Below are 144,179 nucleotides of genomic sequence, written 5' to 3' on the forward strand. Positions count from 1 at the left end.
GTTTTGTGGTATACTTCCTACTCCTAAAAGGTACGTAAATAAAATGACCCAGTTAAAAAAACAATAAGAGAGATTTCAATTATTCAGTGTTTCCAGTTTTTCATTGAGGGATACAGATGTAAAAGCCAGGGCCTCTTCCCACAGAGTTTACAATCTGGGGAGAGAACAAGAGAGATACCACATAAAAGAGGCAAATAATTCTAGGAGATAATGTCCATCAATGCGTTTTTCAAAATACAAGTTCTTTCACAAACGTGTAACTAAATATTGACTCCATGGTGCTTCAGTTATATCTGAAAGGGCTTTGAGAAAATAAGAAATCCTGTTACTGGATAAAACTAGTGGTCTATCTCGCCTTTCCAGCGGCACCAAAGGAAGTTGGAGGGAGAGCAGGGGTTAACTGTCAAGATAGCTTTTAATTTGTAAATTTATCCAAAGTTTGAAAATATCATGGGGAATCTTAGGAATCCCAGTAGTCAGTGAATGGGCTATCTATATGTCCATTACATCTACAGACTCCACACACACCCACTCAGATGATTCTCAGAATGGGGGTATATGATAAGTTAATTCTCATGTCTGGCTTCGTTGTTCTTCGCCTTTCCCTCTCATATCTTCAATCACCTGTGTCACAGGACACATATAAGTAGTTGGGAAGTGTTAAACTGACAGTAAAGCAAAATCAGAGTTAAAGGCAAATGTTTAATGAATCATGCTCAAATACTAGCTAGTCAATGAAGAACTTTAGGTTCAAAGGGTGAGATATTCTGCAATCCCAAGAAATCGCAATCAGCTTCTCGTTCTGGTTGTGTACTTTCACATTGCATTTTGTGGCCACAAAATTAGTTGTACATTTTTGAGCGTTGATCTAACTAACACTAAAAGATTCAAATTACGAGGCTGAAAGAAAACATTTTGTATCTGTGTATTTTAAAAAAATCTGTGGATGAACAAGGAGCCAGGCGTCAGTTTCCAATGGGGGGAACGTTCTCATGGAGGTACTGTAAGGCCAAGTCAGTCCACTTCATTTCTTGTTCTTTAACAGACTCCGTGGTGCCGCCATTGTCCTGTTCAGGTTCAGGAAGCTCATTCTGAAAAGGTACAATGGACAGTCAGGACGATGTTACACTCTACGTTAACAAACCCCTTACAACTCAAGAGCACTTGGAATTAAAACCTGTGAGTTCCTAGAAACAGGCAGCATAGAAGTGTATTCTAAGGAAAGAGCTAGAATGAAAAAAATGTGAGGAAACATCACAAGTCGCGCTCAAACGTGCCCCATCCGTCTCCAGCCGGGAGTGATGGCATTATGACTCTGGTACTTGTGTGGCAGGCAGCGTGGCAAAAGGCTCAGGACACAGGCTTCTGGGAGCCCCTGGGATCCAAGGCCATGACTCCACCATTTGTTGGGTTACTCAGGCAAGGTATACAGACCCTTGCAGCCTTTGCTTCCTCTTAGGCAATGAGAGAAAAAAGTAGTCATCATCTCACAGGACTGCTGTGAGGGCTAAATGAGGAAATGCAGGTCAGGTGCCCAGCACTGCGTGGGGTATCCAGTGCAAGGACTACCTGTCATCCTTATTAGCGGCTAGGAACACTGAAAAAAGCCAGTACTAAATCTTTTTTGGGGAAGGCTGCTTTATAGAATACCACATTTGCTGGCATGTTCCTTAAGCACAAGAAAGGTATTCAAAACGATCCTGTATCCAATGTGCCTATATTATAATGGAGGTAGGAGCACTGAAAATGTAACACAATAGATGAGGCTTCCCCCTAGTGGTGGAGCAGGGCAACATAAAACAACATAGCCTACCCACAATTTTCTTAAAATGGTAAGCCATGGGCCACACTTAGTGTAGAATCTGGGGTAGTTTTCTTATATATTTCCAGCTTTAGTGAGATTTAATTTACATATAACATTGTGTAAGTTTAAAATGTACAATGTGATGACTGGATACACATATATATTGTGAAATGATTACTGCAATAAGGCTAGTTAACACATCCATCACCTTGCATAGTTCACCATTTTTTGGCGTGTGGTGAGAAGTTTTTGATAGTTTCCTTGTATTTTAAATTTAAATTTATTACTACTGGAACTCTGCTTTGTACTAGAATTCACTGATACCAATATATTTCTTTTCAGTTATCTGAATTTAGACTTTTATTTAAGGGTAGCAAACTGCTATTCAATATCCAGACTTACGATTTCCCACTGGACTCCAATGTGCAGTATATGAATATAATAACTTTTTTCCTTCAAAGTGATGTTCAATATGAATAAAATGATTTAATTACAATATGTACAAGTATGTTTGAATCACATCTTGCTCTAGAAATACTCAGATTCAAACATACTTGTACAAATTGAAAGGAACTACCATTTTCTCTAAAGCAATATTGCAAAAAGAAAGTTTTGTTTCAATAACTACTTACAGCTGACAAAGCATAAACAAGTCCTTGGTTAATCAATTATTTAATTCAGGTATTATTTAATTTCATCTTGTTCTAAAATAACACGTTTTTCATTTGGTCACTATTGTCTCTTGCAATGAATGCCAACATATAAAATTGCATATATGCCTGGAAAACAAACACAAAGTATCATAAAGTATCGTGAACACAACAACCATCTATTGTGAGGTACTGCAAAAATGGCCACAATTCTTTGTAGCCACTCTTATGAAAAGGCACTGTCTATTTCCCCAATCTTGCATTGGGACTGATCATGTGACTTCTTGGCCTAGGCTCCATGAAGCCTTGCAGTTTCCTCTCATGCTGCTCTTAGAACCCTAAAATGATTGTGAAGTCTGGGCTAATCTGCTGGATCATGAGACTGTGGCGTAGTCAGCTCATCATCCCAGCCTCCAGCCAGCCTGCTGGCCGACTGCAAAACACCACCAAGTCCAGCAGAGATCAACCGAGCTGGCAAAGATCAGAAGACTCTCTCAGCTGAATGACAAAATCATGACATAAATAACGGTTGTTTTAAGCCACTATGTTTTGGGGTTATTTGTTAGGTAGCAGCAAAAGCTAACGACACAAACATTGCCTTAGAATCACAAGTCCTGGGAAAAAACACAGATTAGCAACAGGGCCAGGCTACAACTTGGAAGTCAGCATGGAAATCTACATCTCCTTCAACCCCTTCCACACAAATGGTCCCCAAATCCTGCTATTAGCATGTCCAGAATTCAGCAATTCCCCTCCACTTTCTTGCTTTTGTTTAGGTCCTCCTCCCTTGCCTAGACACTGCATTAGCTTCCTAATTGGTCTCTTTGCCCTGTCACTGGCCCCTTTCTCCTTGGCACACATTCTCTAACAATGCTGCTAAACTGATTTTCTAATATATTTGAGCATGGCAGATCTCTGCTTTGAAGACCACTCACTCCTGGATATCCTCAGGATGAGGGCTAAGCATGGCATCAAATGCTCCTCTCAAAATTGGGTCCAAGATCAACTTTTCTCCCTACCTTTTATGAGAAGTATAACCTCTATCCACACTGAATTGCCTCACCATCTCCCAAAGCAGTTTAAAACTCTGAGACTTTGCACATCTGTCCCCTCTGCTGGTTGGCCCTTGTCTACCCTCACTAAACCTCTTCCTCCCTATGACCAGCTTAAATGTGATTTTTCTCTCTGAAGCCCTTCCTGATGCCCACCAGGCAATCAGCCACTTCTTACACTACAGAGCTGTTCACAACCCTCACTTAGAACACTTACTATTACAATTATTTATTGATATATGTTGCCTCTCTAGACTCCGAGGGGCAGGAACTGTACTTACGTTTACCAAGTCTTAAGGCACACAGTAGGCTTCAAGAATTGCTTGCGGAATGAAGGAACCACCACCGGACAGGATCTGGAGCCTCACAGACTTCGGTGTGAAGTCCAACTTATTGGCTACCAACCTTTGGGCAAGTTCCCCTCTTTGATCCTGTTTCCTTCCTGTACAGTGGGTAGAACACCACCACCCCTGAAGGGTGTTTTAAGGATACAGATAATGTATGTCAGATTTCAACCTTGGTCTATGACACAAAACAGGTATTCAATAAGTGGAGCTATAATTCTCATTATGCTCTTCTGACTATTTTTCTAAACTTGAACTAAGCTGTTACTTGTTATTTGTTATGTGTATTTTTCACTGAACATATTATCTCTTATTCTTAGATGAAAATGTAAATGGCAGCAGCACACGGTCTGCCTGCAAGCTCTATTTTATTAATGGCTCTTTGCAATTGGAAGGCTCTAAAGAAAAACAGTCTCTGTTCTCCTTGCTAGGCCTCTGTGACATAAATAGGATTTTTAATAAATATTTATTCAAGCAAAATGTTTAGATCACTTATTACGTGAGGTTTAACAAACTCATTGCAGGAGAATTTTCCAGAGGTCAGGAAAGAAAAGAGCGTGATGGTCTAAATGCAAAAGAAGAAAAGCCAGGTCTCTTCCAATATTTTCCAGGGAACCTAGAATAGGTATGTGTTCCAAAAATGTGAGTTTCTAAAAATGTCAACTGACAAACCACAGGTAGAGAAGAAATAAAGTGCATATGCCACTGCTTCTTGTTCCTCCACATGGTGTGCATTAAACTTTCACTATTTGGTTTACTAGCTTTGGTGTGGTGGACAGAACATGGCTCAGAAGACCTGGGTTCTAGTTCTAGAATGAACCCCTAACTGAGCTGGTCACGTCAGCCCTCTGAACCACATTTCTCTTCAAATACAAAGTCAAGCTAAATGTTCTCCAGAAGCTTCTAGAGTTAGAGGACTCCACAGCTTTGATTTCTTTGCCTTACTAGTTTATTTGTCTTGATATCCTACCCCTACTAGGGTCTACCAGATCATACCTTTAACCTATCACCCTCAGCACAAATTACAGCCTACCAGTGGTATTGCAACATCCTCATAAGGCAGCTTGTCTTCTCGCCAAGCATCGTCAATCAAATCCAAGATCCTTCCATCTCTCTGTACCTCACTGTCCATTCTCCTGCAGCTTTGATCTTGCCAGCTCTGTAAGCCAAAAAGATTATTTCTTAAACATGAAGGCTGAGGAGATGCTGTAATTCAGCAGTAGGGTTCTCTAGGCTTTTTAGCCTGGATGTGAATTTTGGCATGATACCACCCTGGGAAAGACTCATCTCATCTGGGTCAGGTTGCAGTTTATTTATAAGACCATCGTCCCTCCCAGCTGATTTTCCCAGTCACACACAGATTCCACCTTTCTGTAAAGTTTTCTCAGATCACTCCAGCTTCAGCACACATTCCACCCTTGACCGGTTCTTGCTTGTCCTTATGATCCACTAAACAAGTTAGGTCGTCTTTGTGACTGATTGCTCAGGCATTAGTGTTTCCAATTGCTGTGTGTAAATTTTGTATTAATGACTCACCATAGCTTTCCCCAATCTGGCCTCAATCTTTTCCCACCTGTCCCTCTTCCAAACACCTCTAACCCTGTCATACTTTACAACCTTTGCACTTAAAGGTCTCTTTGCCCCATCACTAACACCTACTCTTCCTTCCAATCTCAAAGTTGGGCGTCAGCTCATCGGGGTCAATATCCCATTTCCAGAATTAGGCGTTAAGATGCCTTCACTCTTCAGGAGCTGGAAGGGTGGAAAGCATAAGGCGTGCAATGACCAGGACACGGCCACTGTCCCAAGCACTTTGCCACACTTGCCAGAATAAGCCATTACCACTTTCCTGAACAAAATTTGTTTTACACATGTGACTATCCCAATGCTTGGAATGCAGTATCTTGTTCCTTTTTTCCCCAGCTAACCCCCAGTCAGTCTAAAAAGTTAGCTCCCAGGTCGCCTCCTGCAGGAACTTTCTCTAAGCGCCAAGGAGAACGCGATCCCCGCCCCTCTGCGGGCCCCATAGTTCCCTGGGCGCAGTGAATGGTCCCCATCGGGAGCTTGTCACACTGCCCGTCACAGGGTCTTCGCAGACAGGCGGTGCGTACGTTCCCCGGGGCAGGGCAGTTTTATCCATCTTTGTTTTAGAGCTCTACAACGTGTAGTTACAGGAGCAAAGCTAGAACTTCTTTTCCCGCGCTAAAAATGACCCTCGCAGGCCACCACCATCCGTACAGGTGTAGGAGGCGGCCCCACAGCCGCGGCTTCCGGCCCGAGGCAGGATATACCAAATGCGGCAGCGGGGGAAGCCCAGGACCGCCGCTCAAGTCCCTTTCCACCCCTCCCGACGTGCGGTAAGGGGAGTGGTTATGAGGATGAGGTGAAGAGAACGGCCTCGGCCAAGAGAAGCAGCATAAGTCCAAACGCGCTGCCGCTTCTCCAAGACCTAGGCTAGGGAGGCGGGAAACCCTTACCAGCACCCGGCCCAGCGCGGCGCCCGCCTCCACCGGACCACACCCTCAGTGTCACGTGACCGGCACGGTCTTCTCTCCGGTCCCCAGATATGGGTGAGCCCATTTGCAGGCGCGGAGGGGGAGTCTGGGAGGACGTTGCTTCAATTAAAAGTGAGGGGGCAGTGGGCGGAACGAACGTGCAGACGACGGTGGCTGGACGTCAGGTTGGCGGTGACGCGCGTGCGCGCCCCCGGCCGGAGGTAACGGCGGGAAGCTTCGGGGGCGCGCTCGCGGCATCCCCGTAACCGCATGTGCGAACGTCGGACTGGCGAGGGGCGGCGGTGTCCACAGGCAGCCCTGGCTGCGGGGGGGCCGCGGCCCGAGCGGCCGTATGGCCCGGGGCCGGCTTCCTCAGCGGCCCGCTGGCCTCCAGGCTCGACCCCGCCGGCCCGGGTCCGCCCCGGCGCCCCACCTCTCGGCCTTGCGGCGGACGCTCAGCGGACCCGCGAAGCCAGATATGGCCTCCCGCAGCGCACTGTCCGGGCCAGCCAGGTGGTCAGCCCTTCTCCGGAGGCCGGGCCGGCGGGAGGGCTGTGGGGTGGGCGAGCTGCTCATCTTCCCCGAGCGGAGTCGGCCGCGGGCCAGTCTTCCACTTCAGGGGAGAGACCCCCGGCCCAGCCCTCCCGCCTGGGCTGCCTCATCTGGTTAGCTTCCTAACATTGTTGAGACTTAGGTCTTTGATGGCAGGTGATAGCGGTTCATTTATGGGTGGGAAGTTTAGTAAGTTGTAAAAAGTGAGTTGATTTAAAAATCTTAATGTTAGTACATTAGGTACGGAAACGTGGCAGAAATTATGAAGGACTGAAGTTGGGGAACCCTGAACTTATGGATTGCTCCATTCAAATCAGGGATGGGAAATAAATAATGAAGTAAGGGAATAAAAGGAACGGGTTCTTAGAATAATCATGAAGGTATTTGAAGGCAGTAAATCTCGGCTCATAATGTGTTTTTTTTTTTTTTTTAATGTTTCTTACAACATCAGGGTAAAGATGAGCTTGCTCTCAGCGACTAGTCTTCATTTATAGTTACAGCACTCTTACTTGCAGAGTAGTTTTCCTTGAGCCTTACAGACGATTCCTAAGCCAGTCTTAACATTTTTTTTTCTTCCTTTAATAAAAGCAGTATTGTAGGATTTGTGCCCTGTAGTTATACAGTTCCCCACATGCTTGCATTTAATTTTATTTTCTAGATACGAAGAGGAAATCATAAGGATCATTAGCTACATGTTACCTTCAAATATTTATATTTATATTGATCATAGCTGTAGCTTAATGATATAACAAAGGGTATGTATTTTCTTATTTGGAATGCAGTATCATCTTTAGGTTGATTTTTATCCTGAGCTTCTTGCCTTTTGACTATATCATTACCAGTGATCAGTATGGTAAGAATGACTGAAATTAAAATGGGTTAGATATTTATAAACATTCAGTTACACTGCTCTTTAAAATGTATTCAGGTTTTAACAATTCTTTATAGTTATTGTATATGTTAATTGTACTGATGCCACTTGTCTCCCATTAAAAGGTAGAACACCTTTGCTTGTTCCTTCCCGTTCTCACTTACGTAGTAGTGGTGGCAGATGGTGACAGCGTCAGTGGTCCACTTTATCAGAGCTTCCTACTTTTAAGCATATGTCAACTTGATTTGAAATTCAGCTAAAGCCAACATTGACCTGGGTTTCAGGAATTGAATTTTCGGTTTTTATGTTACTTTAGGTTATTTTTCTTCAAGAACTAAGTTTGTGTTTTCAGTTTTACAAAACCACAGTATTGTCGTCACATCTATGAAAATTAATAAAAATCCCATAATGTCAATATTCAGCCTGGGTTCAGGTTTCCCCACTTGCCCCATACATGTATTTTTATAAGTAGCTTGTTTGGATCAAAATCCCGTAGAGATCCACGTGTTGCATTGAGTTGATAACACCTTTTCAATCTTTTTTAATATAGCAGTTTCATTGCCTCTCTTTTCCCTTAACATTCTAGATTTAGTTGATTGCATCCACATGGTATCCTTTAACTTGTACATCTATTCCCTTTATTCCCTCTAAACTGGTAGTAAGGTCTAGAATTGCACTGTCCAATATAGTAGGTATCAGCCATCGGTGACTATTTAAATGAATTAAAATGAAATAAAGCTGAAAATTTCAGTTCCCTAGTGCATTGGCCACATTTCAAGGGCCCAATAGTTTGGTGTATATGTAAAATATTTCCATAATTGCATAAAGTTCTGTTGAACAGCACTGCTCTAGAAGCTTGATCAGATTCAACCTTGACTTTTTTTGTGGGGGTGAGGGCAGGGCAAGATTTCATCGGTGGTGCAAAACAGGGAGGCACATGATGTCTGAGTTTTCTCTCTGTGATGTTAAAATTGAGCATCGTAGTGGGTTCAGGCGTTGTCGGCCCAGTCCATCCATCATGAAATTCTCCATGAGCCTTTCGCTTAATGGTGAGATCCTTTCATGGATTTAGGTTGCCTATATCCACTATTGCATTAGCAGTTGCAGTACGGTGATTTTCTGATTCTGTCATTCTTCAGCATTTATTAGCTGGAAATTTTTTATGAAGAAGAACTTTTTACTTCACCAGCTATTTGACTACCCCACCAGCTATTTGAAATACAGTTTGTATAGGAAAGACAAGAAAAATGCTTAATTCTTTCCCTCTATTTTCAGAGCACAGTAATGAGTTGGTGGCCTAGCAACCTCCAAAGGTAACCATGAGGGTTTTGCCTTTTTTTTTTTTTTATCATCATGAAATTATAGACTTGAATATATTTGAACTGTTTCAACCTACTGCAGTCTTTTTTTTGGGGGGGGGGTTCTCAAGTTGTCCTGTTGTTGGCAAGTGGCAGCCTGTTTAAGTTGGCTTCTGTCCACTTTGATATGACCAGTAATCTTTGAAAGTTTCCTTCTTTTCTGGTAAAACATGTTCCTGGCTCATTTAAACATTTCTGGCCACCAAGAAGCCCTGGTTCCTTTCAGTGGGAGATGGTGTTTAGAGACCAGTCTGGGTGCTGAAGGCACTCTTGCTACTAGATTGGTCACTGGTTTTAGGATTTACAGTGGCCAAAGTTAGGAAATATGTACATTTTTTAAAAAGAGAAATATCCAGAATTCACACTGATATTTCCAATTTAATTTCATAGTTTTTTTTAAACACTTGATTTTATATTTGTATCTTTTTCTCTTTTGCCTATTAACATACTTTTTCTGTATTATATATAATGCTTTCAAATTAGTGATACCAATTTTATTATTAACAATGTGATTCCTGAGTGATGTTTAGGGTTTCTGTATAGTACGTTTTTGTCCTTAGTGTGTATCCCAGTTGGAATATGTACAGTAAAATTGTTGCATTTTAAAACCAATGAAACAATTTGTTATATGGTAAGGCTGCCAACTTGATATATAGTTGATAGTTGATTTATTTCATTTTGTCTCCCATATTTTTCAATACTGCTTTTTTTTTTTCCAACTGGATTTGTTTCATTATATTATAAAACATTAGCATAGTGCCTGTAAAACAAGTAGCTGTTAAGGTATACATCCAGACAAGTTTAGCCTCCTGTTTTCTCTACCCTATTTCCCTTCCTTATAGGTATCATATTTACCAGCTTTGAGCTTATCCTTCCAGAAGAACAAATACACTATATTTATTATATATTTATATATAATTATATATCCTTAATATATTCTGACATTTATATTATACATAACATATATAATATATAATTTATATTTGTGTAATATATATAATATATATCTATAATTTTCTCCCTTTCTTAGGTAAAAAGTAGTGTTTGCATATACTGTTTTGTATCTTGCTTTTTTCATCTAATATTATATGCCCTGTAGATCCCACCATAGACGTATGTAGAGGTCATTTTCCCTTTTCACAGCTTCATAGTATTATTCCATTGGTGGATGAATATTCAACTAGTTCCCTGTCGATAGGCATTTGTGTTGTTTCCTACTCTTGCAAATAGTCCTGCAATGTATATCCTTCTGCATGTATGGTTTTGTATTCTTGCCAACATATGTTTGGGATAGATTCCTAGAAGTGGCATTGTTGGATCAAAGGGTAAATGCATATATATCAGTTGCTAAGTATTGCCAAAATTTCCTCTATAGTAGTTGTACCATTTTGCATTCCTACCTACAGTGTATGTGAATGCCTGTTCCCATAGCCTTGTCATCAGTGTGCACTTTCAAACTTCTAATTTTTCATTAATCTAATACAGAAGAAAGGGTAACCCAGTATAGTTTAAATTTGTGTTTCTCTTATTGTGAACAAGGTTGAGCATGTTTTCATACGTTTAAGGTCATTTGCATTTCTTTTTATGAGAACTCTTTGTTCATATCTTCTGCACATTTTTCTATAGATTTTAATTTTTCCTTCAGTTTTTAGAAGCTCTTTATATATTTGGTTAATTAACCCCTTGTGATAAAACTTTCAAGTAATGTCATTTATCTTTCAGCTTTGCTTACAGCATTTTTCCCATGTAAAAGTGTATTTTTGTCTACTAAGATTTCTTAGTCTTAGCCCCTTATTCTTTCTGGATTTTGAGTCATAGTTTGGACAGTGTTTTAAAATTTCATTTTTATTTTGGAAAATTTCTTTGATACTTTATCTGATAATTTTTTCCCTTAAATTTAAGTAGGAACCTTTCTGGGCAGTCATAAATGATATTGATTATTTATTGGAGCAGGCACAGTTTATCAGTCATAGTATATCTGTCATAGCCATAGATCTTTGTAATCACAGTAACACCGAGGCAGGTAAGGGACAAAGCATTGTTATCTTCCTTTAAATGAGACTTGATGAGTAGGCATATTCCTTCTCTTAGTACACATATCTAACCAGAGTTTTTATTTTCTTCCTGTGTCCCATTTTGTGAGTAATTTGATCTTGGGTGCATACTCTGGATATTTTTCCTGATCTGTAAAATAAAGAGGTTAAATCGGAGCCCTTCGGGTTCTTTCTAGCTCTTAAATTCCAATATGTTAATGAATATCAAAGATTTGCCCATTATTAGATACCCTCTTTGTTTTTTGTTTTTTTTATTTTGGTTGCGCTGGGTCTTCGCTGCGGCACACGGGCTTCTCTAGTTGTGGTGCGCAGGCTTTAGTTGCCCTGCAGCATGTGGGATCTTAGTTTTCCGACCAGGGATTGAACCCACGTCCCCTGCATTGGAAGGCGGATTCTTAACCCCTGGACCACCAGGGAAGTCCCTAGATAACCTCTTTGGATTCTTTTTTCCCTAAGATTTAAAGTATGTTTTCCCTGCTTCCCAGACTTGGTGAAAAAGCCTGTATTTCCTTTAACCATTTTATTCTAGATTTCACTGATTTAAAGTAGTCTTCATTCGAAAGGAGAGTTTTAATTATAACTTCTGTTCGTTGATATCTTGGTCTAACTGCAGAAATGATTAAGAGTATCCTGTACCAATTGTAGAGCTACACAGTTTCCATTTAACTACATTAACATTTCATGTTAGTGGCAAGGAGTAGCAGATTATCACACAGTAATTGCTTAAATTTGTATTTATTTGGATAAAGAATAAAATTTATATAATTACCACATGGCACAGGCAAAAAAGAAAGCAAGTGATGTAGTGCATGGAGCTGAATGAGGGTCAGGTTGGTTAGGAAAGGAGTCAGTGATATAGCTATGAGAAACTCGGGTGAGAAAAGTCCACAGAAGATCTGAGTCCTTGCTATTTACCTGATCCTCAGGAATGAGAAATGATGGTGTTTGTCAGCTGCTCGAGGAGATGGTGAAAGTATTGTTAAAAGATCATTATATATTAGTAAGATTATTTTCCACAGAGAATGTTACTGGTTCCTCCCCACCCCATCCCCACCTTTTTTTTTAAAAACAGAGATCTCCTTATCTAAGTCTTAGACCATGATTTTAATTTCTGAAATGGCTATTTTCCCCTATGTGGACTATTTTCACTGTTGTGCTACTGCCACCTGGTGGCCATGGTGGTGACGTCATAGTTAAGTTTGTATATTTTTTCCTGTGTCCAGACTTTTCAATTTGGTTTGATTTTGTTTATGCCAAGAACACATTATTAAATCAAAAGAAGATATGCTGATGTATTTTAACATCCGAAATACTGTAAAATATATAAAGATTGCACATTGGCTGGAACTTAGGAGTCACATTGCCTAGGTTTGAATCCTAGGACTGTGGTTTGTAGTTTACCATAATCAAGTTATTTAACCTTCCGAGCCTCAGTTTCCTCAAAGTAATAGTATTTATGTTTTAAAATTGTTATGAAGATTGAATCTGACAATATAGACAGGCAGAACAGTTGAGTATTCAGTGACTTTTAGCTTCTATTATAAATATTCCTAATTACTAAATAATATCCAGAAAATATATTATGTATTATATGTTACTAAATCTGTTTCTAATATATATTACTAAATGTATTTTCTAAGAATAACATGACCTAAAGGAGTATAATTTTACTAATGATAGTTTTGAATAACTGTAGTAGCTCTGTCCTTAGGAAGAGCACTTTCCTACGTATTTAATAAATATACATGTAGAGTTGTCAGGAGCATGATACAGACTATATGTAATTGGCTATTAGAATCCCATTAAAAAGCTGGAAGAAACCGTGCAGATTATATAGATCATGCTTCTTACTTTATAGAGGCAAAAACTGAAGTCCAAGGACACAAAGCTACTTAGTTGCAGAGCAGGACTCTATCCTGGGTTTCTATCTGCATGGTACTGTGTGAACTATGTACTGCCTCTCAGTTCCCTAGAGTGGATCAAAACACAGAATCTGCGTTGTGTTGTAATTGACTGTATCATTGTTTGAAAGAAAGTGGAATAGACCATGAAAGCGTTTTTCTTTAGGTTTTTATTTTGTCTAATGTTGGTGTAATACAAAGGATAAACCAACCGGAAAGAAATCCTCTCTGCCATATTTGTGCATGAATAGTTATTTAGTACTCCTGTTAGTAACTTTAGAAATAGATGCAAATAACGTGTAGTGGTTGTATTTTCCAGTCTTCTCATTCTCCTGTGTCTCTGTTTTATCTCCCTTCCCTTCTGTCTCTGTTACACTCTTCTCTGTAGTTCTCCAGCTATGACCAGTTTGCATAGGGGGGGTAGGTGAAAAGGGAAGGGAATTGAGATAAGTTCAGTCAAAAGCATTCAGCACAGGCCAGGTTGAAATGCAACTCTAAGCCCTGGAGCTGCAGGCGTGAAAAAAACTGGTTTTCTACCCTTGACGGTTGAATAGTAGGGGAAAAAGGTGTGCAAAAGGACATTCCCAGGGTGGTGTAACTCCTATGAAAGAACCTGTTAAGGACTAGGAGCAATGAAGTGCAGAGGAGGGAGAGCCCACGTAGCTGCCTCTTAGGTGAGGGAGGGTGTTCTAGGAGCTTCATGGGCCTGTCATCTAGCGGGTGAATAGGATCTCCCATGATGGACCAAGAAGTTGAAGCACAGGGCATTTAACCTTTTTACAATATCTCTTTAAAAGAAGCTACACTTTTCCTCTGACCTCTCATTTTGTTAGTGTCAGTGTTCCTCTGCTGCTAGCACCCCACCTCCACCCAGGCCCACTCTTACATGAGGAAGTAGGGATGTGACAGTGAGGTATTTGACTTCAGTCATGCAGGGGGAGTGTCAATGGCAATTCAGATCATTTTAAATTGTTGTGTTTTAGTCTGAAATGTGTTTGGTTCTAGTATTTCTTGAAGAGATATTCCTTGACTGCTTCTACAGTCATCTTAAGAAGTGCTGCATTTTCTCATTGCTATTTGTATGCTTTCATTCACATTCTTAAGTTTGTAAGTTGGAATGTTAGAACATAAAAAATGAATTTTCTCCTGACAGAGTTCTTTGCTTTCCCAGTTGCCAAAACAAAGGGGATTTGGCGATGGAGGCTTTGTTGGAAGGAATACAAAATCGAGGACATGATGGGTAAGTTTGCTTTGACCTTAAGCTTCTCACTGAGTTTAAAAAGCATGTCTGAGTTATGCCTCTGACCATTTTGTGCTTTGGGTACAGAAGCAGAAGTGTGAGCAAAATCTAAGCTTATCCATGTCGTGTTTGTGGACAGTATCGCTCCTTGGGGTGTTTCCCTCATCTCAGCAGTGTGAAGCTGGATGGTTACCATCATCCCAGTTAAGTTTTCTGCTTTTAAAAAGCAAAAGGCTATAGAGGTTTTGTGACACTAAGAACAAATGCTTTTTTTAAAAAAGTATTTAAGCCTTAGGAGTTATCTCTCTGTGGCCATTCCCGGAAACCTCTGAATCCAATACATCTATGTCCAATTCTGTTTCTACCTTTGTAACATCTGGCATCTCCTGAAACATTGAAGGACATCAGTAAGTTTACAACAATAAGATAGGATGTGGTAAGTTTCTAATAATAAGTTGGAAAGAAATAGTTGGAATAAATTTGGCTCAAGGATGGAGGTTCTTAAAACAGCTCTTAAAATTGTATTGTCATTTTCCCACTAGCCTACTTGTTTCCAACGCTTTTTATTTTGTTTGACGAGCTGAGAATGTGACATATGCTTGCCTGGATTCTTCCTGAAAGCTTCCCTAAAATGTTATAGAAGAGCTAGTTGTTGGTTGTGGAAGTCTCACTCACAAACCAGACTTCAAACATAAACCTTGCGTTTGACCAGTTGACTTAGGCTTTAGGTCGGCTACTGGAGGAAGACAAACTTCCGTGGAATAAGTGATCATCTTATGTGAGCATTAAAAGGAAAAGCTCAGAGATCCTGTTCTCTGCTTCTGATAATTTATTTGTTGACACTGTTCCACTTCAGGTAGCTTTACATCTGCTGTATTTTTACATGTGAAAGATGAAAAGCCACTTGGAGATATGTTCTATGTTCTTAAGGGTCTGTCCTTATTTATAGGGGATTTTTGACATCCTGTGAAGCAGAACTACAGGAGCTCATGAAACAGATTGACATAATGGTAGCTCATAAAAAATCTGAGTGGGAAGGACAGACACATGCTCTAGAAACTTGCTTGGACATCCGTGAACGGGAACTTAAGGCTCTCAGGAGTCAGGTGGATATGAAACACAAAGAGGTAAAGCGGATGATTTGCTACTCTTTGATATTTTCACCTTACCTTTTATAATAAATATGTTTCTTAAATATGTGTTGAAGAAAGCATTTAAAAAATTTTGAATTCAATTTATTTAAAACAAAACACAGTTCACCCATTTCTCCCACCCCCCGATCCAAGCCTTGTCTCTTGCAGCCACCAATCTGTTCTCTATATTTATGAGCTTATTTTTTGTTTGTTTCTGTAGATTCTACATGTAAGGGAGATCATACAATATTTGTCTTTCTTTGTCTGAATTATTTCAGTTAGTGTAATGCCTTCAAGTTCTATCCATGCTGTGGCATATGGCAACTTTTATTTTTTGGCTGAATAATATTCTTTATATGTGTGTGTGTGTGTGTGTGTGTGTGTGTGTATGTGTGTACCACAGTTTCTTTATCCATTCATTCATCAATAGATACTTAGGTTGTTTCTACATCTTTGTTATTGTAAATAAAGCTGCAGTGAACAGGGGGGGTGCATATATCTTATTGAATTAATGTTTTTTTGTTTTCTTCAGATAAATACTAGAGTGGAATTACTGGATCATATGGTAGTTCTATTTTTAATTTTTTGAGGCATCTCCATACTATTTTCCATAATAGTTGCACCAACTTAACATTCTCGCCCAAGTGTACAAGGGTTCCCTTTTGTCCACACCCTTGCCAGCACTTGTTATTTGTTGTCTTTTTGATACTAGCCATTCTGCAAGGTGTGAGTTGATATCTCTGTGGTTTTGATATGCATTTCCCTGATGTTTAGTGATGTTGACCATCTTTTTCATGTACATGTTGGTCATCTGTATGTCTTTGGAAAAATGTCTATTTGGATCTTCTGCCCATTTTTTCAGTGATAGTTTGGTTTTTTGCTATTGAATTGTAAAAGTTCTTTGTATATTTTGGATATCAGCCCCTTGTCAGATACATGATGTGCAGTTATTTTCTCCCATTCAATAAGTTGCCTTTTCATGTTGTTGATGATTTACTTTGCTGTGTAGAAGCTTTTTAGTTTGATGTAGTCCCACTTGTGTAGTTTTGCTTTTGCTGCTTTTACTTTTTTTGCTTTTGCTTTTGGTGCAGATTCAAAATATCATCACTAAGACCTATATCAAGGAGCTTACTGCCTATGTTTTCTTCTAGGAGTTTTATGGTTTCAGGTCTTATGTTCAAGTCTTTAATCCATTTTGAGTTAATTTTTGTGAATGGTGTAAGATAGTGGTCCAGCTTCATTCTCTTGCATGTGGCTGTCCAGTTTTCCCAACATCATTTATTGAAGAAACTGTCCTTTCCCCATTGTATATTCTTGGTTTATTTGTCATAAATTAATTGACCATATATGTTGGGTTTATTTCTGGGATCTCTATTCTCTGTTCTGTTCTATCAATCTAAGTCTCCGTTTTTATGCCAATACAATACCGTTTGTATGTAATAATAGCCTTATAATATACTTTGAAGTTAGAGAGTGTGGTGCCTCCAGCTTTGTTCTTTCTCAAGATTGCTTTGGCTATTCAGTTCCATGCAAGTTTTAGGATTTTTTGTTTTATTTCTATGAGAAATGCCATTGGAATTTTGATAGGGATTGCACTGAATCTGTAGATTGCTTTGGATAGTATGGCAGTTTTGACAATATTGATTCTTTCAATCCATGAGCATAGAATATCTTTCCATTTATTTGTGTCTTTTTCAGTTTCTTTCATTAATGTCTTGTAGTTTTCTGTATACAGATCTTTCACCTCCTTGGTTAAATTTATTCCTAGGTATTTTATTCTTTTTGATGCAGTTGTATATGGGATTGTTTTCTTAATTTCTCTTTTTGATAGTTTGTTATTATTTAAAAAAACACAATCGATTTTTGTATATTGATATTGTATCCAGTAACTTTATTGAATTCATTTATTAGTTCTATTAGTTTGTGATAGAGTCTTTAGGGTTTCCTAGCTATTTTCATGTGATCTGCAAACAGTGAGTTTTACTTCTGCCTTTTCAATTTGGATGCCTTTTATTTCTTTTTCTTGCGTAACTGTTCTGGCTAGGATTTCCAATACTATGTTGAATAAAAGTGGTAAGAGTGGACATCCTTGTCCTGTTCCTGATCTTAGAGGAAAAGCTTTGAGCTTTTCAACATTGAGTATGATTTAGCTGTAGGCTTGTCATATATGACCTTAATTATGTTGAGGTATGTTTCCTCTATACCTGCTTTTTTGAGAGATTTGAGATTTTATTATAAATGGATTTAAATTTTGTCAAATGCTTTTTATGCATCTGTTGAGATCATATGATTTTTGTCTTCGTTTTGTTAATGAGGTGTATCACATTGACTGATTTACAGATGTTGGACCATCCCTGTATCCCTGGAATAAATTTCACTTCATCATTGTATATGATCCTTTTAATGTGTTGCTGAATTCAGTTTGCTAATATTTTGTTGAGAATTTTTACATCTATGTTCATCGGGGATATTAGCCTGTAAAAAAAAATTTTTTTTGTTTGGTGGCACTCTTGTCTGGTTTTGGTATCAGGCTAATACTGGCCTCATACAATGTGTTTTGAAAAGATTCCCCTTCTTATATTTTTTGGAAGAATTTGAAAAAGCTTGATATTAATTCTTCTTTGAATGTTTGGTGGAATTCACCAGTGAAGCCATTTGGTCCTGGACTTTTGTTTGTTGAGAGTTTTTTTTTACTGAATTGATCTGCTTGCTGGTAAGTGGTCTGTTCAGATTTTCTATTTCGTCATGATTCAGTCTTAGTAGCTTATATGTTTGTCAGAGTTTATCCACTTCTTCTAGTTTATCCAATTTGTTGGCATGTAATTTTTCATAGTAGTCTATATGATCCTTTGTATTTCTGTGGTGTCGCTTGTAATATTTCCTCTTTCATGTCTGACTTACTTGAGTCTTTTCTCTTTTTTTTCTTGGTGAGTCTAGCTAAGGTTTTGTCAATTTTATTTCTCTTTTCACAGAACTAACTCTTAGTTTCATTGATCTTTTCTGTTGTCTTTTTAGTTTCTATTTCATTTATTTCTGCTCTAATTTACTAACTTTGGGCTTTGTTTGTTCTTTTTCTAGTTCGTTAAGGTGTAGTTAGGTTGTTTGTGTGAGGCTTTTCTTGTTTCTTGAGGTAGGTGTTTATCACTATGAACTGCCCTCATAGAACTGTTTTTGCTGCATTCTGTAAATTTTGGCATGTTACATTTCCATTTTGTTTTTCTCAAGGTATTTTTTGATTTCTCTTGATTTCTTCTTTGCCCATTGGTTATTCAATAGCATGTTATTTAATCTCCACATATTTGTATATTTCCCATTTTTCTTTGTGTAGTTTCTCATTTCATGCCACTGTGGTTGGAAAAGATACTTGATATGATTGCAGTCTTCTTAAATTAATTAAGACTTGATCTGTGGCCTAACATATGATCTATCTTGGAAGATGTTCCATATACACTTGAGAAGAATGTATATTGTGTTGCTTTTGGATAGAATATTCTATAAATATGTGTTAAGTTCATCTGGTTTAACATGTTGTTTAAGGCTGATGTCTCCTTATTGATTTTCTGTCTGTATGATCTTTCCATTGATGTAAGTGGGATATTAAAGTTCCCTACCATTATTGTATTGCTGGCTATGTCTCCCTTTAGGTCTGTTAATAATTGTGCTACATGTTTAGGTGCTCCTATGTTGGCTGCATAAAGATTTACAAATGTTATATCCTCTCATTGGATTAACCCCTTTATCATTATGTAATGTCTTCTTTGTCTCTTATTAAAGCATTTGTATTAAAGTCTTTTTTTTGTGTGTGTGATATAAGTATAGCTACTCCATCTTTCATTTCTATTTCCATTTGCATGGAATCTTTTCCCATCCCTTCACTTTCAGTCTGTGTCCTTATATCTAAATTGTATCTCTTACAGGCAGCATATATAGGTGTGTCTTGCTTTTTATTCCTTCAGCCACTCTATGTCTTTTTGTTGGAGAATTTAGTCCATTTACATTTAAAGTTATTATTATGGGTATGTGCTTATTGCCATTTTGTTAATTGTTTTCTAGCAGTTTTTGTAGTTTTTCTCTGTTCCTTTTTTCTTCTCTTGCTCTCTTCCTTTGTGGTTTGATGACTTTCTTTAATGGTATGCTTATGTTCCTTTCTCTTTCTCTTTTGTGTATTTATTCTAGGTTTTTGCTTTGTGGTTGCCGTGAGTCTTACACTTAACGACATATCTATAACAGTCTATTTTAAGTTGATAACATCTTAAGTTTGATCCCATTCTAAAGCTCAACATTTACTCTCATGTTTTATGTTTTTGATGTCACATTTTATGTATTTTTACCTTGTGTATCCTTTAGCTAATTATTGTAATCATAGTTCTATCTTTTAACCTTTATACTAGCTTTATTAGTGATTAATCCACTACCTTCACTATATATTTACTTTTCCAGTGAGATTTATCCTTTCATATGTGTTCTTGTTACTAATTAGCATCCTTTCTTTCAGCTTAAAGAAGTTCCTTTAAAATTTCTTGTCAGGCCAGGTTAGTTTAGTGGTGGTGAACTCCTTTAACTTTTGCTTCTCTGGAAAACTCGTTATCTCTTCTTCAATTCTGAATGAAAACTTTGCTCAGTAGAGTATTCTTGGTTGGAAGTTTTCTTCTTTCAGCACTTTGAATGTATCATGCTTTCTGGCCTGCAAAGTTTGTGCTGAAAAATCTGCTGATAGTTTTATGAGGGTTCCCTTGTATAGAACTAGTTGTTTATCTTCTGCTTCTTTTAAGATTCTCTCCTTGTCTTTAACTTTTGACATTTTAATTGTAATGTGTCTTGGTGTGGGTCTCTTTGGTAGCATCTTTTTTGGGACTCTCAGGGCTTCCTGGATCTGGACGTCTGTTTCCTTCCCCAAGTTAGGGAAGTTTTCAGCCATTATATTTTCAAATAAGTTTTCTGCCTCTTTCTCTCTTCTCCTTCTGGGAGCCCTATAAAGTAAATGTTAGTCTGTTTGATGTTGTTCCATAAATTCCTTTTTTCATTCTTTTTTCTTTCTGCTGCTCTGATCGGGTGAGTTCCACTGCTTTGTCCCTGAGTTGACTGATATTTTCTTCTGCTTCATCTAGTCTGCTGTTGAACCCCTCTAGTGTATTTTTTTCAGTTCAGTTATTACATTCTTTGGCTCTGTGACTTCTATTTGGTACTTTCTTATATTTTTTCATCTCTTTGTTGAAGTTCTCACTGTGTTCATGTGACTTCTATTTGGTACTTTCTTATATTTTTTCATCTCTTTGTTGAAGTTCTCACTGTGTTCATCCATTCTTCTCCCCATCTTTATGACCATTACTTTGAACTCTTTATCAGGTAAATTACAGATCTCCATTTCATTAAGATTTTTTCTGAGGTTTATCTTATTCTTTCATTTGGAACATATTCCTCTGTTTCTTCATTTTGCTTGACTCTCTGTTGGTTTCTGTACGGTAGATGAAACAACCACTTCTTGCAGTCTTGATCGAGTGGCCTTGTGTAGGAGATGAACCTTGTTATTCAACCCTGCGTCAGCTCCTGGTTGTCTCTCAAACCTCTGTGCTTGTCCAGGCAGCCTATTATATTTTTAGTAGCTCCCAGTAGTTGAGGATGTACCAAAACCTGTCAGTGTCCCAGAGTGGAGGATCTCAGCACCTAGATTCAGGTTGACTGGAAGCTGGACCCTCAGGCAGCAGCTTTTAAAGTATGCAAATATATACAGTTCTGAGGGGTGCTGAGGGTAGACCCCATTGGTCCTCAGAACCAGGTGATCTGGAGGTGTCCACTATGTGGGCTCCAGATGAACTATTTTCTGGGTGATACTGATGGGTTGGAGCAAGGCAGAGGGAGAGTGCCTAGATGGCGTCCACAGCCTATGTTCCTTGATAGCAACTCCGTAGGCCACTAAATGTGAGCCAAACCTGAAGCCTGCTCCTCAGGCTGAAGGTCCAAGACAAGTAAAGAGGACTCTTTCACAGAAACCCTAGGGAGTGTGCCTCATTCTGCTTTCTGTGCAGTGCCTTGGGGGTGGTAGCCTGCCAAGAACTATCCCTCTGATTGCCATAGTCCTGTGGGATCCAGGAATGCAAATCCCTCCAGTCACCTAGAGCTAGGTAATCCGAGGGGAGTCCCCTGGGCACCAGCCACGTGTATAGCTACCTCCAGGAGACACTGGTGCGCTAGAGGCAGCAGAGTGTGAGAGCAAAGGTAGCGCCTGCCCTCCAAGGTCTCTGGAAAGGGTTAAAGTCAACTCCAAGGTGCATGCCTAATCAGAGGCTTGCCCCTTAGTTAGCAGTCAGGATGATCAGTTCATAGTCTCCCTTCGCAGAAAGATTGAGCTCCTGGGTCTCTTGCCTTTGCTGTGCCCTCAGGGTTGTAGCTGTTTAAGAACTCTTTCTCCTTGGGCTACAGTCCTGTAGGACCCATGAGTATAAGCCCCACTGACCACCAGAGCCAGTTGATGTAGAGGTGTTCCCTAGCATCAGTCACAGAAATCCAGGCACCAGACAGGGGAATGAGCTCCTTTCTGGGTGACACCAATTATTACAGTTCCTTGGGAACCAGAACACAAGCTCCCCTGGCCTCCAGAGCCAGGTAACCAAGATCATATCCTGGGTAGCAGCTGTAAAAGTCAGGACACCTGATGTGTGTAAAAGCTCCCTTCTGAGAGATACTGGTGCTCTGGAGCACAGCAAAGGTAGTGCCTGCCAGTCTTTGTTCCCAGAGTGTTCCAGCAGGCTCCTAGATGTGTGTGTTGAACTAGAAGCGTGCCCCTCTGATGGAGGTTTTAATATAAGCAGGTGAGCCTTATTCACTTTAAGTCTAAGCATGATTGGCTACCTCTGAGCTGGACTCTGGGATGGGTGAGTCTAAGCACATGAGCCCTCTAAGAGGTGTTTCTCATCACTATCATTTTGTGGGTCTTGGGACACAAGACCCATTGGTTTTCAAAAATTAGATGTTTTGGGGGCTTATCTCTCAAATTCATGTCTTAAAAGCTGGGGTGCCCAATGTGGGGTTTGAACCCTTTGCTCCTCAGGAAGTTTTGAGTTCCCTTCTGGTTGTTGGTTGCTATACCAGGGGTGAGGTTTATGGTGAGATTGTGTCCCCATCTCCCCTACAGGCTTTTGTATGGTTTTCCTCTCTTTTACCCAATGTGTGGTTGTCACTCAGCTAGGCTTTAGGTTCTTTTTTCAAGAAGAAATTGTTCCATATTTAGCTGTAGATCCAGTGAGTCTGTCGGAGGAGGTGAGTTCAGGATCTTCCTACATTGCCATCTTGAACTGGTGATACTGTCTTTTTCATAATGCAAAGAAAGCATTTGTGTGTCAAATTCTGATGGTTTCTTTCAGAAGAATTCATTGGTGAAAATGCATAAGAATAGTAATATTTATTTCAAGGATCATGTTACCTTGGTCACATGGAATACATACAATAACTTCTTTAAGAAAATGTAAAGGGTGTCACATGATTTTTGTAAAAACCTTCATTCTATTACATGCCTATGTTAATAATCACCGAGTTTAGCGAATGTTGTTTTTGGCCTCATTGTATGACTAGTGTAAAAAGTTAAGCCCCAAATTCAATAATTGGCTTCTTTTGGTTAGGTTTAAAATAAAATTAAGAAAACTCTTCTTACAAAATTTATATTTGCACTTGTTGACAATTAGGGAAAAAGAAAGAAAAGGAAATAAATATTATTTGCGATCTCATCACCCAATGTTGTTGGTGACTTGGGGGAAAAGTTTAATAACATTTGCTAATTGATTTCTCTTAATTTAGCTGGTACAGTGAAAAGAACATTGAATATTGGAAGGGAAGCAGAAAGCATATATAAGTGCAAGAATTGCCCCTACATTTCTGGCATCAATGTTGATCTCAGAAGGATTGGAAGAGTTGTAGGGAAACACTGGTCCCAAGCCCCACTTAGATGGGCTTTCCTACCAGTAGGATCACCACTCATTAGTGCTGTCATTCAGCTTCTTCAGGGGTGTTTCTGTGAGTGGTAGATTCTGTTGATGATACTCACTTATCAAGAATATTTTAGAAATGTTTCATGTCACAAGGAAAGAGTTAGGCTTCATAAAGTGTTTCTTTCCTTGTCAAGAGAATCTCTCAGTTGGCCATGTGCACTTTGGGTCAAAGCAGTACAGTTGACCCTTGAACAATGTGGGGGTTGGGGGCATCGACCCCAATGCACTTGGAAATCTACATATAACTTTACAGTCAATCCTCCTTATCTGAGATTCCACGTTCATGAATTCATGTAGTACTGTAGTATTTATTGAAAAAAAAATCCGTATATAAGTGGACTCATGTAGTTCAACCATGTTGTTCAGGGGTCCACCGTACATAGTAACATTGGCCGTGTTAGATTCAGTGTTCTGAGAATGCCACTTGCTAAACTGGAATTTATTTTAAAATTTGGGTAGACTTTTGAGAATGTATTTTAAAATTACACCTCATGGGACTTCCCTGGTGGCGCAGTGGTTAAGAATATGCCTGCCAATGCAGGGGACGTGGGTTTGAGCCCTGGGCCGGGAAGATCCCACATGCCATAGAACAACTAAACCTGCGAGCCACAACTGCTGAGCCCGAATGCCACAACTACTGAAGCCTGTGCGCCTAGAGCCCATGCTCCGCAGCAAGAGAAGCCACCATAATGAGAAGCCCGTGCACCACACGAAGATTAGCCCCTGCTTGCCGCAACTAGCGAAAGCCGGTGCGCAGCAGTGAAGACCCAATGCAGCCAAAAATAAATAAATAAATTTTAAAAAATTAAAAAAAGTAAAATTAGACCTCATGAAAAGATATAGAAGGTGGGTAAAAAAGTGCATGGAATGATAATCATATTTGATTTTTTAAAAATTGTAATTTAGGTAAGGTCAGTGCTCCTTGGTAAGTTACTTTAGTTACTACTTCTTTATTGCTCCTGGGGCCAAACAAAAGTAGTTCTGTTTAGAAAGTTAAGGTGATAGTGCTTTCCTAGTTAAAAAACACTGTACAGTTGACGCTTGAACAACCTGTGGGTTGGGGCACTGATCCCCGATGCAGTTGAAAATCTACATATAACTTTACAGTTGGCCCTTGTGTCTGCAGTTCTGAATCCGCAGATTCAACCAACTTTGGGTGGTGTAGTACAGTAGTACATATTTATCGAAAAAAATCCATGTATAAGTGGACCTGCACAGTTCAAACCCATGCTGTTCAACCGTCGACTATATATGTGGATATCTAAGTTGTTTAACTTTGTTAGAAACCCATTAAGGAAATTCCTGTGTGTGTGATCATGAGAATATTCATGCCCAGGCTGTTGAAACTTATTCCTGCAGCTTAGTTTTGATGTCAAGGGCATTACTGCACTACAGGCAGTAATAAAACTACTCGTTTTGTTGCGCTTCACTCTATAATGCTTTGCCGATATTGTATTTTTTTACAAATTGAAGGTTTGTGGCAACCTTGTGTTGAACAAGTCTGCTGGCACCTTTTTTCTAACAGCATTTGCTCACTTCATGTCTCTGTGTCACATTTTGGTGATCCTTGCAATATTTCAAATCCTCTACCAACATAAAGATTATGACTCACTGAAGGCTCTGATGATGGTTAGCATTTTTTTCCAGCAATAAAGTGTTTTTAAATTAAGATATATACATTGTTTTTTAGACATAATACTCTTGCACACTTAGTTGACTACAGTACAGTGTAAACATAACATTTATATGCACTGCAAAACCGAAAAAATTCATGTGACTCATTTTATCACAGTATTTGCTTTATTGTGATCTGGAAGGAGCCTGCAGTATCTCTGAAGTATGCCTGTACTTAATACCTTAAAGAGGAGTTAAAGAGATTGAGTAGATAGGTTCCTTGGTAAAGATTTGAAGATTACAGGTTTGGCCTGGGGACATAAAAGATGTTTAGAAATGTAGCTGTCAGTGATTTGCGGCTTCATTTATTGGGTTGCTGGAAGTTGATTAAGTTTCTAGAGGTAAAGTGTTTTTACCAAATACTAATTATAGGAATCTGTTCCATAGAGTTTGTCTGTGAAATTGTAATTTCACTGTGTTATTGGTAATAACATGTTTATAATCTACTTTGAATAGCACATGATAGAAGAACTAGAATATAGAGCTTTAAGTTTTTGTCAGTTTTATTTGTTTGAAAGTTTCAGGCCTAGAAGCAGTCAGTCCTATTGTATAAACCAGTGCTACTGAAATGACAGGTCCATGGTGAGATAAAAGGCTTGCACCAGAATGTAAAGTAGTACATTGCATCCTTCACTTCACAGAAAGTTTTGCTGTATAAAACTGTCAGTTGCACTACACAGTGTGTTTTGTAACATAGTTGATTTACATTCTGCTTCAAGGTTCTTATCTCACACTGGATTGCTGTTGTGACCAGCTCCAGCCCATCTGCAGATCATACTTGGAGTACTAGTATAAACAACTCATTTCATAAGTGAATGGTCTGTTTTCTGATTACATTGTTGGGATTCGATCGGTTTTAATGGACATTTCTGCTGCTGTTACCTTCTAATGCCCTACAGAGCAGGTAGAGCTAATGAAACAAGTAAGGAATTTGGAGTCCTGGCTGTGCCTTTTCTCAGCTGAATGGCCTTGGCCAAATAATTTAATCTCTCTGAGCCCATTTCATCATGTGTAAAATTAGGATATAATTCCTATGTTCCCGTGTTGTTGTGAAGATTGAGTTACTGTTTAAGAAACCACTTTGAAAACTCTAAATTGTAGTTAAAACGATATCATCCATACTGACAGTTTTCAAACCTTCGCTTCCATTTCTCTAATGCTATCTCTTGCTTTCAGCAATTAACCTCTTTTTTCCTCCTCTTTTTCTTTAAGAAATTTAGATATTGTTGTGTGCCCATTATGAACCAGACTCTGGTAAATAAATGAAATTAAACAATCTTTTCTTCACATGTTATATTTATGCTTGCCTCACGTAGTAAATGAAAAGAAAAATGGTTCTACAAAGCTCGTAAGAAAAAACAGTGATCATCTGCCCTATTCCTCTGAACCTAGGATTCTTGCTTCTCTGAGGCAGTCATTTCAGTGTCTTTAACTCTTTTTTTTGTTGTTGTTATTCTCTTCGTATTTCTATATAACATTTTATGGCAATATTCTTAATTTTCAGTTTTAACTATTTATCTATTAACTTGCTGCTATAAAAAATAAGGGCTTTGCTCTCATATACAATTTCCATCCCCTTACCCTGCCAGAATTGTATATCTTAATTTTTGGTTAGGTCAGTGTTTAGTGTTTATATCATTAAGATGGTAATTATTATTTACAACTGAGTCAGATAGCATAATAATAATCAAACTTATTTCTTGTACAATGTTTTTGTTTTCTGGGGAATTAGTAACTGTCTCATTTTTATTTGCTTTTTTAAAAAGTACCTTCTCAAGGATAGGAAGAATTGATAATGCCAATATCTAGATTTGCCATGGATCTCTTTCTATCTTTTATTGCTTCTGCTTTTTTTCACTTTTGTTGTCTTATCTCCTTGTGTGTGTGGGGTTACTTTCTGAGTGGGTTATCAAGCACTGTATTTGTAAAATTATTTGAAGAAATAGTTTAAGACACAGAATAGTGTTTTTTTTTTCCTTTGGAGAAAGTTTAGGTTGCTTTTTCCAAGTTTCTGGAGTCCCTAGCACTTTGGAGATGCCTGGGGACAAACATTAGCACTCTCTTAAGATCATCTTAAACTGATTTTAGAGATTCAGATGTCTGCAGTTGATTGGCAATTTCAAGAAGGCCTTTTCTACATCTGGCCCATTCTTACTCCTAGGGTACAGCCTTTCAGGGTCCCAACTCAAAGCAAGGAGGGGTTCAGAGCTGTCTTGGGCACCAAATCTTTTATTCTCATAGCCCCTCGAAGTTATCAAAACCCCCATTCGGCCTCTTACCCTTTCAGCTGCCTTCTCTAGTTTCAATTAATACTGGCCCCAAACTCTGGGCTCACCTCCCTCCACCTCTAGCCTAGCCCAGATGCTGACCTGGTAATTCTTCCCTATCATGTTAGCACTTGACTTCAGGCACATTTTTTAAGAAATCTTACTTATATAGTTGTCCTCAGTGTATGGACTGGCCCAGAATACCTAGTCTGCCATTACCAAATGTTAAAGTCTGAAAGATTCACAATTAACTAAAAACATCCTGAGTGAAATTTACTACTAAATTCTACAGCCAATCAGACTTTCAACCAGATGTGAAAAGAGAATAAAGGTATTTTCAGACATATAAAATCTCAAAAGAATGTTCTACCAAAATGAGAAGTAAACTTTTGGAGAAGATGACAGAGAATTTTTTTAAAAAGCAAAAAGCAGAAAAGCACAGAAAGCCTCCAGAATAATGGTGAAGGGAGTTCCCAAGATGACAGCTATACAGGTAGCCTAGAGTAACTTACCAATATTTGAGAATGGCAAGCTCCAGGAAGGATGTTTTCACAGGAAGAAAGAAAGTAAAAGAAAGAAAAGGAAAGGAAATTACAATAGCTATGTTTACTGTGTTCAAGGAGATAAAAGATAAGATTGAGCATTTCAGGAAAGAATTGGAAACTATTAAAAGATGAGTGGAAATCATAATGTTGAAAAATAGAATAAACGAAATTAAGGCCTTAAAGATTGAGATAATTGGTGAACTGGAAGATATGACAGAAGAAAATGTTTGGAATAAAGCACAGACAGAATGATAGAAAATATAGAAGAGAGGATAAGAGAAAGGAGGATACAGTGGGAAGGTCAAATATGAGTGTTTTGGGAATCCCTGAAGGAGAAAACAAAGTGAGAATGGGCTAAAGCAATATTTGAAGATAAATTGACTGAGATTTTGCCAAAAGTGAGGAAGGCCATGTACTTAAGAAATCCAAAAACCTCAAGCAAGATAAACAAAAAGAAATATTTACCTAGGTTGACAACTAAAGACAAAGAGGACATCTGAAAAGTTATCAAAGAAAACAAAATAAAACAAAACCAGATATTTACCAAGAAGAAAAGGTGATCTACGAACAGCTTCTAACAGCTGACTTGTCAGCTAAAACAGTGAAAGCCAGAAAACAATAGAATGATGTTCACAAAGAAATGACTTTTTTTCCCTGCCAAACCAGAAATAAATTCTATACCCAGAGTAAAGGTGAAATCAAGACATTTTCAGATCAACAAAGATTGAGAGAATTTGTCACTAGGAGACCTGTACCAAGGAAATACTAAAAGAATGTCCTTCAGGCAGAAGGAAAGTGACCCCAGATGGAAGCTCAAGGGATAAAGGAAGAAACGAAAGACGACAGTAAATATGTGGGTAAATCTAAACGAATATTTACTGTATATAGCAACAAGAGCCTTCAGTTGAACATATATGTGGAATTATGATGGCATTTCAGTCAAGTTGGTGGGGGGTAAATGGAATTAAAGTATTTCTATAGTCCTTGGGTTGCCTGGGAATTGGTAAAACTAATGTTAATGTTAGCTAATGTTAATCTAATTAACATTAGTTAAGTCTAATATTAATTAGTTAAGTTTTAATCTTGAGAGAACCATTAAAAGTATATAGTAATATGTTAATAGAGTATATGTCTTCTAAGCTAACAGAAGGAGAAAAATGAAGTAAGAAGTTATCAGCCCCAAAGAAGGCAAGAAAGGAGAGAAAAAGAAACATAGGAACGTAGAGCTTATTAAGTACAAATAGCACTCAGTAAGACAATAGATATAAATCCCAAGAGGTCCGGTAAATGTAAATGTACTAAATGGCTTAATTAAAAGATAAAAATTGTCCAACTGGGTAAAGATAATTGAACTCAATTATTTGATGTTTATAAAGATACAGCAAAGTTGAAAGTAAAATGTAAAATTAAAATATATACCATACAAACACTTTGAATAGAGGGATGGTGTAGCTAAACTGTACTTGAAGCAGAAGCAGTGAACATTACCAAAGGTGAAGAGAAACACTTCATAATGATAAAATATGAAATCTCAGGATATGTAACTGTAGCAGATATTCTTATTGGCTTGTATCACATCCTCCTTGCCCCCGCATTTCACCTGGATATTACATACAGCTCACTGTGTACTGCCAGCATCTCACTACATTGTGCTTCTCTTACTGGAAACTTAAAAGCTGCTCAGGTGAAACCTGGGATTGTGGGGGCAGTTAACCCTCCTGGGGCAAGCCTCAAGCAGTGGAGGGACTGGAATCAGTGGATGAACTCTCCAACTTCCCATTCCTTAGAGGGACAATTCTGAAACACATTCTGTTTGGTTCCTTGGTGAGTTCCCTGTGGGAGTGGCTCCAGCGCTTACTGCAGAAATCAGCTCAGTAACACACTTTATTGGCTTTCTTTCCTTCTCTGGATCTCTCTCTTCATTTCCTTACTGTGTTTCCTGGGATCACGTCCAATTACCTACCTGCCCTAAAATCTACACTTTTGGGAGAACTCAAACTAAGACAAAAAAAAAATCTGAATTTGTAAGTATCTAATTAATTTTAAATTTCTCTCTCTCTCTCTCTTATCTGTATGCAAAGAGTGGCAGAACTACAGGGAGGAATAGATGAAGCCACAATTGTAGTTGGGGATTTTAACCCAATTTTCTTAGTAACTGATGGAACAAGAGACAGATATCAGTAAGGATGTAGATTTGAGCACCATGATCAACAAACTTGACCTAATTTATATATACAGAACATTGCACAAGAGAACTGTGGTGTACGTTTTTTTCTAGCACAAGCAACTCTTTCCAAAACTGACCATATGATAAATCTTGACACAATTCAGAGTCTTGAAATAATGGAGTATGTTCTTTGAACATAGTGGAAACAAGTTACAAAAAGATACCTAAATACTAAAAACCCTTTGACGTACTTTTGTAAAAGGTTTTCTCAGTTTATTTGTTTTTAATTTTAATGGGATTTTTTCAAATAAAGAAATTTCACATTTTGCAGAGTCAAATCTGTCATTCTCAAATGACTCTTTCATTAGTTTTAAGCTCAGTTTCTCCCTGTCCAGGAATTCAGTAAATACTCATTTAAATCAAAAAAGAATTTTTAAGTAGTTTTTTCTATTTTAATGGCTATATTAAATCATTCCTCTGGTTTGAACTTCAGAATCACTTTTTCGTTTCAAAAAAGAATTCTACTAGAATTTTTAATTGGAATTGCATTAACTCCTTGTTCTTTTTTTTTTTTTCCATTGGTTTAATTTTATAACTAAAATAATTCATATAGAATCTAGTTTAATACATTTAATGCTGATTTTTATTTGTTAACTGATAATATGCTATATTTTCAACTTCTTTTTATTTACTTTTTTATTTTTTTTATTTTTGCAAGAGATAAATAGACTGACACCAAGCATTGTACATGGATGACCACAACAAAAGCAACAATGATTGCCATTACCAAACATGAAACACACTCATACTGTGTCATAATATTGACATTCAGTCCAGTAATCCTCCACTGTAACAGCTCCTTTACTTTGCAGTGAAAATTGATTTGTATATTCTTTGCCTCTGAGTCCTTGTGGGATTTTTTCTTTTTTTAAATTCAAACAGAAAGTCACAAAAATTATACTCATCCTCATCAGTTCACTCAGTCCCATGTAATTAATTTTTTTTTTCACCTTGATCTTTTGTTAGCACTTTTATGAGCTCATCAGTTTTTCATTAGAGTTCTGAAAATGCTTATTCATTCAGTTCAGCAGTACAGTCAGTTACCAGAAACCTGTACATGTCAGAGTCTTTTCTGTGAATTTCCTGAAGATGAAACCCTTTTATAGGAACATATTTACAAAAGCATCAGAGTACACCCAGAACTGTCTGTAAATGACAAAAGACTTAAAAATGACCACGGTTAAAGATTTGATGAAAGTTGATAATAATGCAGTTGACAAGAAAATTAGTTATTTCTGAGATATACATTTTAAAGTAATAACTATGATTATGACTTATAACATTATACCAGAACATATAAGATTTTTAGAAATTTCATGTAATGTCTGAAACATTTATATTAACATATTTCCATACAAATAACCCAATGAAAGTTTAGTATTAGTTGTTTTGTTTGTTTGTTTATACTGCAGGTTCTTATTAGGCATCAATTTTATGCACATCAGTGTATACATGTCAATCCCAATCATCCAATTCAGTACACCACCATCCCCACCCCACCGCAGTTTTCCCCCCTTGGTGTCCATATGTCTGTTCTCTACATCTGTGTCTCAACTTCTGCCCTGCAAACCGGCTCATCTGTGCCATTTTTCTAGGTTCCACATACATGCGTTAATATACGATATTTGTTTTTCTCTTTCTGACTTACTTCACTCTGTATGACAGTCTCTAGATCCATCCACGTCTCAACAAATGACTCAATTTCGTTCCTTTTTATGGCTGAGTAATATTCCATTGTATATATGTACCACAACTTCTTTATCCATTCGTCTGTTGATGGGCATTGAGGTTGCTTCCATGACCTGGCTATAGTAAATAGTGCTGCAATGAACATTCGGGTGCCTGTGTCTTTTTGAATTACAGTTTTCTCTGGGTATATGCCCAGTAGTGGGATTGCTGGGTCATATGGTAATTCTATTTTTAGTTTTTTAAGGAACCTCCATATTGCTCTCCATAGTGGCTGTATCAATTTACATTCCCACCAACAGTGCAGGAGGGTTCCCTTTTCTCCACACCCTCTCCAGCATTTGTTGTTTGTAGATTTTCTGATGATGCCCATTCTAACTGGTGTGAGGTGATACCTCATTGTAGTTTTGATTTGCATTTCTATAACGATTAGTGATGTTGAGCAGCTTTTCATGTGCTTCGTGGCCGTCTGTATGTCTTCTTTGGAGAAATGTCTATTTAGGTCTTCTGCCCATTTTTGGATTGGGGTGTTTGTTTCTTTAATATTGAGCTGAATGAGCTGTTTATACATTTTGGAGATTAATCCTTTGTCCGTTGATTCGTTTGCAAATATTTTCTCCCATTCTGAGGGTTGTCTTTTCGTCTTGTTTATGGTTTCCTTTGCTGTGCAAAAGCTGTGAAGTTTCATTAGGTCCCATTTGTTTATTTTTGTTTTTATTTCCATTACTGTAGAATGTGGATCAAAAAAGATCTTGCTGTGATTTATGTCAGAGAGTGTTCTTCCTATGTTTTACTCTCAGAGTTTTATAGTGTCCAGTCTTACATTTAGGTCTCGAATCCATTTTGGGTTTATTTTTGTGTATGGTGTTAGGGAGTGTTCTAATTTCATTCTTTTACATGTAGCTGTCCAGTTTTCCCAGCACCACTTATTGAAGAGACTGTCTTTTCTCCATTGTATATCTTTGCCTCCTTTGTCATAGATTAGTTGACCATAGGTGCGTGGGTTTATCTCTGGGCTTTCTATCTTGTTCCATTGATCTATGTTTCTGTTTTTGTGCCAGTACCATATTGTCTTGATTACTGTAGCTTTGTAGTATAGTCTGAAGTCAGTGAGTCTGATTCCTCCAGCTCCGTTTTTTTCCCTCAAGACTGCTTTGGTTATTTGGGGTCTTTTGTGTCTCCATACAAATTTTAAGATGATTTGTTCTAGCTCCGTAAAAAATGCCATTGGTAATTTGATAGGGATTGCATTGAATCTGTAGATTGCTTTTGGTAGTATAGTCATTTTCACAATGTTGATTCTTCCAGTCCAAGAACATGGTATATCTCTCCATCTGTTGGTATCATCTTTAATTTCTTTCATCAGTGTCTTATAGTTTTCTGCATACAGGTCCTTTGGTTCCCTAGGTAGGTTTATTCCTAGGTATTTTATTCTTTTTGTTGCAATGGTAAATGGGAGTGTTTCCATAATTTCTCTTTCAGATTTTTCATCATTAGTGTATAGGAATGCAAGAGATTTCTGTGCATTAATTTTGTATCCTGCAACTTTACCATATTCATTAATTAGCTCTAGCAGTTTTCTGGTGGCAGTTTTAGGATTCTCTATGTATAGTATCATGTCATCTGCAAACAGTGACAGTTTTACTTCTTCTTTTTCAATTTGTATTCCTTTTATTTCTTTTTCTTCTCTGATTGCCGTGGCTAGGACTTCCAGAACTATGTTGAATAATAGCGGTGAGAGTGGACATCCTTGTCTTGTTCCTGATCTTAGAGGAAATGCTTTCAGTTTTTCACCGTTGAGAATGATGTTTCCTGTGGGTTTGTCATATATGGCCTTTATTATGTTGAGGTAGGTTCCCTCTATGCCCACTTTCTGGAGAGATTTTATCATAAATGGGTGTTGAATTTTGTCAAAAGCTTTTTCTGCATCTATTGAGATGATCATATGGTTTTTATTCTTCGATTTGTTAATATGGTGTATCACATTGATTGATTTGCGTATATTGAAGAATCCTTGCATCCCTGGGATAAATCCCACTTGATCGTGGTGTGTGATCCTTTTAATGTGTTGTTGGATTCTGTTTGCTAGTATTTTGTTGAGGATTTTTGCATCTATATTCATCAGTGATGTTGGTCTGTAATTTTCTTTTTTTGTAGTGTCTTTGTCTGGTTTTGGTATCAGGGTGATGGTGGCCTCATAGAATGAGTTTGGGAGTGTTCCTTTCTCTGCAATTTTTTGGAAGAGTTTGAGAAGGATAGGTGTTAGCTCTTCTCTAAATGTTTGATAGAATTCACCTGTGAAGCCATCTGGTCCTGGACTTTTGTTTGTTGGAAGATTTTTAATCACAGTTTCAATTTCATTACTTGTGATTGGTCTGTTCATATTTTCTGCTTCTTCCTGGTTCAGTCTTGGAAGGTTATAGCTTTCTAAGAATTTGTCCATTTCTTCCAGGTTGTCCATTTTATTGGCATAAAGTTGCTGGTAGTAGTCTCTTAGGATGCTTTGTATTTCTGTGGTGTCTGTTGTAACTTCTCCTTTTTCATTTCTAATTTTATTGATTTGAGTCCTCTCCCTCTTTTTCTTGATGAGTCTGGCTAATGGTTTATCAATTTTGTTTATCTTCTCAAAGAACCAGCTTTTAGTTTTATTGATCTTTGCTATTGTTTTCTTTGTTTCTATTTCATTTATTTCCACTCTGATCTTTATGATTTCTTTCCTTCTGCTAACTTTGGGTTTTGTTTGTTCTTCTTTCTCTAGTGTCTTTAGGTGTAAGGTTAGATTGTTTACTTGAGATTTTTCTTGTTTCTTGAGGTAGGCTTGTATAGCTATAAACTTCGCTTTTAGAACTGCTTTTGCTGCATCCCATAGGTTTTGGGTCGTCGTGTTTTCATTGTCATTTGTCTCTAGGTATTTTTTGATTTCCTCTTTGATTTCTTCAGTGATATCTTGGTTATTTAGTAACGTATTGTTTAGCCTCCATGTGTTTGTGTTTTTTACGTTTTTTTCCCTGTAATTCATTTCTAATCTCATAGCGTTGTGGTCAGAAAAGATGCTTGATACAATTTCAATTTTCTTAAATTTACTGAGGCTTGATTTGTGACCCAAGATGCGATCTATCCTGGAGAATGTTCCGTGCGCACTTGAGAAGAAAGTGTAATCTGCTGTTTTTGGGTGGAATGTCCTATAAATATCAATTAAATCTATCTGGTCTATTGTGTCATTTAAAGCTTCTGTTTCCTTATTTATTTTCATTTTGGATGATCTGTCCATTGGTGTAAGTGAGGTGTTAAAGTCCCCCACTATTATTGTGTTACTGTCAATTTCCTCTTTTATAGCTGTTAGCAGTTGCCTTATGTTTTGAGGTGCTCCTATGTTGGGTGCATATATATTTATAATTGTTATATCTTTTTCTTGGATTGATCCCTTGATCATTATGTAGTGTCCTTCCTTGTCTCTTGTAACATTCTTTATTTTAAAGTCCATTTTATCTGATATGAGTATAGCTACTCCAGCTTTCTTTTGATTTCCATTTGCATGGAATATCTTTTTCCATCCCCTCACTTTCAGTCTGTATGTGTCCCTAGGTCTAAAGTGGGTCTCTTGTAGACAGCATATATATGGGTCTTGTTTTTGTATCCATTCAGCAAGCCTGTGTCTTTTGGCTGGAGCATTTAATCCATTCACGTTTAAGGTAATTATCGATATGTATGTTCCTATGACCATTTTCTTAATTGTTTTGGGTTTCTTTTTGTAGGTCCTTTTCTTCTCTTGTGTTTCCCACTTAGAGAAGTTCCTTTAACATTTGTTGTAGAGCTGGTTTGGTGGTGCTGAATTCTCTTAGCTTTTGCTTGTCTGTAAAGCTTTTGATTTCTCCATCAAATCTAAATGAGATCCTTGCCGGGTAGAGTAATCTTGGTTGTAGGTTCTTCCCTTTCATCACTTTAAGTATATCATGCCACTCCCTTCTGGCTTGCAGAGTTTCTGCTGAGAAATCAGCTGTTAACCTTATGGGAGTTCCCTTGTATGTTATTTGTCGTTTTTCCCTTGCTGCTTTCAATAATTTTTCTTTGTCTTTAATTTTTGCCAATTTGATTACTATGTGTCTCGGCGTGTTTCTCCTTGGGTTTATCCTGTATGGGACTCTCTGCGCTTCCTGGACTTGGGTGGCTATTTCCTTTCCCATGTTAGGGAAGTTTTTGACTATAATCTCTTCAAATATTTTCTCGGGTCCTTTCTCTCTCTCTTCTCCTTCTGGGACCCCTATAATGTGAATGTTGTTGCGTTTAATGTTGTCCCAGAGGTCTCTTAGGCTGTCTTCATTTCTTTTCATTCTTTTTTCTTTATTCTGTTCCGCAGCAGTGAATGCCACCATTCTGTCTTCCAGGTCACTTATCTGTTCTTCTGCCTCAGTTATTCTGCTATTGATTCCTTCTAGTGTAGTTTTCATTTCAGTTATTGTATTGGTCATCTCTGTTTGTTTGTTCTTTCATTCTTCTAGGTCTTTGTTAAACATTTCTTACATCTTCTCAATCTTTGCCTCCATTCTTATTCCGAGGTCCTGGATCATCTTCACCATCATTATTCTGAATTCTTTTTCTGGAAGGTTGCCTATCTCCACTTCATTTAGTTGTTTTTCTGGGGTTTTTTCTTGTTCCTTCATCTGGTATATAGCCCTCTGCCTTTTCATCTTGTCTGTCTTTCTGTAAATGTGGTTTCTGTTCCACAGGCTGCAGGACTGTAGTTTTTCTTGCTTCTGCTCTCTGCCCTCTGGTGGTTGAGAATATCTAAGAGGCTTGATGGGAGGTTCTGGAGGTGAGTAGAGCTGACTGTTGCTGTGGCGCTCAGAGCTCCGTAAAACTTTAATCCACTTGACTGTTGATGGGTGGGGCTGGGTTCCCTCCCTTTTGGTTGTTTTGCCTGAGGCAACCCAACGCTGGAGCCTACCCGAGCTCTTTGGTGGGGCTAATGGCAGACTCTGGGAGGGCTTACGCCAAGGAGTACTTCCCAGAACCTCCACTGCCAGTGTCCTTGTCCCCACAGTGAAACAGAGCCAGCCCCCGCCTCTGCAGGAGACCCCCCCAACACCGTCAGGTATGTCTGGTTCAGTCTCCCCCAGGGTCACTGCTCCTTCCCCTGGGTCCCGATGCACACACTATTTTGTGTGCGCCCTCCAAGAGTGGGGTCTCTGTTTCCCCCAGTCCTGTCGAAGTCCTGCAATCAATTCCCACTAGGCTTCAGAGTCTGATTCTCTATGAATTCCTCCTCCCGTTGCCGGACCCCCAGGTTGGGAAGCCTGACGTGGGGCTCAGAACGTTCACTCCAGTGGGTGGACTTCTGTGGTATTAGTGCTCACCAGTCTTTGAGTCACCCACCCAGCAGTTATGGGATTTGATTTTACTCTGATTGCGCCCCTCCTACCGTCTCACTGTGGCTTCTCCTCTGTCCTTGGACGTGGGGTATCCTTCTTGGTGAAGTCCAGTGTCTTCCTGTCGATGATTGTCCAGCAGCCAGTTGTGATTCTGGTGCTCTCGCAAGAGGGAGTGAGAGCACGTCTAACTCCTTGTTCTTACAAGAATTTTATTTCTGTATTTTTTTTATTCAGGTATAATTGAGATATAACATTATATTAGTTTAGTTATACAATGTAATGATTTGATATTTGTATATATTGTGAAATGATCACACAGTAAGTCTAGTAACATCTGTCACCATACATAGTCACAAATTTTTTTTTTCTTGTGATTTGAACTTTCAAGATCTACAGTTTTTTTATTTTTAAATCACCATTCTGTATTGTGATTGAGATTACTACTTACTATTCCAAGTTCTTCCTTTCCCTTCTAGCTATTAGTAGATGAAATGCTAACTGGTTATTGAAAGATGTAGAGAAATGCTGATGGATATTGATGGAAGTGAGGGCTGGGCATGAGCTAGGCTGTGGCTGGCATCAAACCACTGAAAAATGGGTTAGGATAACATGCTCACTCTGGCTGGTGAAACTGGTTTTCTTTGAAGTGGGGTAAATGGTAAAGCAGGTACAAGTCTCCTGCTGTCTTTCTGTCTGATGTTACTATTCTGTACTTTGATTTATAGAATTTATTCTTGAAGTCTTACAGATTTTTGTTCCATATTTGTAGATTCCAAGGTTCTTGTAACTTTATCTCTCTTAATTTTATGTGAGGTTTTTTTTTTTGATAAAAAGCGTTGGGGAGAATAAATGAGACAGAGGAAGTTTCCCTCTAAACTTAGAAATTCTAGAACAGTTGCTTGTTTTCCATTTTCTGGCATTGTTATGGATTGTTAAATAATTAGATATTTGACTTCCTGAGAAATTGTACAGTTGAGAACGTGTATTCACAGATAAGTACAAAGGTTATTTTCTATTTTTGTGTTTCAGGGTTATTGTTTCAATGCTAATAGTGAAAAATGCTACCACCTCTCTGCTTTTAGGTTGGAATGTTGCGTCAGCAGGTTGAAGAACATGAAAAAGTCAAGCAAGAGATGGCCATGGAGTATAAGCTGGAGTTAAAGAAACTACATGAAGAAGTAAGATTTTAATTCTGTTATGTGTTGTATAATTCTGTCTCTTCAACCCATGAGAATTTTGTTAATGAGCCAGTTTCTACTTCATAGAGTGGATGTATATATACCAAGGGAGGTGCAGGGGTGGAAATCTATTTCTCTGTTCTTAAACCCAGGTAAAGAATCTTGCCTATTTATATGTTTGATACTACCTACAACAGCGATTCTAAAATGTGTTTGTTGGTTGAGTACCTGAAAGAAATAGAGCTATTTTTGTATAATACCATGAAATACTGATACCAAAAGCTTATATTAAATGTTTTAATTTTTAAGTTGAATCAGTTACTAGATTTTAAATAATGGAGGATCCAAAGGTTTCAGAAGCATTTTGGGATAGATAAGAAAAGTAAGAAAATTCTATCAGTTAACTCAGTTTTATTCTTCAGATTGGGAAAAAACTGCTTTTATTTTCATTTAATTCCACAGTACTCCTCTCTTGCTTACTTACTCAGTGTTCCGCAGGAGAATGGTTCAAGAACCACAGGCCTAGAGAAGAGAGGGTTTTTATTTGCTGCTTTTATTGTGGGGGCAGGTTTGGGGGCCCCTAAGTGCAAGGCGATTGTACATCGTAAGAAAAATTAAACTTCTGTTTATAAAATATTTTCCCTTTATTTTTTTCTTTGACTCAATATATTTTTTTTCTGGTGTTTATTTTTTATATGTAGTTTTGAGTTATTTTATCTGACATGCTGTCTATTTTCAGGGGTACTAGTGAGCTCTATGCGTGCTTTCATAATGCCAATTTCTTGTATCAGCACTGTTTACACATTCTTAAATTTTAAGTCTAGAAATAACTGTGTCTACAGTTAGGCAGACTGAAGAGAAGCTATGAAAAGCTACAGAGAAAACATGTAAGAGACTTCAGAGGAAATGCCAAAAATCACAGGGAAGATCGGTCTGAAATTGAGAGGTTAACTGGAAAAATAGAGGTATGTTCATAGTACAGATTTGCTCATAGTGATTGTCAGCCTTCACGTAGGAAAATGCTGCTTCCTATAGTGCTATTTCCTGAAACCAGTTTTCTCTCATCTCTAGGACTACTACTGAGCTATTTCAAAGGTGGAAGGGTGATCCGCTGTGCATCCTGTCACCAGGATGGTTACTAGCTATCAGTAGCTCTCAACAGGGCAGTACCATCCTTTGAGGGCATTGGAAATGTATGGAGACATTGTTTTGGTTGTCAGAATGACTGGGAGTGTAGGGCACAGGGACCAGGGACACTAAACATGGTTGGGACTTTTCCACACAGGAAGGAGTATTGAACCCAAAATGCCAATATTGAGGAACATTGACTACCAGTTACTAGCTGTCCTCCATGGGCAGTGTCCTTGTCTTATTTATCACCTAACAGCGTAGGGGCTTTGTAAGTGTTGAAGGTACTAAGTGTTGAAGCTTTTTTGTACAGAGTACTCTGCATATCAGATTGTTTATCGTCAGTTCCCATTTAGATATGGTAAGTCACTTACCTCCGCCTTTGCTGACTTCGTTTTTATTAAGACTGATAGCTCCATGATTATTGTATATATTCATTCCCTAGAGGAGTTAAGGGAGCGGTGGGTTAACACCACAAAGAGTAGATGAAAGAGCAGCACGAGGCTGTCACTTTTTTCCCCTTAGATCCCCTCCTCTGTCTATGCTCTTGGTTCTCAAGTGTACCTAAGAGTCACCCAGGGCCCTCTTTAGGCTCTCAGAGATTTTGATCCAGTTGTATGGCATGTGAGCTAGGACTCTGCATTTTATCTAGCTTCCCTAGCCAATGCTAATTTGAGAAACATTGTTCAACATCTTTGTGTGATTACTTACAATTTTTCTACTCAGTGACCTGTCACCCACAAATGCCAGTATGTTATTACTACCTAGAATTTTAATTTCTGCATTTAATATTTTTTTACATCTCAATATTTTTATACATTTGAAGAGCTTAGAATCAGATACTGCTTTCCCTCCAGCCCTCTTCAGTGAAATCTGGGGTTTTTTTGAAAAACCCCTCATGTTCTTGTTCCCCATTACCACTTCCTGACCATTGTCTTTTCTTTGTACCTCAGAAACTCTATCATTTTTTTTTTTAACATCTTCTTTAGAGTATAATTGCTTTACAATGGTGTGTTGCCACTCTCTCATTTTGCTTTATAACAAAGTGAATCAGTTATACATATACATATGTCCCCATATCTCTTCCTTCTTGCATCTCCTTCCCTCCCACCCTCCCTATCCCACCCCTCTAGGTGGTCACAAAGCACCAAGCTGATCTCCTTGTACTATGCGGCTGCTTCCCACTAGCTATCTATTTTACGTTTGGTAATGTATATATGTCCATGCCACTCTCTCACTTTGTCCCAGCTTACCCTTCCCCCTCCCCGTGTCCTCAGGTTCATTCTCTAGTAGGTCTGCATCTTTATTCCTGTCTTGCCCCTAGGTTCTTCTGACCATTTTTTTTTCTTTTTTTAGATTCCATATATATGTGTTAGCATACAGTATTTGTTTTTCTCTTTGACTTACTTCACTCTGTGTGACAGTCTCTAGGTCCATCCACCTCACTACAAATAACTCAGTTTCGTTCCTTTTTATGGCTGAGTAATATTCCCTTGTATATGTGTGCCACATCTTCTTTATCCATTCACCTGTCGATGGACACTTAGGTTGCTTCCATGTCCTGGCTATTGTAAATAGTGCTGCCAGTGAACATTGTGGTACATGACTCTTTTTGGATTATGGTTTTCTCAGGGTATATGCCCAGTAATGGGATTGCTGGGTCATATGGTAGTTCTATTTTTAGCTTTTTAAGGAACCTCCATACTGTTCTCCATAGTGGCTGTATCAATTTACATTCCCACCAACAAGAAACTCCATCTTTGATTTTCATGTCATCAGCATATACCACCAACCAGTGTACATACAGCCAAAGTTAGTCATCTTCTGATCCCTGGTTACTCCCCTGTTCAAAGTCTTCAGCTCCCAGTTCACTGTCATTCTCTCCAACCTTGCTCTTATCGTAATTCTTGAGGATTTCAGTATCCACAGGGATGATGCTTATAATACTGTGGTCTTTGAGTTCCTTGGTGTTCTTTTCTCCACAGATATTTTGATCTCCTATCTGTCTCTTTTCCCTTTTCCCATTGCCATTTCTTAGGTGTTATTATTACCAATACTTGCAACCCTCCTAGAATCACATTTTTAAGCATCACATTCTCCAACTACCATCCCTCTCTTTTCAGCTCTCTCCCTCTGGCTCCTGATGTTCGATACTCACCTGACCCCCATCCCTTAAAGTGCTTGGATCCTGCCACTTGTCACCGCTCTGTCTCTACCTTGTGTCCTCAGTTACCAGTCCTTACCCAGCTTCCATCCCATGGTTACACTCCTTATAGTCCCCTTCAATTCTGTGCTCTCTCTTACTTCATCGCCTTTGCTTGGCAAAACTGTAACTCTCGTTAAATCCAGCTTTCTCCCCACTTTCTACCTGTTGTGTGTGGCAGACCATGGCTGGAGAAAAATATAATCGTGCTGACTGGCCTCATTTTAAATTCATGGTCACTCACCTCAAATGGGTCCTCATGCTGCCCAGAATCATATTATATTTCCCCTCACTCTCCTACTTTCCATAATGACTGTTTCATACTTTCTCTTTTCTTGAATTTTCAACACTTTGCCCCACATCCTCACTTTTGGGGATGATCTTTCTTTCTATTTCATTGAGAAAATAGAAGATAATTTTCACAAACTTCCAACCTTGTGTCTACCTGCCTATTTGCAACTGCACCCACATACTCTGCCTTCCTGCTGGAGGGACTGTCCATGCTCTTCCCTATTCCCTACCCACAACATCATTCTAGAAATGCTCCTCTCTTCTGCATCTTCAGGTTTTTCCTCCCTCCTGGATATTTTCCACCAACATGCAAACTTCCCCCCTCTTAAATATCCTTTCTTGACCTCTCTCTTCATCCTCTGGATACTGCCCCATTTTTCTCCTTCATTTTATAAGTAAACTACTTTAAGTACCTATACTTGTCTTCAGTTCCTTTCCTTTCATTTTTCTTACACCCACTCAGTAAGGCTTTTGCCCCCTCTCTCTGCGGAAGCTATTTGCATGGAGGTCACCAGTGACTTCCCCATTACTCAAGCCTGTGGCCAGCCCTCATCTTCCCCATCCTGTCTGCAACATTGGACCCAGCTTGTCTCCGTCCTCCTTACAACTCTTTCTAGATTTGGCTTAGAGAACAATTGCACTTTCCTGGGTTTTCTCCTACCTTGGTTGCCACTCTTTCTCAGTCTCTTTTGTTCCCCAACCTTTTAGCATTGGAACACCTTACGGTTGTGTCATTGTACTCTTCTTTTTTCTGTCTAGGCCCACTCCCTTGGTGATATCATTCGGTCTCATAGTTTTAAGCATTGTGTATATGTTGATAATTCCCACATTTGTATATCTAGTCCTGACCTCTCCTTTTTGCTACAGAATAATTTGCAACCTCCTGTTTCACATCTCCAATGTCTAAAGCTGTCTCAAACTTGACATGTCCAAAATAAAGGTCCTGATTTTTTTCTCTCCCATCTTCCAGCACCATTTCTGTTTCAGTTAATGGCAACTCCATTCCTCAGATTGCTCAAGCCTAAAAACCTTGGAGTCACCCTTGATTTCTCTTTTCCCAGCACAATAGCCAGAATGATTCTGTTGTAATGTAAGTCAAATCATGTCCTCTCCTGTACATAAGCCTTCCAGTAGCTTCTCTTAGAAGACAAAGTTATCATAATGACCTACGCAGTCTCACCGCCTGTTAACTCTGACCTTTCCCTTCCTTTTTTTCCTTTTACTCACTTATTCCAGCCACACCAACCTCCTTGCTCATCCTTGAACATACCAGGATGCTTCCACTTCAAGGCCTTGTACTTGCTGTTCCCTCTTCCCAGAATAGTATAACTTCATCCCTGTCTCCCTTGGTGTTTACTTAAATGTTACTCAGTGTGGCCACTCCTTTTTAAAATTGCAGCCCCCAACTCTGAGCACTTCATGCTCTATTTTCCCCAAAACAGGTACAGTTGGCCTTCTGTATCTGTGGGTTCCGCATCCATGGATTCAACCAACCATGGATCTAAAATATTCTGGGGAAAAAAAATTCCAGAAAGTTCCAAAAAGCAAACCTTGAATCTATCATGCGCAAGCAACTATTTACACAGCATTTACATTGTATTTACAACTATTTACATAGCATTTACATTGTATTAGGTATTATAAGTAATCTAGAAATGATTTCAAGAATATGGGAGGATGTGCATTGGTTATATGTGAATAATACACTATTTTATATAAGGGACGTGAGCATTTGTGGATTTTAGAATCTGTAGAGGCCTGGAACTAGTCCCCCACAGATACTGAGGGGTGACTGTATTACTATCTAATGCACTGTACAATGAATGTGTTGCCTATCTCCCTCCAACTGAGTGGGGCTAGAATTTTTGTTTTGTTAAATAGTGTATCCCCATCACCTAGAACAGTACCTGGCATGTATATGGTAGAAATAATGAATAAGTGAGTATCAGCTGGTGAACAGTAATTACCCTAAGCTAGCATGAGACTTCTGGAGTTGAGGCTCCTGGAGGACAGTGATGGAAAGACTGAGTTTCCTTTCCCTTTGGTTTGCCTCATTTTCATAAATACTGGGCTCATTTTCTTGATCATGCAACTTGAAGTTACTATTGATCCATCATTAATTTTGAACTGTTTGGCTTTGGGTTACAGATATCTGTTAAAATTTAATACAGATATTTCTTGTTATTCATGTCTTTGCAGTTCTGTTGAGATAATAAAAATTTGGATATCAAAGGATACTGTGTTAACTGAATCTATTTGGTTCCTGAGTTTTAGACACTGATAAGAATTGGGCTGCCCAGGGATTTATATGAAAATTTAGTTGAATCTGTTCAGTTCCTGGGTTTGGATGTCAAGAATTTGGGCAGTGAGGGATATCTGTAATCATATTTTGAAATTTTCATTATCTTAGCATCAATTTTCTGAAAAATCACTAAAAAAATTATTAGCAACCCTTAGGTGGCAGCAGGTCTTTGAAAATCATGAATCCAGTATTTAGCATCTGTGTTTCATACTCTTCACCATTAGGGTGTTAAATTTAGAAAGACAGATCTCCAGAGGCACAGTATGTAAGGAATTTAGTATTACTCTATAGTTCTATCAGCTAAGTGAGTAATGGGGCTCCTGCTGTGGAGAAAGGTGCATGTGTACCCAGGGACCTGGGGAAAAATTAAAGTAAAAGTGAATCTGGAAAGTAGTGACAGCAAGGGGAAGCACTTAGAAGTTAAGTACCTTAATTGCCTCTTCAGGAATTTCGTCAGAAATCACTGGACTGGGAGAAGCAGCGCTTGATTTATCAGCAACAGGTATCTTCTCTGGAGGCACAAAGGAAGGCTCTGGCTGAACAATCAGAGATAATTCAGGTAAGTTTAAGACATTTTGGGATAATGAGAGGCAGAGAGGTTTTGATTAAATTTGACCTAGCTTAATGCAGTGCGCATGTGCTCACCATGTCCACCCATGTCCCCACGCCGTCTTGCTCCCTTGCTTGCTGCTTTCCTCAGCGGTTCCTAACTCCTCACTCGTGCTCTTTCTTGCTCTCTCACTCTGTCGCTGTCTTGCATTCTCATGCTCACTCCACACTCACATTTGTTTCACTCTCCTAATCTTGGTCTCTCCCTCTCTCCTTTTTTCTTTCTACCTCTGCTCTCTCTGTCTCCTTTTCCATTTCTTTCTGGCTCTGGCTTACTTATTCTGGCTGCTTCTGGCTCTTGCCTTGGTTCCACTTCTGTCTGTGTCTTGTTCCATCTCTGATAGTTCGGGGTGCCTTGGCTGAGGTCCCTCAGCCAGGGAGCTTCGGCCAGTCCACCTGTTTGGACACAAATATTGAAAGATTCACGCTAGCTAAAAGCAGTATCTTTGTGGCAACAGAAACACTTCTTAGAACACTACTAGAAACTGTTTTTTAATGAAAAAGTAATGGCTTAAACAAAACAAAAAATTAGCTACCTAATTTAGGAACTTTCTTCTTAGAACATATTCAGTTTGCTTGCTTTTTCAATTAAAAACCAAGAACAAAAGGGAAATGAAAGTAGAGGGTAATGAATATTTGTGACCATCTTCTGTGTGCTAGACACTGTCTCAATGCTTCTTCTAAAAGTAGTTATCTAGAATATATAGTTATATGTTATCTGTTTAATACCATGATAATTTGTCAAGGTTGGTAGTTATCTCAGTTTTACAGAAGAGAGAATTACTGGAGAAGTTAAGAGAGCTAGAGAGAAGCTCTAAAAAAAATTTTTTTTAAGAAACAATTTGTATTATTTGCTGCTCTAAGTATCAGTAATATATTGGCTTTTAATCATCCCCCCTGAAATATCAGCAGGCTAGTAAGCTACCACAAATGGCTCTGCTGTTAGTGAGTCTACTCAGAATGGCAAGAGGGGCCCACAGCAATCTCAAGGAACAAAGTTACTTACTAGGCTGCAGCAAGCTATGCAGCCAGAGTGGGCCAGTAAAATCCTGGATGTCTAGACCAGCGTTTTTTGGCCTGAATGCTAAAGCACTGTATAAACATAAATAGCTATAAGATATTGTAGACTTCAGATTGGCAAAATAGAAAATTGAGTCCTAGTTTTTAAGTTCTCAATTATTCATCTATGTAGTATGCTTATTGTTGTAGATCCTTTTTTCAAATTACTGTTGTGATTACTCAGCATAATTAAAGCTTCATTGTTAGTAAAAATGAGATTTTTATTTACTATAATTTAGCTGGGGCTAGAGTAAGATGCCTTTAAAAAGCCAATGTTTGTTTTCCCTACTTAAAGGTATTAGAATTATTCTTCTGATAGTTTTCTTTAAACTAAAACTGCTCTGATTAAGTAAACAATGTTACTTATATTTCTTTTTCCCTTTTGGTCCTCATTTAAAAAAATTTTTTTTAAATAAATTTCTGTATACTCATTACTCAGCAATAATAGTTATCATTTTACCAGTCTTTTAAAAAATTGTGGTAAAAAGCATTAAAACTTACCATCTTAACCATTTTAAAGAGTACAGTAGTGTTAACTATATGCCCCTTGTTGTGTAACAAATCTCTAGAACTTTTTCAGCTTGCAAGACTAAGACTCTTTGAGCAACAACTCATTTTGTCTAATTTGTTTCATCCTTCCATACTTTTTACTTTTGGCTGGAATATTACAGAGCAAATCACAGACATTGTCTTATTTCCCAACAGATAGGACTTAAAAAAAATAAACATACCAGAGTCACATTAACAGACTAAATAACTTCTTAAATAATTTAATATCTAGTCTGTTCAGATTTCCTGAGTTGTGTGAAATAATGTCTTGGACTCCAGTTAAGGTTGAAACATTGCATTTTGTTGATATGTGAATCACCATTGAACAATAAAGGTAGAAAATCTTGCAGATTGGATAAATGGATATCAACATCCACACTTCCCCCCAGTTTGAAAAAAATTTTTGATGTAAAGTTTTTTCTTCTGTATTTTTTAACATCTAAAAGTGGAGTTCAGGGAATTCCCTGGTTGTCCAGTGGTTAGGACTCAGCGTTTTCACTGCTGTGGGCAGTTCAATCCCTGGTCGGGGAACTAAGATCCCTCAAGCCACGTGACCAAAAAAAAAAGTGGAGTTCAGAATAACTTCTCACTCTTTGAGTCATATATTTGCTTGATTTTTTTCTTTTAGTCAGCTATTAAAATGACATAATACATGTTCATTTTAGAAAAATGAGAAAATATAGATGAAATGAGAATTAAATAAAATCACTCATAATTCCATCCTTTAGAGATTTACCATGGTTAACATTTGCATGTAAATTTCTTCTGACTTTTTCTGTGTTTGTATGCCGTGTACATTGCATTCATGTACATTTGGTAGGAAAAACACTGTATGTGTGTGTATGGGAAGAGAGGAATAGTTGCAAACTTAAAAAATTACTAAGAATGGCAAAATGTTGATAATTGTTGAAGTTAGGTGATTTATAGGGGTTCACCATCTTACTCTTTCCATATTGTATACGTTTGAAATTTTCCATAAAACATAATGTGAAAATGTAAATTATATGCTTACAATGTGACAAGCAGTATGCTAAGCACTTTATAATGCAATATTTTATTTAATTTTCACAAGTTAAAAATTTTCCTTTTTAAATACGACATGTCAACAAATGTGAGTCATAATGATTGTATAGAAGTTCAGTCTACCATTAAATGTCTTAATTTATATAACCAGTCTTTTGTTGTGGAACATTTAGTTTTTTTACTTTTTCACTCTTATAAGTAGTGCATGGGTGAACATCCTTATTTAAATATTTAGGAGTATATGTCTATTTATTTTCTTAGGAAATGACCTTAGAAGTGAGATTGCTGTATCAGAGTAATCGTACATTCTTAAAGATTTTAATATATATTGTCAAAGTACTCTTCAAAGGTGCATTGATACACACTTTCACCAACAGTGTTTGGGAATGTCCATTTCCTCACACTTTCTCAATATTGTCCATTTCCTGCCACTCTCAGTATTGGGCACTATTATTTATTTTATTATTTTTTAAAATTTCTCCTACTTTTAGCCTTGTCTTTGTCACTCTGATAGGTGGAAAAAATGGTATCTGATTATTTGTTTTAATTTGCATTTCTTTAATTATGAACGAGATTGAGCATTTTTTTCATCTACTTATGGCTATTTCCATTCTTTTGTAAATTATTTGTGTTCTTTTCTTTGCTCTTTTTTTTTTCTGGTTATTTTATTTATCAAAATCTGTTGTAATTTTAATCAGTAGAGATAATATTTTAAACTTTGTTAATTAGGAGAATACTTGCTTTCTATAAATTCAGCATATTTTTTTCTTTCACAACAATAAAATAAAAATGTCTAAATGTACAAAGCACTAATCACTCTGACATATTGTGTGGAAGAATGTAGAGCAGTTCAAGTCACCATACACTGATTTTCAAAAACCAGTATATTTTCTTCTATTTCAATCAAGCATTAGCGCCTGAGACCCAGAAGAGGTCATAATGAAACCTTATCCAACCAAATCAGAACTAAAAAAAAAATTTTTTTAAACCAGTAATGCACTTTTGTAGCCTCTTAGCACAGTGACCAAATGCTGCTTACATACATTCAACATCTAGCTTACTGGCATGATTTTTTATAAAAATGAGAAACTTTTGCAGATATATGATTAGAAGGTACACAGATTGCATTACATTAAACACAAAGGCAGTGTGGTCCTTGTAGGAGAAATCAAGTCAGTACCCCCTGGTAGAAGTGTTCTATAAAAATGTGTCACGTTGAAGCGTCAGTGTTTTCAGCCAATTATCTGTCCCTGATGTATTTCCTTGGAGTATATGATCTGTCAGGACTTCAGGTTTCTTAATTCAAAATATCTGACTGAATTTAGGTACATCTGGAAAGCAGCTGAAAGGGTTTCTCCAATAGTCTGACATCACAGAAAGTGGGTTGAGAAATCCCTCTCTTTATCCAAAGGCATACTTGTTCTACTTCAGTCGTCAACAGCTCACAAAGGAAAAGAAAAAAAAAAACAATCAAAACTTCCCCTCACACACAATCCCACACAAGCTAAACAAAAACTACCCCCTCCCCCCATAAAACCCCAGCACCAAAGTGTCAGTTCATTCCTGGGAAATAGAACATACCCCTTGGATTCTCTGATTTATTAGCTGTTCAAATTTGAAGGACAGAAATGACCTTATGTCTTTGTGGGGAGGAGGGAAAACATGTTAATAATGACCATAGAGCCATTGAGAAAATGCATTATCTGTTACACAATCAACTTAGAGCCCTGTCCTCCAACAGAGGTGGCCACAACTTCATTTAAATTCTTTGCTCATTTTTTTAAGTATATTTATATTTTACTATTTTGAAAGAGCTCTTCCTACATTAAATATATTAACTCTTTGCGGTTTCATTGCACTTGTGTGTGTTTTCCCAGTTTACCTTAATTCTGCTTAGTAATTTTTATGGAAATACAATTGTTTTATAAACAATTGTTTAGAATGGCTTAATTCTATTAGTTTTTTCTTCAAGGTTTTTATCTTTGTTGTCATACTATAAATCCTTACTAAGCCAAGATTTCTTCTAATGCTTTATAATTTCTTCTTAACATATTTGATCTGAAAATTAATTTGGTATAAGGAATTTGGTAGGAATCTATATTTGTTTTTTTCCAAATGGTTATCCACATAATTTGTTGACTGTTACATTTTGAGAACTTTACAGAATGATTCTAAAATTCATATGGAAGGATAAATGAATGGTACTAAGCAACATTTTTAAAAAGAAGAGTAAAGGTGATGTTTCTTTTATCAAATATTAAAATGTATTAAATTTAAAAGTACAGTTGTTAAACAACATGACATTATTAGATGCAAAGACAGAATGATGGTTATATAAGCATAGGAAAAGATCAGTATAGTCACTAAAACATAAGGTTATTTCTGTTTAGAGGTCAAAGAATCACTTGCTCCTTTCCCTCCTGCTCAAATAATATAAGAGTGAAAAGGAAACATTCAGGGAAATCTTAGAGAACATAAGAACATTTGAAAAAAAAATTAAAAGTATTAAGCCAACACAGAGTGTAAAATATTTAGCTTATTCATAGTATGTGAGAAAAGTAAAGGCTGCATTGTATGTTTTCCTTTTGAAATATTTAGATGAGCTATGTGGTATTGTTCAAGTTAGTTTTAGATCCTCTGTTCAATTATATATTTATAGGTTTGAATATATGTTATATTTTTAAAGACACCATTTTCCTTATGAGGAAAGGATGATCCTAACTCAAATGTTAATCTGTTTTCTTGGTAGAATTATCACAGAGTTAATTGAATTGGCTCAGACCTACTGTTTAAAAGTTTATGGTGACAGAGACACAACAGTGATAAGAAGGTCTTACTGGGAGCTGTACCATTAATGGGCTGGCTCTTCAAGCTGCTACTTAGTGGAAATACTGCAGAGCTGTGGCCTGCACTGACACATTTGGAGTTGACTCTGATGGGGAGCTTCGTAAAAATTGATGCCTGCAGTGGCCATAACTTCATGTTGAGATCCTTTGGAAAATAAAAAGCCCTTGTTGCTTTGTATCATATTCTTCTCAGTAATCTCACTATATGGAAAAGTTATTTTCTTGAAGTCCCAGGATTACATACCACAAAGCCAGGGGAGGATTTGTGTTCAACCCCCAATCCCCAGCCCTTTCCAAACTATTCTCACACTTTAGCTGCCCACCCTTGGTTTTTGTTTTTATCTCCATGACATAAATTGCTTTCTTAATTATTTCTTTACTTTTAACCACCTCTGTTGTGATTTGTGTTGTTGAAATAATTCTACCCACTCCACTAGAATAGTTAGGATGCTATATATTATATTAATAAGAGGAAACTCTCATTTCTGGTTCAAAAAATTAGTGGCAGTGGTTAGTGGGAAAAAAAAAGGTTTAAAAATATATTAGCCTTAAGATACCTCTAACACCCGATATTTAAGAGAAATAATCATTATTTTATAACTGGTTTATATCTTTATTTCTGACTCTCTTCATATTGGAAGAGATAGTCTTGAGATATTCTAGTGTAGCTCTGTCCAATAGAAATATGAGTCACCTATGTATAAAATTTTCTAGCAGTCACATTAAAAAAGTAAAAAGAAACGAAATTAATATATTCTATTTATCTCAGTTTATCAAAAATATTATCATTACATTTACATTTTTAAAAAATGGAGTCTTTGAAATCCAGTGTGTATTTCACTCTTTGAGTACATCTCAATTTGGATTAGCCACAATTCAGGTGCTCAGTGGCTATGTGTGGCTAATGACTGCTGTATTGGCCTAGTTTATTCATTCTAGTTAATGAAAATTTAGAATTTGTTCTTGCAATGATTATGTAATTTTCACTGTGCTTAAAAACGGTGTATTTGTATGTGATTGAATACTGAATTAATTAAAGATAGGCTGTGCCTGCCCACAGCAGTCATGGCCAGGCTTTACAGTCAGCTGGCCTGGGGACCAATCCCACCTGCCAGTGTGCCTGCAGTAATTGTGGTCCAACCAAAACAGGAGGGCACACCCACACATCCACACAAGGGGATACCCCTGGAGCACTTGGCTGAAGATGTAGCTGATATACCTCATACATAGAAACAAACACAGAGTTAGGCAAACACAGAGGAGACAAAGGAATATCTTCCTAATGAAAGCTAAGACCAAACCTCGGGGAAAGAAAACTATATGAAGCAGAGATAAGCAATTTACCAGATAAAGAGTTCAAAGTAATAGTCATAAAGAATCTCCAAACTTGGGACAAGAGTGAATGAACTCAGTAAGAGCTCAAAGTGATAGAAAATATAAGATCCAGTCAGAACTGAAGAATACAATAACTGAAATGAAAAATGCACTAGAGGGAATCAAAAGCAGATTGGAGAATGTAAAAGAATGGATCAGCAATCTGGAAGACAGGGTAGTAGAAATTATCCAATCAAAACAGCAAAAAGAACAAAGGATTTTAAAAAATGAGGATAGTTTAAGGGATCCCTGAGATAACATCAAGCATACTATCATTGGCATTATAGGGGCCCTTGAAAGAGAAGAGAGAGAGAAAGGGACAGAAAACCTATTTGAAGAAATAATGGCTGAAAACTTCCATAACCTGGTGAAGGAAACAGGCATGCAAGTCCAGGAAGCCCAGGAGGAGTTCCAAACAAGATGAATCCAAAGAGGCCCACATAAAGACACAATATAATTAAATGTTAAAAGTTAAAAATAAAGAGGATCTTAAAATCATTGACACGTGTGTGCACGCGTGCGCGCGCGCGCACACACACACACACACACACACACACACACACACACACACAGGAACTAGTTATGTAAAAAGGAATCCCCCATAAGGTTGTCAGCTGATTTTTAAGCAGAAACTTTACAGGCCAGAAGGGACTGGCATGATATATTCAAAGTGCTGAAAGAAAAAAACTTACAACCAAGAGTACTCTAACTGGCAAGGTTAGAGCTTCAAAGGCTCAGGGGAGAGTACAGCAGCTGGCTTGCCGCAGGCAGAACAGAGAGAGACCAACACAGACAATCCTAGCCACCTCGCTATACTCCCCAGATGGAGACATGTATCTGATGGTGCACATGGGGGCTGGGTGCTGAAACTCGGGCTTCAGAGGACAGACCTGGGGAGAGGACTGGGGTTGGCTGCATGGAGATAGCCTGAAGGGGCTGGAGTGTTGGCCAGTCCACAACTGGGAGTGTGTGCAGGACACAGCCCAGGTCCACTTTAGAAGCCCCATGGTTAACATGCATGCAAAGGGAGAGGTGGGGCCCCACGATAGGAGCCTCATTCTCAGCGTGCTTGCAGTGGGTATGGCTCTGCCTGTATGAGCTCTGGGAGTGTGCAAGCGCGGGAGGGTTGCCCACACATGGAAGCGGGGCTGAAATCTGAGCAGGTCCCCAGGGGCCACATGACTTTGGAAGCAGGGCTGAAATTTGAGCCATGTCTGACGGCTTTGCAACTTAAGTGGATTTACGCTGAGGTGCCTTTGTAAGCTCATTGTTAGCAGGACATCAGAGCAGATTACTGGTGCTCCTGTGGTTGGAGTGGGTCTGGAGTTAGCAGCTGTGAGCTTTGTGGGCAGGCACTCATGGAGCCAGGGCCAGGGTCTGCACTGATACTGTAGCTCCCGTGGTGGGTCCAGGTGCACAACTACTCGTGACTATGGTGGGTCCCAGTGCCTGACATAAGTAGATCTGTGCCAGTGGATCTGTGCTGGTGACTTCGTGAGCACAGTGCCTGAGGACACCTGGTCCTACATTCCCACAGCTGAGGTGGGCCTGAAGGCAGTGTCAACAACAGTGTACTTTGTGAGCGTGCACAACGGGTGCCGGACAACACCACAGAGCGTACTTCCTGGTGGACAGCTCCTGCGGAGGAATACTCAGTGACTCCTCTCCCAGTGGAAGTGCTCCAGTCCCACCTACCCCACACTGCAGCTCACAAACAGATCTGGGGGCTTCTACTCCAACAACTGGGGAGAGACCCTGTTCCTGACAGGGCTTTGACAACCACAGAGCAAAGAGGAGGCCCCGCTCAACATCCAGTGCAGGCTCTGGTCACTACAACACCAATCACACCCTGTATCAAGGGGATAACAGCCAGCACACCCTGAGGAAAGACATGGCAGGCATCCATACTAAAAGCCCTTGCACCAAAAACATTAGACTCATGCAGGCCACACAGGGATGCTCCCATATAAGAACAGCCCTTCAAGACCACAGTAGATAACTATTTCTCCTAAATTTATAGAGTCAGAGAAATATAAGGATAATGAAGAAGCAGAGGAACTACTCCCAATTAAAAGAATAAGAGAAATTCCCTGAAAGAATAAACAATGAAACAGATCTCTCCAATCTACCAGACCCCAAGTTCAAAAAGGAGGTAATAAAAATACTGAAGGAATTAAGAAAGACTGTCAGTAGAAATGTAGATCACTGTAACAAGGTACTAGAAACTATAAAGAGGAGCAATTAAAATTAGAAAATTCATTTGCCAAGATGAAAGCTGAACTAAAGGCAATAAATAGCAAACTAAATAATGCAGAAAAATGAATAAGTGATCTGAAAGATAGAATAATGAAAATCACCCAATCAGAACAGCAGACAGAAAGACAAATGAAAAAAAATGAAAGCAGTGTATGAGACCTATGGGGTAATATAAAACATCCCGACCTATGCATAATACAGATCCCAGAGGAGAAGAAAGAGAAAAGGGGATCGAAAGTTTATTTGAAAAAATTATGGCTGAAAACTTCCCAAATGGAAAAGAAGCAAGAATCTATAGGGACGAGAAAATCACAATTGGAAAGTAAATCACTTAAATAAGCCAGTACATAGATTAAAAATTTTTCGTGTGTGTGAAAGTGATGATAACTACAATGAACAGCAGAAGGATAAACATGAAGATGTAAAAGAGGACATCAGAATCATAAGGTGTCGGGGAGGGGAGTAAGAAAATGTAGATTTTTTTTTCAAGAATGTGTTTAAGCCTATATGACTATCAGTCTAAAGCAAGTATATAGTAGTGGGTTAACATACTTGAAAAACAGGGGTAGCAATAAATCAAAAGCATACAGTAGATTCATAAAAACCAAACAAAAGAGAACTCAAGTATAATACAAAAGAAAACCATCAAACCACAAAAGGAAAAACAAAAAGAAAAAGAGGAACAAAGAAGAAATACAAAATCAACTGGAAAATAAGGTTTAAAATGGCAATAAATATATATCAATCAATAATTACTTTAAATGTTAGTGAACTAAATATTCCAGTCAAAAGACAGAGTGTCAGACTGGATAATAAAACAAGAACCTACAGTATGCTGCCTACAAAAGACCCACTTTAGGGTGAAGGATGCACAAAGATTGAAAGTGAGAGGATGGAAAAAGATATTTCATGCAAACAGAATGACAGGAAAGCAGAGGTAACAATACTCATATCAGACAAGATTTAAAGGTCATAAAGACACTATATAATGATAAAAAGATAAATACAAGAAGTTATTACACTCATTAACATATATGCACGCAATATAGGAACACCTAAATACATAAATACTAACAGACATAAAGGGAGAAATTGACAGGAATATAATAATAGTAGGAGACTTTAACACCCCACTCATATCAATGGACAAGTCTTCCAGACAGAAAATCAATAAGGCAAGAGATCCTAATTGACACAATAGAACAGTTAGATTTAATTGACATTTTCAGGACATTTCATCCAAAAAAAAAAAAAAGACTTAAAATACACACTCTTTTCAACTGCACATGTAACATTCTCTAGGATAGACCACATACTAGGATGCAAAACAAGCCTCAACAAATTTAAGAGAATAGAAATTATTTCAAACATCTTTTCTGATCACAATGGCATGAAACTAGAAATCAAGCACAGAAAGAGAAACGAGAAAAAAAAAACAATGATTATGTGGAGACTAAACAACATGCTACTAAAAAACACTGGGTCAATGATGAAATCAAAGAGGAAATTTAAAAATACCTTGAGACAAGTGACAATGAAAACAACCATGTGAAATCCATGGATGCAGCAAAAGCAGTTCTTAGAGGGAAGTTCATAGTGATACAGTCCTTCCTCAAAAAACAAGAAAAATCTCAAATAGACAACCTAACCTACCACCTAATAGAATTAGAAAAAGAAGAACAAACAAAACCTAAAGTCAAAAGAAGGAAGGAAATAATAAAGATCAGAGAGGAAATAAATAAAACAGAGATTAAAAAAACAATAGAAAAATAATAAAACCAAGAGCTGGTTTTCTGAAAGGGTAAACAAAATCAATAGACCTCTTGCCAGGCTCACCAAGAAGAAAAGAAAGAGGACCCAAATAAATAATATAAGAAATGAAGGAGGAGAAATAACCAATACTGCAGAAATACAAAAAAAAAAAAACCCGTAAGGTAATACTGTGAACAATTATATGCTAACATATTAGACCACCTAGAAGAAATGGACAAGTTTCTAGAAACATACAGCCCACCAAAACTGAATCAAGAAGAAATAGATAATTTGAAAACCCCGATCACTAGAAGTGAAATAGAATCTATAATAAGCAAAAACAAAAAACAAAAACAAAAAAAACCCTGCAAACAAAAGTCCAGAACTGGATGCCTTCAATGGGGAATCTACCAGACATACAAAGAAGAACTTATATCGATTTTTCTCAAACTATTCCAAAATAGAGGAGGCAACACTCCCAAAGTCATTCTATGAAGCCATTATCACCCCAATACCAAAACCAAAGACAGTACTAAAAAGAAAATTACAGGCCAATATCTTTGATGAATATAGATGCAGATATCCTCAATAAAATATTAGCAAGCCGAATCCACCAACGCATAAAAAAGGTGATACACCACAACCATGTTGGATTCATAGGGTCACAAGGATGGTTCAGCATATGCAAATCAATCAATGTGATACACCACATCAACAAAAGAGAAGACAAAAACCACAGGATCATCTCAATAGGTGCAGAAAAAGCATTTAATAAAATTCAATACCCATTCATGATAAGAACTCTCACCAAAGTGGATATAGAAGGAATATATTTCTACATAATAAAAGCTATTTATGGCAAACCCATAGCCAACATAATACTCAATGGTGAAAAGCTGAAAGCCTTCCTGCCAAAATCTGGAACAAGATAAGGATGCCCACTGTCACCACTTCTATTCAGCATAGTACTGGAAGTCCTAGTCAAAACAATTAGACAAGAAAAAGAAAAGGTATTCAAATTGGGAGGGAAGAGGTAAAATTGTCATTATATGCAGATGACACAATACTATATATAGAAAACCCTAAAGACTCCACACAAAAACTACTAGAACTGATAAACAAATTCAGCAAGATAGCAGGATACAAGATTAACATACAGAAACCTGCTACGTTTCTTTACACTAACAATGAAATATCAGAAAGGGAAAGTAAAAAAAAAAAATCCCTTTTAAAATTGCATCCAAAAAAATAAAATACTTACAGATAAACCTAACCAAGGAAATGAATGACTTATTTTCTGAGAACTATAAAACTTTGATAAAGGAAATTGAAGGTGATTCAAAAAATGGAAAGGTATCCCGTGCTCTTGGATTGAAAGAATTAATATTGTTAAAATGGCCATACTACCCAAAGCAGTCTACAAATTTAATGCTATCCCTATCAAATTACCCATGACATTTTTCACAGAACTAGAACAAATAGTCCTAAAATATATGTGGAACCATAAAAGACCCAGAATTGCCAAAGCAATCTTTTTTTTTTTTTTTAAATTAATTAATTAATTAATTAATTTATTTATTTATGGCTGTGTTGGGTCTTCGTTTCTGTGCGAGGGCTTTCTCTAGTTGCGGCAAGCGGGGGCCACTCTTCATCGCGGTGCGCGGGCCTCTCACTGTCGCGGCCTCTCCCGTTGTGGAGCACAGGCTCCAGACGCGCAGGCTCAGTAGTTGTGGCTCACGGGCCCAGCCGCTCCGCGGCATGTGGGATCCTCCCAGACCAGGGCCTGAACCCGTGTGCCCTGCATTAGCAGGCAGATTCCCAACCACTGCGCCACCAGGGAAGCCCGCCAAAGCAATCTTGAGGAAAAAGAACAAAGCTGGAGCCATAACCCTCCCAGACTTCAGGCAATACTACAAAGCTACAGTAATCAAAACAGTGTGGTATTGGCACAAAAACAGACATACGGGTCAATGGAACAGAATAGAGAGCCCAGAAATAAACCTCACACACCCACAGTCAGTTAATCTTCGATAAAGGAAGCAAGAATATACAGGGGAGAAAAGACAGTCTCTTCAGCAACTGGTGTTGGGAAAGTTGGACAGCTGCAGGTAAATCAATGAAGTTAGAATACCCCCTCACACCATACACAAAAACTCAAAATGGCTTAAAGATTTAAATATGAGAAACTGACGCCATAAAACGCCTAGAAGGGAACATAGGCAAAACATTATCTGACATAAATCATAGCAGCGTTTTCTTAGGTCAGCCTCCCAAGGCAATAGATAAAATAAAAAATAATAAAATGGGACCTAATCAAACTCAGAAGCTTTTGCACAGCTAAGGAAACCATAAACAAAACGAAAAGACAACCTATAGATGGGGAGAAAATATTTGCAAACAATGTAATCAGCAAGGCATTAATTTTAAAAATATAGAAACAGCTCATACAACTCAGTAACGAAAAGGCAACATAATCAAAAAATGGGCATATGACATAAATAAACATTTCTCCAGAGACATACAGATGGCAAATAAGCACATGAAAAGATGCTCAACATTGCTAATTATTAGAGAAATGCAAATCAAAACTACAGTGAGGTATTACCTCACACTGGTCAGAATGGCCATCATTAAAAAGTCTACAAATAATAAATACTGGAGCGGATGTGGAGAAAAAGGGACCTTCCTACACTGTTGGCGGGAATGTAAATTGGTGCAGCCACTATGGAAAGCAGTATGGAGGTTTCCTTAAATACTAAAAATAGAGTTACCATATGACCCAGCTATCCCAATCCTGGGCATATATCAGGAGATAACTAATTCAAAAAGACACGTACCCCTCAGTGTTCATAGCAGCACTATTTACAACAGCCAAGACATGGAAGCAACCTAAGTGTCCATTGGCAGATGAATGGATAAAGAAGATATGGTGTATATATACAATGGAATGAAATAATGTCATTTGCAGCAGCATGCCATTTGCAGCAACATGGATGGACCTAGAGATTATCATACTAAGTGAAGTCAGAAGAAGACAAATATCACATGGTATCACTTATATGTGGAATCTAAAATATGATACAAGTGAACTTATTTACAAAACAGAAACAGACTCACAGACATAGAAAACAAACTTATGGTTACCAAATGGGAAAGCAGGGGTGAGGGGAGGGATAAATTAGGGGTTTGGGATTGGCAGCCTGAAGCTACTGTGTATAAAATAAACAACAAGGACCTACTGTACATCACAGTGAACTCTATTCAATATCGTGTAATAAACTATAATGGAAAAGAATATGAGAAACTATATATATATATATTATATATATATATATATATATATATATATATATATATAAAATCTTATGTATATGTATAACCGAATCACTTTGCTGTACACCAGACGCTAAGACAACATTGTAAATTAACTATCTTCAATAAAAAAATTGAAAAACTAATACAATAATAAAATTAGGTAAGTGATACACAAAATAAATGTAAAATATGCCATCAAAAACAAAATAGGGAGTAAAAATTTAGTGCTTTTAAATGCACTCAAATTTAAGCAACCATTTAGTTAAAATAGGTAAGTTGTTACATATGAACCTCATGGTAACCACAAACCAAAAACCTGTAACAGATACACAAAAAAGACAAAGGAATCCAAACATAACACTAAAGAAAGTCATCAAATTCCAAGGGAAGAGACCACGAGAGGAAGAAAGGAATGGAGAAGTACAAAACAACCAGGAATTAACAAAGTGGCAATTAGTACATACCTATCAATAGTTACTTTAAATGTAAATGGACCAAGTGTTCCAAAAGACAAAGGGTGGCTGAATGGATTAAAAAAGGCAGAGATTCACCTACAGGATCTCGCTTCAAATCTAAAGTCTTGCATAGACTGAAAGTGAAGGGATGTAAAAATATATTCCACACAAATGGAAACAAAAAGAAAACTGGAGCAGCAATACTAATATCATACAGAATAGACTTTTTTTTTATAGGTTTATTCACTCATTAATCAAAACTTTAATGTTTAGTTAGGCATAATAGGAGAAAGTGTTACAGAGGTGGATATAATTCCATCCCATTAAAAAATTTGCATGTACATTTTATTTATTTATTTATATTTATTTATTTATTTTATTAGTCATCAGTTTTATGCACATCAGTGTATACATGTCAATCCCAATTGCCCAATTCATCACACACACACACCCCCACCGCGGCTTTCCCCCTTTGGTGTGCATACGTTTGTTCTCTACATCTGTGTCTCAATTTCTGCCCTGCAAACCGGTTCACCTGTACCATTTTTCTACGTTCCACGTATGTGCGTTAATATACGTTATTTGTTTTTCTCTTTCTGACTTACTTCACTCTGTATGACAGTCTCTAGATCCATCCACGTCTCAACAAGTGACCCAATTTCGTTCCTTTTTATGGCTGAGTAATATTCCGTTGTATATATGTACCACATCTTCTTTATTGATTCATCTGTAGGTGGGCATTCAGGTTGCTTCCATGACCTGACTATAGTAAATACTGCTGCAATGAACATTGGGGTGCATGTGTCTTTTTGAATTATGGTTTTCTCTGGGTATATGCCCAGTAGTGGGATTGCTGGGTCATATGGTAATTCTACTTTTAGTTTTTTAAGGAACCTCCATACTGTTCTCCATAGTGGCTGTATCAATTTACATTCCCACCAACAGTGCAAGAGGGTTCCCTTTTCTCCACACCCTCTCCAGCATTTGTTGTTTGTAGATTTTCTGATGATGCCCATTCTAACTGGTGTGAGGTTAGACCTCATTGTAGTTTTGATTTGCATTTCTCTAATCATTAGTGATGTTGGGCAGCTTTTCATGTGCTTCTTGGTCATCTGTATGTCTTCTTTGGAGAAATGTCTATTCAGGTCTTCTGCCCAATTTTGGATTGGATTGTTTGTTTTTTTAATATTGAGCTGCATGAGCTATTTATATATTTTGGAGATTAATCCTTTGTCAGTTGCTTCGTTTGCAAATATTTTCTCCCATTCTGAGGGTTGTCTTTTCGTCTTGTTTATGGTTTCCTTTGCTGTGCAAAAGCTTTGAAGTTTCATTAGGTCCCATTTGTTTATTTTTGTTTTTATTTCCATTACTGTAGGATGTGGATCAAAAAAGGTCTTGCTGTGATTTATGTCAGAGAGTGTTCTTCCTATGTTTTCCTCTAAGAGTTTTATAATGTCCGGTCTTACATTTAGGTCTCGAATCCATTTTGAGTTTATTTTTGTGTATGATGTTAGGGAGTGTTCTAATTTCATTCTTTTACATGTAGCTGTCCAGTTTTCCCAGCACCACTTATTGAAGAGACTATCTTTTCTCCATTGTATATCCTTGCCTCCTTTGTCATAGATTAGTTGACCACAGGTGTGTGGGTTTATCTCCGGACTTTCTATCTTGTTCCGTTGATCTATGTTTCTGTTTTTGTGCCAGTACCATATTGTCTTCATTACTGTAGCTTTGTAGTATAGTCTGAAGTCAGGGAGTCCGAATCCTCCAGCTCCATTTTTTTCCCTCAAGACGGCTTTGGCTATTTGGGGTCTTTTGTGTCTCCATACAAATTTTAAGATATTTTGTTCTAGTTCCGTAAAAAATGCCATTGGTAATTTAATAGGGATTGTATTGAATCTGTAGATTGCTTTGGGTAGTATAGTCATTTTCACAATATTGATTCTTCCAATCCAAGAACATGGTATATCTCTCCATCTGTTGGTATCATCTTTAATTTCTTTCATCAGTGTCTTATAGTTTTCTGCATACAGGTCTTTTGTCTCCCTAGGTAGGTTTACTCCTAGGTATTTTATTCTTTTTGTTGCAATGGTAAATGGGAGTGTTTCTTTAATTTCTCGTTCAGATTTTTCATCATTAGTGTATAGGAATGCAAGAGATTTCTGTACATTAATTTTGTATCCTGCAACTTAACCAAATTCATTGATTAGCTCTAGTAGTTTTCTGGTAGCATCTTTAGGGTTCTCTGTGTATAGTATCATGTCGTCTGCAAACAGTGACAGTTTTACTTCTTCTTTTCCTTTTATTTCTTTTTCTTCTCTGATTGCCATGGCTAGGACTTCCAAAACTGTGTTGAATAATAGTGGTGAGAGTGGACATCGTTGTCTCATTCCTGATCTTAGAGGAAATGCTTTCAGTTTTTCTCCATTGAGAATGATGTTTGCTGTGGGTTTGTAGTATATAGCTTTTATTATGTTGAGGTAAGTTCCCTCTATGCCCACTTTCTGGAGAGTTTTTATCATAAATGGGTGTTGAATTTTGTCAAAAGCTTTTTCTGCATCTATTGAGATGATCATATGGTTTTTATTCTTCGATTTGTTAATGTGGTGTATCACATTGATTGATTTGCATTTATTGAATAATCCTTCCATCCCTGGGATAAATCCCACTTGATCTTGGTGTATGATCCTTTTAATGTGTTGTTGGATTCTGTTTGCTAGTATTTTGTTGAGGATTTTTGCATCTATATTCATCAGTGATATTGCTCTGTAATTTTCTTGTTTTGTAGTATCTTTGGTTTTGGTATCAGGATGATGGTGGCCTCACAGAATGAGTTTGGGAGTTTTCCTTCCTCCACAATTTTTTGGAAGAGTTTGAGAAGGATGGGTGTTAGCTCTTCTCTAAATGTTTGATAGGATTCACCTGTGAAGCCATCTGGTCCTGGACTTTTGTTTGTTGGAAGATTTTTAATCACAGTTTCAATTTCATTACTTATGATTGGTCTGTTCATATTTTCTATTTCTTCCTGGTTCAGTCTTGGGAGTCTATACCTTTCTAAGAATTTGTCCATTTCTTCCAGGTTGTCCATTTTATTGGCATAGAGTTTCTTATAGTAGTCTCTTAGGATGCTTTGTATTTCTGCGGTATCTGTTGTAACTTCTCCTTTTTCATTTCTAATTTTATTGATTTGAGTCCTCTCCCTTTTTTTCTTGATGATTCTTGGCTAATGGTTTATCAGTTTCAGAATAGACTTTAAAACAAAGATTGTAAAAAGAGACAAAGAAGGTCATTACATGATGATAAAGGAACCAATTCATCAAGAGGACGTAATACCTGTAAATATGCACCAAACATAGGAGCACCTAAATACATAAAGCAGACATAAAGGGAGATATTGACAATGATGCAGTAATAGTAGGGCGCTGTAACACCTCATTTACATGAATAGATATGTCATCCATACAGAAAATCAATGACACAGCATTGGCCTTAAATGATACATTAGACCAGATGGACTTAATAAATATATAAAGAATATTTCACCCCAAAACAACAGAATGCAGATTCTTTTTAAGTCCATATGGTACATTCTCCAGAGTAGATCACGTTAGGTCACAAAACAACTCTCAATAACTTTAAAAAAATTGAAGTTATATCAAGCATCATTTCAATACCACAATGGTATGAAACTAGAAATCAAGCACAAGAAGAAAAGTGGAAAAAAACACAAACGTTGTGGCTAAAGAACGTGCTTTTGGACAACCAGTAGGTCAATGAAGAAATGAAAGAGGAAATTTAAAAAATACCTTGAGAGAAATGAAAATGGAAACACAACATTCCAAAATCTGTGGGACACAGGAAAAGCAGTTCTAAAAGGGGAATTCATCACGATACAGGCCTACCTCATGAGACAAGGAAAATCTCGAATAAACAATGTAACCTTGCACCTATAGAACTAGAAAAAGAAGAACAAATATAGCCCAAAATTAGTAGAAAGAAGGGAATGATAAGGATCAGAGCAGAAATAAATGAAATAGAGACTAAAAGGACAATAGAAAAGATTAATGATACTAAGAGAAGGTTCTGTGAGAAGGTAATCAACTTGATAAACCTTTAGACAGACTTATCAAGAAAAGAAGAAAGGGCCCAAATAAATAAAATCAGAAACAAAAGAGGTTACAGCAGACACCACAGTAATACAAAGGATCATAAGAGACTGCTATGAACAACTTTATGCCAACAGTTTGGGAAACCTAGGAGAAATGGATACATTCCTAGAAAATTTCAATTTTCTAAGGGTGAATCAGGAAGAAATAGGAATTTTGAACAGACTAATCACTAGTAATGAAACTGAATCAGTAATCAGAAAACTTCAAAAGAAAAAAAAAAAAAGTCCAGGACCACAGCTTCACAAGTGAATTCTACCAAACATTTAAAGAAGAGTTAATACGTGTCCTTCTCAAACTGTTCCCAAAAAATTGAAGAGAAAGTCTTCCTACACTTCCAAACTCATTCTGCAAGGCCAGCATTACACTGATACAAAACCAGATGGAGATGCAACAAACAGAAAATTATAGGCCAATATCCCTGATGAACATACATGCAAAAGTCCTCAACAAAATATTATTAATCCAAATTCAATAATACAATAAAAGGATCATATACTATGATTAAGTGGAACTTATTCCAGGGATAAAGGATGGGTCAATATCTGCAAATCAATTAGTGTTATACACCACATTTAAAAATGATAAAAAATCATATGTTCATCTCAGTAGATGCAGGAAAATCATTTGACAAAATTCGACATTCATTTATGATAAGAACTCTCAAGAAAGTAGGTGTAGAGGGAACGTACCTCAATATAATAAAGGCCATATATGACAAACACAGAGCTAGCGTAATACTCAACTGTGAAAAGCTGAAAGCTTTTCTTCTAAGATCAGGAACAAGACAAGCATGCCCATTCTCACCACTTTTATTCAACATGATATTAGAAGTCCTAGGCATTGCAGTCAGACAAGGAAAAGAGATGAAAGGCATCCAGATTGGAAAGGAAGAAGTAACTGTCACTATTTGCAGATGGTATGTTACTATATATAGAAAACTAAAGCCTCCACCAAAAAACACTACTAAAACTAATTAATTCAGTAAAGTTGGAGGCTACAAAATCAATATACAGAAATCTGTTGCTTTTTTGTACACTAATGATGAACTATCAGAAAAATAAGACTTCTGTCCCATTTACAACTGCATCAAAAAGTATAAAATACCTAGGAGTAAGTTTAACCAAAAAGGTGAAACACCTATACTTTGAAAACTATTAAGATGTTTTTGAAAGAAATTGAAGATGAAGATGACACAAATAAATGGAAAGATGTACAGTGCTCATGGATTAGAAGAATAAATATTGTTAGAATGGCCATACTACCTAAAGCAATCTACACATTCAGTGCAGTCTCTATCAAAATTCCAATGACATTTTTCACCGAACTGGAACAGATAAATCTGAAGTTTGTATAGAACCACACACACACAAAACCAAACCCCAAATAGCTAAAGCAATCTTAAGAAAGAAGAATAAAGCTGGAGGTATCATATTCCCTGATTTCAAACTATACTATAAGTCTATAGTAATCAAAACTATATGGTACTGACACAAAAACAGACACATAGATCAATGCACCAGAATAGAGAGTCCAGAAATAAACCCACGCTTATATGGTCAATTAATTTATGACAAGGGAGCCAAAAATATACAATGGGGAAAAGACAGTCTCTTCAGTAAATGGTGTTGGGAGAACTATTCATCTGTAGGCAAAAGAATGAAACTGGATCACTTTCTTATACCCTGTACAAAAATAAACTCAAAATGGATTAAAGACTTAAATGTGAGACCTGAAAACATAAAACTCCTAGAAGAAAACATAGGCAATATGTTCTTTGGCATCGTTATTAGCAATATTCTTTTGGAACTGTGTCCTCAGGCAAGGAAAACAACAGCAAAGATAAACAAGTGGGACTATATCAAACTAAAAAGTCTTTGAAGAGCAAAGGAAACTATCAACAAAATGAAAAGGTAGACTACTGAATGGGAGAACATATTTGCAAATGATTTATTTGATAAGAAGTTAATACCCAAAATATACAAAGAACTTAAACAGCTCAACATCAAAAAACAACCTGAGTAAAAAATTGTCAGAGGACCTGAATAGACATTTTTCCAGAGAAGACATACAGATGGCCAACAGACATGAGAAAAGATGCTCAGCATCACTAATCATCAGGGAAATGCAAATTAAAACCACACGGAGATACCACCTCACACCTGTCAGACTGGCTATTATCAAAAAGGTAACAAATAACAAGCGTTGGTGAGGGTGTGGAGAAAAGGGAACCCTCAAGCACTGTTGGTGGGAATGTAAATTGGTGCAGCCACTACAGAGAACAGCATGGAGATTCCTCAAAAATTAAAAATAGAACTACCATATGATCTAGCAATTACACTTCTGGGCATTACCCCCCCGCAAAAAACATCAAAAAGATATATGCACCCCTCTATTCATTGCAGTGTTATTCACATTAGCCAAGGTATAGAAGCAACCTAAGTGCCCACTGACAGATGAATGGATAAACAAGATGTGGTATATGTATACAGTGGAATATTAGTCATGAAAAAGAATGAAATTTTTACCATTTGCAACAACATGGATGAACCTAGAGAGTACTACTCTAAGTGAAATAAGTCAGAGAAAGACAAATTCCATATGACCTCACTTACATGTGGAATCTAAAGGACGAAACAAACAACAAAACAGAGACAGGCTCATAGATACAGAGAACAAATGTAGTTGCCATGGGGTTGTGGTGGGGGGAGTTGGGCAAAATAGGCTAAGGGAATTAAGAGGTACAGACTTCCAGTTATAAAATAATTAAGTCATGGGGATAAAATGTGCAGAATAGGGAATATAGTGTATAATATTGTAATAACTTTGTATAGTGATAGATGGCTACTAGACTTATCATGGAGATCAATATGTAATGTATATGTGTAGAATCACTATGTTGTACGCCTGAAACTAACATAATATTGTATGTCAACTACAGTTAAAAAACAAAAAGAAAAAAATAAAGCTATGTTCTTCTAGAACAAAAAATTTCACAATTTGCATGGAAACACTAAAGACCCCGAATAGCCAAAGCAATCTTGAGAAAGAAAAACGGAGCTGGAGGAATCAGGCTCCCTGACTTCAGGCTATACTACAAAGCTGCAGTAATCAAGACAGTATGGTACTGGCACAAAAACAGAAATATAGATCAATGGAACAGGAGAGAAAGCCCAGAGATAAACCCACTCATGTGTGGTCACTTTATCTTTGATAAAGAAAGCAAGAATATACAATGGAGAAAAGACAGCCTCTTCAATAAGTGGTGCTGGGAAAACTGGACAGCTACATGTAAAAGAATGAAATTAGAACATTCCCTAACACCATACACAAAAATAAACTCAAAATGGATTAGAGACCTAAATGTAAGGCCAGACACTATCAAACTCTTAGAGGGAAACATAGGCAGAACACTCTATGACATAAATCACAGCAAGATCCTTTTTGACCCACCTCCTAGAGAAAGGGAAATAAAAACAAAAATAAACAGATGGGACCTAATGAAACTTAAAAGCTTTTGCACAGCAAAGGAAACCATAAACAAGACGAAAGGGCAACCCTCAGAATGGGAGCAAATATTTGCAAACGAAGCAACTGACAAAGATTAATCTCCAAAATATACAAGCAGCTCATGCAGCTCAATATGAAAAGAACAAACAACCTAATCCAAAAATGGGCAGAAGACCTAAATAGACATTTCTCCAAAGAACATATACAGATTGCCCACAAACACATGAAAGGATGCTCAACATCACTAATCATTAGAGAAATGCAAATCAAAACTACAATGAGGTATCACATCACCCCGGTCAGAATGGCTATCATCAAAAAGTCTACAGACAATAAATGCTGGAGAGGGTGTGGAGAAAAGGGAACCCTCTTGCACTGTTGGGAATGTAAATTGATACAGCCACTATGGAGAACAGTATGGAGGTTCCTTAAAATAAAAATAGAACTACTGTACGACCCAGCAATCCCACTTCTGGGCATATACCCTGAAAAAACCATAATTCAAAAAAAGTCATGTACCACAATATTCATTGCAGCACTATTTACAATAGCCAGGACATGGAAGCAACCTCAGTGTCTATCGACAAATGAATGGATAAAGAAGATGTGGCACATAGATACAATGGAATATTACTCAGCCATAAAAAGAAACGAAATTGAGTTATTTGTAGTGAGGTGGATGGACCTAGAGTCTGTCACACAGAGTGAAGTAAGTCAGAAAGAGAAATGCTAACACATATATATGGAATCTAAAAAAAAAAAAATAAAAGGTTCTGAAGAACATAGGGGCAGGTCAGGATTAAAGACACAGACATAAAGAATGGACGTGACACGGGGAGGAGGAAGGGTAAGCTGGGACGCAGTGAGAGAGGGGCATTGACATATATACACTACCAAATGTAAAATAGCTAGCTAGTGGGAAGCAGCCGCATAGCACAGGGAGATCAGCTCGGTGCTTTGAGACCACTTAGAGGGTGGGATAGGGAGGGTGGGAGGGAGACGCAAGAGGGAGGGGATATGCGGATATATGTATACGTATAGCAGATTCACTTTGTTACACAGCAGAAACTAACACACCATTGTAAAGCAATTATACTCCAATAAATATGTTTAAAAAAAAAAGAAAGCTATGTTCTTGATGCCACAAAACTAGTTGTTTAGTTTTCAAGTATCAAATCTTGGCCAGCTGGTTAAACTATAGCTTAGTTAAACTATAACTTCAATACCAGTTTACTTTAAGGTCACAGATCTGAACTGAATAATGTTAAATAGCTGTTAACAGTGTTAAAAAGACAATGCTAGTGTTTTGCAATTATGTATTGTTTTTCATCCTGAGCGTCCAATTGAGCAGTGGTTTTCTAGCTATGTTCTGTCAAGCCCCAGGGCTGCTATGCAGTTTAAAGTAGGGTTGGGGAGGTTCAGCACGCTGGGCTCTTTCTTATCATCCTCATCCAATGTCTTCAGTTATTTATTCTGTTCAGAATTCTATGTAAGATTTCCCCTTGTTGGGGGTGGGTAGTTTATATTGTATTTTAAAAGTTTGGAGACAGTTGCATCCTGGCAGTTATTCTTGTGCATTTAAACCTATTTGATGTTCTTTTTTCACACTGTTCCAGGAATCTGGTAAAAAAATTTTTTTGAATCTTTGTGCTGGAATCTTGGATCTGTAATTTATATAAACACTATCTGCCTCTTTGCCTTTCTCCCCCCACCCTCTTTCTGGCTTATGGGCATTGTTGAGCGTCAACTTTATGCACGCACAATACAGCATTTTGGCCCTGTACTATTCACAATAAAATCCTTAAATCCACAGCAGATAGATTTCCCAGAGACATTTCCACTTAAACTTCTAAAATAAAATTGTGTGCTTTACCTTTTAAAAATATTTAGAATAATGGAAGTTTTACTTACACAAATGATTTATGTCTTATCTTCAGTGTGAAGATGAAGTACCTTTCAGGATGCTGGATTAAAATTTGTGAAAACTAGAAAGTTGGGAGCTAAAAACCAGTATAGCTGGGATACATAGCCTAAAAAATCATCCAAGTTATAGGAACTGCAGGTCCATGAGACAGTTGCTAAAGTGGTCTTATTGGTATGTAACTCAGTAGATAAAGCATAGAAGGAAACTTTGAGATGCACTATATTTAGTTGAGTCTTTTAGCTCAGGGAGTGTCCAAAAATTGATGACAGAACAAATCCTTCCTCCCCTCCACGCACCTTTTTCCTGAAGGAACAAAATGCTACAGTTCTCTTCTCCCCACTCCTTTCCTCCTACAGGTAAACATTTTTGTGGTCAATTTGAATCATTGGAATGTGTGTGATTTTCATGAAAAGAATGTTAAAACACAATAATTAACTACATGCAACATGTTTTGGGGTGGGGAGAGAGGAAAATTTGATCTGGAAATTTAAGTGGTTTAGTGACTTTTAAAAAATTTTAATTTCTGCACTTGTGTAAGAAATAAAATAATGCACTATAGTTCCTTTTTCCTATGTTTTAAATAAGAGATAAATCCAGTTTTCCTATATGATGAGTCATGGATATAGTTAAACTTCTGCACAAGTAGGTAGAATAATGCAGCTGTCTTTTCAGTAGGTAGGCAGCATCTCTTCTCCATCCCTCCATAAACACATCCATCATTATAATATCATACAGATTATTTTCACTGCCATAAATTTCCTGTGTTCTGCCTATTCATCACTCCCCTGCCTACCCTCCCCATAATCACTGATCTTTTTATTTTGTCTATTGTTTTCCCTTTTCCAGAATGTTGTATAGTTGGAATCATACAGTATGTAGCCTTTTCATACTGGTTTCTTTCACTTAGTAATATGAGTTTAAGACTCCTTCATGTGTTTTCATGGCTTGATAGCTTATTTCTTTTTAGCATTGAATAATATTCCATTGTCTGGATATACCACAGTTTATTTATCCACACACCTACTTGGTTGCTTCCAAGTTTTGGCAGTTATGAATAAAACTGCTTTAAACATCCATATTCAGGTTTTTGTGTAGACATACATTTTCAAACTTCTTTGGGTAAATGCCAAGAAACACAATTGCTGGATTATATGGTAAGAATATGTTAAGTTTTGTAAGAAACATCAGACTGTCTTCCAAAATGGCTGTAACATTTTGCATTCTCACCAGCAATGAATGAGAGTTCCTGTTGCTCCTTATCCTTGCCAGAATTTACTATTATCAGTGTTCCAGATTTTGGCCATTCTAATAGATATGTAATTGTTGTTTTAATTTGCATTTCCTTGATGACATATAATATAGATCATCTTTTCATATATAATATTTATTTGCCATCTGTATTCAAGTCTTTGGCCTATTTTTTAATGGAGTTGTTTGTTTTCTTGTTGATTTTAAGAGTTCTTTTTATATGTTGTGTAACATTCCTTTTATCAGGTGTGTCTTTTGCAAATATTTTCTCCCAGACCTGGCTTGTCTTCTCATTCTCTTGACATTGTCTTTCACAGAGTAAAAGTTTTCAATTTTAATGAATTTCGGCTTATCAGTTATTTCTTTCAGGGATTGTGTCTGGTGTTGTATCTACAAAGATATTGATCTCAGAGAGATAGCGGTCCTGAAGAGAGATCTTAGTTTCCTGACAAGGAATTGAACCTGGGTAGTCTGGATGAAAACCAGGAATCCTAGCCACTAGACCACCAGGGACTAGAGGCTAGAAGCATTGTGGCCCTGGCTCTTACCTCCACTGAAAGCAAGAATGTTTCAAGGAGGCAAAAACTGTAAAAACAGGTACAAAGTTTATTAGAGACACAGCATATCATGTGGGAGAGCACACAGAGAAGCAGTTTATTTAAGACAGAAGCAAGGCAGAAATACACACCAGGAGAGGAGTGCGGTCATCCTGAATGAGGAGTGCAGTAAGTCAGAAGCTAGGCATAAATACACACCCAGAGAGAAAGAGTACATGTGTCCTGTCTAATGAGGAGGAGTGCAGTAAAGAGTTGATTTAAATCCCTTATGTAGGACAGTTCTTCCAGGTCTTTGTTTACCTTTGGCCAGTTATCTTGTTTCTTTTTTCACACCTGACTGGTCCTAGGACCCTCCCCAAGATGCGTGCGCAACTTTTTGCTAAGATGGATCCCACTGCAGAGGCCTGTGGGGCTATGTCCACACTTATTATGGGGTGGTGCCCCCTCTCTTTTGGACCCCCAAGGAGCCTTCCTGCACATATGCAGACAGGGAAGTTTTCCTTGACCTCAGGACTGGTCATCTTTTTACTTCAGCAGAGCTCAGCTTCTGCCACCTGCTTTGTCCTTGGAGTGGCTGAGTGAGAACAAAGCTTCAATTTTACTTAACTTGCAGACACCAGCTGTCCAGCCCAGGGGTCCGTCTGTCTCCTACCTCAGTAGGTCCTCTATCTCCTACTGTACCCAAAGTCATCTATGTTGTCTCCTATGCTATCTTCTAAGAGTTTTATAGTTTTCATTTTACATTTAGGTCTGTGATCCATTTTAGTTAATTTTTGTGGAGAGTGTAAGGCCTTTGTCTGGATTCATTTTTTTGCATGTGGACGTCCAGTTACTCCAGCACCATTTGTTGAAGAGACTATCTTTGCTCCATTGTATCACCTTTGCTCTTTTATCAAAGATCAGTTGACTATATTTATAAAGGTCTATTTCTGAGCTCTATATTCTGTTCCATTAATCTATTTGTCTGTTCTTTTGCCAGTACTACACTGTCTTGATTACTGTAGCTTTATAGTAAATCTTGAAGTTAGGTAACATCAGTCATCCAACTTTGTTCTTCTCTTTTGATATTGTATGGGCTATTCTTAGTCTTTGCCTCTGCATATAAACTTTAGTTTGTTGATATCCATAAAATAACTTGCTGATGTTTTTGATTGGGATTGTGTTGAATTCATAGATAATATTGGGAAGAACTGACATCTTAACAGTATTGATTCTTCCTTTCCATAAACATGGAATATCTCTTCATTTATTTAGTTTTTTAATTTCATTCATCAGAGTTTTGTAGTTTTTCTCATATAGATGTTGTACATATTTTGTTAGATTTATACTTAAGTAATTTCTTTAGGTGTTACTATAAATAGTATTGTGTTTTTAATTTAAATTCCACATGTTCATTGTTGACATATAGGAAAGTGATTGACTTTTATATATTAACCTTATATCCTGCAACCTTGCTATAATTGCTTACTAACTCCAGGAGATTTTTTTTTTTTTTTTGGTCAATTCTTTCAGATTTTCTACATAGGTGATCATGTTATCTGTGGACAAAGACAGTTTTATGACTTCTTTCCTGATCTGTATACCTTTTATTTCCTTTTCTTGCCTTATTGCATTAACAAGGATATCCAGTGTGACATTGAAAAGGAGTGGTATGAGGAGACATCCTTGCCTTGTACCTGATCTTAGTGGGAAAGTATCAAGTTTCCCCCCTTTAAGTATAATGTTAGCTGTAAGGTTTCTTTAGATAGTCTTTATCAAGTTGAGAAAGTTCCCCTCTATTCCTAGTTTTTATCATGGAAATTTTTAAAATCATAAATGGATTATATATTTTTAATGAGCTAATGCTATATGTTTTTATGGAAGTAAAACTCAGTTTCATTTTAGTTTTCCTTATTCATTGATTATTCTTTTACCTTTTCACTTTTACCAGTTGGTAATTTGTGTGTTTCTAGGCTCAGCTTGCCAATCGGAAACAAAAATTAGAGTCTGTGGAGCTGTCCAGCCAGTCAGAAATTCAGCACCTGAGCAGTAAGCTGGAGCGGGCCAATGACACCATCTGTGCCAATGAGTTGGAAATAGAGCGCCTCACCATGAGGGTCAATGACTTGGTTGGAACCAATATGACTATTATGCAAGACCAGCAGCAAAAAGAAGAAAAATTGAGGGAATCTGAAAAACTGTTAGAGGTATGTTTTTAAATTGTAATATACTGTAACTGAGGAAATGTGTGTATGTGTGTTTTAAGAGAGACTAATGAACTTGGAACTAGGTTCCAAGATCTATGGTTTCTTCCCTACTCTGTAGCCAATAGATATTGATATTAATAACAGGATCAGATATTAATAACAGGCCTTATTAATGTGGTACCTGTTATATAACTTACAGTTTGACTCCCTGGCTACCTTTTCTCATGAAATAGAAAAATTTAATAACATCTGACTTTTTTTCTGAGTATTTTTGCAGGTTCTGCAAGAAGAAAAGAGAGAATTGAAGGCAGCTCTTCAGACTCAAGAAAATTTCATGCATGAGACAAGAATACAAAAGGAGAAGCTGCAAGCAAAATTAAAGGCAACTGACACTCAACACACAGTAGAGACCATAAGGTATATTTAATCTTAAATATTATTAATCTTAGCCACGGGGTGGTTTAGCATTAAGCACCATTTTTAATATTGCATATTCATAATTTTGTGTTTGATCATATTATAGGTTTTCTTATTCAGTTTTAATTTCTGAGTTAAATTTTTTTAGCTTTAGAAAATATTGTATGATTAGTTTTTTCTGCCTGCAGTTTGGGTCCCCTAACCAAGAGACTCTGATATTTAGAAAGTCAGGAACCCTTTTGTCAATCCATACCCTTGCCAAAACTGCAAACGTGAAAGGAATTATAGTCTACGTACGTCTCCTGGGAGGCCTCCCTTCCTTGGTAGAACAGGTCATGTTTAGTAGCTGCTTATCATCAATACCATCAATAAGCCAGCTATTGAGATAGCCCTTTAAAAAAATCCTAAAGTTAACTTTGTTTTTATGTATGAATTGTTGCTCTGAAGTTTGTAATCTAAGTCTGGTGCACATTTCTGTTTTTGTCTATAACTTTTCAGTTTCTTTGACTCAAGGTATCAAGTGTCAACAAGGTGATTTTTGTCATTTTGTCTTTTTCCCTTGAAAAACAGGCCAAATCCCAGTTGAGAAAGGAGTAAACTGTTGCTGACTTTTTTAGAAGCATTATCTCTGCCTCTTTATTCTCCCAGTTTTTTGTTTTGTTTTGTTTTTTTGTAAATCAGGAAACAAACTGAAGAGTTCTGAAGAGTTTCATTACCAAAAAGAGTTGGGAAATATGAACTGGCTGTGTGTTGTTTTTGTTTGCAGAGATACAAGGCCTTTAACAGTCCTCCTGTGTCTTCCCATAGGTCACTGGAGGAGTCTCAGGCAGAAAGGAGGTATGCCTCTCAAGGGCAGGGAGACTTAGAGAATGTGCTCTCCCGACTGGATTTTACCCACACTAGTGAAGAACTTCTGCAGGCAGAAGTGACTCGTCTGGAAGGCAGGTAGGTAATTACATACATTTCAGAAACATTCAAATTGTTAGAAACTATTTTCAATCATGTATTGATAAAGTAAGCTAATATAACAAGTGAAAATATGTTTTTTTCTCTGTCATTCACAAATGGCCTAACTTCTTATTTCATTGAGGTTAAAGGAGAACTGTAAATCTCAGTTAAAGGAGAACTTCCTAATATTCTTACCACCAAACCTACCAGTCAGCCTGCAGTCTGTCTGTGTCCTTAATCTGTTAGAGTGAATGAATCAGTGGATGACGTCTGTGCTCCTAAGACTCCACTTACGTACTGATTCTGCAGCTTCTCCTTTTCTCTTTTACATCATCAAGTTTTTAATATCTGCTAAATCATTTCCACTAGTATAAAATATGTTTTAATATTCCTCATCTTGGGAAAAAATTGAAAATCCTCCTTTAATTCTATATCCCTGTCAAGTTACTTCTGTATTTCTCTGCTGTCCTTTAAAATCAAGTTCTTCAAAAGAGGTGTCTCTATTGACTGTACATCTTCACATTTCTCCTGTGCAGAAGGCCTTCAGTTAGGCAGCCTTTCCCCTCTACCAGCCACGTCAATGGAGCTGCTCTTGGGGAGATCTCCCTGGACACGTGGTGCTCCTTCCTTCTGTGCTGAAATGCTGTTGATATTTCCTAGTGTGTTGATTGAATCCTGACTTACGCTATACCATGCCCAGCTCACTTGTATCACCATACTGTGAACTTTTTTTATCATCCTGCTAAACTTTCTGATCGGGAAGAGTTTGATATTTTGTTTTAAACGTAAATCATGGTCATTTGTACAGTAGTATTTTCTGCGTGTAGAAGATAAAAATACAATAAATTGTTAGCCTTTAGGCAAACAGATAACCAAAAAATTGCCATTTTACCCTTTTAAGTACAGTAATAAATTTTTTGTCCTATCTTTAAGTAATATATCTTTTATTTCTGTTTTTGCAAACCACTAAATATTTTCTTTACATATTAAATATACATGCATATACACACAGAGTTTTTGCTTTATTTCTTTCTCACCTTGGAATACTTAAGATATTCTTAGTTGTCATTACTGAGGTATATTTGCATACTTTAGATTGAATAAAATAAAAGCTTAGGATTCTTATTGACATTAGAACTAATAATTACATTTTTTATCCTGATTTTCCATTGATTGACTTTTTAGTGATCTTTTACATGTTTTGCTGTGCTCTTAGCAGGCTCTGAAGACTTGCCTCTTGTTTCTGACACACTGCCTCTTGCATTGTGACCTGGGACACTTTAGTCTCTTTAGGCCTCGATTTTCCCGTCTGTAGATAGGACAAGATTATCTGATTTTCTTCTCTCTCTACCTCAGTGTTTGACACACTGTAGTCACATTCTAAGTACCAAATAAATAAGCATTCTAGGATTTTTAGAAATAAGTAAAGTTGGAATAAATGGATACAAATACCAGTGTTCAGTAATAAAACAAAGACTTCCAAAATTATTTTTCTGTTTCAAAAGGCAAGTAGAAAAATGAACCCTTTTAGACAGCTTATTTGTGTTGTTCAGTTTGAACAGAATATTCCCTGAAACAGGAACTGGAGGAATTTAAGTGACTGTTTTTGTGTTGTTGTATTGTAGAGATGTTATTTTTGAACGGTAGCTTATCTGGTAAGTTGGCTGTGTGGGTGAAACAACCTAGATAGTTATTAAGCCTGTATTGGACAGGCTGGAACCAAATGATGCAGGGCATAAGGGTATGGTGGGCAAGGTTAGAGGGAGGTAAGAAGTAAAAGACATTATTTTAATCATAGAATTTGTAGTTCGAGAAACATAATATGCACATTAAAGGACCTAAGAGCAATTTAAAGTGAAAATTCTAGAAAATGTCTACATTCAAGCTCTAACAATTGAAAATAGACTGTTTTCAAGGTGATTAAGGAATGAGGGTCAGTGTGGCTCTATCCAGGTAAATGTTGATATGATTCTTGAAAGGGTGTTTACTATCCATTGCCTGGTAGGAGGGGAAGGTGCTGTGTGGTCAAGGGGATGGTGTGTGAAGAGACAGGAAGTCAGGCTTAGCAAATGGCACATGACAGACAGTAAAGCCTAGCAATTTAGCGGCAAAAAGACTTTATTAGTAGATATGAGCTGTGAGATAAGAGAGGTATGGTGCCCCTGAGGTTCTTGTATCTGATGAGTGATTGATTCTTAAGTAAGGGTGACAAGTGGGAAACTCTTTGAAGAAGATTATTTTGGCAGCTGTGTGTAGGATGGGATTGTAATTAAGTTGGTGAAGACTGAGATTATGATGCAGCTCCTGTACAACTAGAGAGAAAAAAACTACCTAAGTTGCTATAATCTTTAGAATTTTGTAACCAGTAATATTCTAAGCAGAGAGAAAGAATATAGGTAAACACAGAACTCAAAAGTATCTCCAGAAGTGTGAATTGAATTTAGCTGCCTCCAGTGATAAGGAAATCGGAAATGAGTTTTATTTTGGGGTGGGAGGTGATGTTTAAGGGTATTTCTTGGACATCAAGAAGGTAGGTTAGGTAACTCAATTTGTGGGTTTCAGGGTTTTGTTTTATTTTAAATATGTGACCTTAATTTTGTCATACAGCTTGGAATCTGTGAGTACAACTTGTAAACAGCTGAGCCAAGAGCTAATGGAAAAATACGAAGAATTGAAGAAGATGGAAGTGCATAACAATGAGTACAGGGCCGAGATTAAGAAGGTAAAGGTCCGCATGCCTGGGATCACAAAGCCCTTTGTTTTTATGGACTGAGCTGTGGGTTGGGAGGTTACAGGAATTATTTTTAATGAGAGAAAAGTGTAATCCAGAGGCCATTTGATGCTCACGAGTAGAGAGTACATGGAAGGTGCTTAGGAGAGTGTCTTTCTGTGTCATCCCCAGGGATGCCGTGTAAGTATTTTCAAGATAGTTGAAGCCTGCCCCTTTGAACTCTACAACGTTATTTTATATAATTCCTTTATTTATTTATTTATTTTTGGCTGTGTTGGGTCTTCGTTTCTGTGCGAGGGCTTCCTCCAGCTGCGGCGAGCGGGGGCCACCCCCCATCGCGGTGCGCGGGCCCTCCACTATCGCGGCCCCTCCTGCCGCGGAGCACAGGCTCCAGACGCACAGGCTCAGCAGCTGTGGCCCACGGGCCCAGCTGCTCCGCGGCACACGGGATCTTTCCAGAGCAGGGCTCGAACCCGTGTCCCCCGCACTGGCAGGCAGACTCCCAACCACTGCGCCACCAGGGAAGCCCTACAACGTTATTTTAAATGTGCCTTGATGAAAAGTTTTCTAGAAGCTACGCACCTTCTTGCTTGCACAAGCATATGAACATATTATATGAGCTGGCATTTACTATTTTCTTAGTGACCAAAGGTGGTGATGGATGTGTATTCTCTTCTGTGCTGTTGGTAGTTATATCCTCATTGACATTTGAAGTGTGCAGAGTTTGTCTCTATGTTAGTGGGCCCTGGCTGTCCTGTTTGTTGACTCATATTTTTTTATTACTTCTTTGAGATTACGTCTAGCCCCATTCTTCCTCTTGCCTTTCTGTTGTCTTCTGTGGACCAGGAAACTATATAAGCAAAATTTTTAGATTTGCAACTATAAAAAGAATGAAGGTCACAGGTGCTGTCCTCTAAACAATGTGGCTTCGACTTTGATACTGGTTCTCAGCATTTGAGTAAGGCATCTCTCCCTGTTTTGAGATCTAATAGGTAATTGTGGGTATAACCACCTGACCTTCAGTACAGATACGCAGCTTGGTAAATTGCTAATTTTCTGCAGATTTAATCAGGGAAAAATTCATGTCTTGAGGTAAGGTAAAAATTACTTTATTATTATATTTTTCTATCTAACATGTCTTCTCTTAATTTTTAATGCCTTCTATTTCTTTGTAGTTGAAAGAACAGATTTTGCAGGCTGAACAGAGTTACAGTTCTGTACTAGACGGAATGAAGATGGAGATCTCCCAGCTAACTCGAGAGTTACATCAGCGAGATATCACTATTGCTTCCACCAAAAGTTCTTCCTCTGACATGGAGAAGCAACTCAAAGCAGAGATACAAAAAGCAGAAGAAAAAGCAGTAGAGCACAAGGTGAAACGAACAAAAATTCTCTTTATTTGAAGTTTGTTTTTGTTTTTTGATTTTTAAATTTATTTATTTATTTATTTTTGGCTGCGTTGGGTCTTTGTTGCTGCGTGCAGGCTTTCTTTTTTTTTTTTTTTTTTTGTGGTGAGCAGGGACTACTCTTCGTTGCGGTGCACGGGCTTCTCATTGCAGTGGCTTCTCTTGTTGCAGAGCACAGGCTCTAGGCGTGTGGGCTTCAGTAGTTGTGGCATGTGGGCTCGGTAGTTGTGGCTTGTGGGCTCTAGAGCTCAGGCTCAGTAGCTGTGGCGCACGGGCTTAGTTGCTCTGCAGCATGTGGGATCCTCTCGGACCAGGGCTCGAACCCATGTCCCCTGCATTGGCAGGCAGATTCCCAACCACTGTGCCACCAGGGAAGCCCGTGAAGTTTTCTTTTGAAGATTCAACTTATTAAAGGTATAATTTCCGTAGTAGTTAATTCGGTAAATTTTTATTAGCCCTCTTCTTCAGGCTAAGGGTAGGCTGGTTAACAAGCAGTCTAGTGGAGACTGGTGGGAGGTGAGAGTAGATGAGGCAAGTGAAGAGACCCTCTCTGTGGTGTGTAGGGTGTGTAGTGAGGCTGTGCCACGTTCGCTGTGACAGACCAGAGTTCAGATGGGGCGAGTGGCCAGGGATGAGACTGGAAAGCAGTGACCTGCTCCTGAAGGGCCTGCCCACCCTGTGCAGGAGTAAAAGGTCTCTGTGGTTGTCGTGTGGAGGATAAGTGAGGAGGCAAAGAGACCACTCGGATGCTGTCACAGCAGCGAGATGGTGGCCCGAGCACTGCGCCAGGGAGGCAGAGGGAAATGGATGCATCCTGGAGAAAATCGACTGGGCTTTGTATTTGATTGGACCAGGAGAATGAGTTAGACAGCGTTAGGAAAAGATGTCACTCAGGATTCTGGCTTGGGCAACTTAATAGAAAGTGATGCTCTTTAGTGAAATACAGAAAAGATAGGGAGCAGGTTTGAGGAGGATAATGATTTTGTATAAAGTGTACACAAAATAGGCAAGCTGGCACATGGGACACTGGTTTGAGATAAAGGCTGGACTTCTATATGGAAATATCTAGTAGTCAATTCCACAGAAGGCCTGGAGTTCAAGATTAAAATCAAGGTAAGACATTTAGCTGCGGAAATCTTTGCATGAAGTTGGCACTGGAAACCCTGAGAGACTTTGATATTATAACGAGAAGGCATAGAGTATGAAGAGGAGAGACTTGCACCAAACTTAGGAATCTACTCATTTAGGGTAAAAAGGTGTTGGAATGGAGCTAAAAAGAAAAGTAGCAATAAGGAAGGAAACCAGGTAGTTTTCACAAAGGAAGCAGGAAGGCAGGGAAGGAAGGAATCTTTTCAAGTAGGAATGGCTAAGCAGAAAAGCTAAGGAGAATGAGGACTGAAAATAAGTTTTACTACCTTGTGAAAGGAGTGCAGTCCACATGATGCTGGAGGTGGAGGCCAGTAAGAGGAGTGCTGGCGGTTACCAGTGCCTGATTCATCTTCTTAGAATAGTATTCTAATTGCATGCATATGAAGTCATGTTGAAACACCTTTTCAACAACCTTTCAGAAAGTATTTGTATATATGGATGAAGAATGTGACCTCGCCTAATGAAAATTACATGTGGAAAAATTTTATAAGATGAGTTTGATTTATTTGTTACATTTATTTGTTTTTTGCTTTTCCCTTCTCAGGAGATTTTGGCTCAGTTGGAGTCACTCAAGTTAGAAAATCATCGTCTTTCTGAAATGGTGATGAAATTGGAATTGGGTTTACATGAGGTACATAAATAGAAACTTAAGTTTTTCTACTATCCAAGCCTTTAAAGAAACCACTTTGTAAATACTGATATTGTAAAGAGAAAGTTAAGATCAAACTATGAAACGATCCTTCTGCAAAAACTTTCTCAAATGAAAAGAAGTCAAGACAGTGATGGGAGTGAGCACAATATGACTCTCCACTCCAGCAACTGGAAGATTTAAAAAAATATTATGTATGTGATAAAATACACAATGTGTTCTTAATAGGGCAAATGTATGTAAAGGGCTTAGCATAGTGTCTGGCATTTAGTAAGTACAAAATAAATGTTTGATGCTGTTATTATTATTACTGAAATTATTGTGTTCACAATATCTTTTCATTATGAAGTATAGGATCTTTTAAATAGTTTGGTTTTAATTATATTTTTACAAGATATAGTTCATTTCATCAAATATTCTAGAATCTTTTATGTTCAAAGTATTTTAGTAGACAATGTAATGGACACAAAGATGAATTAAGACAAGATTCTTACCTTTACAAGATTGAGGGTAATCTAATAGGGAGGATAAGAAATGTAAACAAACTGCTGTGAAACCAGAGAACATGATCAGCTAACAGTGAGTTATAAACTGTGTGGTTGCTCTTTGAACTATTTTGTTATAAAATCTTTATAATTTTCAAAATGACCCATCTGGTCTGACCCATCTTTTCTTGATGTAGGTCAGATGCCCAGAGATTGTAGAAATTCTTTTTTTCTGTATTTCCAGAGAGTGTGTGCCTCCAAAGATTCATGGTCACACAATGCCCCTATTTGCTCCTAAGTAGTTTTAATTCCACACTCATGGATTATGGAGGCTGGGGTGGGAGAACATGCAAAAAACTACATGAATACGTTACTTCAGCTAAAAGAAAATACGGGGGACCATTTTTATAATCTTTTGAGAGGGTGAGACTCTCTTAGCATCACAAAACCATAAAGAATTTTGCAACATAAGGAATTTTACAACATAAAAATATAAAATTTCTGGATGACAAAAGACCCCATTAAAAAAGACTAATAGACTAGAGGAAAACAATTAACAGATAAAAGGTTAATATAAAATATTAATATATAAGGGTTTCCTGTAAAGATAATAAAAAGCTTAGAATCCAGTAGAAAAATGGGTAAAGGACATAAATAGATAATTCATAGAAGTAATGCAAAAATCCAGTAATGAAGAAAAGCAGTTACACCCCTTTAATAATCAAAACAAAAGAAATAAATATTCTTTTGTTTATTGGCTTGACAGTGACTTTTTAAATCCAGTATAGTCAGCGTTGGCAGGGATATAGAGGAACAGGCCCTTCAGTGCTCTGTTAATGAGAAAGTGAATTGACACAGCTATTCTAGAGGGCAATTTAGCAATATCCATTAAACTGTATGTAAATACATGTAGCCTATAAAGTCCTGAGTCATGTGCTTTTCTGATTTTGATCATCATTGTTTTCCAGAAAGGTCATATCAGTTTGCATTCCCAAAGAACCCATCCTATAGGAGCAAAGGCATAAAAATGGTCATTTCAGTGTTGTTTGCAATATCCAAAATTTTGAAAAAAACTAAATGTTAATCTATAGAGGGACAGTTAATCATGACTTTCTATACTAGGAAATATTATGCCATCATTTAAGGTGGCAGATGAATGTGCACATCTAATCTTGCTCCCTCCCCAAATACCTCTAAAACTATAATGAAAGGATTTTTTTTTTTTTTAAAGCACAAACCTACAAGGATGGAAAAAGTGGGAGAGGAGACAACAGCTAAACATTTTGTAAGGGGGAAGATGGAAGGAAGGAAGGAAGGAAGGAAGGAAGGAAGGAAGGAAGGGGGAAGGCAGGAGGGAAGGAGGGAGGGAGGGAGGAAAATGACTTTATATGCCCTGATTAAACCCAATAGTAAGCTAGTGGTGGAGAAAACCAAGAACCAATCTGATTTGCACCACAGAATCTTCAGAAGACTCAGGATTTGGCAATAGCTGATTGACAGAATCTTATCTTATGCAGTGATTACCTATTCATACTTAAGAGTTGGGAACTCTCAGGGATGCGTAAGCCAGACTATGACCAGAGACTCTGTTCAGCTTAATTTCTCCTGAAACCTCTATCTAACATTGGTGATAATGTCCTTTCTTTACACAGCAAGGTGTGTGCTTGCTATGCACTTTTTTTTTTTTTTTTTTGCTATGCACTTTTTATATTACCTTCCACATTCATTTATCTGTAATTGTTGATAATAAAATAATAAATTTGAGAAAAATTTAAAAGATTCCTGCCTGGCAAAAGCAAACATTATCTTCTTTTAAAAAGTATATTTAATGACATCAGACATCAAACTCTGGCTGGTGAGAATCCTGTTAGCAGTTTATTCTTCCTCCGGTTTTGAAGTTACACAGAGTGTAAACGTGGTGTACGTATTAAGACCAATTATTGGAAAGTGCCATTTTGCATTTTACCATGTAGGAAGGTGATATTACTTTTACAAATGAATATTTTAGCCAAATAACTTTTAATAAAAGTATCTAATTATCTTAATAGTAAAAGCAATAGCTCTGATAAATTATTTACCACAGTAAAAATAATTGACAGTAGTTTATAGTTTAACTCCTATGTCCTGCAAATTTTTTTTTGAGATTTTAGCATTTTGTAACTTACTGTCACTGCTAGAACAGATAGTTAAACGGTTGTATTTTAAGATTTATTTTTTTGTTAGGTAAATTCTGTTTGTCAAACCACTGTTTACCAGCTTATTTTCGGAAAGTTCTTTATAGAAAAGACCAAACTAAACATCGAATTAAATTCCAAAGAAGATAACCGTAATTTTTCAGAATACTAATGAAAATATTTTGTCATTAGAAGAAAATGGTCCAGACCTCTGTTTTTTTAGGTACTATATTACCAGGAAACACCTAGAATTGAAGAACAATAAATAATCACAGAATTCAGACCAGATCAGAGTAGTCATACCTACCTTATCCTTGAATACTACCTTATCATGTCCAAATTTATTTCACATACCAGAATAGGTGCCAACATTATGTAAAAGTCTTTAAGACCAGAGAGTTGTTTACTTAAAAGTTGTCCCTGCCAGCCAGAATTCCTTTTCAGAACCTTATGTCCAAATTTCTTTCTTTGAAATAGGTCTCTTGATTTTCTTCCACAGGTATTCTGGGGCTATTCAACCTTCTCTTTCCTGTTTTTTTTTTTTAATCAGTAGCTTTTTTTTTAAGTTAAAGCGTAGTTGTATAATTGTATAGTATAGTTACAATATTATATTAAAGTGTACAACATGATTCAGTATTTTTATAGATTATAGCCCATTTAAAGTTATTGTAAAATAATGGCTTTATTCCCTGTGCTGTACAATATATCCTTGTGGCTTATTTATTTATAAATATACATGCATTTGTACCTCTTAAACCCCTACCCCTATCTGGTCCCTCCCCCCTCCCCTCTCCCCATTGGTAAACTACTAGTTTGTTCTGTGTCTGTGAGTCTGTTTCTGTTTGGAATATTCATTTGTTTGTTTTATTTTTTAGATTCCACATCTAAGTGGTAACATACAGTATCTGGATTTCTCTGTCTGACTTATTTCACTGAGCTCAACGTTCTCTTTCTTGAGGAAGAATCCATGGCTGCTCTTTTCTTTCTTTTTCCCTGTCTTTGATTCTCATCTGTAGCTTTCTTCCATCCTAGTTCCAGGCTTCCTCCAGTTCCTTGGATATTCCTTGGCACATCAGGGAAGCCCATTGTGTGCCTCGTTTTCTACCCCTATTTACTGTAAGAAACAGAACGTTGTTTCTCTTTTAGGGGACCAAAACCAAATCTTCACTTTTTCCATAAAGCCATAGAGTAACTAGTCACAGCTGAAAGTAATTTTCCAACAGCAGTATCACAGATTACAAGTTATTCTTGTACAAATTAAGTGACTCTACTATTCTTTTTTATTAGGCAAAAGAGGTTTCACTAGCAGACCTCCAGGAGAATTATATTGAGGCATTAAATAAATTAGTGTCTGAAAATCAACAACTACAGAAAGATTTGATGGATACCAAAGCTCAGCTGGAGATTTCTACTCAGATTTGCAAAAAAAACCATGACAGGATCTTTAAACCAACACACAGCAGAGTACCTGAGTTCAAGAACACGGAGTTCAAGTAAAATTTCTTCATAGTTTATTTAAAATATGTATCTTTATAATTCTCATTTCTTTGAGAATAATTTCCAATTTACAGAAATTAAACCTTCGTCAAAGGACTCTGTTTAATCCCAAAGTACACCGTGCACAAGTAAAACTGTTAGGTTAAGAGGTGCGGGGGTTCTAAGCACTTTCATCGAGGCTTCTGGATGTAGGTGTAAATGGCAGCCTGTTCCACTGAGCCTCCTCATGCCGCCTCCCACCTCTCCAGCCCCACTTGCCCCATAAGAAGTAGACGTTGGCTTTTTATAAAAAGCTTCTTTTGTATTTTTGGTCAACTAATGATAGACTGTTACCTACGAAGTCAGCATTCAGTGAAAGACCACCTGGCTTCAGCTTGTACGGTACGGCTTACGCGTTTTCCTACCAGGAGCCTTTGCTGACACCCTCACCCCGACTCCCACCTCTTCCCCACATGAAGATAAGGGCCTTCTCTCTGCACAGTGCTTCCCTCTATCCTAAGCACCAACCACACGGGGTCACCCTGGCAGCTTGCTTATCTTCCTTGCTGTATTGTTAGTGTGTGGGGGGCAGGGGCCTGGCAGTGGGGATCGCGCATTGGGGCCGGAGTGACGGAAAGAACATCTGGTCGGAGCGGGCTGCTCATTTGGTAAATTACAGCCTTCTCCTTAGCCTGGTCCTGTGATTGTAAGTGAACTTCCAACAACAAGGATGTTTTAAAAGAGGAAAGTTGCTACAACGTTTATCTGTTTTATTTTCTAATCCGCTATCCAGGCCAACCAGTGGCCAGCGCAAGCATGACGGGATGAAGGCTGAGCACTACAAAGCAGGTCTTCATTCTACGCAAGGACAAGCGTCGGATAGCGTAGAGCCTGTGTCCAGGGGCCTCAGCCCCCCGAGTCATCAAATCAGCCCTTGCTGCTCCACCAGCTCTCTGCCTTCTAACTTTCTGTGCAAAACTCACTCTCTGCCTTCAGTGCTAGATACAGATGAAACCAGTTTTTCTGACACTGTCTCTGAAAGTATAAATGACCAGGAAGACTTTCTATCTTCGGTATGGAGACTTGCTGAGCTTACTAGTTTATTAAGTTTATTTAGTTTGATTTTATTTTTTATTTTAAGGCAGAGCAGTATTCCCGCCCCCCCCCCCCCCTTACTGGTCTCTCTCTTAAGCAGCCTTTGTTATCCTCAATTATTTCTGTCTTAAGGTTTTGCTTGTGAAGACACTGTCGGCCACGACTACTTTTCAAAATGCATCTTATGAAATATAACATAAGTTATAGGTATTCATTTCTTTTTAGCCTGAATGGGAAATTCCATGCCTGCCTTTTTCAGAGAGGGTCAATTTTGTATTGGGATGATTGGTTCAAGCAATATCTCTGCCTGCCAAGATAGTCCTGGGGCATAGACAGTGGGGAAGGAGAAAAGGAACGGTTGGAAAGGGAAAGAGGTGGGTAGAGGAGGGGGAAGGAGTCGCATCTGACGTGTCTGGGACATGGACTGGGTGCCACACAGTGGTGGCCCTGGTGACAGAGGCTGCCTTTCCACATGGACTGGCCCCTTGTTCCTTCCTGCAGCTGCTCTGAGGACTCCACTCCACCATCTTTTTTTTTACCTTCTGTGCGGAAGCACTCGCCTCTGGCCATTCATTCCCATCAACCTCCCGTGGTCCTGTACCTGTGAAAGTTCAATATTTTTGACTTTTTAATGTGCCATCAAGTCCATGGGAAGGTTTTCTTTTAGTTGTCAAAATACATGTAATATATGTAATTCTGAAATCCAAAAAAGTCCTGACAACTAACTTTCTTCCTAAGTTTGTCAGCAAAACTTATTTGGCACTGAAACCTGACCTGGCCTGAACTGAACTGATGTGATAGTATGTATAGACTTTATTGATCCCACTTAGCATTTTACTTCAGAAATATCAATGTGTTTGATTACGGGAGTTACCTCAGACCCCTCATGAGTCTGTATTTGCAAATTCATCTACTCACTAAACTGTTTGTAACCCCTGAGCAGTACTCATAAGCACTTCCACAGTCATTCGTGAACATGTGCAGAGGTGCACAAAATTTGAGTCACTGGACTTGGATGTTTCCAGCTGAGGTCAGTCAAGGTGGCACTTTGCCCTTTTGTTTCAGCTCTTGTGCTGAGTTGAGATACCCAGAGGATGGAGCCCCTGGGGGGCAGCACAGTGCAGTGCAAGAAGCTCGGATGCTGGCATTGAACAGGGTTTGAACCCCAACTCTGGCACCCTTTAGTGGGGTGGCCTCGAGCAGGTCACTAAACACTCTCAACCATGTTTTCTCTTTTGTAAAATAAAGAAAATAGAATCTGCTGGATGAGTTGTTTTTAGGAGTTAGGATTATAGTCTATGTGAAGTGTGTGTGTGTGTGTGTGTGTGTTTCCCATAAGAGCAGTGTTTCAGTATTCACTAATTCAGTGTTTGAGATGACTTTCATAGAAAATAACTACTGCAAATGAGGATTGACTGAATTTGGTACATGTGACCTTTCTAAAATCTAAATTCTGAAACCAGTGGTTTCAGGTAAGGCACTGTGGACTCAAATTTTGGAAGAAGGAAAGTATTGATTTTAACTGATATCTAATTTATTATAGGTAGATTTTCTATGCTTTAAAACGAAAGTAACATTCAGATTTTAAAAGTGTGTTTGAAATAATAGGCATTAAGTATTTCTCTTCTAGGGTATAGAAGGATATACAAATGCTTTCAGAGGAAAGCATTTTTTTAAAAATCACCTTTTAATATTGCTAGTTAGAAAATATCATGAATAATGTGTCTTAGAAATATACTATTCAACTTATATATGTCAAAATGTGTTTCTCTTCTAGTGTCCCTTGCCTCTGTCTCCTCTTGGTTCAATAGCCACAAGATTTTTGGAAGAGGAGGAACTGAGGTCTCATCACATTCTAGAGCGCCTAGATGCCCATATTGAAGAACTTAAAAGAGAGAGTGAAAAGACAGTGAAACAATTCACAGCCCTAAAGTAGCCTCGTAAAAACTCACAAACTTGGAAATAAAAATAAACACCGAAGAGTTACTGTCATCCTGAAGTAGCGGCTCTTTGAAAGGCTGAACATATAGAAACCATAAAAATGAGACGTACTAATAAAGCTGCCATGAGGAGTCTGAGAAACTGATGTTAGCTCTAAGGTGTTTTCACTGCACTGGTTTGTTTGAAGGACTTTTTCCAGCAATAACTTGTAAATAAACCACTTTGCTAGACTTTTTCTCTGTCGTAAAGTGATACTTTCTCACGCTGACTTAAATGTGAATAGCTGTAGACTAATTAAAGTAAAGATTTTATGATTCGTGTTGAAAATAAAGTAACTATAGGAACTTCCTCTGAGCGCAGTAGCATTGTATGTAGTGGAAGCATGGATTCCAGACTCAGAGCGAGCCAGGTTGGTGTACTGGTTTTGCTTCTCATTAGGCAGCTGGGCTGGTAATGTGTGAGGTTGGGCCGAAGTGTGTAAAGGGGCTGAAGGACTTTGACAGGAAGGCTTCTCTTGCTCAAAACACAAGTGGAGGAGAGAGGTGGGGGTGGAGCCTGGGGCTGGGTTAGTGTGGGTGCCTGGGGACACACGGTGGAAATCTTGCTATCTGCATTTCTGAGGAGAGGTTTAAAGGGGAGACGGAGCTCTCAAGGGGCAGGGGCATTTGAAGCCATGGAGAGCTGAGGAGGAGGAGGGCAAGGAGAGAGAAAGGCACAACTTAGAACTTGGTTGCCCTGAAGGACACCGGCACAAGAGCATCATGCAATTAGATCCAGCAGAGGCGCTGGAATGTGCAACTAGAGACCAGCAGGTGAGGTGTAGGGCTCTTGCCGCCCAAGGATGGGGCTCCTGTGATCTGACCCTCTCGGTGGATCTTTCCCATCAGCATGGAAACATCCTGTTATTTCTTCTTTCTTTAAAGCAAAACAAAACCTCGGTTCCATATCCTCCCTATCTACTGCTCCATACATTTGCTCCCCTTCACGCAGACATCTCTGGTGAGAACTGTCTGCAGTGACTGTTGCCATTGTCTTCTTAACCCTCTCCATCCCCACTTCCCTCCCTGCCATGAAACTGCTCTCCTGCTCTAGAGGTCGCCAGTGACCTCCTTAGTCCTGAGCATCATTTCACACACTTACCCTCTCCCTCTTCCTCTCCTGGCTTCTCTGACCTGACACTCCTGCCCACTGGCCACTCCATCTCGTTCTACTCCTGTGGCTTTTCCTCTTCTAAAGGCCCCCCTAGGACTTCGATGTGGGTTTTCTCACTCAACATGCTCTTCCCTAGACTGTTCCATTCAACTTCAAGCCTTTAGTACCATCTGTAGGCCAGTGACCCCTGCATTCAGAGCTGATCTTGACCTCTCCCCAGAGCTGCTGCCTTACATACTGAACTGCTTATGGAATATCTTCACTTGAATGTCTGATAAGCATCTTAGGTTGAACATTTCCAAGAGAGAACTCTTGATTCTCCTTCTTGCTTAGATTCCGTGTCAGGACAGCATCATGTGTGCCGATTGCTAGGAGTTATACTTAATTCCTTCCTACCCGCACATCTGTATCCAAGCCATCGGGAAGTCCTGTCTATGCTGCCGCCTATCTCAGGTCCAACCATTTCTCTCCTTCTCCACGGCTGCCAACCAGTCACTCACCTAGATTCTGGCAGTAGCCTCCTAATTGGTATGACGACTCCTACTCCTGACCCCACTAATTCATTCTCCACAGTGCCTCCAGAGATATCCTTTAGAAATGTAAATTAAACACCGTCAAGCCTTCAAAGTCTCCTTACTGCTCTCAGTTTAAATCTGAATTGCTTGTCATCGCCTACAAGGCACTCAGTACCCCGTGCCCGCCTCCGTCACCCACGGCATCATCGTCCTTCCCTCGTGCTCCAGCCACGCTGGCCTCCTTTCTGCCTCTCGAGTGCTGCCAGCTGTAACCTTTGAGGGTTGCTGCGCTTGCCGTTTACCTGGAGTCCCTTTCTCTCACTGCGCCTGCCATAGGCGCTTTCTCCAAAGCCTCCCTGAGTGCTGTCTCCAAAACCCGCTTCTCCCAGCTTCTCTCGCTCCCTGCCCTGAGTTATTTCCTTCATAGTACTCGCCACTCTGCAGTCATTTTGTTACTTGATTTACGTTTTTATTGTCTTCTGCCTTTAGAATTAAGCTCCTTGAGGGGAAGGACTTGGCAGTCTGGTGGGGCCCTCATCTCTCCACACAAGCCCAGCACTTGGAGGTGCTCAGTTCAAAGAGCAGTGAATAAATGTCCTTCCTCAGAGGCAACACATTTTCCCTTTGTGCCTGCGTACATGCCGTCCCTTCAGCCAGCCCCTATTCCCACACGCTCCACCCCCGCCCCCACCACCCCGTGCCCTTAGTACCTCGACTGGCAAGGCTTTCGTACATCCCAGGGGGAGTTCCTCCTTGTTTCTCACAGCGCCGAGCATCCTTGCTTCCTCTTCCATTTCTGTCTCTGCCACTGAACCGAAAACTCCTCAAAAGCAGGGGCCATCCTCAGTCAGCAGGCTGCCTAACACATAATAGATACTAAGCAAATACGAGGTGGATGAAAATCACCACCATTCTAGCTTTCATTGTACTGACCTCTAAAACGGGGATAATACTTCATGGGGTTGAGAGGATTTACTGAAAAGATATTTTGAGAGCGCTTTGCAGACTCTGAAAATACTGTACCAGTGTGGACTGGTATGAGGAGATTCTGAGTTTCAGACTGTCCCAAGCTTCCACTTAGAATATGTAGGGTACAACCCCTGCTTCTGGAATGCTCCTAGTACTTGTTGACTAGGAGGAACAATGGCAGACTCTGTAGTCACTGGAAACACTTAAGGAATCATGAGGTGCTATGTATTTCCTTAAATTTATACTGTGTTGTTTAAAGTTGAAGTAGTTAATGATTGTCTGAATTTGTCAGAACATTTGATTGTAATTTCATCTCTCAACTTCATTCTTCAAAAAGATATGCCAAATATTAAAATGTGTCAAAATTAAATTTGAGTTAGTTTCTTCATATACAATACATTTTACAAAACCTCTCGGTGATCAGGGTGCCCAAATTAGCTGAAAAGATAAGGGTGCTGTTGTCTACTTTTGGGTTTTCAGATGATGTTTTGTTGGGTGAGTTATTCTTCTTGGCCTGGATTCTAGTGAAGTTGTGTTTAGATTTCTACACAGATTTTAGCTGAAAAAGACAAAGATGAGTTCCCACTATGGGATGGACACGACCTTTCCATGGAGCCTCATTTGATTTCAACAAGTCTAGGAGGCAGTGAGTGTCATTGTCCCATGTGACAGGGAGGATTTAAGTGGCTTGCCCAGGGTCCCAAAGCTCCAGCTCTTCCTAGCAGCGCCTGGGGATAGAGAGTGTGGACTCCGCAGGCACACAACCCTGTTCCTAATCCTAGCTCTGCCACTTATTAGCCCTGTGACCTTGAGCAAAATAATTAACCTCTCCATGACTTCATTTTCTCATCTGTAATGTGGGGGAAATAAAAATTGTACTTACCTCATAGGATTTGTGAAGATAAGTATTTGTAAAGCACTTGGAACAGTGCCTGGCCTAGTAAACATGAAAGTATCTTGTTGAATAGAAACAATACAATGCTATGTGTTTCTATTATGTCTGCTTAGCTGAAAAAAATTCTACCTTCCCTTTCATACACAGACATGTAACACCTGGTAAACTATAGGTGATGGTTGTCTGTTTGCAAAATATCCTTGAGTCCAGAACCTAAAATGTTACACGTGAGAAAAATAACTACAAGATAAGCTCTACCTGTCACTGAGAACGTACATTAAGCAAACAGCTGTCATGCATGGTGTTTCATGAAGTGCACAACATGAGGTGCAGAATGGCAAGGTTAGAAAAAGAAATGTGTTGACTTGTTCTAGAAACAGCTTGAAATAGTATATAAAAATGCTTTAAAAAGGAACTAACAGTGGGGTTGGGCCAAAGGACAGGTGAGGGCTATAAACGCTGGTCACAAACAAACAGCTAGTCCAGTCCAGCTGCCAGAGGCAGGCAGCAATGCTGCTCTGAGCTTCTTCAGGGCCAGAGTAGAGACGAAAACATTATTATTTATTTATTACTTACTTAAGTACATAATTAAATTATTGTTAATTAATTAATTATTACAAAATCAAAACACCATGGGTTCAGGAGAAGCACTCTCTTCCTCAGTGTGTGTATGAGCCGTGGGAGCGGGACACAGCATTTTTGTAACTGACTAATAAGAGGATCGGTACATCCTTACAGGGGACTTCCGTGTGGACTGCTGGCATGAGGCTGAAGTGCAGTTCAGAGGAACTGGTTCTCAGAAGTCCCCAACGTGATGGTGAGAAGCTCTCATGGCCTGGCTTGATCAGTTAGAGCCTGAAGGGGAACAGTTAGAGGGATGATGGACTGCAGTCATCTATAAAAGCAATCTTCTATAAAAGCTATTTCTCCACAGTGCGGTTTTAGTAACTTTAACAACACGGTTCACTCTATCTCTCTGTGGGAGCTTAGAATTTGGGAAACTTATGTTGCCCATTAAGGCCATGTTCAAATGATTTGACAATCCAATCAGAAGTAGGTTTATACTTCTCTTATGAAAAGAAGGAACCTAGTCGAGGCAAAGCTTGAATGGTGGGAAGTCCAGGAATTCCCTGATATTAAATGCAGGGAGAAGATCCCTAGTTCTCACCTGACTCTCAAAGATATCTGTGAGCCAAAAAGAGATTAAGAACCACAACTTTAGGGGCCAGAATTCTCCCAGAATGGTGTTCCGTTTCCTGAGGAGAGATACAAAATTGGAGGAGCCCAACAAATTCCTACTGGGGCTGAGTTTTAAAGTGCAGTTGAATAGTCATGAAAAATTCAAGCTTTTCAATAATAAAAAGACAAATAACCCAATTTAAAAGAGGAGAAAAGATCTGAATGAACATTTCTCTAAAGAAGTTATACAAATGGCTAATAAGCACATGAAAATATGCTCTACATCATTAGTCGTCAGGGAAATGCAACTCAAAACCCTTCACACCCACTTGTAATAAAAAAAGATGGAAAATAACAAATGTTGATAAGGACGTGGAGAAATTGGAATACTCATACATTGCCGCTGGGAATGTAAAATGGTTGTTACTTTGGAAAACAATTTGGCAGTTCCTCAAAAAGTTAAATTTAGATTTACCATATTACCCAGCAATACCAAGCCTAGGTGTATACCCAAGATCAGTGAAAACATATGTCCAAAGGGTTGCACACGAATGTTCATAGCAACATTATTCATAATAGCCCCCAAATGGAAAAAACATAAATGTCCACCAACTGGTGAATGGATAAACAAAACATGGTATATCTATACAATGGAATATTGTTTGGGAATAAAAAGGAATGAAGTACTGATGCTACAATATGGATGAAACCTGAAAGCATTACGCTAAGTGAAAGAAGCCAGTCACAAAAGAACACATATGTGTGATTCCATTTATTTGAAAAGTCCATGATATGCAAATCTGTAGAGACAGAAAGTAGTTGCTGGTTGCCTTGGGCTGGGGGGTATGGCAGGATTGGGGGTGAAGACTAAAGGGTAAGGGTTACTTTGGGGGTTATGAAAATGTTCAAAAATTTGATTGTGGTGATGGCTGCACAACTCTGAATATAGCACAACTCTGAATATAGCACAACTGAAAACCATTGAACTGTACACTTTAAATGGATGACTTATATGGCATGTGAATTATATCTTAATGAAGCTCTTTCCGAAAAAAGCCTCTGATGCACAGCAACACCTAAAAAAAGTCAAGTTTATATTCAGAAAACATTACAGCACATACAGCACATGCTATTCTAAAATTTCATATTTTCCACGTTCACACTCGGGAGTAACAGTGGCACCCCTCTTTAGAGGGTGGTGATCAAGCTCTGTCTGAATAACTGCTTGTGTGGGGGCAAGATTACACACCGAGACACCGTGGGTAAGGGCTTTGCCGGGATCCGGGCCACTGAGGGCTCCTGCTCTCCCCGCAGTGGAGCGCAGGCTTGTGCTGCCGCTAGTGGGGCAGCTTCCAGGATGACTGAGGGCCCTGGCAGCAACGTCCGTGGTAATCAACCAGGCAGAGTTTCTTGGCCAAGTATATTGTCTGGAGGGGCTACGGGAATGCTCGGCGCTCTCTCAGTGGTTAGAGGAGGGCTGTTTACAGAACGTTTTAGATGGAGTTCCAGACCACTGTTGGGAAGTGTGGGAATACAAGACTGTGCCCTAAGACTGCTTGGCCAGTCCCCAGTGTCTTTACAAGCGTGACAGCAAAACAGAGGAAGAAAAGCCAGGTACACGCCATACACCCTCTCATTTCTTCAGCTAGGGGAAGAAGATCAGCTAAGACACCGGTCGACACCCCTGTGCCCGGTGCTGTTATGGACCCGCCACGAGCTCTGGGAGCTGTCCTGAGGCCCGAAGCACTGGCCTGGGGAAGCGGCATGGGCCTCTCGCTGGGCCATCTCTTGGATGTGTCTTGCCCCTGATGTGTAATATGGACTAAAACAACTCACCAGTCTGAATCTTTCTGCAATCTAGGATGTGCATTTCAGATCCTCAGCCTAAAATTAAATGCCACAAACAAAGCGACAAGTGTTTTCTACCAGTTAGACCCTTCAGCCTTGGCTGAGCACAGCCCTTGCTCCCAGCAGGAGCATGTGCTACAATGTGCAGGTCCCCGTGTAACCCGACAGAGTGGTGGCTGAGGCAGGAGCCCTGTGGCTTCCCTAGTGATTCTCCTCTGGGCTGATGGGCGCCTCAGCCCAGCGTGGAACGCTGGCAGCAGCCTGTTCATATTAATAAGAGTTGGACCGTGAGCAAAGGATGGGGAAGGTTCTAGACGGGTGATGTGTCCAACCTGCTACCTTCTGCATGAGCTACCGCTTGTGGACTAAGAAGACATCCCTTGATCTCTTTAATTTGCTTCAAAAGTTTTAACACTAACACATGGTTTAACAACGCCACTCAATTCCAGTATATTCCCAGGTTAAGTCATTCCTTAAATCCACATTTCTCAAACTGTGTTCCAGAGACCTGAAATTTTTCAAAATGTTAATAAGAGCTCCTTAGAAATGTACCAAAGCAGAATGGGAAAGGCTGCATGTCATCCCCCCAGAGCGGGGATGGAATTGGGAGAGCTGCCTCTCTTCCTCCCACTGGCCACGACCCCTGCATCCCTCTCCCTGATGGCCTCCCCTGTGCTTTCCAAATCACTGGGAGCTGGGGGCCTTAGGCACTTAGAGGTTCTTAACATTTTGTGTGCCAGGGACTTCTTTGGCAGAGTGATGAAGCCTATGAACCCCTCAGAATAGTGACTAAGTCCACAAAATGAAATATATAATGTTAAAAAGAAAACCAATTACAATGACATTCATTTATCAAAACCTAAGAAAAAACAAATTTGTGATTAAAGTATGACATGCACCTCTTTATTAACTCATTAAATAACGGGACCCAGTGACAGGTCTATTGCCCACTATGTTTTGAAGCAATGATGCATGAAGATACTATTTTGAGGTGTCTGCAACAACTGTAGTGAGAGGTGAAAATACCTGTGATTTCTCTTGGAATAAAGCCCCAGGTACTGCTAGCACTGCTGTAGTTTATGGCCAATATTCCTAATAGAATGGAAACTAAATTTCAGTTAGAGCTTATTGAGAATAAGGATGTTGAGTTTTCCCACTCAAGTTCATGGAGGCTTAAATTCTCTCCTTGGATCCCTTGGTAGGGGGTCCATGGACTCCAGGTTAAGAATTTAGAGGCTTAGAGCTTATTTATGCTTCACTTTTTCCCTGGTCAGTCTGGTTCTCTGTGAACATTCACTTGTGTAGTGGGGGCAGTATTTGTGCTTAGTGTCACCTGTGATTCTAAGAACTCAGTCTTTAAACGGATGAGATCACAAACCAATTTATGCAAGGGGAAACTTATTTTTTATTATTCGTGGAGTGACTTTGGGCATCTTGGAGAACTAGTGTCATGCACTCGACAGCTCAGAGCATTCCCCTGAGTTACAGGGGACCCTGGGCTCTGGATGCTCTCAGCATTTAGGGCAGCCAGGTCAAGACTGGGATGGTCACAACTCCTGGCCTGCGGCTCCTCAGAGGAAAGTTAGGTTTGGCCAAGCATCCCACAGTCCCTGTAGGTGACAAACCCAGTGGGTGACAAGTGGCATCTTGGGCTTGCTGCACGTGATCAGGGAGAAGCTGGACCACTCGGACGTCTCCTCCAACCGAGCTGCAGAGGGTGCCGCCGTCCACTGTGGGCAAGGAGCCCACGAAACACGGGGGTAGCTGGGGCTCTGTGCACCCAAGCAGAATTCTGTAGCCCAAGGGCAGCCACCCGGAGACTGCGGGGCAAGGGACAGGAGGTGGGTAGTTGATGCAGGTGAGACGTTGGTGCAGGTGAGACAGGCTGGGACCTGGGAGCCTTTGCTGCAGTGCTTGCACCTGGCCACACCTATCCTCGAGCAACGGAGTACAAAGAACGGTAAGGGACTAAAAATAACTGCATGCATGTGCAGTCGGGGCAAATTATGAACAACAAAATACAAAAAGACCAAAAACCCACACAGCACCACCAAGGGGGTGAGCAGACTACCTAAGCCACCCCTCCGGCCCAACCCTTGGACCAAACCCTACGCTCACCCCATATAATTAACCAGCTTGCCGCACCCCCGCCCCTTGGGGATCGAGGAAGGGAAACTGTTACTTGTTCTTGCTCCCTCCTGCTGCAGCAGGGGCCCCAATAAAGCCTTGCCTGAATTTCTTGTCTGGCGTCTGATCAATTTCTATTGATTAAGGAGGCCAGGAACCCTGGTTGGTAACACAGGGAGGCCAGTCGGAGTTCCTGTGGGTACAGCTCTAGATGGCGGTCCTGAATCTCTGTCTTCACAAAACAATCCAGTAGTCTCTGAATCTCAGGACATGCATTTTGGACCCTTGGCCTAAAATTAAATCCTACAAACAAAGCAAATGTTTTATCCAGCAATGGTCAGATAATCATAGTTCTCTGTTGTGTACCCTGCCGCCTCTCACCCCAAGCCAGCTACAAGATGACTACTCCAATGAGAAACAGAAGTTCCCTAAACTAGCGTTTCTCATAATTTAACAGTTGATTTAAAAATGCTTCATTGGATTCAAAATCTCTCCACAGATTACCAGAAACTTCAACAATAAATTTGTCAGTTAAAGAAGAGGAATTGCAATGGGTCTTTAAATACATTTTGTAGTGCGGTAGTTTTCAAATTAATGTTGTAAAGAAAATTATCACTACTTTGTAAAGTTTCTCATCAAGGTGTACTAGAAGGAATTTAAAGACACTGTTAGCTAAAAATATCTTAATTAGGAATTGTTTGTAACAATTTCCAGCATAAATCCTGATATAAAAAGTTAAGGTCATTAATCATACTTAAAAGCTTTTGCACAGCAAAGGAAACCATCAACCAAATAAATGAAAAGACAACTTACAGAAAGGGAGAAAATACTTGCAAATGATATGACCAACAAGGGGTTAATTTCCAAAATATACAAATAGCTCATACAACTCAATATCAAAAAAAAACAAACAACCCAGTCAAAAAATGGGCAGAAGGCCTAAACAGACATTTCTCCAAAGACATACAGATGGCCAACAGGCACATGAAAAGATACTCAACATTGCTAATTACTAGAGAAATGCAAATCAAAACCACAATGAGGTATCACCTCACATTGGTCAGAATGGCCATCATCAAAAAGAATACAAATAAATGCTGGAGAGGGTGTGGAGAAAAGGGATCCCTCATACACTGTTGCTGGGAATGTAAATTGGTGCATCCACTGTGGAGAACAGTGTGGAGGTTCCTTAAAAAACTAAAAATAGAGCTACCATATGATCCAGCAATCCTACTCCTGGGCATATATCTGGAAAAGACAAAAACTCTAATTCCAAAAGATACATGCACCCCAATGTTCACTGCCAGCACTATTTACAATAGCCAAGACATGGAAGCAACCTAAGTGTCCATCAACAGATGAATGGATAAAGAAGATGTGGTACATATATACAATGGAATACTACTCAGTCATAAAAAAGAATGAAATAACGCCGTTTGCAGTAACATGGATGGACCTAGAGATTATCCTAGTAAGTCAGACAGGGAAAGACAAATATCATATGATATCACTTATATGTGAAATCTAAAAAATAATAGAGATGAATTTATTTACAAAACAGAAACAGACTCACAGACATAGAAAACAAACTTATGGTTACCAAAAGGGAAAGGAGACGGGAGGGGGATAAATTAGGAGTATGGGATTAACAGAAACAAACTATTACATATAAAATAGATAAGAAACAAGAATTTATTGTGTAACACAGGGAATAATATTCAATATTTTGTATTAACCTATAATGAAAAAAAATCTGAAAAAATATATATGTAACTGAATCATTTTGCTGTACACCTGAAACTAACACAATATCGTAAATCAACTATATTGCAATAAAAAAAGTTAAGGTCATGAAAGAAAGCTCAGGGTTTTCATTAAAAATTTTGAAAAGATCATATTGGAAGTGTTATATAAATTCAATGTCTTTCCTAATACTTGCATTTTATTTTTATCATCAAAATTACATATTGCAGAGAAAATGTAATGAATTTTGTCTCATATAGACACCCTTAAATCCTCTCCAGTTTACCCCAGAGGGTTGTGCAAATATTATTGTCTATGCTTTTCATGGGAAGTCTTCCCTTAAATGAGAAGGGGGCCTCGGTGGCGAGGGAGGGTTTGGCATGGGTGCATTGTAGACTACCCTTCCTCCTCTTCTTTTCTGCCTAAGCTAAAATATTTCTGCAGTTAAAATGTGTTGTGATTAATAGTTAAACCTATGTGGGCTACTCAGATGACAGTTCATCCATTTATTAATTCATTCATCAAATATTTAATCAAGCAAACTCCTCATCTTAGAAGCCTGAGCTCCTATGATTCCCTGAAGATGCTGGGGACACAGACCCCAGCTCTGTTCTTGCTCCCAGAACCTCTGACAAGTGTGCGTGACGGGTCTAGTAACACACCTGTGCCCTTAGCAATTTGCATCACCAATGCTTAAAGAAGGCCCCAGTGCCCAGGGGGATGGGCCGAGTGAAATGAGTCTGAACGCAGAGAGGGAAACCTCAAAGCTGGGTCTCCACTTACCAGCTGTACGCCCTTGGGCAGTTTCTTCATATGCAGAATGTGGACTCTGATACTCGCTCAGTGAGGTTGTCGTGAGGCCAGGTGAGATGCTGAATAGGGAAGAGAATCAAAAAGCTGTTGACGGGGCCTCACAGGCAATATCTGTCACTGAAGGGGGCAGCTGTAGGAAAGCATCCACTCAGGGGTGGGCAGCTGACCCTGGCTTCAGGGTCTGGGAGATGGTCAGAGGGAGAGGGGTAGGAGGACCTGGGCAGCCAGTCCGTCCAAAGGGGGCGCTGCAACTCCGTTCCCTGTGGAGCTGTTCACAGGCTTCTCAGGGAAAAGTTGCCAGTCAGATTTTAAGGTAATTTTCCTGATTTTTAAATGGTGGCACCGATTAACACTGTGAAGTCTGAACAGTAAGGTTTGTAACCTCTACCCACACCAGTGTGGAGGTGATAAGGACGACCTGGGGCCAGGGTGCATCACCACAGCCAAGGCCTCCCCACCACCCCCCCAGTCAAGCCAATGTTTACAGAGCGAAACCGAGGTTTCAGTCCTGCATTAATGGCTCGCACAAGGCAGCTTTTGCTCAAACAGTGACCAGCGGCTAAGAGGCCATCTTTCCAGAAAGAAGCCCATTGCCTTCTTTTTAAAATGGGCTTTTAACACTCTCGTTGAGCTTTAAAAATGTCAAGCGAAGCTTTCACAGACAAAGTCGATTTCCTCCCAAGATCAGGTTCTCTCCACTGCGTTTCTCCTGGGAGGTGGGGAAGGGGATCTGAGGCTGATGAAACAGACACGAAAGGATTCTCGGTGCCCAGGCTCATCCCAGTCCTGAGGGCAAGGTGATCACAAAAGATGCCTACGGTATCTTGGCTACATTTAATTTTTTGTCATATAATGAAATGATCAATGTTAACTTTCAGATCCCCTTGGTGTTCACATGCACACTAACACATATACAGACCGGCAGAGAGCTCACCAGACAATTTGTCATCCCGCAGTCATTTCTTTTACATAAACTTTCCTCGTCCTCCCTCATCACCGCTCTTTGTCCATATGGGAGCTGCCAGGGGCCCCTCACTCCTAACATCTGTTCTCCGTTAATCACGTGGCCCAATTCCTCTCGGCCATTCTCTGTGTGGTTGCCCCTCTGCCCTCATGGCACAATCCTCCCCACCGTCCTCCCTGCCACCCTGGAGGGGGCGTCCTTGCCCGGTCCCCGCACAGCTGGGGCGGAATTATGTCTGATTCCTTGTGTCACGGAGGCATTCAGCCGTCCCCCCAGTGGAAACAGAGCAATCTCGGCACAAGCCTAGGGCAGCAGTTCCCCCGGGAAGAAGGGCACTCCTCCGGTCGATCGGTTGCCCTGATTGCTTTTTGGAGGTGAACACCAGGAGCACGCCCAGCCAGGTGGCAATCTTTGTGTCCTGTCAATCCACATTTCCCACAGGGGCAAAGGAGCTCGTCTCCCAGCATATAGTTTTCAGTTAGTTGGGAGAAAGAAGATGACTCGACAGTCTTTTGGGTCAACAACGATGTAAATAAATCCAGTGATTTATAATTTCGTTTTTGAAAGGACAAATTGATGTTCACTTCAAACACGTACTGATTGCTTATTCTAAATGCAAGGTACCGTTTCATCATGAGATGGAATAACACACAAGTTCGGGGCGCTTCCTCCTTCCTGCAGCACTATGTCTGTGTGCGTGAACGTGCTCCATGCGGGAGGCTTGGGTGGTGACCTCCTGGAGCCCAGAGGTGGTCAGGACGCCTCCAGAGCAACATCCTCGGGTCTATGGTGGGAGGTGACTGGTTGTCCGCCAGTGGGCAAAGTTTGCTGGGAAGCCAGTGCTCACCCACTGGTCTGAATAATCTCCTGTATCATTTGGTCTTGGCTTGAGTTTGGCTGCCTTTCGGTCAGAATTGGCAAAGACGTGGTGCACCTCACCCTTCAGTCCAGTGTCTACGGATCACTAGGTAATCACAATACTCTTTCTTACTGAGCCCGATGTGACCTCAGAATCCTTTTTAACCCAGTGCTCCAGGCAGCAGTGACCAAACATGTGGAGAGCCGGTTTAAGTCCAGGTTTCCTTCTCATTCTCAAACCCTGTGACTCAGCTTTGCCACTGGATACACAAGGACCTTGAGGCACTTTGTCTCTTTTATGTCTCATCCTGCAGGCGCTTCTCTTTAGAGCATCGGCCTTGGGGACAATGCTGCTCAAAGAACCAGGAGCTCTGAGTGTTCACTGGACCATTGCTTTCCGAGACATCAACCCTCCTGAAGATAGTCCTGAAAGTACGCAGGCTTTGTCAGTAAAAACTGTTTATGCAAAAAAAAAAAAAAAAAAAAAAAAAAAAAAAAAAAAAACTGTTTATGCTTTTTGGTCTTAAATAACAAAAGATGTGCCAGTTTTGCAATGCTTTCCTAAGGTAACAGGTTTTCCTGGGGTTTTAGAAGCTTTCCTGTAGGAAGGTTTATTCGCTGGGCTTGTTTGTGTGGGACCGGCAGGTGCCTCCAAGGGTATTTGTGTTCCTGAACGGAAGCACCAAGCTTAGGTTATAGAGCCTCCTTCAGACTGGGCCCTGGGGGAGAAGCTGGGGCAGGAAACATCATTAGATGAAGGAAAGGCAACTCCATAAGACTATTCATGGCCAGAGGGTCCCTGACCATCCTCTGCCATCACCCTTACCAGCAGGGGGACCACCTGCAGCCACCACCACTGCACCTGTCAGAGTTCTCCCCTGGCTGTGGTGCTATCCACACACTGTGGAGCTATGCTCCCCACACTGTCCCCTAGAGACGTCCTCAGCACCTTGCCTCTTCAGAGTCCAGGAAAAGGAGGAGACTCTGGGATTTTACCTGCCTCCCTATTAAAACCAGGTTTTGTTTGAAGACCTACATTTTCCACCAACACCTGACCCAATTATGCCTTCTCCAGAGGTGGCGAACTTCTGGAAGGTTTTCATGGACACCTTGTCTTAACCAACACACTAGTCCTGGTGCTCAAGTAAGAGGAAGCATGGAGAGTCACAGGGCAGGTGGAGGTTCATGTCATCAGAGGAAGCAAGCACACAGTGTCACTGGGAGATGAGGAAGGCCTGAATTATGGCAAAGGCCGCTCAAAGGAGTGCCCACGGCGTTGGACTGTTCCCAATATGGAACACGGCAGAATGGACCAGATTTCCTCCCTGAAGGGGATGCTGGGGTTACTAGTGGCCACGATGAGTTTGACTTAGGGGATGGGGATGCATTTGTTGGGGGCCCAGGAGGAGGTGGAGGTAATCTGGGGGAGAGAAGTGACTTTGGTTCAGTATCTTTTGACTCAGGGATGCGGGTGGGACATCCAAGAGACGGCGTCCCAGTTGCCGCCTGAATTTTAGTTTTCTTTAGTTGTGCTCACAAAATCAGAGCGGCCCTGAACATCCTGTCAGGGGCTGTTGCTTCCCCTTTGGTCCCTCTGCTGGGTTTTCTCCAGCCCCTTGCCCTCAGGCAAGAGAGGAGCCAGCAGCGCAGTCTGCTGGGGGCTGCAGGGCAGGCTCTTAACCCAGCAGGGCCCTTCAGATGTTCCGTCACTGACAATCCCAGGCCTACCGCCTGCCAGCATCTGTTCACGGAGACACAGCATCACAAGCTCTCTGGACCGGAAGGGATTTTAGAGGTCATCCACTGCAGCCTCGGGGCTGGCATTTTCAAACTGGTCTAAGAATTTGAGAGTCCCCCCTTCTATTATGCGGAAACTGTGTCTTCTGACTTTCCCTTACCATGCTGTTAAAGATGTGGGTCACCGTGGGCCTCCTTCGTAAGGAGAAGCGTGCTGGGGCTTGTGTTTGTGGGTCTAGCAGTGAGGGGCGTGACAAGGCCAGATTTGGGAACACGAATTCTTTTTGTCCTTCACACGACAGCTATGAGAATGGTCTCCATGGTTACGGCAGCTTCTTAGAGGTGCCTAGATTTTCATTTTCTATATTTCCCTAAATGTCTAATTTATGAATAATCTGTTTAGGTAACCTGCTGGAAAGTTTCTGCAAGTATATGTATATCAAGGAATATATATTTATGTATATTCACAACAACAACAAAAAGTAGGCTGATAGGCATTTTTGGAACATTTTTTTTTCTCCCACTAAAAACAGAAATTAGGATCGAATTAAAAAATTTCAAGTTAAACAAGATTCAATGAAATGAACACTGCCTTCATGTTCTTCAAAGGCACGTGAGCCGGAGAGGGGCTGGAGCTAACCTAATTATGTTTCCTTTAATGTGAAATAGCTATTTGCCTGACATTCTATTTGCATCTCACCATCACATTCAAATAGCTGGGACATTGATTTTTTTCCCTAGCATTCCCTTTGAACATGAAAGTGTTTTTTCCTGTTCTTTCCCCTCCTTGTGAGAACAGTGATAAGAATGGATCGATAATTACATTGTTGGATAAAAATGAATATAAATTTTATTGAAAAACAACACGAGCAACAATGTGGGGAAAGCATACTCAACAGCCAGCGGCCCACACAACTCAATGCACACGTTATGAAAACTAATCACCTCTTCAGAGCTCCAACTACTCATCCAAATGAAAAGAAATGATCGACCTCAGATAAACTGACGGGGGACACAAATGCAGACAACCTCTGAATGCTTAGCCAACAGCAAAGGACGCGACCATACCACTGTGGTCCCCTGTTTGCTGTGGGTGATGGAGCGTATTTCAAGAATTAAACTGGTTTGGAAAGAACCTAGTCCTTCCAGTTAGTGTGGCATCAAAGACCCCAGACCACTGGGAAAACTCCTCTATTTTTCCCGTCCTTTAAGAAGAGGATTTCACAAACTTTCTTGGCAACTTGTCCCTCCTGCTTAACAACAGGAAATACTTTGTTATGTCTAGCCTAAATCTTTCATGCTTCAGTTAATCTATTTATTTCCTTTTAATCTCAGCAGGCTGTGAGGGGTTCGCCCTGGTGGGACAATGTAACATATGGGGAACACACAATGATCACAATCAGATTGAAAACGGAGTCCAGCTGTGCTGGTGGCGCTTCCGAAACAAGCTGAAAAGAAGTTAATTGCAGTTGTGTTTGTAGCCCATTTGCCCCATCCTACTCCCCCCACCTTCCACGACCTTCCATGCCCTTCTGGGGACTTGCAGCAAAAGCTCTCTGAGTTCTATCAGTTCCAGTCCTTCAATGGCGCAGGAATGAGTGTGGTAAAACTGTTCCATCCACTGCTACGGGATTTCCGGGCAAAATACTCCCCAATCCCATTACATTCACGTCGTCTCACCATGCCAGGCAGGCCCCAGTCTCGCCTCACAACTTGTGCGTGGCAACGACGTGCTCCATGTATACACGAGGAAGCGCTGAGAAGCCACGAGAAAGCACTCAGTGAATTTAACATAAACATCTCAGCTGCATTTTTCAAATTCTGTGTAAAAACCCCGGTGATAGATTCAGCCTCAAGGGGATTTGCAGCGCCCGCAGCTCCGCACATCGGGCACCAGGGGGCGCCCGTGCCATTCCGCTGGCCGCTGGAACGCCTCGACCGGGAAACAAAGATAGGGATTTGAATAAAAGACTTCGAAATGCAACCTCGAATTCTACCCTGAGCAGCATGCGTGTAAAAATTCATGAAGATTGGATTTCATTTCATGTATTTTTACTTTAGTGGGAAGAAATGCAGGTGTCGTCTGACTGTGCCTACAGCTGTCTTTACAAGGGGCGGGGGCGCCTGGTTAAATGAGCAGGGAGGGCTGCTGACGCTCCCCAGCGCTTTGAGAGGCTGGGCCTCAGTCTCTGTCTAGGGACAGCTCCTATTTTTCTGGGTGGCATCCTTTGTGTGCTCTAGAATGTATAGATTAATTATATTGTTTTGTAAAGGATGCATGTTGTTCTCGGCAGGACCGGCAGCCAGCTCTGGGTCCCGGGAGGGACATGAGTCATAGAAGGCACTTATTATTTTGATGAAACACAGCATATTTCTTTCAGCCCATAAAATCAAAGGGGTGAGAAAAGGCTGTTTTCAGGGTGTAAAAACTCCCCTTGTTTCCCTGTTGTGGTGCACAGCGGTTCTGCGTCTGCGGCCTTTGTGCATTTTCCAGGCATGAGTGACACGGTGCTGAATGCCTGGGTGGCAGAGCCTATCAGAGGACGGCTGGACACAGGCCAGGGCAGCTTGGACCGCCACGGTGTACTGCCCTTGAGTTCCAGGGCCCCCCGCCTGGTGGAGGATGGGCACCCCGTAGTAACATCTCTCTGGACTGGGTCCATACTGGGTGACAGTGGGGATTTTCGGGGGAGAGACCCTAGGGGGATGATGGACTGAAGTGTTAGGAGCCTGGAACTTGAAACAGGCCTGGGAAAGTGAGGCTGCCGCCACCCACCCTGAGCTCTGGGATGGCAAGGGCAGGGTCCCTCGGTTCCCTCTGTAGCCCCAGCATGAAAGGTCAACTGACGCCATACCTGGTGCTTATTAAGTGCTCCACGAACATTTGTTGAATATACAAATGTGAGGATGAAGGCACAGGAGGCTGTGAGGATCCCCAGGGGTCCTGGCTGTAGCTGAGCCCGGGCATTTGGAGCGACAGTGTGGGGAGGAGAGGGCTGGGCAGTGCTAGCTCTCAGGGGCTGAGGCACTGATAGGCAGGGGCTGCAGAGCTGGAGAAGCCAGGATGGCAGGCGGAACCACCTCCAGTGTCTCCATGTGCTGGGATGGTGCTGCAGTGGCCACGCAGGGCCTCTTGGGGCCTCTCCATCCTTCCCTTCCTGCTGCCCTTGCTGGAGCCAGCCTTTCTGCTGTTGCCATGGCAACATTGGCCCGAGGTGCTGCTAAGGGCCGGCTGGGCAGTGATGCTTCTCAGGCCCGAGCAAGTAAGGGGCTCTGGACTGTCCCTACGGAAGGCGGGCCCTGGGGGTCTCTCTTGTCTGAGAAAGGCAGGAAGGGGCATAGGATAGCAATCAGTACAGAAACTGCTCCCAGGACAGGTCGAGGTCCCCCCAGGTGTGGCTTTGGTGGTAGGGATCTTGGAGCTGGCAGGGCCCTGTTATCGTGGGGGCCCCTTGGCGCTGCGGCATTCTCACTACTTCACCCAAAGTCTTTATTTAGGGTTATCGTCAGGGCTCCCCAAGGGCCCAGCAACCTCCTGGGGCTTCCTGTGAAGGGTGCAGGCTGGGGCCTGAGAGGGCCTGGAGGGGCCGAGTGAATTGCTCTTAGACAGAGTGGACTGAATTACTCCCTCTGAGAGCAGAGTCGGAGGTCTTACATCCTTAGACTCAGGTGGCAGGGCTGCCAGGTATCCCTGCACCTCCTGGCCCCTACCCAGGACACCAAGAGCGGGCACTGGCTGCTCTTGTCCTTGGAGTCTCCCATAACTTTTCTGTTGCCACATTCCCAGCACACACAGGGATTGTGGAGGCCCTCAGCCCCCAGTCAGCTGGGGGGCAGTTAGTTTCCTCTCCACACCTTCCTTCTCAGACCCTGGAAGAACAAGAAGTGGCGTCGGGAATGCGGAAGGCGGTCAGGTCTGGGAAAAAGATGACAGTCCAGCCTCCCCTGGGGTCCAGGAGTTGGTGAGAAACACCATGATGCTCCTTGAAAGGGGCTCTAGGATTCAGGATGACTCAGCCCCGTAGAGCACGCCCTCTCCTCTCTCCCCATCATGGGAGAAGCTTTCGGCCCGGGCAGCATCCCGGCTTTCCCACATCAGCCAGATAACAACGACGAGAGCATCAGCACGAGAAGGGGGCGTCTGGGCAGTGGTGTACAGTTTACAGTACCTTAGATTTACATAGCACCTTTGTCTTCTAAAGGGCCTTTGCCTCTGTCCCCTCGGCCAACAGAACACAGACGTCAGAGCAGGGAGACTGAGGCAGAGGCCCAGAAGGGATTCCATGCAGACTCAGGGGTGTCTGGGGCTCTCTGCACTGCCCGGAGCAGGGGTGGCGGGACCCCGGTCCTCACTGGGCGTTCACCTTGTATTTCAGGATGTAGGAGTAGAAGTTGTGGTTGGCATTCTCCAGCACCATGACATAGACCTCCTGGCAGCCGGCCGTGCTGCAGCTGCCCTCCCAGTAGCCCTCGCGGTTCAGGGTCAGGGGCCACGTGTCCTGCCCCTTCACCAGGGCTTTGGCGACACCGTGCAGCTTCAGTTTGAACGGGACGTTGCGGTTGGCGGGCAGCACGCCTGACAGGGGCTCCAGCAGCTCATTTTCCTGCCCCCAGTTGCCGAAGCTCTCGGGGAACACGGGCCAGTTCACCTTGCTGTTGGTGCAGCACAGGAGGTAATTAAAGACGAAGACGTAGTTGCCCGGTTCCTGCCTCTTCTTGACGAAGATCTTGAGTGCGAACTTGCCGGCGTGGGGCAACTGGACTTTCAGCTCCGTCCGCTTCTCCCACTGCAGCTGGAAGATGTAGCGCCGCTGTGTCTCCTCGGTGACGGGGCCATCGTCCCCGTGCAGCGATGCCAGGACGCTGATGCCCTCCTCCACGCTGAAGCTGACGGAGCAGCGCCCGTCGCTGGTGTAGATGACGGGCTCGGGGTGGGACGGCTTCGTGATGCCCATCTGCTCTGAGAACCAGCTGGGCCCCACGGGCTGGTGCAGCTCTGCGGGCAGCCGGACGTCGATGTCTGCGTAGTGGCACTTGAGTGTGTACTCCAGCACCGAGCTGTAGATCTCCGAGTTGCCCTTGGCAAAGATCTGCAGCTTGTGGGTGCCCACGGTCGGAGGGTACACGTCCAGCTTCATCCCGTTCTTCCTGAGGCTCAGCAGCCCGTGCTCCTGTTTGCCGTTGAGCATGAACATGAACAGCGTCGGGGCGCAGCTCTCAATGGTGACTGTGACCTTCCCGTTCACTGTGGAGAGAGAGCCGGGGTCAGGTGAGAGGGGTCCGGCCTGTGCTGATGTGCTGGTAAAAGTTTAACAACGGGATCTCTGGGGGGAAAGCGCTGACATATAGCATCTGCCCATTTCCGTGGTGTAAATACCTTCACCGCGATAGTTTTAAGTCACCAGTGTGACCTCACTGAACACGATATAAGCCGGAAGCAGCACACCTCTGGAAGGGCTCCCCTACCCCCTCTAGGTGGCTCTCTTCGAGAGCTGCAAGCTGGGTGGGAGGGGGTCTCAAGAAAAAAACCTGCCCCCAGCTGTATGTGCTCGCCTTGCGCATTTGATTCGTATCAGATGAGTGTTGCACGAAGCCTTAACCTGATTCTAGGGCAGGGGAGAGGGCCGAGGGACAAGGAGGGCCCAAGACCCTGGCTGGAGAGCCTCCAAGTCTCAAGTCTTGCTTTCACACTGCTCCCTCCAGCATCTGGGCCTTACCTTATCACAGCTGTCATGTCAACACATCACCTTAAAAACGGGTTGGAATGGCTTCCCTCCTGGAGGCTGTGCTCAAGGGGCAGGGCTGCTTCCTTGCGTGTCCCTCACTCTCCCTGCACGCCCTTGCCACCCCAGGCCGCATGTCTCTAATGGGGTCAGTGAGTGCAAGGGAGGGTCTTCTGCACCCACCTTCCCCACTCCTTGCCTCTCCCCTTGCCCTCCAGCGCTGTCTTCCTCTGTCCTGGTCATTGCTGTCAGGGAGAGGGGCTGAGTTCTCTGGTTATTGCAGCCCACCAGCACTCCCCTACCTGGTCCTCCCTGCTTCGCAGGACCACAGGGAGGGGAAGGGCTTCTCTGAGAGCCTCGCCTTCCTCTCAGAAGCTGATCACCTGCTCCTCCTCCCGGCCACCTCCCCAGTCCCGTGCGTGGATGAGCGCAAAGGAAGGAGACAGACTAGTGTCTGATCCATGCTCCCTAATAGCCTTTCCCCAATCGGGGGTCCAGTGCTCTTGCTGGGTAGGCAGAAAGCCATGCCCAGGCTCTAGGACAAGTGTCCCTGAGACTTCCTGTCTAATCAGCCACGAGGTCCCTGACTCCAGGCTGCTCAGCTACTGCATTCAGTGCTACCTCCCATCGTGGGAGCGAGTGAGAATCCCCACACAGGCAGCAGGACCGGGAAGGGGGCTCCATCAGCCTCCCCCCTTCCTTCTTCATGGCTCCTCCATCTGGAAGACTTTCCCTGCCTTCCCAGGTACTGCCAACTCCTCACCGACCTTACTCTCCCAAACACCTCCCCACTGCAGCTCCCCTCCACCCAGTCAGCTCTCTGAAATCTGGCCTCTGTTCCTGTGCTCCAAGTGTTCAGTGACTTCCTTGGAGGATCTGCGCCGCTGGCCATGCCCTCCTGGAAGTCCGCTCCTCGCCTTGCATCCACCACCCTCCCCAGCTTGGCCCTCTCCCCACCCTCTGACCACCACCTGATCCCTTCCCTTTCCCATACATTAATTGTGGCATTCTTTGTGTTTATGTGTTATTTTCTTTGTCTACACTCTTTCTCCACTGCCACCAGCCACCATGGGACCTGGTGACCTCCAAAGGAAAGTGACCAAGAACAGCAAACTTATCAGCCTCTCGCGGTTGAATCCCTCCTCTCCCCTCACTTCCTAATCTAAGCCAGCTCAGAGGGCAGAAGCTGTCTCAGCCCTCAGCTGCTCATGGACCCTGTCCTGCTCCATCTTGCACCACAGTTGGTTGTGTGGTCCCCGTGCAGTTCACCTTTGATACATGGAGCGCTCCCAGCATCTCCACATGGCAGCCCGAGGGATCCTGAAAATATCCACCCGGTCACTCCGGGGCTCACTTCACCATCAAACCGGAGGCCAGTGGAGAGGCCTGTCCCCTCCTGCCTTGCCTGAGTCAGGACCGTCTTCAGGCCCACACGGTATTCCCTCACATCCTCCCAGGGGACACCCCTTCACGTCCCAGGGCCCTCACACATGCTCTTCCCCACACCGTTGTCCCCCAAACCTGGATAAGGCCTCAGTGTAACGTTCTGACTGCAGAGAAAGCTTTCCTGATGCCCTGGGGTGAGGCTGAGCTGCCTGGAAGCCTCTCTCCTGGCTCTGCATCTCCTCCAGGGAACTTAGCACCATAGTAATGAATTGGTTATGTGTAACATCTGTCTGTGCTCCCTGCGGGCGCCACAGGGAAGGGTCTGCCTGCCTCCTTTCCTGCCATGTCCCAGGCCTGGCCAGGGTGCCTGGCCCAGGGCGTTCTTGGCAAAGGTGAATTGACTGGCTGGGAAGACTTGAAATAAAGGTTTGGAGACCCCTGGGGACCAAGTTGGAGACTGTGACCTCCTCTTCCCCTCACTCCTCCTTTGCCCCCTCTCACTCTCTCCTCCCTGCCTTTTGCCCACCTCAGTTTTCCTCTCAGCTTTCTTCCCATCCCCAATCTTAAGAAAACTAGCTCCAGCAAAGAAATATTCTATAAATATGCTTCATGAATATGCAATCACATTTTAGGTTTACTATATATTAAGAAACCCAGTGTTTACATTTCTCTGTCTCTTGAAAAGGCAAACCCCTTGGGGGCACTGTTTTGACGCTGGTGTGACCTGGCGCATTCCTCCCTGTGGCCCCATGGCCCGCGACAGCTGGAGCAGGCCCCCATCTGACATACATGGCGGAGCTGCGCTCCTGAGACGGCAGCTTCACGCCGTCACCTTAGCAGCGGGAGCTGCCAGGTATTTGTAGTGTTAAAAAAAGTATTCCAGAGCTCAGCGGCCTAGTTAAGGAGACTGTTGTGAGGTGGAAGGGACAAGTCAGCTGGGACTAATGTGGGTGCCCCCATAGCCCTGAGTGTGGGGTGGGGGTCCCTCGAAGACCCTCCCACAGACCCCGCTGTGCTCACACCAGGTGAGCTCAGGCCTTCTCTCCTGGGAGCACACAGGCCCCCGGGGGCAGAGATGGGGTCCATAGGCAGTCCTTGGAGGGAGTGTTGGGGTGCACTGATCCTGCTGGGCTGAGCCCTGACTGTGGCTCTGGCACCCCTGGGCCCAGCCCCCCATAGGCCTTGTAGTGCCCAAACACACCCAGCTGGCTGCCCGTGGCCCCTGTGGGGAGGTGGGGAACAAAGGTCAGTCTAGGCCAGCCTTGGGGACAGCTTGGCCAGGGGTCCTGCATGCCCAGCCCTGGGGAAGTCGGCTGAAGAGGCTGGTTCTGCCTTCAGGAGGGAAGGAAACAGGGCAGCGGGCAGAACCGGCAGGCATCCAGGTGGCGAGGGGAGCTCTGAGAGGCCAGGCAGCGCCCCTGGAGCCCAGCCGTCGTCTGGGGTGCTTGAGCTCAGACCTTGGAGGCCTTGCTGTGTCCTTCCTGGAGCACTTCCTCCCATCTCCCGTGATGCCTGCTCTCCTCCAGCTCCCAACACCCAGCTCAGTGGCCACCTCCCTACTACAGCCCCCAGCGCTCTGCCCTGGGACACCCCCGCTTCTCGCCCACTAGCTGCTTAGGCCACTGACACGCAGACCCTGGCTCAGCCGAGTCAACACACATTCTCTGCCAGGAGTTTAGGAGCATCTGTCGGGCACCTGAGCTGGGAGGCGGGTGTAGCCCGGGCTAAGGCAGTCCTTTCCCTGCTGTGTGAGCTGAGAGAGACTCCCCCAGCTCGGGCCCACCAGCCCTGGTGCCCCGACCCCAGGCTGAGAACGCGGCCCACAGGCCAGGGAAACCTCGGACCCCCTACGCATCCCTGTCTTGGTTTATGCTGGTGGGAGGGGATTCTGTCCCCGTAAATGTGACCTGAGGCTGCGTCCTGCCCTGATGGCCTGACGGCCTGGGCTGCCTCTGTCGCCCCTGCACAGCCCCCATATACAGCGTCCAGTGAGCTGGGCCCTGGCAGGGCAGCCGCACGGCCCGGGTTACCTGTTTTGATGATGGAGGTCTGCGGGTGGGCGCTCAGCATCCCCTTGTTGTAGAACTCACTCTTGTGGTACATGTTATTCTCAAACTGCCTCAGAGATTGAGGAGGTTTGAGCAGTTGCCAGTTCTTGTTGTCCGGGAAATGGTCCTCGATGAACAGCGCAGGGTGGGTGAGGAAGTAGAATTCATTGTAGCTGGAGGGGGAAAGCAGGTCAGTAGTCATGTGGGGGAGCAGGCCTCGGCTGTGCAGAGGGCCGGGGGGGGCCCACAGGGTGTCTTTGGGGCCTTCTTTGGGCTAACATATCCGGGGGGGGGGTCCCAGCCACTACCCAGTGGGAAGAGGCACCATTTCCAACCCTAACGTGGGCGCTGCAGATGCCCCCTCAGTGGCTGCTTCAATAAATAGGAAGTGGGGGCTTCCCTGGTGGCGCAGTGGTTGAGAATCTGCCTGCCAATGCAGGGGACACGGGTTCGAGCCTTGGTCTGGGAAGATCCCACATGCCGTGGAGCAACTAGGCCCGTGAGCCACAATTACTGAGCCTGCGCGTCTGGAGCCTGTGCTCCGCAACAAGAGAGGCCGCGATAATGAGAGGCCTGCGCACCGCGATGAAGAGTGGCCCCCACTTGCCGCAACTAGAGAAAGCCCTCGCACAGAAACAAAGACCCAACACAGCCATAAATAAATAAATAAAATAAACAAAATAAACCCAAAAGTTAAAAAAAAAAAAAAAATATATATATATAAAAAAAAATAGGAGGTGAGACAGGATCTGAGGCCCCTTTTAAGAGAAGGCCACTGCCCAGGCGGGGCTGTGACCAGGCGGGGAATGGGCTGCCCCTGCTCTCAAAGCCAAAGAGATTTGAAGGGAGCAAAGCCATGACCCACAGACCAGGTGCCAGTGGAGTGGAGGGAGGGCAGGGAGGGAAAGCCTGGTGCACCAGCTCCGTCCGCATGGTGACCTGATGTGAGCAGCTGTGCAGGTGGGAGGCCCTGATGTGGTCCCTGGGGCTGCCTAGACGCGGCTCTCTGGAGGTCAGTGATGGGGATCAGGAGAAGAACGGGGGACTCATCTGACGTGGGCGAGCCTTCACTCGACCCGAGCTGATGCAGCAAAGCAGGGTGTGACTGAACGCGTCCTGCATGTACAGGCTCTGTGCACGCACTTGTATCTGCCCCGCGTGCAGGACTGCCAGGATTTTAACTGCACAAATGGGACAGCGCTCTCATTTTTCTGGATGAAAAGGCATCTGAGCTGCTGATGGACATCAAGATCCAGCACGAATGTCATGGCCTTAGCTTAAGGCCAGAGCCTGAGAGGACAGATGCGCTCCAGCCCCCGGTACCCAGGCCATCCTGCCCCGCTGTGGCCACAGGGAACCTGCACACCCCAGCACCCCCTCCCGCAAACCAGACCCCCTTTCTCAGAGGCGGGATTCAGCTGCATTCAGCACAGAGAGCAGGAGGAGGAATCCCTGTGTCTGGGAGAAGCAGTAGAAGAGAATTCTGGCATCTGTAACACAGTCAGTGGCCAAAGGCCTGATGGGAACTTACGGACTCTTGGAGAAGCTTCTCAGCCCGGCCTTTCCTTGCACTTGGCCTGTGGGCAAATACTGTGCTTTTAGCGCTTGGGTGGAGGGAGTGCTGGGGAGCCAGAGGGGGAATTTAGACAGTGGAGAGTGAGGTGACAGAAAGGTCTGGGCCCTTATCATTGGCCTGGAGCTAGCTCACTCCCTCCACCAGGGGAAGGGTGGGAGCGGCCAGCAGCACACGGAGGCCCCCCAGCTCTCCTTCCCCTTCCATCCAGCCTTCTCCACCTGCTGCCTCCTCCATCTCCACCCACCAGACACCCCGCAGAACCGAGGTACTTACAGGAAGGTGAATTTGGAGGTGGTGGAATCCACCAGGCCGCTGCCCCAGGTGCTGTCCACCAGGTGCCATCTCCCCTCCAGGAACACGGCGTTCCAGGCGTGGTCAAACTCCCCAGAGAAGCTCTGCCCCGGCTGGTAGCCAAAGCCCTTGGAGTAGCCAGGCACGGTCATGCAGTGCACGCCAGCGATCCTGGGGCGGGACAGGGCTCTGAGAGGCGGCTCCTGCCGGGGCTGCGTCCAGCACCACAAGACTGTCTGTCTGTGGCCCCAGGCCTTAGGCGCATTTGCTGTCCGGCAGTCCCTCCGGGCCTCTCCTTTTCCCTGCCTCTCGCCCAGTCACACACACACAGCCTTTTGTCTGCAGAGCCGGGGGACAGGGGGACACAGGGCTGGCTGGTCCCTCCGGCGCAGCCTGGCTGCAGTCCCCGCTGTCTGCTCCCCCTCCAGCCTCTACAGAGCACTTGGGAATGTCTCTCCCCAGAGCCTGCCTGAGGGCTCCCTCGGCAGCCGCAGGAGGACACTGGTGCAACAGTGAGGAGAGCCTGGCGGACACGGAAACCAGGGGCATGCCAGTGCTCTCGACTCTACACGCGTGGCTGGGGAGCTGGGTCGAGGTGACACGGGTGGGGCGTCAGGCAGGGTGCTGCACGCGAGGGTGCGGGAGAAAGCTGAGCCCACCTCCACCGCCACGTCCTGCTCACGGACACCTGGGCAGGGGCCCCTGGGGCAGGCCAGCTGGGGTCCCCATCTTGACCTGGGGAGGACTGGCCCACTGCCAGGGCCACCACAGTGCATTAAGGCCATTTGCCGACTGATCGCCCCGGCCACGGTTTCAGAGTCCCCTGTAGCTGTTACTTTGGGAGTGGAAATGCTGAGCGGTCAGCCCGAGCTTTTATCAAGACCCCCTTGACAGTGTGTTCCCCCACTGCTCACAGCCAAGCTGGCCTGGACGGTGGGGCGATGGGTGCTGGTCACCTCTGGGGACCAAATGGCAAGCTCTAATCTGGGCGCCTGTAGCTGGAACCCTGAGGCCCAGACCTGGGCTGTGGGCAGCACCCCACGGCCACGGCAAGCACCCCGAGAGTCTTGCCATGGCCAGCTGGCCCTCTCCTTCAGCAGCCCTGCCCCCACATGGCAGCTCTTCTGGCGCAGGGGACCCGAGGAGCTAGCCCTTCTGGGGCCTCTGTGTGAGTTAGAACAAGGTGCTCCTTCTTCAGGACACTTTCCTTTCACTCTGGAAGGTTGGTGTAATCAATGCCCAAACCCGTGATATCCAGGATGTTGGTGACGGCCCATCGGATGAGGCTCAGCACGAGCTGCCCGCTGACTCTGCCCTCACCTTGCACGAACCGGGGCTGTGCTCCAGGTGTCGGCCCGGCCTGAATCAGGGAAGCGGCCTCGGGCAGCTGGGGTCCCTCCGGGAGCAGGTCTGCAGCCTCAGTTGCTCTGAACAAGAGGCCATGGAGCCTCAGGCTAATGGGGTGAAATGGCCATGCACACAGGATAGGAATGGGGAAATTTTCCGTATAAAAACGACCATTTAATTAACAATTAGTAGAATATTGGATTAAATATGACTTATCTCTATTTACATATCATTGTTGAGAGACCTAGTGAGGCAAAATATGGAGCCTGCAAATTACCAGTTTCCACCTTGCCATGGGGGCCGCGCATGTGCCCACGTGGCCTGAGCTCCCCTCTCCTGCTGGGGGCAAGCCTGCTCTGCTGAGGCTCCTTATGGGCTGGGAAGTTTTGTAGCCCCCCACCCTTCTGCCTGCCAAAAGGACCTCCAGGCCTCCCAGGCTGCCTAAGAAATCCCATGGGAACAGACCAGCTGGGCCCGTGGGGAGGATTTCGGGAGCACTTGGGGGGCAGGGGCAGAGAACAAGAGAAACCAGATTCCGATGGATGTCAAGATTCTGCTGGTAAAAGCCAACACCAACTCCCTGGAGCAGAAGGGCCGCCCAGAGGCCCGAGGCCTGGGAGGGGTGGGCCCAGGACCCCAGGGGAGGGAAGTGCAGCAGGCATGCCTGGAGAGCCCCCTCCTCATTTAGCTGCAATGGGATGAGGCCCAGGGGGTTTGTTCTCAGCCTGTGTGATGACTGACTTTACAGTCTTAGAGGAAACAGCCGGCAGAGGGGCGAGGCGAGGGTCGCATGCCAGGCCAGAGGGGTGGGACTGAGGTACGTGGCATGGGGGCACCTTCCATAGGAGGTAGGGCTCCATATACTCAGAGAGTGGACGAGGAGAAGGAATGTTGTGAAAAACATTTAACGAGGTAGGAGATGCTCCTGACACGCTGTTAACTGACAAGAGCCTGTAAAACCCCACCATCAGCACAGGGCGTGTGTGTGTGTGTGTGTGTGTGTGTGTGTGTGTGTGTGTGTGTGTGCGCGCGCGCGCGCGCGTGTGCGCATGCATAGAAAACAAGAGATGGGGGAGGGCAGAGTGAGAGAGACAGCACAAAAGTCATCTGGCCTCTTAGTGATGGGATTATGGGTGGTTTTAATTTTCTTCTTTAAGCTTCTCTTTATTTTTAAAATTTTCAATAATGATTATGCGTTACTTTTCGAATTGGAAAAAAAATCCATAAATACTACTTGAAAATGACACTTTTAGTGAGTTATTTTCCTTTCTTGCCCAGAACGTCGGTGCATATGAATTTCTAGAATGATGTGGAGGAGCGTGGAGTACTGGGACAGCAGTGTTTACACACGGGGCTGCTTTACAGGAAGGGAGGGGAGCTGCGGGCCTCAGGAGGGTGTCTACTCCACTCTGAGCGGAGTCAAGGGGGGAAGGAGAGGTGCTGAGCGCCCATGCGGCCTCCAGGTGCTGTGAGAAAGATGGGGCTGGTGCTGATGTGGGCAGATGGCTGGCTCGAGCTCTGCTGGAGTGTCCTCCTGGGAGAAGCCGTGTCCCCGGGCGGAGGTATCCTCCCACCACGGGGGTGAAGTGGAGGTCAGAGTTGAGCACCAAGTAGGGGAATAAGAGTGAACACCCCGCCCCAAGCCTGGAAAGGGCCGGAGGAGGGAGAAGCGAGTGGCCAGCTGTCCTCCCAGAGGGCTCGGGGCTGGAGGCGGCGGTGACTGGGCTGAGCCGGGAGAGCGGGGCTCACCCCAGCGTGACCTTGCCAGGCTCACTGTGGGCAAAACGGAAGGTTGGCATTAAATGATCTCTAGGGGTTGATTCTCTTCTGACAGGCTGAGGAGAAGCTGGGAGGGCCATGGGGAATGCCTAGGGCAGAGTAAAGATGAAAAAACCCCCTCAGCTGTAAGCTTCTGCCATGCTTGACTATGATATGAGGATATTTTATTACCTGGCAGCAATGTGCTAGATGAACTGGACAAAGAAGTCATAATGTAAAGCATTATTGTTAATAATCCATAACTCTCATGCAAGGGTGTGGACCTAGTAATTCTAGCTGCTGGTTGCTAGACAGATGACCCGCCACCATCTCAGGTCATCAAAAGATCACCAACTGTATACACTCTGTGCAAAGCACTGTACCAGGCGCAGGCACCAGGGGATAATATCACATATCATATCATTTCAAAATGTAATAAATACTATAACATAATAAATTGTAATATTCTAAACATAAAGCTCACTGGCTACCCTAGATGTGCTCATAGTCGGAAGGGGGCAGATATGTGAACCATCACGAAAATGCTAGTGATAAGCATGGCCCTTTCAGAGAACCCAAAGGAGCAGGAATTTGCTGGAAAGCTCGGGGAGAGCACTGAAGAAGGGCAGAGGGCGAGAAACGTTTCCGCCTCTCAAAGAACCCCAACCAGCCATCCTAGAGCCCCAAAGATCAGCCAAGGAGATGTATCTAATTAACCTCAGGCTGCGGAATCTTGGTTTTTACTTTTGACAGTTTTGAAAATCCCAACGCCAGTGGTTTGATTGAGGAGGTGATAGATCCAGACTGTGACTGTCATTTTAAACAGAGACGATCCGGGCCTCGGCAGCAGGGTGGCTGAGTGGCCTGGGGTGGGCAGTGTACCCTGCACATATCAGCCCCTGACCATAGTGGGCTTCCTCAACTCTGACCACTTCTCCCAGGATGTCTGAGCCACACAGAAAGAAAGCGAGGGTGGGAAGGCTATAGGAGAGGCAGTGAAGCATGCTCTTTTTTCCCATCCTGATGAACACGTTGTGATTTCTAATAGTAAAATTAGGAAACATGGTTTTGTTAACGTTAAGCCCAAGGGCCAGTTGAACTGGGCAAACATGTGAATTAGAATGTTTAGGGCCTTGCTGTTCCTGAAATGGTCCTCAAGAAGGTCATAGAAAACAAATTTATGGTTACCAAAGGGAAGGTGGGGGAGGGATAAATTGGGAGTTTGGGATTAAAATATACACACTACTATATATAAAACAGATCACCAACAAGGTCCTACTGTATAGCACAGGGAACTATACTCAATATCTTGAAATAACCAATAATGGAAGAGAATGTAAAAGAATATATATATATATGTATGTATAACTGAATCGCTTTGCTGTACACCTGAAAGTAACACAACATTGCAAATCAATGTTTTTCAATAAAAACTAAGAAAGGTATATTATATAAATCCAAAAAAAGGTAAATTCTAAACTGGCAAAAAAATTGTGATTTCTACACTACAGCAGGACATGAATAACCATGATTTATGTTTCACAATTTATGTAGTTGATTTCTTGTAAATTTGACGGTGTCTTTATATTTCTGCTATATGGTCCCCTTACCCTTTTCTTATACCACCACCCTTAGAGCAAGGTCAGTAACTGTAATCACGGTAATAATTTTCACTCCAAAGCCCCGTTTAGAGCCTTTTGAGGTTGACTTCAGCGGCCTCCTCTCTGACAAGTGAGGAGTTGGCAGTTCAGAGAGGGAGGCTGACTTGCCTGGGGACACTCAGTAGGCCAGGGGCCAAAGCAGCGCCGGGACTCATTTTTCCTGATGCACAGTTCAGGAGGCTCTGTAATTGCACCAGCCCTTTTGTACACCGAGATTTGTTTTAATCTATAAACTTCTGGGTGGTATACAGAGTGAAATTAAAGGCTGGTTTGCTATAGTGACGTAATTCATCTTCGTGAGCACTCTCCTTTGGTGTATCTATAAGGACGGGAGAGTTTAGATGCACCTTTCAGAGGCCATATATGGTGAGGATAATTTAAGGTTATTTAATGCATCCGGCCTTCTGGGCCTTTGGAACCAAGTGATGTTCTGGGATGGTCTGGGGCATGATGCCACGCAGCAGCACGCCACTGTGACAGCCGGAGGATGCGTGGAAAACGCACTGACATCTGATTGGTGGCAACCAGTCTCCTCAGCACCAAAGTCTCAAACGGGTAATAAGCTCCTGGCCTTATCAGAAGTCCCTGGAAAATCTGCTATAGCTGGTGGTGCTAGCGCGGTGATAACGGGGAGAAATTGCACTGGAGGCTGACTTAGTGGCAGAATTCTGGGGAATTAAGCTTGACCCTTGCAAGGAAGTGAAGCAAAATTCATGAAGGCTGTCGGGGAACGGAGGCAAAAGGAGAGACATCAATGCTGGACGAGAGAAAGTCAGAAAGAAACTGGTCCAGCAGTTACAAGCAACAGTGCTGACAAAAAAGGTATATTGGTTACTTGGGAAAGACAATGAAGAAATGAATGACGTTGCAAAAATATCTGAATTCCCCACCAAATTACTTTATTAAATCAGTCTTTAATGAGGCCATTGCAGGGAGGTGGAATGGACTGGCAGAAGTAATGACGGCCGTGTGGATACAACTCTTGCTAAGAGGCCACCTTGACAACTAAGCAGGGGCAAATCAGCAAGTGTGGATTACACGTCTTCAGTTATTAAGGAGTCCGCTAATGAATTTACCAAACCTTCAGCAGTTATTTTAAAGGGAAGGGGACTTAGGAAAGATGCATGGACGAGGTTACTGATCTTTAAAGCCAAAGTTAAAGGAATTCAGCGAACTGTGAGCTATTGTTAAATGTCCCAGGCAATGCAGAGAGTATTTCACATGGTAACTGCCAGGTTGGAACCTAACTTTAAATGATGCAAAACGCTGGGATGTGTTTTAATGATCAGCTTCAGGCCAGAATACGGCCGTTGTTAAGCATCTGGACCAGGCCCAAAGAGCTGACAGTTCCACTCAAGGCCAATGTCAATTTTCTGAGCCTATGTGAGTCTACGTGGGTCTGTAGGAAAGTTCTACAGAGCAAAGACACTCCAATACTGTGGGAAGACAGGGAGGATTAAAAAACACAACAATCCCCAAGTCAGGTTAGCAAACTCCAAACTGCATGTTCTCATTTAGTCCTGCAGTCCTGCCAGTAGGCAATAAAGTCCCCAGTGTACAGATAAGAAAACTGAGGCTCCCAGAGGCTTAGTGCCTTCCAAAAGGAACAAAACTAAAAAGTGGTACATTAAGGACTGGAAATCAAGGACTGGTAAACTAACTGAGGCCTGGAAGTCTTTCTGCTATAAATCTGGTACTCATTCCATACCATGCTAAGAAGGCTTCTACTGGATAAAGAAGGATATATTCTATGACTTAAAACCCTGAGTGTTTTCAAATTTGCAAATTAAGATGAAAATGCTGAAAGGTGCTAGGCACAAATAGAGCTGAACACAGATGGATGGCTATTCCATTATTTAAAAAGAGAAGAAGGTCCATTTCATACAAGTCTGCTAAGAATATCCTGTCATTTCCTGTCACTGAGGGCCTACTGTGTGTAGGATTCTGAGATGTGTATTCACAGGGAAAGCAGAAAGGGTTGGGGGAGGCATATGAAGACATATAAGACCTATAAGACCTATAAGAAGAAATGAGCACAGGCAAAGCCTACATGATAGAACAAAGTCCAGAAAGGAATATGACAAAATGTCAAGTGTTATCTCTAAGTGGTAGGATTCAGGGTAACTTAATTTTCTTCTTTTTGCTTCTATGCACTTTCTAAATCTATAGTTAAGTTTTATTTTTAATTTACGAAAGTTAGTAAAGAAAAGCCTAAGCAAGACCTGAGCTGGGGTACGGGTGTGCCGACGGCATCCCGGGAGGGGAGGTGGGGGCCGTCCTGCAGCGGCGCCCGGAGAGCGTTAGCAGGAGGAGAGCAGAGGAGCCTGAGGAGCTGGAAGTGGGGGGAGGGGCAGAGCGGGCGAGGCCGGAAGGAAGGTGAGGCTGGAGCTGGGAGGACATTGCGGGGCAGTGTAAGCCTTTAGTCTTGTTCGGGAACCCAGGGCCTGGGAGCCTGGGCAGGGGGCCGCTGAGGACCCCGGTTTCTGGAGAGGCCCAAAGGCATGTGGGGTGCCTGGGTCTGGGGTGCGGTGGGAATGCGGGGGTTGAGAGATGGGTTGCACCTCTGCACCCTGACCCGCCGTGGTCCCCTCTGGGGCCGTGGTCTCAGGGGCGGGTCCTGGCGGTGGGGGAAGGGAAGAGCAGACGGTGAGCAGGGGGGTGGAGCGGCATGTCTGTGCTTGCTGGGCCTGGGAGGCTGGACAACTGGGGCTCAGGCTGGGAGTGGGATGCGTGTCCCCCAGGAGCAGGACATCCTGTGGCCGCTGTCCAGCACGGACGCATCACGACTGCCCGCCCGTGGACTCTTAAGTGTCTGTTGCTACTCTTGGTTTGATGAATCGCCCCCTGCAGTCCTGGCTGGCTGATGTCTGGGTGCCCGAGAAGACCGGCTCCCAGAGGGCTGTAGGGGCAGTGGGCACCGTCTGTCTACACCCTTGGGGAGGGGCTTTTCAGTGGTCCCCAGGGCTGGCTGACTGTTTCCCGGGGAACACGGCAGACCTCAGAGAGCGGGCACAGGAAGCTGTGCGGGTCGGCGGGGCTCCCCCGGCCTTGAGTCTGTCTCCAGGTCACCTAGAACCTGCAGTGAGGTCTCCAAACACAAATGAGAGCATCCACTCGCCTGCTCTCACCCGCCTGGGCAACCTGGCCAGGTGCTCGCTCCCGGAGCAATGGAAACGGAGCCCAAAGGCTCCGAGAGACGAGCTGCTTCCTAGTTATTCAGCTTTTCCAGCTGACAGATCTTTTCAGGTGGGGGAGCTTTGGTGTCCCCCGAGGGGCCCCTGTGCCAGCCCCGAGGACAGCCTTTCACAGTCCTCTTGGTGCCCGGAGTCACTGTCCTCGCGCTCCCAGATCTGCCATTCTTCTAACCTTCAGCTGCACAGAGATGGGAGAAGGTGGAAAAAGGGCCTTTTATAACCAAATTATCTCTGTGCATTCATCTGCCATTATGTTAATGTATCCCGAAGCCCGACAGATGGTACAAAGTCAATTATGCTGGTGTTAAAAAGGGAGAAATTGACCTTTTCAGGACTCACTTGGATTCAGAGCAGAGTTTGCAAACTCGGGTTTCAGGCCTGGTACGTGGGTGAAGGCGCAGGGCGCTTGGCAGGGGGAGGGGCTGGGTCAGGGTGGTCAGCCCGGGACGCCTCTGTACCTGCACATTCTCTCAAAGAGCCCAGCGTAGCCGTCACAGTTGGTCTTCTGGGTCTGCAGGATGGTGGTGGGTTTGAAGGCCTGGCGGTCCTTCTCCTGGGCGGCCTCGATGTCATACTCTGGAGGGCAGAGGAGGAGGCCGTGAGGAACCAGGTCCCTGGAGACGACCTGGCTGGTGCCGAGGAGAGAGGGGTCCACCATCTGGGGCACCGCCCCTGCCCTCCACTGGACTTCCAGCATCACTTGGGTTGGCCTCCCTCAGGCAGGGGAGAAACCGCTGTGGACTGAAGGGAACAGGGCCCCAGTCCAGGTGCTATCTGGCAAATGTCCCCTCTGTGTGTGGGTGAGGGCAGGAAGAGCAAGGCACTGGCTGAGGGGCCACTTGGCTCCTTAGGCCTCTGAGGAGGGGCTGGGAGGGGAGGGACCAAGACAGCACTGGGCTGGGGTTTGCCCGCGTGTCCCCACCTCAACGCAGCTCTGCAGGCAGGGCCAGTGAGGCTGCTCACCCATCCCTGCGGCAGCCCCCAAGGCCAAGGCCTCACACTGACCTGCAGGGGGTGAACTGAGCTGCTATTAAAACTTGTCCCAAATAGAGAAGACAGTCACTTCAGTAACAGTAGAGCTTAAGGCATGGGGGAGGCCCTGAGGCGGAATCCCTGTGGCCTTTGAGGGCACAAAGGAGGTGTGTGTGTGGGGGTGGGGGATGGGGGGTGGTGTGTGTGTGTGTGTGTGTGTGTGTGTGTGTGTGCGTGTGTGGGGTGGGGTGTGTGTGTGTGTGTGTACGTGTGTGTGTGGTGTGTGTATGTGTGTATGTGTGTGGGTGGGGTGGGGTGGTGTGTGTGTGCATGTGTGGTGTGTGTGTGGGGTGTGTGTGTGCGTGTGTGTGTGGAGTGTGTGTGCGTGTGTGCGGGGGGTGGGGTGTGTGTGTGCGTGTGTGTCTGTGTGTGGTGTGTGTGTGTGGGTGTGGGTGGATGTGCGTGTTTTTGGTGTGTGTGTGTGTGTTTGTGCACGTGCGTGTGTGGGGTGGTGTGGGCTGTGTGTGGGTGTGTGTGGGGGTGTATGTGTGTGTGTGTGTGTGCGCATGTGTGCGTGTGGGGCGGGGTGGTTTGTGCGGGTGTGTGTGTGTGGGGGGGTGTGTGTGTGTGTATGTCAGGTGTGTGTGTGTGTGGTGTGTGTTTGTGTGTGTGGGGGTGTGTGTGTGTGTGGTGTGTGTGTGTATGTTGGGTGTGTGTGTGTGTGGTGTGTGTGTGTGTGTGGTGTGTGTGTGTGAGGGGGTGGGGTGGGGGGGGCAGCAAACAAAGTCCTGACGGATGTTCTGTTTCTCATCCTGTCCACTTAAAGCCCAGGCTGCGCGCCGGGGTTGGAGTTGGAGGAGGTGGCTCCTCAGGTCCTATGGCAGATGCCCTACCTGTGTCAGGCGAGTTCATCCTCTAAGCTGCATCCCTAACTGCTGCTCTGGGAGGACAAAGAGAAAGCCCAGTGGCAGCAGGTCAGGGAAGCCCTGCCGGTCTCTATGTCACAGGGAAGTCACTAGAAGTCCACCCCACCAGCCAGCTCCTCCATAGACTGCGGGGTGTGGCATCCAGCTTCCCCTTAGCAGCTGCCTGTGGGCTTGGCTTGAGCTGGTCAGACTCTCAAGGCTGTCCCAGGCAGAGCTGTGGGCAGCTGCACAGACCCAGGTCCCCTGGGGTGGCTCTGAGGACCGGGAGACTGGGCTGAGAGCAGCGGCTGAGGCCCCCACTGTGGGAGCAGGGAGCCGGGAGAGGGTTGCCCACCCTTCCTGGCGCGGGTGTTTTGAGAAACCTCTGGTGATGCAGTAACTTTTCAAATAGCTATGTCTCATCCCCAGCCTCCTCCTTCTTGGAGACGACCTTCTGCCCTGGGGTCTCATCTCTGTGGAGCAGGTCGCCCAGGAAGGCAGGACTGAGGGAAGGCTGCCGCTGGGTGAGGGGCCTCAGCTCTGGCTGTGGGCAGTGGGCCACGTGGGATCCCCGCCCATGCACCCTTCATGGAGACTGCTAGCACACAGTGAGTTAACCTTGGTTATTGAACCCAGCCATCTGAGAGCCCCTCTCCTCCACCTTCCCTCTTCCTCCACACACATGGGTGATGGAGTCAAGCCCAGAGACGTTCCTCTGGGAACAGGGTCCCAGAGCCAGTGGCCCCACAGGCAGGCCTACCTATGTGGTGGCAGATCCAGATCCAGATGGCACGGACCCTCTCCAGGTCACTGTGGGCCTCCTGGAGCAGGTCGCTCACCAGCGCGTCCAGGCCGCTCTTGACTGTCACCTGGGAAGTGGGAGGGGTGTGCCACGTCAGGGCCCAGACAAGGGCTGTGGGGAGCCCGATGTCTTGCCACCTGCAGCCAGCACTGTCTTTCCTCTGGGCAGAGAAGGAGGAGAGGCCCAGAGGCTCAAAGGCTGGGCTTAGGGCAACCTTGATGCAGGGCTGGACGCGGCGGGCAGTGCTGACCAGCTGAACCACTGGCCCTAGAGCCATCACATCTTCTCTCTGCAGCTCCTAGGCCAGCCAAGTGGCCATCTGGGCGCTGCAGCAGCGCCTAGTCATGGTCAACACTACCCGAAGCGATCGACAGATTTAGCACAATCCCTATAAAAGTCCAACAGCCGTTTTTTGCAAAAATGGAAAAACCAGTCCTCAAATTTATATGGAATTCTAAGGGGCCTGGAATAGCCAAAACGATTTTGAAAAAAGATGAACAAAGTTGGAGGACACAGATTTCTGGATTTCAAACTTACTTAAATTTACAGTAATCACAACAGTGTGATATCGACATAAGGGTTATATAGACTAATGAAACAGAATGGAGTCTAGAAATAAACTCATACGTCTATGGCTAATTGACTTTTGACCAGGGTGTCAGGTCCATTCAATGGGGAAAGAATAGTCTCTTTAATAGATGGTACCTGGCAACTGGATATCCATATGCAAAAGAAGGAAGTTGGACCCCTACATCATACCATATATAAAAATTAACTCAAAAATAATCAATGACCTAAATATAAGAACTTAAACCATAAAACTCTTAGAAGAAAACACAGGGGTAAATCACTGTGACCTTGGATTTGGCAATGGATTCTTAGATATGATACCAAAAGCACAAGACATAAAAGAAAAAATAGATTAATTTGGCTTCATAACAATAAAAATCTTCTGTGCATCAAAGGACAGTATTAAGAAAGTGAGAAGATAACTTATAGAATGGAAGAAAATATTTGCAAATCATATACCTGATAAGGGTTTAATATCCAGAATATATAAAGAACCCTTATAATTCAACAACAAAAAGACAACCCAATTTTAAAATGGGCCAAGGACTTGAATATACATTTCTCCAAAAATGTATAAATGGCCAATAGACACATGAAAAGATGTTCAATGTCATTAGTCACTAGGGAAATGCAAATCAAAACCACAGTGAGATACTATTTCATACCCACTAGGATAGCTATAGTAAAAAAAAAAAAAAAAAAAAAAAAAGGCAATCATAAAAAAATTGGCAAAATTTGAAGAAATTAGAACCCTTGTACATTGCTGGTGGGAATGTAAAACGGTGCAGCTGCTGTGGGAAACAATTTGGCAGTTCCTCAAAAATTTCAACATGAGATTACCGTATGACCCAGCAATTCTACTCCTAAGTATATACCCAAAAGAACTGCAGACAGATACTCAGATACCTGTTCACCAATGTTCATGGGGCAACATTCACAATAGCCAAAAGGTAGAAACAATGCAAGTGCCCATCACAGATGAATGGATAAAACAAAATGTGGTATATCCATGCAATGAAATATTACTCATCCATTAAAAGGAATGAAGTTCTCAGATGTGTTACAACATGGATGAACCTTGAAAACACAATGCTAAGTGAAACAAGTCCAACACAAAAAGACACAGTGTATGATTCTTACTTATATGAAATATCTAGACTAGACAAATTCATAGAGACAGTAAATAAATTAGAGGTTACCAGGGACTGGGAGGAGGGAGAATGGGGAGTTATTGTTCAACGGGTACAAAGTTTCTGCTTGGGGTAATTTTGGAAGTAGACAGTGGTGATGGTTGTACAACATTGGGAATGTAATTGATGTCACTGAATTGTACACTTAAAAACGATTCAAATGGCAAATTATATGGCATATATTTTACCATAATATATAAAAAAAGAGCAAGTTAGGTTTTCTGCAGGGATCCTCAGGAGGAAACAGGGCTGGGGTTGCTGGAAAGGCAGCCCTGGCCATGCTCACTCTTTCTAGAGAAGCAGGGGCACCTGTGCGCTTACCTCAGCAATGGTTGCCCACGCCTCGGTCAGCTCCCACCCTAGGTCCTCCTGACCTGTTCTCCCCTGGGACGGATCCGCCGCTCACCCGGGAGCTCCAGCACCCACCCTCTGAGCACAGGGAGACCGCCAGGCCCCTCTGCGTCCCCCCTCGCCCAGCTGCTCCAACACCACAGTCCTGTCTTTGTCCCTCTCCCAGGGCCTAGAAGCACACATTGCAGGCCCACATTACAGCCTGGCTGACTCCTGACTTAATCCCCAGCTTCGGTTCTATGGCTTCTGGTCCTTTGGTCCCCACTCACTGCTCTCTGAGCCTGTCCAGCAGCCTGTCCATCCCTTCTGGCAGCCATGACAACATATCCCACCCTGCACAGACTCTGGACGCCCCCCTTCCCTCCCCTCACTCTCGCAGATGACCTGGCCTCGGACTCAACAAGGCCCAGGCAAGACTTCCTTACCAACGAGCCCTCCTCCTGCTCAGCTGGGCTCTCTGCCGGCCTCGGAGCCCGGCCGCCTGCCTTGGCAAAGCCTGTGCTTCCTTCCTCAGGCACTGTCCTTGCTCGGCCGTGTCCTCACCTCCTCCTCCCTGTCCTGGCGGCCCCAGCCTCTCCTGTCTGCCGTGTCTCTTCAAAACGCCCCCCAGTCTCTCTCTCAGGACTGCCCACATCTAGTCTCCCTTCCTTGCCAGGCTCCTGTGGGGTCTTCCCTCCACCCCCTCCGCCTTCAACCCCCATTTGCCCTTCAGCCTGCCGGAGCCTGGCCGAGGCCTTCAACCTCCTCTGAGCTGCCCCCCTGGAAGTACGAAGGGCCTCAGTGCTGAGCAGTGGAAGGGAGCCTGTCTAGCCTCGCCTGGCCAGAGTGAACCAAGCCTGCACCTTCTAGAACACTGACCCTTCCTGGTCTCGCCCGGCCTCAGGTGGCTCCTGGCGCTGCCTTCCCCAAGACGGCACCCTCCCTATGGCTTCAGCTCTTAGCTGAATCTGACAGCTCCCAAAGCAGGGTTTCTGGCCCAGACCTCTCCAGGCTAGATACAGCCCCAGGCTCGTCTATCCAGCTGCCCAGGGGTCATCTCCACAGGCACTAGAGCCCACTGCATCCCACACAAACCGTCACCCCCCGACACATGCTCCTGCCCCCTCGCTCCACGTGCCGAGGAGCTACCCTGCCTGCCCTCCACCACTCAGCGCAGTGACTGGGCAAGCCCTGCCCCGCCTTTGCCTCTCTGCACACACACTGGGGAGGGGTCCTTCCCCTCTGCTTCCAGCTCCTCTCCGTTCTCAGTGTCCCCGCTTCATCCAGGGATGCCTCCTCCTGACGGGACAGCTGGACACCCCCTACTGGTGTCCCTGCCTTGAATCAGACTCTCTGATCCGAGCTCCTATCATCACTCATCAGTTCAGCAAACAAGGCTCCTGAGTGTCCACTATGTGCCAACCCCAGGGTGGTTTTTCTAGGACTGTAGACGATCTCCCGGCTTATCGGCCTAGGATTGCTCACTCTGACCTTAGCAACGGGTCCAGCTCCTTAGCTGCTCCAATCAGACTCTCTGTGGTATGGCTCCTGCCCGGCTCCCAGGACCCCAGTGTGTCCCTAGGGCATCAGCTCTTGTAGCTGCCCCTCCCCACACCCGCCCCAGATGTGCCCAGGCCCAGAGGTGTGGGAGCTCAGCCGCCCACGTGTTCGGGGTGAGGACTGCTGTGGTCATGTGGGTGCTGGCCATCTGCATCTGTGGTCCTCCCCCCATCCTCACGTCCCTTCCTTCATGGGCTGGGGCTGGCCGGGCTCAGCAGCAGCAGTGCCCCAATGGGCAGGGGAGGATGGGACAGGGCTGGCCGGAGGCGCCTGCCAACGGGGTGGCGCGGGGTGTGTAGCCTGGGGCGAAAGCATCAGGACCATGGGTGGGGTGGGAAGGTGAAATGGCCTCTGTCCGGGGGCCTTCTGTCCCCCTCCCACACGCTGTGGAAAGGCGCTCCGTACTGTCCATCCAAGGGACTCAGGATACACTCAGGAGGGGTCTGGGGAGAGCCTTTGCCGCTCTGGTTTGGGAAACTCCAAGCCGCCTTGTGGGGGTGGCCATTGCCGGCAGAGGGCCCGGCTCTCCTACCTGTGAGGCATAGGTGTCCAGTTTCTCAAACTGCCGCAGGTCCAGGGGCATGGATTTCAGGCTGGAGCGATCCCAGGGGTAGGCTGGAAACACAAGGAGGTTGGTCAGGGGCTGAGACTGGCCAACAAGACTGCCTGGCCCAGGGCTCCCTGTCTTTTTGAGGAGCTGTGACTGCCTGACCTTCAACATGATTCCCAGACTGAAACTCTCAATAGTTTAGAAGGGTTCCTCAGTCCAGCTGGTTTGGGAACCGTGGTAACTCCTCTGGTCCTCTGGGAGACTCACAGGGGCAGTAAGCAGACCCCAGAGGTCAGCAGTAGAGAGTGATGGATTGCACCTCAACGAATTCAGCAGCCCCAGACGGACTGATGACAGAATCCCTTCTCCCCACCCCACAGTTTCCTGCAGATTCCCTGCTAGCTCTTCCAGGAATGAATGCTCTGTGGGAAGCTTCCAGGCAGTGCCGCTCGCCACTGATGTCCTGGCCACGGTGCCCAGGGGAGTCTGAAGGGCACCCGGCTGTGGGAGAGGGCATGATGGTCCTGGGCCACCTGGGCCTCCGTAGGGTGAGGTGCGTTTGGCACCCAGACAGGCTTCTTCCCTTGCCCATGGTTAGCTGGAGACTGACCACTTGTACCCCAAGAAAGTTAAGAGTTCTGACAACAGGTGCCCAAAGTACAGTGGGGGGCCCCTGAGGGAAGCTGGGCCTCAGAGTCACTCTTCTACACACAGCTTTTCTCAGAGGAGGCCAGGACACAGGACAGCCCCAGGCAGCTGCTGCAGGGCTGACTGACCAGTGGTCAGACCAACCCATGGATGGACGGGCAGCTAAACCCCTGTCCCAGCCCGGAGAAGAGCCTGGGCTCTGGCTGGGTCTTTCTTATTTAAGGCCCTCTGAGCCAGGCTGACCAAAATCAGGCAAGCTGGATAGGAGGACAGGGCGGGGGTGAGAGGCGGATGGGGCCAAAGGGGCACTGATCCCCTGACTCCAGTGGATCAGCTCTCAGCCTGCCATGTCAGGGACCTCCGGGTGAGTAAGGGGTGCTGGTGGGACCCCAGGACATGACAGCAAGCCTGGGAAGAGCAGAGTAACATGGGAAAGTGCCTGGTGGGGCTGCACAAGGCCTGGGGTCTAGTCCGGTGACCTCCCCCTCCGGTGACTGGGCAGTAGTGCTAAAGCCAGCAGCCCAGCCTCAGGCGCAATCTATGCGGCACCTGGGGGAGTGAAAGAGACGGTGGATCACGTGGTAAGGTCAGCACTCTTCTCCCTGGGAGGGTGCAGGGTGAGGGTCCTTTGCAGGCAAGCGCAGAGCGGGGGTGCAAAGCCTCTGTGCCCGGTGTGGGGCTGCGCCTGCGTGTACCCACACAACCCTCGTGGACTCTGAGAGTCCTTTTTTTTTTTCAGTTTAAGCAGAAAAATAATTTATTAAATGTCTTTAAGTAACTGCGTGAGCTACAGGAAGACCAGAACAGCAAGTGTAGAGGCTGCATAGCCAGAACCAGGGCTGTAAGTCAGACTGTAGAACAGCGGGGGACAGCATTTTGGAGAGTGCTGCCATTCCCACCGAGATGGATACAGTCGTTTCCTTGGTGCTATAGACCTGAGAGGTGTGCTGAGAGGGTGGGGACGCCACCAGCGCTGGCTGGAGCTGCTCCACGACCCTCTCTGGGCCAGCACTGGAGGTCAGGCAGTGCCAGCTGGTCAGGGAGCTGGTCAACGTCTGGTCACAGAGGAGCTCCCAGCCTCCAGTCAAGTTCAGCCGTCAGGAGCAGGCCACACGGGTCCTTCTGCACTTCCCCACTGCTGTGGGTCCCTTCCTGTTAGGACCCAGGCCTTCTCCCTTCTCAGCCTCACACTGGATTTGGCCCCCTCTCTCTGCTCCCCCGGTCCCTGCTGATGCCCTGCAGGAGTCCTCGTGGGGGGGGCGGGGGGGGAGGAGGGTGTGGGGCGAGGAGAGGTGCTGGTCCCTGTGACCTCTGACACATCCAGGATCCGAGGCTGTTCCTCTCCTCAGAGGGCACAGGGTGCGTGGTGGGCAGGCAGGCTGTGCAAACTCTACCGTGAGGCTGTGGCCTCGCCCGGCAACCTAGCATTTTCTTTCTTCATTTTCTGCTCCTCTAATAAGCACCAGGATTCCCTGGACGTCCCCCTGCCCCCAGCCTTCTGTCCTGTACAGTCTTACCCTGGCGCTCCCTAGAAGCCCAGCGCTATCGCGGCTCAGTGACTGTCTGGTGCCAGAGCTGGGATTTCTCGCCTGCATCACTCAGATCACTTCAGGGCCTATCCTGGGTGGTCTACCATGCGGCCCTTGTCCAGCCAGACCCTCAGAAGGGAGGGGAGACACGGCAACAGGCCCTGCCAAGCTTCCCCGCTTCTTGGTGCCCACTTCCCCCCACGGACTCTGGCTCCTGCCATCCTCTGACAAGGGCCGTCACGGTGACCTAAGTGGATATGAAGTGGACTTACACATTTAACAAGCGTCAGCTCTGCAAATGAGGTCTCCCCGCCCCCATTTCAAAGAAGGATGGTGTTTCTAAAATGGGACTGAAAAACCCTATTATTAGTTTTACCCTTTCTCGGTTCCATTCTACAATATCTGAACATTAAGAATATCCATAATGATTTATGCCTCATTAAATTTACTTTCTGAGCAGATTATATAATATTTGAATATGATTTTGCATAAATACATTTAAAATACCAGTGGCATTAACTAAGTTATTCTAATTTTAAAGCAAAACAATGGGAAGAAGTACCAAACTGTACTAAACCTTAGATGCCATCTGGTCTACTGAGGGGGAAACTGAGGCCCAGGGAAGGTGAGTGACGACCAAAAGCCGGATTCGAACCCAGGCTGTCTATTACCCATTCGGGATTTCTTCCTCTGCCCCACTCTGCTCATTCACATGCCTCCCTCCTTACAGATGCTTGGCATTCCATTTAAAGTTAATACAATTCTGAATTCTGTTTTTAATGTTTCCCATAATGGGCTGCCTTGTTATTGGTGGGGTTTATGCTTTAGCTTTGGGATCACATCTGGCATGTGAGCTTTTTACTTCTCTACCTGTGTCCATGGCAGACGTTGCCAATCGATCATGATACTCCTGTCCCCTGAGCCCAGAGGTGGCCCCAGACTCCAGGCACAGTGCTCCAGGGAGCCATTTCCAAGTGACCGCAGATTGGCTCATGAGGCTAAACCAACTTACCGTCTCAGAGAATGGCTCCAAAGAAGGCCCCGCAACTTACCATGGGCGTCTTTCCCTCCAGGCTGCCGGGGTCTTGTGTTTCCATTTTTATCGCCTTGGAAACCTACAATATCCCAAAGGTCAGAAGTAGAGACACTTCAGAAGAAATAGAAATGCAAGCACAGATGATTCTCTGTGTGGGTGTCCTTGTTTCTGACCTCTCCTCTTCACTCTCCCTCTCACAGCCTTCTTGCTCCCATCCCCACCCACCACGGAATTGCTGCTGGGATTGCCCCGGGCTTCCTGCTGAGGAATAGGGAGGACTGGGAGCCAGTGAGGGGATGACAAGAAAGAGAAGTGCAGTCTGTGAGCAGAGGGAGAATTTGCTTGGGCATCAAGCCTTGCGATTATTCAGTGGGCCTGCCTGGAGCTCCGCGTTCCTCCCTCCTCTGGACGCTCCTGCCATCTTGGACCACAGCTGGGGATCCTGAGAGCACCAGTGAATTCACTACCAGATGACCCCAGGACAAGAACTGACCTTAGGCAGTTCATGAAAGGGGGGAGAGGGGAATTATTCCTCGGGAAGGTTCAAGGACAACCAAATCCTGTAAATCCAGGACTGCTAAGGCAGAATGGTCAGCAATTGTTATTAGACTCCACAGGCAACAGGAGAGAATTTTCTGCTGATCTGAAGCCAGGTCAGGAAGATGTGGGTCCCTGATGGAACCAGGAGGAGCCAGAGGTGGGGATGCCAAGGCAAGTTTTTCTCTGCCCTTGAAGGCCACTGTAGGTCTTCAAATGCACAGAAGTTTGCAAATGTACATAGGCCACTCTGAGAAACAGTGGGCCTTGTCTTTCTTACACCCACATTTTGTTTCCACCTACATTCTTTGATAGAGTGATGGGGGTTCAAAATAGTAGCCAGATTTTTTGTGTACTTACTATACCTGGCTTGTGCATTATTGACTATCTCATTTAACCTCATGACAATCCTATGAGGGATGTTGAATTATTTTCCTCCTTTTATACATGAGGAAATTGAGTCCAAAATAGAGGTTAAGCCACTTGCCTGAGGTCACGCAGCTGGGATCTGAACCCAGCCAGTCAACTCCCAGGGCCTGACCTCTCTACACTTGCCTGCCCTTCCGAGGGCCTGGCTACTGAGGGCTGCAGGACCAGGCAGCCTTGGAGGAGCTGCCTCGGCCCCCTCTATGAGCGGACATGAAGGTTCACTTCATGAACCTCAGCCTTGGCTGTTCTGCAGCCTCTGTTCCTTGGCCAGAATTTCCCCAGGCCCCTGTTTACCCACAGGATGGACAGATGCAGGGAGAGGACAAAGAAGGGAGCAGAGGAGACATCGTGGGCCTGGGTTGGGCCTGTGCGCACAGCATAGAAGGCAGCCAGGTACGGTGGTTAAGGGTACAGACTTCATTAGGACCTGGGTTCTGATCCGCTTCCTAACTGGGTGACTGGCAGTTATTTCACCTCTCTGAGTCTTTGCTGATCTGAAAGGTGGGGATAATACTGGTGCATATCAAAGAGTTAAAAGCTTATTGAGTGTACAGTGCTTAGCACTGTGCATGCCACTTTTCAGGCAGTCAATAAATGGTGTCTAAAAACAACAGCACTCTTGTGATGAAATTCATCTTTAGCTAAATGCCTTGTGTTACCCACACCTAATGGCAGAGACTTAAGAACAGGGGTTGTTGAGTGTGGAGAAGAGAGTGCCCCAGGATGAAGCTGTCCTGTCTCTGCCTCTTCCCAGTGTGTAGGCCCAGGTCACTCCTCTCCTTCCCCAAGAAGGTGTCCAGGCTGAGCTCTGGCCCTTCCAGCTACCCTCAATCCTCCTTGCCAGCCCTCCACACATGAGTAGCCCTGTACGTACGTACGTTTAGCCAAGGAGAACTTCTTGAGCAGTTGGGGCATGGCATCCTGAGGGTGGACCTCCACAGTCAGCTGTGTCCCTGCAAAGGAATAGGAGGTGATATTCTCAGCCAGACGCTGCCAGGAAAGGGTGCAATGTCTCATGACAGATGTTTGATCAATAAAACACAATTGGTTTTAGAGCTTTCTTTTGAATATGTAAATAATTTTTGTTTACAAAACCAAAAACCAAGAAATAAGCAGACAGTTTCCAGATCTGGGTGAGATGGAGTAAACAAATTCTACCCTGTCTCTCCCACCGAGTGCAACTGTAGGCATTGGAAAGAATGCATGAGCTAACTATTTGAGGACTCCGCAAAGTAAATGATAGGCAAATTGGGAAAGAAGATTAGAATTTAAAGCATCATCAAATTGGCAGAGTTGACCATTCCCCACCCCCAATGGTATTACCTAGACTGGACTCAAAGGCAGCCCCAAACCCAGCAGTGCACAACGGATGCAGAGAAAAAGTGCTCTAAGAGAAGCCCTTTCTTTTGGTCTGTGGAGTGAGAAAGGGAAACTCTAAGAGTCAGAGTGGGGGAAATCCCCTGTTGTTTTTTACCCCTTTTTCCCATTATCTCCTGACTCAGCCCCCAGGGAAATTCTGCTGGTATCAGTGCAGCAGTGAGTTTGGTGGCCCGGCAGGCACCTAAGTCTTTGAGGGGAGGTACCAGTGAAGCTATGATTCCCAAGAGTGTGGGGGAAAATACTCATTGATTTTTTTTCTCTCTTTGTTCTCTGCTGATTGGTTCCAGATGCAGGCAGAATTGTGAGAACTACCCAGAAGAGTGGGGAAACTAAAACCCCAGTTTTTGGGCCAGAGGACTGGGAAGTGGGTCATAAAGAGGAGGGAGCTCAAGAAAGCAATTCCATAAAGCTATGGATGAACTCCTGTGGTCACCTCTGCATGGATGGACCTCATTCATGTTGTGCATGCTTTGATCTCATCCTAAGCATCATATCACAGTCTTTGAGAACTAAACTAGGGGGTAGACCAATGCCCAGACTGGCCGCTGGGTGGTGCATGTGCGGGGCAGATCTGCATAGCATTGCAAAGGCTACAATCCCAAATTACTCAGTATAGAGAAACCCTAGAAAATATCAACTTAAAAAGGAAAAGAAAATCAACAGATGCTAACCCCACGATGACACAATTTTGGAATTATCAGACAAAGACTTTGAAAGAGCCGTGATAACTATGCTCTAAAAAGTGAGGGCAAATAGTTTAAAATAAATGGAAAGATACAAAGTATCAGCAAAATGTAGAAGACATGAAGAAAGAAATAAACATTTTAGAACTGAAAAATATAGTCGTTTAAAAAATTATCTGGATATGCTCAATAGCAAAATAGAGATGACAAAGCAAAGAGTCAGTGAACTTGAACATAGATCAATAGGAATTATTGAAGAAAAACAGAGAGAAACAGTGAACAGAGCCTCAGGAACTTGTGTGACAATGCCTGAAGATCTAACATTCATGTCACCGAGATCCCACAAAGAGAGGAGAAATAGTGTGGTGCAGAAAAAAATATTTGAAGAAATAATGATAGAATAATCCACAAAACCAAGAGCTGGTTCTTTGAAAAGATCAGTAAAGTAGATAAAACTCTAACCAGAGTGACCAAATAAAAAAGAGGTAAGACACAAATCAGGAATCAAGACACCAATATCAGGAATGAAATGAGTGATATCACTACAGACCCCATATATATTAAAATAATAATAAGGTAATAGTACAAATAACTGTATGAAGAGAAATTCTGCAACTAAAATGAAGTGAACCAATTCCTTGAAAGTTACAAACTACCAAAACTCACCCAATGAGTAGATAACCTGAATTTTCCTATATGTATTTTTAAAACTAAACTTGTAGTTCAAAATTTTCCAAAAACAAACAAGCAAACAAAAACCAGGCCCAGACGGTTTCACTGGCAAGTTCTAACAAAATTTAAAAAGAAATAACACCAATGACAATTTTTCAAAAGATCCTTCAGAAAACAGAAGAGTATCGAATAATTTATATCCATTTTATGATACCAAAACCAGACAAAGACAGTATAAGAAAAGAATATTACAGACCAATATCCCTTACGGACATAAACATAAAAATCCTCAACAAAATATTAGAAAAATAAAATCCAGCAATATAGTAAAAGAATAACATACCACAACCAACTGTGGTTTACTTTGGGAATGCAAGGCTAATTCAATATTTGAAAATCAATGAATGTAATTCACCATATTAGCAGGCTAAAGAAGAAAACCCACATGATCATATCAACTGATGCAGAAAAAGCATTTGACAAAATTTAACATCCATTCAACAAAACCTCCCAAGAAGCTAGGAATAGAAGGGAACTTCTTAATCTGAAAAAGGGCATCTACCAAAAACTCAGAGCTAAGAGTGTATTTAATAGTGAAAACTGGAATGCTCTCCCCCTAGGATTGGGAATAAGGCAAGGATGGCCACTCTCACTGTTCCTAATAAACATTGTACTGAAAGTCCTACTCAGTGAAATAGGACAAGAGAAAGAAATAAAAGTCATATAGATCAGAATGGAAGAAATAAAACTCTCCTATTCACAAATGACATGTCTGTCTACAAAGAAAAATCCCAAATAAGCTACAAAAGAATTTCCTAGAACTAAAAAGTAAGTTTAGCATGGTCACAGGATACAAGGTCAGCACCCTAAAATCAATTATATTTGTATTGGAAATAAATTATTAGAAATTGAATTTAAAATTACTATTTCTCATATCTCTAAAAATGAAATACTTAAGTATAAATCTAAAAAAAAGTGCAGGAACTCTAGGCTGAAAACTAAAGAATATGATCACACGAATTAAAGAGGACTAAAATAAGTGGGGAAGCATATCATGTTCTGAACTGGAAGTCTCAATATTGTCAAGTTGGCAATTCTCCCTAAATTCATCTATAAATTTAATGCAATTTCAATCAAACTCCTTGGAGGAATTTTATAGATGGTAGATATAGGCAAGATGATTCTAAAATTTTGATAGAAAGGTACAGCAACTAGAATAACCAAACTAATTTTGAAAAAAAATTAAGCGGACTCCAACTGATTTTAAGATGTACTATAGGACTTCCCTGGTGGCACAGTGGATGAGAATCCGCCTGACGATGCAGGGGACACGGGTTCGATCCCTGGTCCAGGAAGATCCCACATGCCACAGAGAAACTAAGCCCGTGCGCCACAACTGCTGAGCCTGTGCTCTGGGGCCCGCGAGTCACAACTACTGAGCCCACGTGCCACAACTACTGAAGCCTGTGCGCCTAGAGCCCATGCTCTGCAACAAGAGAAGCCACTGCAATGAGAAGCCTGCGTGCCGCAACGAAGAGTAGCCCCCACTCGCCGCAACTAGTGAAAGCCGGTGCGCGGCAATGAAGACCCAATGCAGCCAAAAATAAATAAATTAATTTAAATCACTTAAAAGGAAAAAAAGATGTACTATAAAGCTAGAGTAATCACAACAGTGTGATATTGGCAAAGGGATAGATATATAGCTCAATGGAACATAACAGCGTTAAGAAATAGACCCACGCAAATATGGCAAATTGATTTTTTACAAAAGTGCAAGGAAAATCCGATTAGAAAATGGGTAAAAGAATAGATATATCACCAAATAAGATGTTCAACATCTTGCTGTTGTTCAACATGATTAGCCATTAGGAAAATTCAAATTGAAAGCAGAATGAGATATCACACCTATTAGAAGACCAATAATAAAAAAAATAGTGGCAATACTATATGCTGACAAGGTCATATATGCAGGTGGGATTGTAAAATGATACCACAGTTTGGCAGTTTCATATAAAACAAAACATGTACTTAACATATGAGTCAACAATTACACTTTTGGGCTTTTATCCCAGAGAAGTGAAAACTCATGTTCACACAAAGACTTATACACAAATGTTAATAGAAGTTCTATTCATAATCACCCCAAACTGGAAACAACCTAAATGTCCTTTGGTGGGTGAATGGATAAACACCTTGTGGTACATCCATATCAAGCTGTACTTCTCAACAATTCTCTTAGGAATGACGGGAGGATGTGACTACAAAGAGTCTGCACAAGAGACTTTTTGGGGTGACAGAACTTCCCTGTATTCTGATTGTGGTGGTGGTGACGTGAATCTGTGCATGTGTTAAAACTCATAGAACTCCACACCAGAAAATCCAATTTTACTGTATGTTAATTTAAATTAACATAAAAATTTTAAAATACCAATCAAATACCAAAGTCAAAGCAGAATTAAAACAAAACAAAAACTTGTATGATACAGAAAGATGTAAAATAGAAGATGACACTGAAAAGCAGGATTATAATAAACATGCTTTTTGTATCCTGCTTTCTTCACTTAAGTCTTTACATGTCAGTGAATATAAAGTCATCTTCACAAGTCATCATTTTAAATGGCTGCATAATACTCTATTCTATAAATGGTTTATAATCATTATAAGCAATCTCTTTTTGTTCGATAGTTAACATTTCCCGAATGTTTTGCTATTTAAACAATGATGTGATGAACATTCTGATAAACACTGCTTTGCACACTCTTCAAATCAATTCCTTCAAATACATTCTTAAACATGGATCAAGAGGTATGGAGATTTTTAAGGCTTTTGTTAGATATTGGCAAACTTTTCTCATGAATGATTTTAAGTTTACGATCCTCTCAACAGTGCAAGGGAATGCCTATTTTGCTCATCCTTGCTGTGTTTGATGGCAAGACTGGCCACAATACTTTGTACTTCTTCCTAAGAAGAGGTCTTTCATTCCTTCCCTCACATTTGGCCCAGCCTGATGATGTGATCTGCCCAGTTAGCATGTGGTAGAAGTGATTCTGTGCATGCTCGGAGCCTAGGCCTAGAGACTTTGCAGCTGCCACTTCCATTCTTGGGATTCCAGCCACAACTGCCGTGTGACTGCACCCAGGCTAGCCTCCTGGAGGATGACAGACCACATGGAGCAGAGCAGAGCCATCTCAGGTGAGGCCACCCTAGACCAGCTGCTCTCCTGCCAACCCTCCCACTGACCACACACATGAACGAGCCCAGCCAAGACCTGCGATCAGTCAGACGAGACTATCCAGCCAACCTGTAGACTTGTGAGCTGGTAATTGTTTTAAGCCACTGAGTTTCGGGGTGGTTTGTAATGTAAAACTAGATTACCAATAAATACACTCACTGACATTTGATTGTTATTAATCCTTTACATTTTTATCAATGAACAATGACATCTCATTGTTTTTGTGTATTTCTTTAATTTTCAGTGTAGTATTTTTCATATACTTATTTGCCATTTTAAATCTTATTTAGTGAATCACCTATTTTCCTATTGATGCGTTATTTTTTCCCCGTTGATTTTGTAAGAGCTCTTTTAACCCTTTGCCTGTTAAATGTATTTTCACAGAATAACAATACTGACTTTCTTGTGTAGCTCATGAACTTGTTCTGCATGCCAAAGAGGGTAATTCTCAAACAATTTTAAAAGATACAATGTGGCCTCCCGAGGGATTACTTTAAAGGTGTTAATATTCATTTTGAGTTTCTAGTTTCTAGCACATTCACTGTCAAAGAAAATCAGCCTGTGACTTGACAAGACGTTAAGCATTTCAGAGTTCAAAGCATCATTCAGCTCTGGTCCCAGGATCGGGTACCATCGCCATGGGCAGCAAACTCTGCCTGTGTGTCTTCCCACGATGCACGAGGCACAGCCGGCTCACCTCTGCCTTTGTACTTTCTCCCCCAGAGACACTCGGAGTCAGTTTTCAAAGTGGACGCCAAGCTGTACTTGGCTGCCAGATTCCTTGTGAGAAAAATGCCCACTTTCTCCCCTTTTGTAGTTCACAACACACAATGCTCTGAGAAGTCCTGCAGAAGTCTACTTGACCCAGTACTATTTTATCAAACAAAATCTGGAAAATGCTGAGCTGCAACAATCTCCAGAAGTGCAGGGAAGCTGCAAAACTGACCCACCTGTTGGTTTAGGGCTCAACAACAAACCTCTTCCCCGAACTTCTCCTAACGTCCGGGTACTTCCAACCACTCCAATCCAGCCACGTCGCTCTGTCAGAGAATGAGCAAGCCGAAAAATAAAATACTCTTTAAGCCCTTCCGAGGTGGGTGTTGAGGTGGTCTCCCACTGGGAACTCGCCCTGGCCGGAAGCTCCACCCATCACCGTTTCTCATCCCCTCCTCCTCCCTGCACTGCCTCTTCTCTCTCCCCTCTTGGACAGGGGCTGACGTCCAGCATCCTCCTGAGGCCCACTCCTGGCTCTGCCCCAAGGCAGTGCTGCTGATCATCACTCCCCTCCCCGCCTCCCTGATGGGTGTGGGAGTGTGATTCCCGCTCCCATTCACAGGTGTGTGAGAGCACTTCCGGGAGGCTTCTCTGCTCCACACGGGCCTGGGTCTGGGCATGCTGTCCCCAGGTGAGCAGGGTCACAGTACCCATGCTTCCTAAAGGTGTGAAGTGCTAAGAGTTTGCTGACTACAACATTCCTGTATCAAATAAAACTCTTAATTTATGGAAAAAATTAATTTGGCCAATCTCCAATGATAAAGAGTGGAGCATTACTTGGAGCACAATTTAAAGTGAGATCTAAACCCTAAGTACAGTCAGATACCATGGCATTAATCTTAGTCACATCTAAACCCAAAGTAGCCCCTTCCTGGGATTTCGGGTCACCTGGCTGGCTCTCTCATGGCACCCCTCCCCATTTCTACCAGTTGTCACCCAGACAGCATTTTCTGAAGCTGAAACTCTGGCTGTCTTAGTAAAAGTGTATTAGCGATTATTTTCTGCTGCATCTGAGAAGTGGTTCCCAGGCCCTTTTCCCAGATGCTACGGGCTCTGCTTCCGTCTCCCCACCCTCGCAGACGTGGAGATGCAGCAGGCAAGCCCAAGCCCCTCCCCTGGCCTGCTGCCCTGGGCCTGCCTTCTACCCCGTCAGGAGAGTCCTCCCACTCGAGAGCTTATCTCCAGGTCTCTGCGGGTTTGAATCAGGCTTCGTCTAAAGGCCTAATTTGCTCAGAATTCCTAATGCAGAGATGGCAAACAGATTTCGTGTTGTTCATTAACTCTGACTGATTGGAAGTGGCTGCCTGGAGCGCTTATCAATTAGCAAAGATTGTCAGGTATGTGCGTGTGTATGTGAATGTGTGTGCGTGAGTGTGCACACACACACGTGGGTGTATATCAGTGTGTGGAGGCTGCAGGATTCACGTCAGATGTTTGCCGTCATTGACTTAAGGTGGTCCTTAATGCTCTCTGTAACTGACTGCTGCCTTTACAACCTGGATCCTCTGCCTTGGAATTTTTTCCTGCCAAGAAAACCTCAGCTAAAGCATTTGTAATTATTAAAAAAACGACCCTTAAACAGCCCCTGGCTGGGTGTTCAACAGAGGTTTCTACCCAGAGTATGGCAGTCAGCTTTAGTGCAGGAAGCGTAAGCTCTGACATCCCAGGAACAGCGAGCTGAATGATGACCCGGGACAGTCCAGCTCTGTAGATCCCGCACCGGGTACTGCAGTGGCTCTAGTCGTGGGATGACAGAGAGTGTGCAGAACTCAGGGCCAAGACCTCAGGGGCACCTGTCAGGGGGTGATGAAGGGCATCTCCTGCAGCCCTGACTGACCCTGGCTTCCACTGGGCTCTTGAAAACCCAGGGCCATTCATGATTCTTTCTGCAGAATGGAGCTCGACAGGGATGTCACAAGTCTGGAAACACGGCAGTTGGAGCTTAGTGCATGCATGATCCAAGAAGGCACTGAGGGTCTGCGTGGGGAGGAGGGTGGGTGACCTGGAAGGATGAGGCCTCAACCCAAATCTGATTCGTCACGAATAACTTTCGGGGCCTGAGGTCACTGGGGCTCCTGTGATCGTTCCCCTCTCATTCAACGCACACACCCATTGCAGATGAATCCTCCGAAGCCCTTTTCTGCATGAAGATCCAAGATTCCAGTGATCTTTCCGTCACCTGTTGCATGAAGTTACCACACCCGGTGTCCCTCTGCGGGGAGCTCTTCCCCGGAGGCCGCATGACCCGCTGCTCTACCGCCTCCCTTACTCAGATGTCACCTTCCCAGGGAGGCCTTTCTCAATCACTCTATTTTAAATCATTCCCTGTGGTAGCTGCATGATGGCCCTTAAAGCTATCCATGTCCTAATTCTGGGAACCTGTGAAAGTTACCTTATATGGCAAAGGGGACTCTGCAGATGTGATTTGCTTAAGGATCTCGTGATAGGAAGGCAATCCTGGATTATCCGGGTGGGCCCGATGTCATCACCAGGATTCTTATAAAATAGAGGGGAATGTATCTACTTTACGGAGAGAAGGCAATGTCATAGTGGAAGTGGAGATTGGAGTGACGCAGCTACAAGTTGGCAAGTGCCAGCAGCCTCTAGAAGCCGGCAGAGTCAAGGAAAAGGTTCTTACCCAGAGCCTCCAAAAGGAACCTGCCTGCCAACCGAGAGACTGATTAGCCCAGCGAGGCTGGCTTGGGACTTGTAGTCTCAGAACAGTTAAAGAGAATACATTTGTGTCAAGTTACCAAGTTTGTGATAATGTGTTACAGCAGCCATAGGAAACTAATACACACTCATGTGCACCACCCCCCCATCCCCCTTCCTGCTTTATTTTCTCCCCTAGCCTTATCTGACACCTTGCATTTTTCTTGTTAGGGTCATCTGTCTCCCTCGCTAGGTGTCAGCTCCACGGGGACAGGAGCCTTTGTCTGTTGTGTTCTCCGATGGATCCCCAGTGGCGGCATCCAGAGCTGCTTTTTGTGGAATGGACAGGTCACCGTCAGTGTGGACTCTGGCTCAGCCCCAGAGCAGGGCAGCCTCTCCCTCGCTGTGGTCCAGGCTCCCTTAAGACCCAGGGGTCCCATCCTATCCCAACCTACAATGGACCCTGTCCTGTTTGTCGGATGCCAAGGCCACCCTCCTTCCTGCCCTCTGGAAGCCTCAGATGCTGGGGGGTGGCATGTGAGTGGCCCATGAGAGCCGGGGTATGGTGTGCCAGGTGAGGCTCTGGAGAGCGGCAGGCCCCATCCCCCTGGTCCCGCCGCACAGGTCTGACAGGAGCACTCCACTCGGGGACTGCAGCGTCCCCGGTCCCAGACTCCTCCTCTGTAAGCAGGGATAACACCATGACCCCACCGGGGATGTGGCCAGAGCCAAGCGAGAGAAGTGGCTGCTAATCCACTCTCACTTTAGTGAGGTGTCACTTACTCTTGTTTGGGGTGAGCTGCGCTGCTAGTCATTCCAGAGAAGCAGGGGGCCTGGGTTTGTCCTCGTGGTGCTCAGGGGGGTAGCAGGTCGTCGTGGGCCCACGGAGTGCCCTGGGGTTTGTCCTGGAGCCATAGTCTCAGGAATTCTGCCCTAAATGGGTACTGACCTAGATTGCAAGGACAGCTGGCCACCTCCTGCTGGGAACTTGAGCTGACAGGCCCTTCCTCACTACCTGCCAGTGCCTTTCCCTGGGGATGGTGGGTTAGCCGGTGTCTCAGAGAGCAATTCCCCGAGGACCTCCGAATCCTCCAGGGTCTCCTCCTTCCGCACCATACCCTGGACGTAACCCTTATAGATTAGGACATCAGTGCTGAGAGCACCAGTGGTGACATCTTAGGGCTGAGTCTATGAGAGCTCTCAGGCACCAGGTCCTGAGCAGAAAAACCGAGCTGGCAGGAGGGGAGGTTAGTGAGGGGGGGGCAGTGGAGGTCTGTAACCTGGCCTCTCCTCCAGCTGTAGCTACGGAGCCAACCCGTCTCTACCCCGTCGTGCTCTCAGATCCAGTGAACTGCAGAGTCCGCACGGGGGTGCCCTTGCCTGCCCTCCCTGACCCCCCAGGACCTGTTCTGGCAAAGTGAGGATTCTTGAGGAAGGGCCCTCTCACTCCCCATTGCTGAGTTAAACTTGTCCCTGGGTGGAAGGCCCTGGAAGGCTCAGCCTCAGGAGGAGAGGCCAGGGAACCGCTGTGACTCAGTGGGAGGGAAGGCTTGCGTGCGGCGAGCCAGTAGGGGGAGGCCGGTTTCTAGGGTGGCTGCGAGAAGCAGAGCTGTGAGAAGTGTAACAGCTGAGGCCCTGGTGGTGGTTGGGGGGGCGCGGGGGGTGGGCAGGGAGGGAGTCGGGCTGCTCCTGCTCTGACTCTTGCTGGCCATGTGATCTTGGACGAAAGAAAACCTTTCTAAGCCTCAGCTCACTCATCTGCGAAATGAAGATAGTAAGAGTACCAATCACATACGACTGTTGTGAGGCATAATTCACATGAGAATGATCATGTACGTGGTCTGGCAGGGCGGCTGACATGAAGTTAGCACTCAGCAAATGTCAGGTACAGTGATGACAACCAGGGTGACGCTGATGACAGCCGTGGACGCTGGAGCCCGAGGACTTTACTCCCCTGTTCCATGACACATGCAGCCTCTGTTTTCCATGGGATGTGGGAGAGGGGAAGGGTGCTCCAGCATCCCCAGGACAGAGAGGCCCCCGCTCCCCACAGTCTGGGCTCTGCACCTGCTGTCTCTGGCCAGGACAGTGGATCCGGGCACACAGGAGCTGGAGGAGAGGTCACAGGTAGTGGCGGAGCCTTACCTTGGTTGTCGTAGGAGGTGATGACCTGGGTCTGCTGGGGGTGCTGCTTCTCCACCAGGTTTCCTATTTGAGGAAGACAGAGGGACCTGCAGTGACCACTGGGCCCACGGTGGGGTGGATTTTTCCCTGGGCGGAGGAGAGAGCTGCCAGGCTCGGCCTAAACACGTGTGAATCGGCAGAGTCGCACACCTGA

The 144,179-nt window shown here is 42.7% G+C and overlaps 3 protein-coding genes across 19 annotated transcripts in view; 1 reads left to right on the top strand and 2 right to left on the bottom strand.

The window, feature by feature from the left end:
* Positions 1 to 682: 682 nt before the first annotated feature.
* ANAPC13 (anaphase promoting complex subunit 13) lies at positions 683 to 6,462 on the bottom strand. Its single transcript, XM_082460837.1, has 3 exons — positions 6,328 to 6,462; positions 4,884 to 5,009; positions 683 to 1,091 (listed from the first exon to the last, which is right to left on the bottom strand). Exons 2-3 carry the CDS (start codon positions 4,980 to 4,982, stop codon positions 966 to 968), a joined length of 225 nt encoding a protein of 74 aa, XP_082316963.1. The 5' UTR covers positions 4,983 to 5,009; positions 6,328 to 6,462; the 3' UTR covers positions 683 to 965.
* On the top strand, positions 6,125 to 87,954 carry CEP63 (centrosomal protein 63). 12 transcript variants are annotated; one of them, XM_082460828.1, is made up of 16 exons: positions 6,493 to 6,566; positions 9,044 to 9,081; positions 14,253 to 14,321; positions 15,271 to 15,448; positions 38,287 to 38,382; positions 39,225 to 39,347; positions 44,752 to 44,865; positions 72,902 to 73,135; positions 73,413 to 73,552; positions 74,360 to 74,497; positions 77,108 to 77,222; positions 78,407 to 78,604; positions 80,331 to 80,417; positions 84,382 to 84,587; positions 85,364 to 85,643; positions 87,443 to 87,954. In XM_082460828.1, the coding sequence occupies exons 2-16, from the start codon at positions 9,053 to 9,055 to the stop codon at positions 87,599 to 87,601; spliced, it is 2,166 nt and encodes a 721-aa protein (XP_082316954.1). In that variant the 5' UTR covers positions 6,493 to 6,566; positions 9,044 to 9,052; the 3' UTR covers positions 87,602 to 87,954. The 12 variants fall into 12 exon arrangements, with proteins under 12 accessions (XP_082316953.1, XP_082316955.1, XP_082316951.1 ...); XM_082460822.1 differs by lacking the exon at positions 6,493 to 6,566 and adding an exon at positions 6,573 to 6,858; XM_082460827.1 differs by lacking the exons at positions 6,493 to 6,566; positions 9,044 to 9,081 and adding an exon at positions 6,125 to 6,207.
* Positions 87,955 to 103,989: 16,035 nt separating this feature from the next.
* The window catches only part of KY (kyphoscoliosis peptidase), a 52,484-nt gene continuing 12,294 nt past the window's right edge, over positions 103,990 to 144,179 (bottom strand). For 3 of the 6 annotated variants that reach the window (XM_082461001.1, XM_082461002.1, XM_082461000.1), the window contains 10 exons: positions 143,987 to 144,049; positions 139,366 to 139,455; positions 133,327 to 133,401; positions 131,499 to 131,561; positions 128,252 to 128,334; positions 124,028 to 124,136; positions 121,849 to 121,966; positions 113,413 to 113,601; positions 111,546 to 111,736; positions 103,990 to 107,651 (listed from right to left, as the gene is read on the bottom strand). In XM_082461001.1, coding sequence (XP_082317127.1) covers positions 106,756 to 107,651; positions 111,546 to 111,736; positions 113,413 to 113,601; positions 121,849 to 121,966; positions 124,028 to 124,136; positions 128,252 to 128,334; positions 131,499 to 131,561; positions 133,327 to 133,401; positions 139,366 to 139,455; positions 143,987 to 144,049 — 1,877 coding nt within the window. In that variant the 3' untranslated portion in view covers positions 103,990 to 106,755. The remainder of the gene's footprint in view (positions 107,652 to 111,545; positions 111,737 to 113,412; positions 113,602 to 121,848; positions 121,967 to 124,027; positions 124,137 to 128,251; positions 128,335 to 131,498; positions 131,562 to 133,326; positions 133,402 to 139,365; positions 139,456 to 143,986; positions 144,050 to 144,179) is intronic. The other 3 variants (XR_014263382.1, XR_014263383.1, XM_082461003.1) reach the window with 3 other exon arrangements.

Source organism: Balaenoptera physalus (genome assembly GCF_965194825.1).
Source record: "Balaenoptera physalus genome assembly, chromosome: 4".
NCBI lineage: Eukaryota > Metazoa > Chordata > Mammalia > Artiodactyla > Balaenopteridae > Balaenoptera > Balaenoptera physalus.

What these genes read in the sequence shown, in the direction of transcription:
- CEP63 (XM_082460822.1), top strand. Translation starts at nt 6,616, where the DNA reads ATGTGCGAACGTCGGACTGGCGAGGGGCGGCGGTGTCCACAGGCAGCC. An exon ending in TAAAGAAACTACATGAAGAA is followed by an intron (nt 38,383 to 39,224) that starts GTAAGATTTTAA and finishes CTGTGTCTACAG; the next exon opens with TTAGGCAGACTGAAGAGAAG. An exon ending in GTGACTCGTCTGGAAGGCAG is followed by an intron (nt 74,498 to 77,107) that starts GTAGGTAATTAC and finishes TTTGTCATACAG; the next exon opens with CTTGGAATCTGTGAGTACAA.
- ANAPC13 (XM_082460837.1), bottom strand. Translation starts at nt 4,982, where the DNA reads ATGGACAGTGAGGTACAGAGAGATGGAAGGATCTTGGATTTGATTGAC. An exon ending in AGGATGTTGCAATACCACTG is followed by an intron (nt 1,092 to 4,883) that starts GTAGGCTGTAAT and finishes GTACCTTTTCAG; the next exon opens with AATGAGCTTCCTGAACCTGA.